This window comes from Paroedura picta, chromosome 1 (genome assembly GCF_049243985.1).
Source record: "Paroedura picta isolate Pp20150507F chromosome 1, Ppicta_v3.0, whole genome shotgun sequence".
Lineage (NCBI taxonomy): Eukaryota > Metazoa > Chordata > Lepidosauria > Squamata > Gekkonidae > Paroedura > Paroedura picta.
In genome coordinates, this window is record NC_135369.1 from 28022786 (window position 1) to 28145603 (window position 122818).

The window sequence follows — 122818 nt, forward strand, 5'->3', positions numbered from 1 at the left end:
GGACAGGTGGCCTCTATAGATAAGGTACAATATGCATTGACCTCTCTCTCTGTCTGTCTGTCTTTAGAATACTCCCCACAAATTAATTGGTACAATCCCTCATCTGCTGTTGATCCTTAGTTCTGAATTGTGTAGGACAGCCATTCTCAATGAGGGCCATATGGCTCTTCAGGGGGGGGGGGGACTGGCACATTTGAAGGTGTCCACAGACTGAAAAATGTGAGAAGGGGAACCCAGAGGGTTTCTGGGAGGGCTCTGGTAACTGAACCGATGAAATGCCCATTTCATCATGTATGGCATTGTTCTTCAAAAGTTCCCTTCATCAAGGGAAAGATAAAGAATTAATCTAATCCATTCCTTTTTTTGTGCTTGAATTAATTCATTGAAGAAAACAAATGGACACAAATATTTCTTTTGTTCTAAACTTTTATTCCATACTGTCTCTTAAAAGGTTTTTCCAGTATGTCGGAAAGTTCAAGTTTTCGTGGTGTTCAATAATAAATGATTTTCTGTCTATCTTTTTGTGTTGGGTTGGATCCAGAAGGCCCTGGAACCTGAGAAGATCCCCTAAAAGGCCCAAAAAGGGTTGGGAATGGCTGGTGTAGGGGACAAGCACTTGCATTTGGGTGGAACTTCCCTTCTTTGGCCATCTCTGCCCCTCCCTCCTTTGCTGCCCTGTGCTGAATTGTAGGTAGGAATTTGGGTGGGAGGGGGGTCATGTATGTTCATCCAGTTGTCGTTCCTTCAGGAAATTCAGCGCTGCAGATATTGTTCTCTCTTGCCTTGTGCTTTCCTAAAAACAACCCTGCAAGTCAAAGACAGCATGATCACTCCGTGAGCTTCACAGAAAACCAAGGATTTGAACCCAAGCTTGCCTAGTTTGCTGGCTTTTTAAATCCCTGAGCCACAATTACTCTTCATGCTGCCTGGAAATTGAGCGTGTCAGTTTTGAGGAGAGCTAACAATTCATGTGCCAGCAATGTGCAAATAAGTCTTTCATTTATCGTCAACTTGCTTTTTCCCTGTCCCTTGTTTAGGCCTCTCCCCCGGCCAAGGGCAGCAAGCTGTACTGTGATCAATGACTCCTGAGCATTTAAGCAAACAGGCACCAGATGTTGCTTTAATCAAATCTCCATTTTGTTGCTTTTAACTATGTTACAAATTAAGGTCTGGGTGCTGCAGATGCTGCAGAAGGCAACAACAGATGCCCTGTGCTCTGAGCCCACACCTTGCCTGCGATTTTGTGGCTTCCAGAGGTCTCTTGGCCTTTCTGTGGTGCAGTCTGGCAAAAAGTTTTCTTGAGCCAGCCTCATGGAAACGAAAAGAAGCTGCCCGGGGGAACTTCCCAGCAGACGGTGTCCTAAATTCAAAGGGAGCCTCATGCAGAATTGTTTGGTTTTCTTTGATTCATTGCAGGTGAGACAACTCAAGAAGATCTCAGACCCCTAGTTCCTGAGGATGTGTCATAGGAGCACTGTTACAATGGCACAAATGGGAAAGGTTTGTGGCCAAGGAAACATTTTTTTTAAAAACGTGAGAGGACCACAATGAAAACTTGAAACGACAAGCTAGCTTTGGACACTTGGTGCAAATTAGATTCAAATTCCTCTTCTCTGGGTTCAGTGGTGGACATTCGTCTCTTGGTTTGCTAGAAAGGAAAGGAAAGGGTGAGTCAGAGAAGATTACTGGGCACTTTTCAGGCTCCACTTCTCGGTCTGATAACAGATCTATTTAGAGCCAACAACATATTTATTTATTTATTTATTTATTTATTTGTTTGTTTGTTTGTTTATTTATTTAGATATTTGTACCCAGCTTTTCTCCCCAAAGGGAGATCCAACATGGCTTACAGTGTTTCTCCCCATCTCCATGTTATCTTTACAGAATGTGAGAAAAAGTGACCTGCCCAAGGTCATCCAGTAGGTTTCCATGGCAGAGTGGGGATTTGAACCTTTTTCTTGTGCTCTCCAAGTGTTTTTAGAAAATGTTGGGGCCTGGTGGGGCTTTTGCTTATCAAGGGTTCGGATTGGCCCCTACAGACTTGATTGGCTGTGCAGGTTTTTTTAAATATTGCTTTGGCAGCATCTAACACCACAGCCCAATAATCCCCACTGTGTGACCGAAGGTGTGGCAGCCATTTTGTGGCTGCCTGAGCCTCCTGTGGTAGCCATTTTGTGGAGTCATTTTGTGCCTGAGCTCACCACACTGTGTCACAATCCCAAAGGGGCCCCCTGCCTGACAGTCTAAATACTGTACTATATTTTAACTCTTAAATTTAAAGAAGGGTCAGAGTTCTTTGGAAACTTGACTCAAAATTTTCCTCTACCTGTTAGAGAATCTCACTTAGAGATTAGATAGAAATTGGAAAATTTGACTTTGGACTTGCGAGCTTAACTGGACTCCAGGGAATGGTAGAGGACAGAGAGACCTGGAGGATCATTGTCCATGGGGTCGCGATGGGTCGGACATGACTTCGCACCTAACAACTACAAAATAGCTTATTTTGAACAGAGTTCTTTCTGGGGTTCAATCAGGCATTTTTCAAAGAATGTATTAATAATAGTAAGCTTAATGCTGCCAGCAAGATAACAGACAATTCCAAAACTGATCATTGAACTACTAAGCTTGATTGCTAAATAGAGATGGATTCATTTATTTAAAAAGAAAATGAAAGTTAATTCCTCTGGATCAGAAGGCTGTTTGCTTTGTTTGCATGATCTAAAAAGCAAAGCAAAGCAATGGCTTTCCACAGGCAAACTCGAGAACTATAGAAGTAAATAAATAAGGACTTCAAGGAGGTCAGAAGCAGGGAGAGAGTACTGGGAAATGTGAAACCTATGCCAAGGCTTTCCAGTTACAAAATTCAAACAGATGTTGCAAAGGGAGAAAATTGTTCTTTCCCACAGTGTTTCCAGCAATCAAGGGTGACTCAGTAGCAGCTTTGGGACGGTCCCTTTCTGCCTTCTTCTTTGGGTTGCCGGTTGCAAGTCACTCTCTGCTGTGTAACTAGATCTGCCTACCCAGGGCAGCCAAATGGCTCCCGCTGCTCTGTAATGCTGCCTGTATGCCAAGGGTGCTAACGCTCTGCCTCTTCCATGCACCAGTCCCCTTGTAGGTCTTCTCCATCTTCCATGGTAATTGGAGTAGTAGTCCTCTGCCCCAGCTGTTACAACATCTTTAAAATGTTGTTGTTGTTAGGTGCTTCAGGTGTCCGACCCATTGCGACCCCATGGACAATGATCCCCCGGGCCTTCCTGTCCTCTACCATTCCCCATTTAAGTTCACACTGACTGCTTCTATGACTCCATCCAGCCATCTCTTTAAAACATAGCAGTTTTTAATTACTTATAAAATCGGGGTCCTTTTCCTCATCACTTTGACATGACATAGGGTTAGGGGATATAATCCCCGTGAAATTAATCAAACCTGGGCAGGGGAAAAGATGGACTTGTTTCATAATGATCATAAGAATTGTCAGTGGAGCTTATGACCCAACAAGAAATGATGAAATGAAAACAAAAATATTGCACATTTGTATAGCAGATCTCGAGGGAATAGTACAAAACAATCTGAACCAAAGTTTCAAGGGAACAACGCCATCATTTATCAACCCCACCACAGTGACATGTTGGAGGGAAGGGAGATTATTTATGTATGTACAGAGAAGGTAAGTAGTGATGTGGCAGTCAGGCACGCTGATCTTGGCAGGCTTCCAGTAGAAAAGGAAATATTAAAATTGCTTCTTTCCAGCAAGGGTTTCTGGAGAGAAATAAAAATATTCTTTATTCCCTGTGAGGTTTTGCTTGGGATAATGCCATTTTGCTTGGGATAATGCCATTCATTAATGTGTCTGCATTTGCTGTGAGGTAATGAACCTACATGCTAAAGAAATCCGGAAAAGAATTAATTTCTCCAAGGCATTTTCTAGATTGTCCTCATGAACACATCCTGGCAGATGGCTGAAAGAAAGGTAAAAGTGATTCCTTTGTAGGGTTAATTTGAAAGGGATGTCCATTTTCATGAATCATCAATACCAAAATGTGCCCGTGATTCAATTATTTTTGCAATAGGGACAAAAGTATTCAGGTAACAGTGCTATCTGTTCCTGATTGGCTAGGACAAGCCGTGTGACCAGGGCAAGAGGTTCATTTGCATCCTGTGGCATTGGTATGCGGCCAAATCTCATGGGCTGTCTAGGGCCGTCATAGCATCACAATCACTGTCTAGTCCCATCCCATTTCTTAATAGTGTGGGATCACTATGGAAAGGGGTGAGAAGCCCTAACCAATGAAAACCAAAAACAATGAAACTAGCAAACTGTGGACTCTGCTTAGCTTTCAAGATCTGAAGAGATCAGGCTAGCTTGGGCTATCCAGGTCAGGGCTCAGTGCAATTCTTCCCTAGCAAATACTGCAATTTATTATAAGATTTGATCAATTACTAAAGACAATTGACTAGAATTTTACCAGAAAAAATTGGAATTCAGCAATGATTACAAATAATCTTCTTAAGGAAGAAACTGTCTGTCTGTCCTATGACTATCCATGGATGCCAGCAAAAATGGGAAAAGATATTTAGTGAGGAAGATATCTAATCACCTTAGGCCCTACACACCTCTAAGACCATCTCTGTGTTTCATTATTGTTTGCTCAGTAAAGGTGTTACATCATTGTTAAAATGTCAATATGTCTTAGTTGGCTGAAGTTGGAAGTGTCCAAATAGAATAATAGAAGCTTAGAATCATAGAGTTGGAAGGGGTCATCCATCTAGTCCAACTCCCTGCTCAATGCAGGACTAGTCTAAGGCATCCAGGATAAGTATCTGTCCAGCCGCTGCTTAAAGACTGCCAGTGAGGGGGAGCTCACCACCTCCTTAGGCAGTCTTTTCCACTTCTGACCTACTCTCACAGTGACTACTCTAACCATCTCTGCTCATTTAGCTTATAGTCCCCAAGTACCCCCCAACTATCTTAATTGTTTAGGAAAATCTGTAGAATCACCTGTAGAATCACAATAGAATCACCTTGCAAATTGTACTTATATTGAAATTAAATATATATATATATATTACAATACTATTTTTGTGTTCTATGTATTCTATGAAAATTTTTGTTGCTCCATATAGACCAAATTTTAATCAAGAAACGCCCCCCCCCCCCCGGTCAATGGTGTCTTGCTTTACCAATGTTAAAATCTGGTCACCTTAATGAAAGAGCACTGCCCATGGTTCCTTTTGATTGAGACTCAGGGACAAGAATTCTGCCACAGTGATTCTTCATACATGCTCTAGTGGTTTGCAATTGTTTTTCTGTGCATGTGTGTGTTAGAGAGGAGTAGCCTCCAACATACCAAGGCAAATGCAGTTCAAAACCTTGAGAATAATTCCAGAGGAGTAGCTTGTGTAGGTCTATTGCAGCAAAATAAGTAGGAATACTGAAGAGCCTTTAAGACTAAAAAGATACTGGAAAGTAGTTTTTATTAAGAAATAATTCAAAAGTAATTTACAAACTTGCACACCAAAGCAAATGAAACACACATACAAGAATTTAAACTAAGGAAAGTAGGGTTCAACAAGAATTTTAAAAAGGGAATAGGGGGAAATTATAGCTATCATCATGACTTGGAGAAGTTGTCAATGAAATTAATAAAGATGACCAGCATCTTGGAGAAGAAAAGTAGTCGACATTAAAGAAGGCAGTGTATGGAGGGCATCAGAACACATACACATGTGTGCGCGCACACACACACATGAGAGAGAGAGAGAATTGTAACCTAGGGCTAAGATTGTTTTAGGAGCAAAGATTTGGAATACTAGCCCCTAAAACAATATGATTGAGGCGATTCTGTTGTTTAACAAAGACTCTGGAAGGTTAGTGATAGGTCTTTCTGGAGTTAGGACAAAGCCCAAGGGAGAATCTTAGAAGTTTCCCAGGAACCTAAAACAATAACTGATTCTTCTACAGGGATAGAACCAGAGATATAAATGTTTCTTGATGACCCCTGGATTTCAGGAAGGGAAATGGCATGCTTTTAGTTGTTGCTAATTGAAATTTCAGGTGTGACAGGGAAGGAAAGATTGGGAGTTGATGGAATTAGTAACACCTTATTGGTCATCTTGTTGTTCCAAGTATATGCATTCTGGCTTTGGGTGAAGAGAGAAAGCAAACAGTTAATCAGCCCCTAGTCATGTCACTAATCTAATTTAAAGAATCCAGAGAAGGCATGGAAACTTGGTATCTGGCTGGTGGTCATGGTTGCTTGGGAGTAGACCTACCTTTGTATATAGATACAGCAGCCATGTATTCCAAAGTCCATTTCTGCCAGACAACGCATTACTAAGTGATATTAAGAGGTGTAGTAGAAGGGCTCTTAAGTTTCTGACTGCCCCTCAAGAGTGAGGAAAGGTCTGGCTATTAACAACTTGGTAAGCTGGGTGCCAATATATCTCTGTACCACCTCACAGGGTGAAGCGGGGAGGGGGGTACAATTTTCTCCTCACTCGATCCACCATATCCTGGCCAATAAGGTTATCAGAGTCCAATCAATTCCTTCCAATAAGCAGATTTGTTGAAGTAAAATATCTTTACTGAAAGAACAATGATGCAAGCATCTCTAGGTCTTTGCTGACACCTCTGGGAACCGTTGACCCTGATCTACTTTTGTCCCATGTGAATCCTCCTGGGCACCGGTTTGGGTGTAAAACTTTCCAGATGCCTTCTCCCCTCCAAGTGTGCCAAAAATGAAAGCTAGTTCCATGGGAGTCGCATCTTCTCAAGGTTGGGAGAAGATAGTGTGTTCCTATATCATCAAATGGCTTAAGAGTTGGAATGTCAGAGGCACTCAACTAACTACTTTCACACCTTCTACAATGGATAACAAGAGATCAAAAGGCACTGCAGGCAGATACAGTATATATGGCAGGCAGATGCAAATGGTAATAGGCAAAAGCCAGGAATCCCATGGAAATGGCAAACACTTGTGAGAACAGGGTTTTGGCAAAGGCAAAACAAGATTCCATCATGCTCACCCTTGCCAGCACCATCTTGGATGTCAGCAGGGCTCAAAGCAATAGCCTACCAGGATTTTTCCCAGTAAAGATTTTTCCCAATCCACACCTGAATGAGAAATCATGTCTAGTCTCATTGCATCTGGAGAAGTGGACTCCATGAAAGCTTATTTTAGAATGAAAGATTATTAGGCTTTAAGGTGCTACATGACTCCGGTTTATCAGTCATGAGTCAATTTCTGCAGCAAATGACTGTGTCCAACATTGTCAGAGAAGAAGAAGAGCCGTGTAGAGCAATCAGTTTTAATGAGGAAGAAGAAAGGCCTATAGCATAAGCAGTCAATGAATAATATCCTCTGTGCATTTGAATATTTATGTGGGATTTTTTGGTTTTTCTTTGGGTAGTTTTGCTCAGCATTAGGTGGTAACATTTAGAAATGCAGAATCAAAATTTGCCAATCTCCGAGACAGACAGACGGATAGATTTTGCACTTCATCAGTCATAAAAAGCTTGCCAAGACAGAAAGGTTATCCATTATTTCTAAGCCTCTAGCAATGCAGCCCTGTTCAGAATTACTCTACTGACATCAATTGGCTTAGACTGTAGTAACTCTTAATAGGACTGTACTCTAAAAGGAGGGGATTTCAAAGCCATTTATTCATTCAAAGCCCTAAACGGCCTGTGAATGTTGTATATGTGAAACCACTCCTCCCATTATGTCCATCAAAGAGCACTATGGCTGGCAGACCAAAATCTGCTTAGGGCCCCTGGCCCCAAAGAGGTGAGACTGGCCTCGAACCAAGACTTTTTCCGCCCTGGCCCTGGTCTGGTAGAATGCCCTACTGCAGTGGTCCCCAACCTTTTTTTCACCGGGGACCACTCAACGCCAAGGACCACTCACCGGGGACCACTCAATGCCTTTTACTGAAGCCCAGTGGGGGGGGGGTAGTTTACTCCTCTACTCTCAACCACTGCTCTAGCGCTCTCTGATCGCTATGGTAATGTTTAAACATCCCTACAAAATAAAATACAGACACACCACAACAATGAAGTGTGTTGTAAAGGGCTGGGGGGGGGGGAGAAGGCGTCCTTCGGGGCCCACCTCTAATTAGTTGAAGGACCACATGTGGTCCGCGGCCCACAGGTTGGGGATCGCTACCCTACTGGACGTTAATCAGTTCCACGGGGCCTGTAAGACAGCGATTCCGCCAGCCCACGGTTGAGGCTGGAAATATAACACTCAGTGACATCAAACTGCTGACCTTCCTGGGGAAACACTTGATAGAATATGAAGAGCTTATCCATCTACCTGAAGAAAGAACCCCTCCTCAATGGCTGTATCAATTGGCATCAATTGACAGAAGGATGGGATAACTGCACGATGTCTTAACTAATTAAATTTAATGTGTACTTTCAAGTTTTCATGTTATTTATTATCTTTTACTGTTGATGTTACCTGCCGTGAGCCTCAAGAGAAGAGCGGATTTTAAGAATAAAGATAGTGATGATGGTATTTCCCTTCATCCAAGCAACTTTAGGTGATATACATGGTATATATTATACCATGTTTCCTCTTACACTGACTCTTTAGGATGCTTTAGGATGCTTAGGGCTGATCCTGCGTAGAGCAGGGGGTTGGGCTAGATGGCCTGTATGGCCCCTTCCAACTTTATGATTCTGTGATTCTATGATTCTATGACTCTATGAGAGCAAATGACTGTTCCAAGATCTCCCAGTGTACCTCACAGCTCAAACGTATAGTCAAGGCCAAGACTCCTTAAGCCAAGGCCAACACTTTGCAACTGCTGAACAGCATTAATCATTCAGTACATGCCCTTCTGAATGCCCCTTGGTTGGACTTTATAAAGGAAGGTCTATACCATGTACATTAGGTTGCCTCTAGGTCTCTGTTACCAGACTCTAGCTATCTTTCTGAAAATACTTTCATAATATAGTTATTAAATCTGTTTCAAAGACCCCATCATAAAAATGAATATAACAAATTAAACCAATAAACTCTCAATAAATTATTCCTTGTCTTTGATGCAATGCTTTTATGCCACCCCCTTCCTTCCTTCTTGGAATATTCCCCTTTGAACTCATCAGAAATCACATGGAGACAGCCTGCAGAATTACTGTGCCCAAAGCATTTCTCTGTTTACAATTAACAAGAAAGACTTGCCACCTATCCACAAATAAGTGTAAAACCTTCTGTCTCTCAGATGGCACATACGATCTTGTAGTGTTTTTACACATCATCTACCAAAGATTATAAAACAACAGTGCAATCCTTAGCAGAATTACACATCTGACAAGCAAGAATTACACCTTAAACCCATTGACTTCAATGGAGATGGAAGGACATGTCTTTCTTAAGGCTGCATTACCCAAGTTTTCAGGAGCCTTGTTTCTGTCACTAGCATATTCCTTTTTTGCTTTCTTCTTGTTTTGGACTCAGCTACTAAAATAAAAATTTGGTGATGGTGCAATCCTGAACAGAGTTATATCCTTCTGTGCCCATTGACTTCTGTGGACTTACAGGGATGTAATTCTGCTTAGAATTTTAACTCTGTTAGCTCCCATTCTACCTCATGGGAACTCAAGGAAACATACAATATAAATAATAATAAAATACAATAAAATACATAAAACTGCAAGCAGTAATTTGTTTACATGGGAAATTTATCAGGTAATAACCCCTGTAAAATTTAGTAATCACAGTTTCCAGCATTTTATATATTCATACACTTCCACCACATATGCAGAAAGTGGTCCTCTTCTATTCCTCTTCTCTCCTCTGGGTCAGATGGTGTGCACCCAAGAGTGCTTACTGAGAGAGCTTGTGGAACCTTTGTCCATCATCTTTAGGACTTCTTGGAGGGTTGGAGAGGTGCAATAAGACTGGATGAGAGCAAACATTATCCCAATCTTCAAAAAAGGGAGGAGAGATGACCCAGAAAACTACAGCCAGTGAGTCTAACTCCAATTGCAGGGAAGATAATGGAGCAGATCTTAAAGGGGGTGATCTGCAAACATCTGAAAGACAATTTGTTGATTCAGGCAAGTCAGTATGGATTTGTCTCCAACAGGTCCTGCCAAACCAATCTGATTTCCTTCTTAGACTGTATGACGGGCTTATAAGATCACGGAAACTCAGTTCGTAGTTTACCTGGATTTCAGTAAGGCTTTTGGAGGCCTCACTTCAGAAAGGATGTGGACAAAATTGATAAGATGCAGAGAAGAGCAATGAGGATGATCTGAAGCCTGGGGGGCAAGCCCTATCAGGAAAGGACTTGGGAATGCTCAGTCTGGAGAAGAGGAGGTTGAGAGGGGACTTGATTGTTCTCTTTAGTTATATGAAAGGTTGTCACTTGGAAGAGGACAGGGAGTTGTTCCTGTTGGCGGCAGAAGATAGGGCCCTCAGTTATGGCTTTAAACTACATGTAGAATGGTACCAGATATCAGGAAAAAAACTTTTCACAGAGTAGTCCAGCAGTGGAATTGGCTGCCTAAGGGGTGATGAGTTCCCCCTCACTAGCAGTCTTTAAGCAGCAGCTGGACAGATACTTGTCATGGCTGCTTTAGGCTGATCCTGCATTGAGCAAGGATTGGACTAGATGGCCTGCATGGCCCCTTCCAACTCTAGGATTCTATGAGGTGCCAGAATGTAGGAGAACCTGTGCCCTTGATGTTCTACATGGAAGAGAGGAAGTCCAGGAGGCATGATTCTAAATTTATGCCCATTTCATGGAGAACTGCTTGGCCATGGATATCTTCATGGTGGCTCTTGCAGGGTGGCCAACCCCTCAGCCCAGGTTGTGGCTTGTACTGAGGAGGCAGGCATGGAGGAAGGAGGTGAATTCCCACATAGTCAGTTTGGCTAGGAATGTGTTTGATACCTGTGTCAGGAAGACCTTAAGAAATTGGTGGACACAATTTCCCCTGACTATCTAAACTGAAAACTGCTGGGAAACTCTCCAGCAGGCATTTCTACAGATAGAGGAAGAAAATTACCCTCCATTAAGGATCTACACTTTCTTCATCACTTACCCCTCAAAGTGTCTCCCTTCTGACACATTTGAATACTGATTACTTTTCATGAAGTTCTTTCAGCTGTTGGCATTCTGCCTTCACCATTGCTGTGCCCAGAATGGTGGAGGGAAATTAGATTTACCACCACACCTACAATCTAGAGCACTACTATTTTAACTGGAAACTGATTTTCTCTAGCAACATAAATACAGGAAATGCTTTATACTGAAAATAGACCCTTGTCCATCAAAGTCAGCATTGGCAGCAGCTCTCTAAGGCAGGGGTGGTCAACCTGTGGTCCTCCAGATGTCCATGGACTACAATTCCCATGAGCCAATGGCAGTGTTTGCTGACCCCTGCTCTAAGGTCTCTAGCAGAGATCTTTCACATCATCTGCTGCCGGATCTTTTTAACTGGAGGTACCAGGGACTGAACCTTGGAACGACTGCATGCCAAGCTGATGCTCTGCCACCAATCCACAGCCACACTTATCTTCCTGAGGCCATATTTCAGTGGCATGCACATTTTAAATAAAATATCAGAGGAACAACACCCAAGGGAACCTTGTTCTGGAGAACAAATTTAGAGTCCAGCGCCACCTTTAAAACCAACAAAGTTTTATTCAAGGTATGAGCTTTTGTGTATTTGAGGGAGTGTGTGTGCACACGAAAACTCATCTCTTGACTAAAACGTTGTTGGTCTTAAAGGTACTGCTGGACTCTAAATTTGTTCTGCTGCTTCAGACCAACAGGGCTACCCACTTGAATCTTGTTCTGGAGAGGTCCTTGTGACCTGTCCTTGGTCCTGAAATTCTTATCTTCCCTTGCTCTGCCTCTGGAATGTGCTATTTCATTCCTCAGGTTGATGACATGCTCCATCAGCCTGACCCTTCACTGGGTGGCAGCTCTCCACCCTGAACAAAAGCACCAGATTTATGCCCCTGTCTTGGGCAGAATTCAAGGATGTGTCATTATATCAGACAAGAAGTTTGCGCAAGTAGACATTCAGGTGGGCAGCTGTGCTGGTCTAAAGCTGCTGGATGGAGTTTGAATCCACTGGCACCTTTAAAACCATCAATGTTTTATTCAAGGTATGAGCTTCAGGTACCTGAAAAAGGGCTTATAACTTGAATAAAACTTTGTTGGATTTAAAGGTGCCACAAGACTCAAAGTTTGTTACATAAATATACACTATTTCTCATTTGGCACCAGTGATAGAAGACCAGAAAGTCTCTCTGTCTCTGGAAATGTCCTACACAGTGGATTAATCTTAAAACATCCCACCTACATCCCAGTGCAGACTTTCCAAGAACATGAGAGGCATCAGAGTTTAATAGCCACCATGAGTTCTTCTGTCTTTGGTGGGGTGGGGGAGGAGCCACTCAGGGGATGATTAGCAGATTTTGTCTGTCACTGTGATTGGGATCAGAGGACTAGGGGTGACTATTCCTGAAGCAGTGGGGAGGAAGAAGGAGAAAATCCGAAAATCTGACTCGCATGAACACTTAGACTGAAGAAAGCAAGTCCCTGCAGCTCGAATTTGCTGGCTCCAATCTTCATTTTTCAATGTCCCTAATTTGAATTTTAATTGGAGAAACAAAAGTAAAATGAATTCACTTTCTCCAGACCATTTTTTGGTGTATTGCAATTCTGCAAAGGATTTTAATTCCCTCACGTTTTCAAGGTTATTTTCTGTGCCATTCTAAGCAGTGTTCTGTCCTTCACACTCCAGTGAAGTAGGTGGGCTCTGATGGGTGCTCAGGATGGCACGGCCAGTATCTGCTAATCCTCTGAGTAATTGGTCCATTCTAATAGTTTACTTTCTTCCCCTTTAGCCTCCTGTTGCAGAATCCTCAGGGCCAAACGAAACCATACTTTGTCTTTTTTTTAATTTGGCAAGGAACCTATATTCAATTTGCCAAAAAATATGCTGAATAATTTGGCCATCACTGTCAATGACATCACTGTCGCTGTTTGTACGGGGGCGGGATGACTCCACCAAGTTCCTGAAAGTCTTGTCCAAGTAGCACTCTCAGATTCTCTACATCAGCAACTTTGCTCCTCAAGGGAAAGGACTCATGTCTTCAAAGACAGGAATGCACTGAAATACCCTGAAGAGCCATCGTTCCCTGCTGGATTTCTACTTCCATGGCTAGTTGTGTCTTTAAAGTTTTTCAGTTAATTGGCTGGATTGATCCTCTGCCTATGAGGTTCTTATTGTTAAAACCCAGCTGCAGTAGGGCAAAGGGACTGTAGCATTCCTACTTTGTGCAGGAGCTTTGGAATGGACAGAGTTGAGCATAGCTGAACACATGATAGGACACTTGCTAGTTTGCTTCTGGTGCACATGTATGATTTGGTGCAGAAGTATGCATTATATGAAGCTGCCTTGTATCATTAGTCCACCTATTACACCCCCTCCCCAGGCTCTCAGAGCAGCAATCATGGTTCTCCCCCCATTTTAACCTCCACAACAGGTTAGGCTGAGAGAGAATGGCCGGCCCAGGGTCAACCAGTGAGTTTCTTGGCAAGGTGGCGATTGAAGTGCACATCCCCAGGACTATAGTCCATGCTCTCTCTAGTTACTCAGCTTGGAGTCCTCACCTCCTCCCCCCCCCCCCGTCAGACTTGCTAACGGAGACCCTTTTAACGGGAGCTGCCAAAGATCCCGTTCTTGGGAACTTCAGCCAAGTTTGCTGAGTCTCTTCCCCTTTGGGACTCCAGTCCCAAGTTCTTCTCCGGGAGCTGCCTCTTCGCCTTTCGGGAGCTCGGCACCGCCGCCCCGAGGGACCCGGGGACCTCCGGCAAGCTCCAGCGCGTGAGCCCCCGGGGTGGGCGGCCTGGCTCCCCTCCCTCGCCCCGCCCCTTATAAGGCCTGCGAAGGAAGCGAGCGACGCCCGGGCGGGGCTGTCCTGGGGGTGGTGCTGAAGGGACAGCTCCGCGGCGGCCGTCCCGCCCTCCCTCCCCCGCCGGCGCACCAGCGGCCGCCCGCCCGCCCGCCCGCCTTGCCCAGCACAGCACAGCACAGCTGCCGCGGGAGCCTCAGCAGCAGCCATGAGCCAGGCAACCTCCCCGTCTCCTCCAGCCGCCGCGTCAGCACCAGCCCCGGCCCCGACCCCGGCCCCAGCCCCGGCCCCAGCCCGCGCCGCCCGCGCCTCCCGCGGGGCTCCCCGGCAGCCCCGCGCCGCTCCTCGCTGCTGCTCCGGCCGCCGCTGCCGCCGCCGCCTCGTCTCCCGCGCCGCCTGCGCCCGGCCGGCGGGACCATGAAGCGGCAGAACGTGCGCACCCTGGCCCTCATCATCTGCACCTTCACCTACCTGCTGGTGGGCGCCGCCGTCTTCGACGCGCTCGAGTCCGAGGAGGAGACGGCCGAGCGGCAGAAGCTGGAGCAGAAGCAGAGCGAGCTGAAGAGCAAGTACAACCTCTCCGAGGACAACTACTACGAACTCGAGGGGGTGGTCCTCCAGCTCAAGCCCCACAAGGCCGGCGTCCAGTGGAAGTTCGCCGGCTCCTTCTACTTCGCCATCACCGTCATCACCACCATCGGTAAGAGCCGCCCGCCGCGCCTCCGTCCCCCCCACGCCCCCCCCCCCGGCCGCCCCAGACCAAGCCCGACGGACGGTCCCCGCAAAGGCCCCTGGAGGGGGTCTGCTTCAAGCGCCCCGCGCCGCCACCTGCTGCTCTCCGCACCCGGAGGGACTCGACGGCCCTTGGGCCACGCGGGACAGCACTTCCAGGCGCCTGCCTGCCTGCCTGCCTGCCTGCCTGCCTGCCTGCCTTCCTTCCTTCCTTCCTTCCTTCCTTCCTTCCTTCCTTCCTTCCTTCCTTCCTTCCTTCCTTCCTTCCTTCCCGGGGCAGGCCACCGATGTCCGCCGAGCGCTGCTCCAGCGGGATGGGAGACCCTGCGGCATGACCGGCAGGAGACCGGGGGAGGGGAGGGGTCCGTAGCGAGAAGGGGCGATCGGTGGGAATTGCCAGTTCGGCTGGGTGCAACCCAGGCACTCCCAGCTGGCGAGGAGGGGGGCACCCAAGAGTATTCCACAAGGGAGAGCGGGAGAAACACACAGCAGCTCCGCATCGGTCCGGCGCCCGCTGGAGCCAAAGCGACCCCCCCCCCAGCCAACCCGGCTCCTTTCTTTCCCTTGAAAGCGAATGTGGGGTCCCGGTCACGTTCCAAGCGGCGCCCAGACCTTCCCGCGGACCCGCAGTCTGATTCACGCGAGCCCATTTGCAGGGAAGTCTTGGATTTCCTCCTTTCCCGGCTGCTCAGTGGGCTGGGGAGGGGGAGAGCTTGGAATGAATGCTAAAGCCCAGGGAACAATAGAGACAAAGGGCCTCTCACGGAAAGCAGACCCCTCCTCTCCCCTCCGCCCTCTCCCCCGGACAATAAGCGACTTTGGTGGCTGCCTTTGAAGGAGCCGAAGGGAGACGGGACCCCATTCCAGAAGAGGCACCGGGTCATTTTTAACGAAATCGTTAGAGAAGGTGCTAAGGAATTATTAGGAAAAGTAAGGGGTGTGTGCATGCGCGTGTGAATTCCCTTTTGGGGAGGGGGTTGAAAGACCTAGCAAATCTGCAAGCGAAGGAGGGGAAATAATGCCTCTTGGAGATAAACCAAAGTGATTCATTCCCTACTCTTTAAAGACCTCTGTTTTGGATAAAATCCTATCAAGAGTTATAAAGTAGCACTACGTTTCCAACCCACCCCATCCCCATTAGTAGATGCATGGCCACTTAAAAAAATTTATGTTGGTGATCGTCAGGAAGCACAGGAAAGTGAAGGAGAGAAAAAGAGATTTAAAAAAAAAACTGGAATAAAAGCCATGATCTTGCCTAGGCAAGATTCTCGTGCAGGTGGCAGTGATGGGGGGGGGGGGATGAATGGAAGCCCCTCCACCAACTCCCCATCAAGTGATCCAGATGCCCAGGGACCACCTTCCATCTGATTCAGGATACAATGGAACCACCTCCAGAGGCAATTTGTCCCTTATTTGTGAGGAAAGCCCCAGCATCATCTCTCTCCCCCCCCCCATTTCCAAACACGTGAATAAGGGAGGGGAGGGGGTGCTTTACTATGACTGCAATGCGTAGGATTCCAGCAAGTGCCAGTAGCAACAAATGGAAAACAGGGAGGGGTGTGAGTCCCCTCTGTGAGATCACTGAAATAGGAACCCCCCTTTTTGGCTGGGTCAGTTTAAAAGGGTTCTTCTCTGTTAGTACAGAGAATATATCTTTTTATATATATATCAAGTGCATGGGGGGAACGTCTTATGTTTGTCTGTATTTAGATCTCTGTCCTCTATGCTAGTCTCTGAATAGGCAGGTAATGATGCTTCCGAATTTGATCTTCACAACAACAGCTGTTTAGATGCTTGTTGCAGTTTCTAGTTTACGGATAGGGAATGGAGGCAGAGAAGGGGCAGCTGAAAGACTGGCACACTCCGAAATTAAACCCCTGTCACTGGACAACTTCAGTTCCAGAAAGTTTATTTAGCGTTTCTGTCTTTTATGACTTAGAAGGACCAGCGTCGCTTTTACCAAGTGGTCTGAGAACCCTGGGAATTGAAAAGTTTATATTTCCTAGTAAAACTTAGAAATCCTGGGGGGAAATGGGAAAGGAATTTGTCTACAAAACACTGTCTCTGTTTCTAAAGTGAGAAAGACCTTAATTTCCAAACAGCATTGATCTAGAATCACAGAATCCTAGAGTTGGAAGGGGCCATACAGGCCATCTAGTCCAACCCCCTGCCCAACACAGGATCAGCCCTAATCAGGATTGCTTTCTTGCATCCATGCTAAAATCAACGGGGTTCAATTCTGTGGAGGAATGCTGAGTCCCAGATATGAGGCTTTGTTAGTTAGGCTGTATATGGTTCCCCAGGAGTCAGTCCTGTTGAACTCAATAGGATCTCTCCCCCCCCCCATGAGCAAAACACAGCAAGGATCACATTGCACATAGTGTAAACACTCCAAAAACATTTTACTCTTCTCCTTCAGCAAATCTAGTCTAAATGAGGACAGAGAGATTTCTTCGCCTAGAAATTATACATCTCTGTTTACAGCATACGAAGCCAGATACAAATAGAGCATTTTTTTTAAAGGGCAAACAAAATACAATTGGGTGCAGTTGGATGTGCAGAGGAAGAGATCAGTTTAAGCTCCCAACTCTTGCTTGCAATCAGATTAATTCCTGATTTATGTCTCTGTTGCTATATAACAAGAGTGGAATCCTGGCTAGAGACCCACAGAGGCCAGACAAGACCCAAACTGCCTGCAGGGCTTCCAAATCATTGCTCAAGGCTTCCGCTCTTGAAAGCTCTTCTCTGCAGCTCGTCTGGTTCAGCGTTTGCCCTCCTTGGGTGAGGAGATTACCTTTGCTTTGGGCATTTGCCTGACCCTTTATGGCCACCCTCTTTGTCCATGCTCATAACAGGTTTCAAAGTAGGCCGTTGCTGCTCCTTTCCCACAACATATTTCCTGATCCTATTTTTATACCCTGCCTTCTTAAAATCTGGCACGGTTTCTAATGCAACACCCCATTGATAGGAATACAAAGCAAACAAGTGAAAAAAACAACAACAACAACAGGAAATAAAAGAGAATCAGCTGCAAGAGCAACCCAGGCCTTGGAAGCTGGCACAATAGTGGTGGGTCTTCCAGGAAAGGCAGGCTTCATATCCTCTGAGCCTCACTGGGGATGACATTCCAGGCTTTCTTCCAAGGGCCCTCCTCCTTCCTTCTCGTGGTGTGCTCAAGCAGAGGAGAGACCAACCTGCAGAACAACCAGAGGCTCACGGTGGGAGAGATAATATATCCGAGGTACTTTATAGGCGAGCCGGCTTGGTGAAGTGGTTACGAGCGATGGTGACGCCCAATCTGGAGAGCTGGGTTTGATTCTGCACTCGTCCACATGTGGCCAGCTGGGTGACCTAGGGCTAGTCACAGTCCTGTTAGAGCTGTTCTCACAGAGCAGTTCTGTCAGAGCTCTCTCGGCCCTGCCTACCTCACAGGGTGTCTGTTGTAGGAAGGGAAGGCAGTGGTAAGCCTCTCTGAGACTCCTTTGGACAGTGAAAAGTGGGGTATAAAAACCAACTCTACTTATTTTTTATCATAAGAACTCTGCCTGATCAGACCAGTGGTATATCTAATCCCGCACCCTGTCTCCCAAATTAGCCAACCGGCTCCTCTGGTGATGGGGCACAGAGGTAAAGGTCTTCCCCAGCATTGCCCCTGGAATTCAGAGGATTAGTGCCTCTGAATGTGGAGGTTCCCTTCAAGCACCATGGCTAGTAGCCACTGACAGAGTTGTCCTGCAGAATTTATCTGGTCCCCTTTTGAAGCTGTCTATGCTTGTGTGTATTACTATACCCTATCTTTAAATCACCTGTTGAGTAATCACCTTTTGTCTGTCCTGAATTTGCTGCCAACAATGCCATTCTTTTTGGGGATGTTCGGCGAATACCGCAGGGTTTGGCCCAGTCACCGAAGCGTGATACGGAGTGCAGAAAACAAATCTCCCAAGAAATATATTACAAAATGTTACTTAGAATTATTCAAGTAGATTCAGTTCACATTCAGGCTGCCACTGAAAGGAAAGGCAGGAGCCTAATCTAAAGAGTTCTTTCGCTATCACAAGCAGCCAGCTAAATCCATCATTGTGCTTATGGAAGGCCGAGGGAAATCTTTCATGCAGGAGAGACCTGTAGTGATGGGTGACTCTGTGCAGAACCATGCTGAGACTGGAGAGAACAAAGGACAGGGAGAGAGGAGGGGTCCAAGAGGGCAGCTCCCAGGTGGAGACAAAGAGAGAGACATCCCCAGGCAAAGAGACAGCACTTATACCCACCCACGGTGATGGGGTGACCTCCAATATCCAGGCATACGGAGTCACTTTCTCCAACAATCCTCGAGTTCTGTTATTTTGAGAATTGGAGAAGTTCTCTCGATCCACTCTCTTTCTCAGTTGGGATCCTGAAGAATGGACCAGTGCTGCACCCACAGGGGAAGCTGCCCCTGCTTGTCCTATGCTGGAATGATCACATGAACGACTCTTAAAAGACAGAGAATGTGACTTGGTCCACCAGGCTGTGGCTATCTGGGGACTTGGCCCTTGGTTTCTCCGGTTCGATTCTTGCCTTTTGTCTACTGGGCTGTGTAGTTTGTTGCCTTCTGTGTGCCATTATCCCTTTGGATGGCCAAACCTCATTGGGAAGGATGGGGAAGGATGGGGAAGGGGACTGGAACTGTCCCAGTCATTTCTTTTGCAAGGTGGATGGTGGAAGGAGGGTGGCCACAGCATTGCAGTGTCTCTGTATATTCTCTGTGCTGCTCATGCAGCCCAAATGGACAAGCAGGAAACTCCCTGCTGGAATGACGATAACCATTCCACACATGTTGGCTAATGCGCTTTCAATGTGCTTTTGCAGTCGGATTTTCCTGTATGGAACAGGAGAATCTACTTTGAAAGTGCATTGAAAGTACAGGATCCAACACCTGCAGAATGGGCAGCTAAGATACACGTTTAATTTCAGAAGGATGTCTGCAAACTATGTCTTATTCAGTCTCCCATCTGAATAAGATTTAAGCTGTTTATGAGCACTTATTTGATTTTTTTCTGCTGCATTAGTTCACAGCATGCATGCAGAGCACAAGTCTCTGTGGTGGCAGCAAGGGAGAGGGGAAAGGCTGCGGCTTAGAGGTCCAGCCCATTTATGGGACATGAGGTTCACCCACTGGCTTGCTCTGGTGCAGAACTGAGCTTTCTGCAAGTGTGAGCCTTCATTTTTTAAAACTTCAGAGCATCTGCTTGGCATGCAGAAGGTCCCAGGTTCAATCCCCAGCATCTCCAGTCAAAAGGCTAGGGTGGGAGGCAAGGAGAAAGGCCCTGGAGAGCCACTGCTGGTCTGAGTAGACAATGCTGACTTTGATGGGCCAGTAGAAGGCAGCTTCACGCTGGTTGTAGCTCTGAAGGCCTTTGAGCAAGTTTGGCAGCCTATCCCTCCTTCCTGGAATCCACCTGTTTTCTCCTTATACTCTCCCCTCCCTTCCCCTTCTTACCTCTTTATCTGGCATCTGATCATTCCTTGAAGAGGAAAAAGGGAAGAGTTTCCAACCGCTTTCCTGACATTCTTGAGTTTCGGGATGACGCATGCAACCTGAGGGATCTTCTAAAAATAAGCAAGTGTGCATAAATTATATTTAATGTCTGCTGTATGGCAGATAAAGATTAGGAATGGTTTTGAGAGAGAGGAGTTCGTGTTCCAGCTCTGAAGAAGTGAGGAGTGACTCACGAAAGCTCATGCCCTGCCACAAATTTGGCTTGTCTTTAAGGTGCTCCTGGACTCTTGAGGTTTTCTACTGCTCCAGCTCTATTACGGACATTGCCCAATTCAACAGTACAATCCTAAGAAAACTTTATTCCACATTGACCTCATTTGGAATAACGTGTCTAGTTCTGGGTGTTGCAGTTCAAGAAGGATATTGACGTTGGAACATGTTCGGAGAAGGGTGACTGGCATGCTTGAGGGGCTGGGATCCATGGTTGACAAGGAGAAGTTGCGAGAGTTGGGCCATGTGTAGCTTGGAGGAGAGAAGGGAAAGGAGTGATAGAGTAGCTGTGTTTAACTCCGTAAAAGGTAGACATGTTGAAGAGGGGGCCAGCTTGCTTATTGCTGCTTTAGAGACAAGGGCTAGGAGCAATGGGTCAAAATTACTGGAAAGGAGGTTCCACTTAAATATTAGAAGACATTTTCTGATGGTGAGGGCTGTTCAATGATGGAATATGTTGCATCAGAGGGTGGTGGAGTCTTCTTTGTTAGAAGTTTTTAGGAGGTCATAGAACCATAGAATCCTAGAGTTCGAAGGGGCCATACAGGCCATCTAGTCCAACCCCCTGCTCAACGCAGGATCAGCCCAAAGCCTCCTAAAAGCCTCCTAAAGCATCCTAAAGGTCAGATGAGCATAGGATCACACTGAACCTTTATGACCCGGAAGACTGTTTTCCATGGCCTTCTCGTAATGTACCATGCCGATGCCACCTGTCAAGGATACTCCCAAGGGCAAAGTGGAGACAGCCCCCCGCCCCATCTAAGACAACAAATTTGTCCAAAGTTTGACATACTAGCTGAAGAAAGGATGACAGAGATAGGAGCCCCTTTAGGGTTGGGCCTTACGCTCTGCTGGTAAGAATCTACTGGTTGTTCCTGGCCCCAAAGAAGCATGCCTGGCCTCAACCAGGGCCAGGGCCTTTTCGGTCCTGGCCCCAAGCAGGTGGAATGAACTCCCGGAAGAAGGGCCTGTGAGACCTTTCAGCATTCCGCAGGGCCTGTAAAATGGAGCTCTTCCGCCAGGTCTACAGTTGAGGCTAGGGCCGTGGGGGAAAATCAATGGGCCCCCCTGATGTCAAGCTCCAACTCTGATTATTTTGTCTCTCCTTCCTCCTCCCTCTAGAGCAGGGGTAGTCAACCTGTGGTCCTCCAGATGTGCATGGACTACAATTCCCATGAGCCCCTGTCAGCATTTGTGCGAGTCATTTGCTGGCAGGGGCTCATGGGAATTGTAGTCCATGAACATCTGGAGGACCACAGGTTGACTACCCCTGCTCTAGAGGTAGGGGTAGGGATTGGGGGTTTTCCGCCATGTTGTGGACTGTTGGTTTTACAGCATTGGTACTTTTCTGTTTATTTTAATGGGAGTTTTTACCTGAACATTCTGTAGCCGGTCATGAGCCTGCTTGGGAGTGGTGGGTAATAAATTAAATAATAATGATAGATGTGATCCATAACATAAACTATAGCTCAGTGGGCAAACTCTTGAGTGGATCATTTCTATGCTAGTTCTGATCCAGGTATAAGAAGGACATCCTGAACATTCCTGTTTTACATATTGGACATAAGGATTGGAAATGTGGGGGCCTTCTGGATAGAATCAGGCAGGTCGTTCCAGAATGTGGGAGCTACCATGAAGCTCCTTACACTGGATCAAACCCTTGGGTTATCCCAGCCTAAAAGAAGATAAATTAGATCAGGGCAATGGCCTGTCCAGTCCAGGACGCTGGGTCACACAGTGGCCAAAGCCAAGGTGTCATCAGGAGGTCCACTAGCATGGGGGTTGTCAACCCCCGGTCCGCAGCCTGGTATCGGTCTGCGAAGGCCATGCTACCGGGCCACCGGCAGCCACTCCTGCCTCCCCCCCCCCCACAGCGAGAAGCTCGGCAGGCCCGGCTAGCTTCTCGCTGCAAGAGGGAGGGGAAGAGGCAGGCACGGCCGTCGGCACACTGGCGACGCAAACATGCATGCCAGTTGCTGCGCATGCGCATTAGCGCACCCTGGTGGCGAAAACGCACATGCGTGGCAACTGCGCATACACGTTTGTGCACAGCTGCTGTGCGTGCGTGGCTCCCGGGCCGTTGGCTCTCTCCTCACCCCCGGAAGCGGTCCCTGACCACAGAAAGGTTGGGGACCTCTGCACTAGTGTACAATCTACTCATTGCTATCTACTGGGGAGAAATGCTAAGGGGGACAGGTATAAAATGGGAAAACGTAATTCATCAGGTAAAATCCAGTCCATTCTCACTGAAACAAAAATGGAGGGAAGAAGAAATTGGTGTTTAAGATTGGTAACCTTAAAAGAGCCTAATGTTTCTAGGTTCAGGCAACCCTATTTTGCATTTTCTAATAAAACCAAGCCTGTTGGCAGAGTTTAAATTTGCAAAGAGATGTGAAGCATCAGACCGCTTAAAAGTACAAAATAGTTTTATTAAGAAGAGAAACAAACTTTGTATAGAAAGAAGAGAGAGATTCCTAACTGACTAACTATTCTGTTGTCCTGTCTGGACTGGACTGGAGGCAAGCAGGGAGGAAATATAGAAGAAGAGTTGGTACTTATATGCTGCTTTGCTGTACCAGAAGGAGTCTCAAAGCAGCTTACAATCGCCTTCCCTATCCTCTCCCCACAACAGATACACTGTAAGGTAGGTGAGGCTGAGAGAGCTCTGATATTACTTCTTGGTCAGAACAGCTTTATTAGTGCTGTGGCGGGCCCAAGGTCACCCAGCTGGCTGCGTGTGGAGGAGGAGCGCAGAATCAAACCTGGCTAGCCAGGTTATAAGTCCACGCTCCTAACCACTACACCAAGCTGGCTCTCCAAGCTGGTTCAAAGGAGCAGGAAGTCTCCAATAAGCTAATCAAGACACAGGAGGAAACTACTTGAAAAATACCAGGAAGTTCCTCATCTAACTATAGAATTCTAGAATCATAGAGTTGGAAGGGGCCATACAGGCCATCTAGTCCAATCCCCTGCTCAATGCAGGATCAGCCTAAAGCAGCCATAAGTATCTGCTTGAAGACTGACAATGAGAGGGAGCTCACCACCTACTTAGGCAGCTGTTTCCACTGCTCACCTACTCTGTGAATTTCTCCCCTGCTATCTATGGTAGATACACATCTCCTCTGATGTCTCCCCCGTAGGATATTCTTATTTATTTATTTTATTTATTATATTATTTATTTATTATATTTATTTATTATATTCTATTATATGATTCTTCATATATGTTGAATCATGCACACTGCAGATGTCACATATCCCAGCAAATGCAAGGCAGATCTTCTTCCTGTTTGTCCCTGCCTGTTCTTCCCCACCCCAATCTATCACCTCCCCTGTGTGGAATGGTGAGATGCTTGGGGATCTGTGATCAGACCCTGCCTGCACTTTGGAAAGAATACTAGAAGCCCCTACATGGTCCAATTGGGAACAGGAAGGGGAGGGAGGAAGGGAGGGAAGGAGGGCTCGTTCAGCCTCCCCGTGTGGCTTTACTGCTTGGAACTGACCTCCCCAGCTGAAATCGCCCCATGCTGCTCTCAGCCTCCAAGGACAGGCAAAGGGCTGATCACATGCCTTTCCCCCTTCAGAGGCTAAAAGCAGTGCGGGGAGGACCACTTTGAAAGACAAAACCAGGAAAGGATGGGAGAAAGCATCTTCCAGTGGATGCTGTGTGCCCATGAAAGTTTCGCTCATGAGTTGCTAGGAATTCTGTCCATGTCCATCTCACCTGTTTGGATGCATCATTTACAAGCTCCTTCCAGAGGGGAACCTGTCAAAGAGATACTTTGTCAGCTGCCATGCATTCCCAGTGGGAAGTTTCCTGGTGCAAGACTCATTGCAGTGAGTAACAGCTGTGCACACGGACACATGAAGCTGCCTTAGACAGAGTCACTGGCTGTCTTCAAGCAGAGGCTGCTTATCCTGGATGCTTCAGGCTGCGTTGAGCAGGGGGTTGGGCTAGATGGCCTGTATGGCCCCTTCCAACTCTAGGATTCTATGAGTCAAACCTTTAGTCTACCAAGCTCAGCATCGTCCACCCATAATGGCAGAGGTGGCTCTCGAGGTCTTTTGCATCTTTGAATGCCTGAGCCTTTTTAGCTGGTGATGCTGGGGTAGGGACCTTCTGCAATCGTGGAGATGCTCTGTCCCTCTGCCACAGCCCCAAGCGAAGAGTGTGCAAGAGTCAGAAGCAAGGAGGTCTTTTTATTTAAGCCTCTCCCCGCCTCCTTCATCTGTGTGCTACTGGCTCCATGGTTTTTCCTCACAGCCTTGCTTGTCCTTCCGTAGCTCACACTCACGGAGTGTGCCGGTTCGAGCCCCGCTGAAATCCTCGCACACAAAATTGGTCCAGGGAATTTAATCCAGGGAAGCGGAAGGAGGCTGGATTTGAAAGCAAAATGTGAAGAGAGATTAGGTGGGATTATGGAGGGGTGGGGGAGGGAAGAGTGGACGAAGAGCTAGCTTTGGCAGTCTAGCAGCTGGGAGAAAGGGTCGGGGAGCCAAGCTCAGAGCTTCATCCTTAAGAAAAAAAGAAAGAGCTGCTGGTGGAAGGGGAGCTACACGCCGTGGACTGATGCCTACAAAAGCAGATGCATAATTCCTAGGTCAAATCTGGGGTCAAAAACAATAACTAGATTCCCATAGCAAAATGTCATGAGCATTGAGCCACATTTGCAGCTGGGAGTGTTGCACTGGGATGTGACAAATAGGGTCCGAGTTCATTTGAAGAAATCCAGCCATTTAAATGCACCGTTGCTACTATAAGGGAAGGCCCTGCAAGAGGGTTTTTGTCATTTTAACCCAGATGGGCCGGTCAGAAAAGCAAGATCTGAGCTGTCGTCTTGGAGCCGGAAAGTTTCCCTTAAATCCTACATGTGCTGAACTAGATTATTACCGTGGAAAGAGTCACACAGGCACTTCCATCACTCATTTCTGTGAATCTGATCTACTGTTGATGATCATGGGCTGTGTAAACCAAAAGCCAAAGTGAAACATAATTATGCCTGGAGATTGCCGTGGTGTCAGGTGGGAGGGCCTGCACATGCTTTGGATTCTGAAAGTTCTAGATTCGGTCCTGCCTGGCATCTCCACCATTAAGGATCTCAGACAACAGGTGTTGGGAAAGGCCCTGTTTTGTTCCCAGAGAACAGCTGCCAGTCCAAATGACCCTGGTCAAGTGACAGAGAAGGGAAGTCCCTTGTGAGTCTTCTCTGGTGGACTCTCCTCCCATGTGTCAGGGACAGACTCAGCCAAAGACATCAACTCTGCCCACTGGTCCACTGCAATTATTCTGTGCAATTTTTGAAGGATTTCAGAATCATCTCCCAGCATCCTCTACAAATCTTGCAAGGGATCTTGAAAGGGAGCCCCGATAACTTGGTGGTAAAGCAGACGTTTGGTATAGGCCAGCATTCAACCCCTTCCATCGTCAGTTAAAAGAGACCCAGGATTGCTAGTGGCATCCTAGCAGAGTTAGAGTCTTCTGCATCCAAAAAAGGCTTAGAGGGATGCCACTCTGTACAAGACAGCATTGGAGGCATCTTTGGAAGGCTGCATGGGGCTTGGTGGGAATGAGTGGTCCAATCAAGAAAGGGAAGAGTCATGCAGTCTTGGACATCTCCTCTCCGGTTGACCAACCCTTAAAACACTGCAGCTCCAAAGACTTGGTGGGCAAAGCTGGTTGGCCATTCCAGCAATGTCTCTGAAGAGTGAACAGCCCATTGGGGCTGGCCAGCCACAAAGCCACCCCTCCCCATGCGCGACACAGAATGTTCGCTATCTCTGGTATCCGTGCGCCGGCCTTGACTGTGAAACTCTGCTCTGCCGTTTGCTCGAAATTATCCTTGGCTTTGCTCACAGGGCCACGCTTATCTCCAAAACCATTTCCTGATCTCATTCTTTGATGACACAGGAAATCTCCCCTTAGATGATGAACTTCGAGCTACGTGTCAACATCCACTGTCTGAGGCACCAGGGCAGACAAGCAGGGTCTAGCAGTCCAAGGGCCTTGGTGTCCGTCAGAGCTGCTAAAATATGTTGCCCCAGAGACCTTCCAGTTGCTCAACTTACTGTGCCCTCATTGGCTGAGAAACACCAGTGACCTAGAAACACCAGTCAAAGGTGACCTAGAGCTGGCGGGGGTCAAATTGCATCCTGTGGCTTATTTGTGATTATAGTTTCTAGGGCTGCTTTACAGGCCCAACTGTACTGCACATGTAAACTGGGTTCAAAATGGTTTGATGGACACTGTTTCCCTCCCCAGAGGCAAAGAAGTTTTTCAAAAGTGCTAAGAATTAATTCCTCGAGACTCTTAACTCATAACCCAGTTTCCTGGGGCACCTGGTTGAGAACCCTGGCTATTAAATAAGAGGAAAACTGGTATAGACTTGTAGCATAGGTATATCCAGTGCTCCACAGTCCCTATAATTCACTTTCACACCTGTTCTGCACAGCAGGCTGCCTCACAGAATAAATGGGGTCTAAGAACGTAACTTGCTCAAAACTACCTCTGAAGACATAATCTCCCTTTTTACTTCTCACCCCCCCCCCGCGTTTCCTATATGCAATTTCTGCCAGCCAATTTGTGATTTTTCCCTATTCCTTCTGAATCTGGCAGTCTTAAAGGATCCTATCCTGAATTACTGTAGTCATTCCCATTCCCTGCAGCTGCATTTCCATGATACATCTTCCCTTCTAGGGATGTGCCTTAACCCCCCTCCCTACAAACAAAAACAAATAAACATGGCTCCCTGATGTTCAATCTTGTATTATACCTAAATTGGAAGCAATCAGAAAACGTTGATCTCCTTGATTCTTTTTCATAGTCTGGCCAGGGCAGTGGGAAGGGGAGAGAGCGAATCACTAGATGATGGGAGTAACAGGGGCACTGTCCAACCAGCAGAGACATATAGATCTTGCCACCAAGGATAATGATAGAAGAAGATAGAAGGAGAAGAGTTGGTTCTTATATGCCGCTTTTTTTTTTACCAGAAGGAGTCTCAAAGTGGCTTCCAATCAGGTTCCCTTTCCTCACTCCACAACATAAACCCTGTGAGGTAGGTGAGGCAGAGAAAGCCCCGATATTACTGCTCGGTTAGAACAGTTGTATCAGTACCGCGGCGAGCCCAAGGTCACCCAGCGGGCTGTATGTGGGGGAGGGCAGAATCAAACCTGGCTTGCCAGATTAGAAGTCCGCACTCCTAACCACTACATCAAACCGACTCTTGTGCACGCTTGGTGCAGTCAGCAGATATCTGAGCATTGTGATTCCATTGATTTAGCAACCCGGGGACAGCCTTTGAGATTATCTACAAGTGGCATCAGAGCCACCATTTCTATATGCCCTTGCCAAAGACTCTCTTGTGGAGAGATTGGGAGTGTATATGTTCTCTGTAACATGTTGTTACAGTTTCTGCAGAGCAGCTGAGGTGTTTGTCAAAGTATACCTGTCCCAGAGCTGCTGAGTGCCAGTGCTGTGTTCTTGGAGTGCTACACACCTCTCAGCACCTGCCTTCCAGAGCCCACCCTGGAACACTGGCTTGCCAACTATCGTATTTGCTGGTGTATAAGACGACCCCCCAACATTTCCACTCAAAATACAGTACTATCGGCCACTATGGGCAGCTATGTCTATCCCAACTGAAGTGCACCTGGCATATAGGACGACCCCCCCACTTGGAGGCATGTTTTTCAGGGGGGAAAAGTAGTCTTATACGCCAGCAAATACTGTACATGCTCCCTCCCTCCTCTGACATTACTTTCACCTGCCTTTCTTGGAATGTGAAATGCTTATCTGCATCTGTTTTCTTGGAATGCCTCCTGGCACCCAGGGTAGAAAGAAGAATTTAAATTTGTTTAACAAGAAAGACCTTTTCATTCTGCCTCCCTAAAACTTGGCAGAGAAGGCCCTTGAAAATTTCATCCCAGTGGCCTGGGGAAAAAATTAGATGCAGAATTGTTCTTCCTGTAATTGGGAGCAAAATGAGGTCCATTTCTTCTAAGTGCCAGACGTTTGGAAGGCAAGATCTCATGGTCTACCCAGTCACTGAAATGTCCATCCTAATTGGATGGAAAACAAAAAGTTACCCCTGGAAATGTATGTCCTGTCGAATCAATGGAAATGAACTGACAGGACATGAGCCTGTGCAATTGCAGTGCTGGGTTTGATTTCACTCTCCTCCACATGCAGCCAGCTGGGTGACCAACTGGGGATTTCAACTTGTGTTCCCCCGATGCTAACATTCTTAATCACGGCACCAGCTTGGTGTCGTGGTTAAGAGTGCGGACTTCTAATCTGGCAAGCCAGGTTCAATTCTGCACTCCTCCACATGCAGCCAGCTGGGTGACTTTGGGCTCGTCACGGCACTGATAAAGCTGCTCTTATCGAGCAGTGATATCAGGGCTCTCTCAGCCTCACCCACCTCACGGGGTGTCTGTTGTTGGGAGAGGAAAGGGAAGGCGACTGTAAGCTGCTTTGAGAATCCTGCAAGTAGAGAAAAGCGACATATAAGAACCAACTCTTCTTTCTCTTCTTCTTCTACCTCACAGGGTGTCTGTTGTGGGTAGAGGAAAGGGAAGGCGAATGTAAGCTGCTTTGAGGCTCCTTCTGGTAGAGAAAATGGGCATATAAGAATCAACTCTTCCTCTTCTACATTTCCTCCTGTTTTTGCCTGGTTTAAAAAACTTTTCACAAAGGCTTCTTGATGGGATAACAATGCCTTTTCATGGTTAGTAGCAGCCTGGCATGCAGACATGAACTAGGCAGCATTGTTCTTGGTAAAGCAAAAATGCCATTTAGGGAAATGCTTCACCTGGTGAATTTCTGCTTGTTAGGCTACTGGTAAAGACACAGGACCCAAATGGACTAGGCTAGCCTGATCCTGGAAGCTAAGCAGGGTTAGCTGTTCCCAGTAGTTGGGTGGGAGACCTCTCAGGAAATCCACGGTTGCCATGCATAGGCAGACAGGAGCAACCCACCTCTGAAGGTCCCTTGCCTTGAAAACCCCATGTAGTTGCCATCAGCTGGCTGTGACTTGCTGGCATTGTCTACCACTAAAGATGCAGGAGCAGAGCCTGCAGAAAAGCTGGAAAGGTGGCAACCCTTGGTAGGATTGTTGGCCATTGGTGTATATGGGGGGGGGGGGAGGAGGAAACTCCTGGAGAATTGGGGATGGAGCCTGGGGAGGACAGGGACCTCCATGGGGTACAAGGCCATTCAGTCCACCCTCCAAAGCATCCCTTTGCTCCAGGGGAACCGATCTCTGTAGGTTGGAGATGAGCTGTCATTCCAGGAGATGCCCAAGTCCTGCTTGGAGCCTGGATCCCTGGAAAAAAGAATACAAGTCCCTTCCCTATGGTGTCAGGTGTTCTTTTAATTTCCGTAAGGACTTCCTGCAGTGTGCCGGAAATGAACCTTCCAGGCTCTTTCTTCTTCCCTCCCTTGACTCTCACAGCCACATTCTGTTGCCCCCCCCCCCAGTTCTCCACAACCTTCCACTGACAGCTCTTCCCTGTCCTGTCACTCCGCTGATGTCAAAACCAGTCTGAATCCTATGATAACTCAGGTCTCAGTAGGCTCAAGACAGCAGGCTCTCGAGTGAGTGAGATCCTTCCTGTGAGAGGGCTGCACACATGCCGAGATTCTGCCAAAAAGAGAGAATGTGGAATTCGGTGTGGCATTCAGCTCCCTGGGAATCTCTGCTTTCCATTAAAACCTCCCAAGTTTCTACCCCTTATGGCTGCCAAGGAATGAGGGAAAGAATGTAGGTGTGGCCAGAGGAATTCTCTTGTGATCCACTGTCCTTTCCCTTTGGAGAAGACTCTGGGAAATCCCAGGATCGAGGGAAGGATCCCTTAGCAGGGAAAAATCGGGGCACTTCTGTTCTGCTAGTGGAGATTCAGCAGTATTGCCTCCCCAGCTGTTAGGCCCGGGAAATGGCAGGATACAATAAGCCATGAAATGGAAATAAGGCCCAGGATGGAAACCACAGAAAGGGAGGAGCTTCTGGCTAGGGTAGCTTCTCCTGCTTCCTTCTCTATCTGGCCTAACGCCTGCCCGTGTCAAGTGAGCGCCCCATCTGCATAGCTGCCTTACACATTACAGACCAATGGCTCTCCATACCCAGACCGGTGAGGAAAGATTGTGGGCATTCTCACACTGAAGAGGTGTCTGCTTGTGGCTTGGAAGTAGAGTGGGAGAGTAGGGCTGGTTGAGAAGGGAGCCACATTTCAAAAAAAGTTTGAGAATAACTGAACTAAGTTTAATTTCTTGGCAACCCCTGGTTTTGCAGTGGAGATACCAGCCTCCAGGTGGGACCTGGGGATCCCCCAAAATTACAGTTCATGTCCGGGCAACAGGGATGAGTTCCCCTGGAGAGAACGGCTGCTTAGAAGGTGGACTGTGGGGCATTAAAGTCCTTCCCCTCCCCCACCCTCTCCAGGCTCCACCCCCAAAGTCTCCAGATTTTTTCCAGCCCAGAGCTGGCAACCCGACTGTGCAGACCCAAGCAGACCACAAAAATGGGGATAGAATAGAAGGCAGAATTCATTTGGGGAGTGCCATATCCGTGCCTTTGTCACCTCAGTGCCTGTGTCAGGGGACATATGCATAAGCATCTCAGATGTGCAGGTCCCAGGCATGGGTTCCAGAGGGATTATTTAGCTCTGGCCTACCGAGACACGGCAAGGCTCAATATTTCTCCAGAAGAGAAGGGGAGGGAAACAGATACTTAACCAGATGAGAGCTTTTAGAAGCCAGAGTGTCAGTAGCTTTCATATGAAAATCAGTTCTAAACAATATTGCAGCTCTAGACAATTCCAAGATAATCGTAGCAATTTACTTACGACAGTCCCAAAATGAACAAAGAGCTCTCCGGTGTGTGTCCAGTTCAAGCTGAATTCTCCCTAAATATGTTCCTCCTACGGAGATAGTTCAAGGACACACTACAGGGTGAGTGTTCAAAAGGCTGGTAGCCTCCAGAATGGCCGATCAGGAAGGGGACGCCCCAAATTAAAATGCTGTTCTAATGCTGGAACTCAATGAAATTTAAGGGCAATAGATGCAGGATAGTCAAAAGGAGATGCTTATTTACTCACCGAGTAATCACATTGTGGAATTCACTGACAGTGGATGTAAAGGTGCCTGCCTCCAGGTGGGAGCTGGAGAACCCCTAGAATTACAGATCATCATGAAACTACAGGGATTAATTCCCCTGGAAAAAATGGAGGCTTTGGAGGGTGAACGCTATGGCATGGTACTCACAGTGAGGTCCCTCTCCTCTCCTCCCCAAGGCTCCACCCCCAAACTTCTAGGCATTTCTTAGCCTGGATCTGGCCACCCCACCCCACAATCCCCTGCCAACCCTAAGTGGATGTAGCGATGGCCCTGTGCACAGATGGCTTTAAAATGAAATGTGACAGATTTGTGGGGTCCATCAATGGCTAGTGGTCAAGGTGACTAAAGGCCAAGGGCATGCTCAGAGGCAGTAAAGCTCTGAACACCAGTATTAGGGGCCAACCTCAGAGAAAGGCCTTGGTCTCCTGGGTTAGGCAGACGACTGACCTGATCCAGCAAGGCACTTCTCATGTTCTTATGCAGCTTCAGTTTGTTGGCTGTTTAGCTTTGCACTTCTTAAAAGAAAGCTCAGGATGGTTTTTGTGGTCTTCAAGCAGTCTCCTCACCAGGTCCCTGCCTCCTCATCTTCTGCAGTTGTGTATAGCTGTCTCCTGCCATTTCTTGTTGATTGATTGACTTTCATGCTATTGGTTTGAAAGGGTCACTTTATTGTGGAGCACCTTTAAGGTCCTTGTGTGACAGAAAAGTGATATCTAAGTTTAAGCAAGAATAAAGGTAGGTTAGCAGCTGGGGTAGTCAAATTGCGGCCCTCCAGATGTCCATGAAATACTCAGGGGCTCATGGGAATTGTAGTCCATGGACATATGGAGGGCCGCAGTTTGACTACCCCTGAGCTAGCGTGTCTGCCCAGGAGACTCCGGTTCAAATCATCCAGGTGACATGGAAGCTCACCTTGGGCCAGGTCCGTCACTCTCTGCCTAAGCTACAATACAGGATCATTGCAAGGATAAAAGGAAGGGAAGGAGAAAGAGGGGTCTGAGATCCTTAACGGCAGGCCAAGATACCAATATGATCAATCCATTTGAAAAGAGAGCGCCTTTTGTCATCAAGGATTATTGCCGCCTCCTCTTCAACCCATCAATGATGGCAGGTAGGTCTGTTGCAAAGGAACCTGGGCTTAAATATTGGGGGTAGGCATTGGTTTTCTGTTAGCTGTTGTTGCTGTTTGACATTGCAAGCTGGTTTGAGTCTTCACTGAGTGGAGGTAAGCGCGTAGCCCAAATAAAGAAGTGAATATTCTGGAATGAGTGGATGTTGCCTTTGGGATTCCATGAGTTACTGTCATGGTGACTTGAGTCCAGTAGCACCTTACAGATAAACATGATTTCCAGGATTGAAGCTTTCAAGTTAAAGCTCCCTTCTCTGGGCATCATCAGCTCCTTGAAGGCTGCTATCTTGGAAATCTTGAGGGTCTCTAAGATGTTACAAGACTTGTGTCTTGTTCTCCTATTGCCGACTGACATGGCGACCCACCTGTAATGATGACCATGTTCATATCTCTTATTAGAATAATTCCTTGTATTCTCTATAGTACAATTTGCTGGGTTAATGCCTTTTTGGAGTTCAAATATATATATTGCTGTATTCTATGCAAAGGGCCGAGCTGAGTTCATCCATCCCTTTGTAAAGCAAAAGTTAGGACAAACTGTAACACATAACACAGACATTATCAATAAATTACTGTCTGATGAATCCCCCAAAATCACAAAACCTGTTGCTAAATTTTGTTCAATAGTATGTAGAGTTCATGGAACTGGCAGGGTCCACCATGAAAAATGAAATATGAGGATCGTGTTTCAGGCTCAAAGCTATTTCTTCTCTAGTTTTAAAAATCCACGATACATTTTATTAACATCATGTTTTATCTGGGATGCATTGTAAAATTCCCTCTGTTATATGTCTGGTGCAAACCGTAATAAAATTTCTATCTATCTAAATGTTGCTGTAATTATTAGCTGGTCTACCTTTCTAGCCCGCTAATCTCATGGACTCTTTAAAATGTAATTCATAGTTAGCTAGGCACAGTCAAATCAATAGTCAATTTATCTAACTGAATTCTATGTTAGCTATGGAGACTGACTTGCTTATCGAGAAATCGAGAGATAAATGTTTGCTTTAGGATGCTTAGGGCTGATCCTGTGTTGAGCAGGGGGTTGGACTAGATGGCCTGCATGGCCCTTTCTGACTCTATGATTCTGTGATTCTGTAATGACTGCATGAATGAATGTTATTCCATCCGGAACTTTCCATCCAGACCAATGTAGGATAATGGGCAGCACACAAATACAGCCATGAGTTGGCACCAGGAATATGATCTGGCTTTCACAGCTGAAGTTAACTGGTTGCTGTGGGGTTTCCAGGCTGTGTGGCCATGGTCTGGTAGTTTTAATCTATGATGTTTCGCCAGTAACTGTAGCTGGCATCTTCAGAGGTAGGACTTGGCAAGATGGGATATTGGCATGGAGAAATTCCCATCTTGCCGAGTCCTACCTCTGAAGAGGCTAGCTGCAGTCACTGGCAAAACATCAGGAACTAAAGCAGCCAAACCGCAGACACACAGCCTGGAAAACCCACAACAACCAATATGATCTGACTTGGGAGGGGCTATGGCTCAGTGGCAGAACATCTGCTTGACATGCAGAAGGTCCCAAGTTCAATCCCTGGCATCTCCAGCTGGAAGGTGGCAGATGATGAGACCCTGGAGAGCCACCTGAGTAGACAATACTCACCTTAATGGACCAAAGTCCTCATCCAGTATAAGGCAGCTTCATGTATCCCAAAAACCAGAGCTTTTGCAGACAAAGGGCTACATGGCCCAGTCTGTCTGAGAACCTTGAGGATACAGCCACCCACAACAACACTGTTCCTCACTGCTGAGCTGGCACAGAACAGCCCTGCCTGCTAGGCAGCTGCAGCGTAGCCCCTCACCCTGCACAGAGGAGGAGGGCTGATCTTTGAAAAACATCACTCATGGCGGGGAGATTCAAAGCAGTCAAGGCCTCTATGCAGAGCTGGGAGGATGAGAAATAATGAGGCCCTGGTTTGTTTGTGAGCACACATGATGCTGGGATTCCTTTTGAGTTGAGGAAGGAAACATCCCCCAATGCATCCTCTGAGCACAGATGCCATAATTCATAGCATATCTCAATGGAGGATCTACCACCAGCAGTAGACGTAAAAAGAAAGAGCCAACGTGGGGTACTGGTTAAGAGTGGTAGCCTCTAATTTGGCAATCTGGGTTGGATTCCCCGTTTCTCCACATGCAGCCAGCTGGGTGATCTTGGGCTCCCCACAGCCCTGATAAAGCTGTTCTGATCAAGCAGTAATATCAGGGCTCTCTCAGCCTCACCCACCCCACAGGGTGTCTGTGGCGATTGGAAGGCGATTGGAAGCCCCTTTGAGAACTTTTTGGGAAGTGAAAAGCAAGGTAGAAGAACCAACTCTTCTTCTTCAGATAATGACTACCCTCCCAAAACACACACACACACACATTTTCTGCTGCCTGGGTTGGGATGGGTAGGCTTAATGCTGACAAACCATCACAAGGGCATGAAAGCTAGAATTGATACATTTCTTGTTCTTTGGGTGCCTGTTTTGGGTCATCCCTGTGTAGGAGTTTTAATGATAGGACTGCCAGCTGAAGAGCATCTCAGATCTGCAGGGTGAGGGTTGAGGGTTTGTACTGGTAATAGTGCTAGCAGATTGGCTTGAAGAATGTCAGAGGCTTTTTCTCAGTTGTACTACAGAGATCTGGAAAACAAAGCAGATCAGTACAAAATCTAACATCTGGATGTCATGGTTTCTCTTTTGCAGAACCTCCCCCTCCCTTCCTGCCTTCCTTCCTCCCAGCATTCACTTTATCCTTCCTTCCTTCCTTCCTTCCTTCCTTCCTTCCTTCCTTCCTTCCTTCCTTCCTTCCTTCCTTCCTTCCTTCCTTCCTTCCTTCCTTCCTTCCTTCCTTCCTTCCTGAGCAAAGCCAATGATCTATCTTTCTCTGTAGAGAACTCTCATATGACCTTGTTTCCCCCCCTTTGGCCATCAAGCCACAGCTGATTTATGGTGACCCTGCAGGGATTTCCAGGCAAGAGGCATTCAGAGGTGGTTTGCCATTGTCTGTCTCTGTGTCACAACCCGGATATTCCTTGATGGTCTTCCATCCAAGGCTGGCTCTGCTTAACTTCTGAGGTCTGATGGGGCCAGCCTGGGCTGTCCGGGGCTGTTATCTGCTACCTGGTGCCCAGTCCTTTGGAAAACCTTGGAGATTGCACGTGGGACCTTCAGCCTTTGACCCAAACCTGCTATTTATTTTTAAAAGTATGCCTTGCCCTAACAACCTCATGGCTAGAAAACTATAGGGAAATAGTTATTAATGGATATCAGTAGCCCCAAAACCAATGGGCTTAGAAGGCTGCAGCTCCACTTAGGATGTTAACTTCTGATGGGCTTCTCCGTGAATTCATCCGATCCCTTTTGGAAGCCCACAGCAACGCCTTCCATAAATCAGCAGTACGTTGCATGACAAGGTCTGTCAAGGCGCAGGAGCCTGGCTCTTCTGCCCTGCATCACCTTTTCCAGAAGTTCTAGAAGCCGCTACACATTTGTATGGGAAAATAAACAAGAACAATGGCTCCCCCTTCCCCAAGAAGCTTCCTGCCGTGATGCAACAGGACTCTGCCTCCCGAAAAAGCCTTCGCTTTCCTGCCCGGCAACTTTCCTTTGCCCTCCTGGTGACATCTAGGAAGCCCAGGCTATATTGCAGATGCAGCAGAGCTGACAGTCTGTCAGTCAATGCGGGCCCAAGGATACCATGAGCATTTCTGGCAAGTTAGCCTAGCCTTCGGACTTGAGCCCAACTCAAGAGGAAGGCATCGAAAAGAAATGAGCAAATATGCCCTGTTTTATTTAGATCCCTGCCCGCAGCCTCTGTTCATCCCTTTCTGTGGATGGTCTTGTAGATTTCCCCGTAGGGTGCATTTACTTTGTTTGTAGGGTGCATGTTGTTTACATGTTTCTATCCCCCTCCTCTCCCAAAAGAGAACCCCAAAACAACTTACAACGTTGTTCTCATCTCCATTTTATCCTGACAACGATCACCCTGTGAGGTAGACTGGACTGAAAGAGGTAGACTGGACTGGCCCCTGGTCCACCAGTGAGCTTCAGGGGCACATGTGGGGATTTGAACTGGGGTTTCACAGATCTTACTCCAGCTCTTGGACTACCGCACTGAACTGGCATGAGGGCACGCAGGGCTATTCAGAAAGCAATTTATATGATATTTATATTTATACTAGGGGCCAGGTCTGTTGCATTGAGGAATACAAGGGGTGCTAGATTAGGGGGGTGGGGTGGGGTGGGGTGGAAGAACACAGTGGACGGCCTCCCCCTCCCTCCAGGACCGGGAAAGGCTGCAGGCAGCTGTTAGGGAACTCATCAGCAGGGGCAGCTCTCATGCAGCAGGGATCTGCAGCCTCCAAGCCTCAGAGGGAAGTGGAAGGAGGAGGGGGTGGTCAGGGGTGGGGGATGGAAGGTGATTGGCTGGCCGCTGGACAGACAGACAAGCAAGCCAACTGGAGGAGGAGGCACTCAGAGGCAGGACAGCTGCCCTGAGTGGGTGTTAAGCGCTGAGTGGCACTTAAGCTATGAGACATGCTCCTCCAAGCCCTTACCAGAAATATAAGTGGGACAGATACACAGTATATGTAATTCTCATGCGATGATGATTTATGGGTGCACCAAAAGTGTATGGATTTTGTGGCCATAATACAGTCCAAGGAAAAAGGAAATGGCACATCAATAAGGAATCTCGAATTTACTGAGTCCAAGGAGTCCAAGGGAGTACCGAATCTTAACAAGTGTGTGGCAAGATCTTTTGGATTGTCACAGATGTCTTTTTCAGCCATTCATCTTAGCTCTGGAGATATGTCATGGTGAAGGACTGCATAATCTGTGTATTGTGGGCACAATTCTTTGCATGCATATTGACTAATCTTATGTCATCTTCATGTGGTTATTTATTTGTTTATCTATCTTATGGCATGTGTGTAATATAGGTAGGAGATCCTAGGACTGTCTGGCTGTCAGACAAGAGGTGTCGGGAGGTGGTCTGCCACTGCCTGCCCCAGGGACCTGGCCCTGGTATTCCTTGGAGGTCACCCTTTCAAGTACTGGCCAGGGCCAACCCTGGTTAGCTTCTGAGATCTGCCAGAATCGAGCTTGCCTGGGCTATCTGGTCAGGTCAACTTGTGTATGGCTGAATACACAGTATCAACCCCAGATTGTCCCTGTTATTGGTTCCTGGCTTTGTTTTTCAGGGGAATTCATAGTCGCTCTTTCCTAACCTCATGTTATAAGCCGAAACATGTTTACAGGACTCCAGTGATCCTTTGCACATGTCGACAGCCTGCATATGGAAACAAGCATTGAATTGCATTCAGTCAAAGCACGTGACATGGGGTGGGTGGGTTCAGAGTCCAGTTCCACATTTTAAAAATGGCAGGTCGAATGGAGAGCGTCCCTTAATCACAGTTCCAGGGACCCCTGCCAGAAATCCCCCTCCCCTGGCCTGATTTTAGCTCTGCCTCCAGCCCCAGCAGGGACACCAGCACTGGCAGTGGTGCTAACTCAACTGGTACAGTGTGGTAGGCAGCTGCAACTGCCCATCACTGGCCACATCCCTGGGCTTGGGCAGTGCCTAAATCCTGCCCCTCTTGCTAGGGTTACGAGGAAAGATTAGAAGCGGCCATGATCTCCAGAGCAGTGAAGGGCTTTAGAGATTTACAGCCAGAGAGAGGACCTAATGGGACATTGGACCCCTGCTCAAAATGGACAAACTGAGTAAACTGCATCTGTTGATGGTCCCCCTGGTCCCCTCCTCCTTGCCATTTTTAATCCTCCTGCATCTATATGCCACTGGATGTTCATATCACGCCTCTGTGCTACAGTGGATGAGGTTATTTTTGCTTCCTCCTTCTACTCGGTTGGGTTTATTTATTAACAACATTGTGCGTTCCAAGTCAGCATCCCTTGACACCCTCAGTGGCAGTGAGCACGGATTCTTCTAGTTTTGTTCTCTTCCTGATCCCAGTTTTATCTTTCTTATCCTTCTTTCATGTTTTCTTTCTGTGCTTCAGGGCTTCATGACTTCCCCAAAGATCTAGGCTATTCCCTTAACATTAAAAAAAAATTTTTCCCACTTTGCTCTATTGTTGTTATTGTAGTCTCTGGGATAATTTGGACATGGGGGGGGGCTTCAGCTGGAGTCTGGACTGCTGACTCTCGAAAGCCAGTCTTCAGCTGGCTTTTATGATGTTTCTTGGCTTGTTCCCTCCAGAAAACGGGTTCTTATTTCTTAAAAACATGAATTCTGATCAGTTTCTGCCGTGACTACTTTCTCCTCCTGTTTGCCCACTGCTTTTCCCCTGCTGAGTGATTATACTATTTCGTGCATCTGTAAACCTCATAAATTCAGCAGGACCTTTTCCTCGGCTTTTTATTTCTCCCCAGATATTCACTCAATTTTCATTTGCAATAATATCAGTAAAATTGCCCTTTTAACTCATCCAAAATTCTTCTCTACCCTTTGTTATTTACCACATTTTTAGGGAAATATGTTTTAATGAAATAAAGACCTTTTTGCAATAATCCCAGTATATAAGCAACCTTACAAACACAGCTTGGTGTGATGGTTAAGAGCAAGGGCTTCTAACCTGGCAAGCCGGGTTTGATTCCCTGCTCCTCCACGTGCAGCCAGCTGGGTGACTTCAGGCTAGTCACAATCCTGTCAGAGCTGTTCTTACAGAGCAGTTCTGTCCAAGTTCTCTCAGCCCCACCTACCACACTGGGTGTCTGTTATGAGGAGAGGAAGGGCAGGTGATTGTAAGCCACCTTAAGACTCCTTCAGGCAGTGAAAAGCGGAGTATAAAAACCAACTCTTCACCTTATGTGCTTCTTGACCCTTTAAAATGGAAATACCTGGGGTTGAGCCTGAGGCCTTTTGCATGCAAAACTTTTGTTTCTTCACTGAGCCACAGCACTGCCTCTTGACTTGTTTCTTCTCTGTGCCTTTTCTTGCTTAGATCACAGACCTTCCTGCACAGCCTTGCTAGTGTTTTGTCCAAATTGCCTCAGCCCTGCAGGTGCTCAAGAAAACAAATCTATGAGGATGAGGGTACATCTCCTAGCTAATCTTCCCAGAGATGGTCATGACCCAAATTCAAAGGCTAAGCGAGTCCATTCTTAAATGACCAGCAAGGCAGTTATCACATTGTAGGCTGATCTTCCCATTAAAGAACAAAAACAAGTTAATGACTTTAGAACTTTATAATCAGTCAAAGGGCAAAACGGAAGGGGGTGGGGAGAGGGGGAAATCTTCATCAACATTCTGTGATTTCAGATTTGCATTAGAAAATACCTCTCTCCACTGTCTGGATAATGGAAAACAAGCCCTCTATTTTTTTAAATCTGAATTTTAGTTTCAGCTACAAACGCATCCCCTCTCCGTTTCTGCAGAGACCTTCCAGTCCCCCTCCCTCCATTTCTCTATGCGGACTCCCCCTTCGGCTGCCCGGGGAGTACCTGCTCTGCTTTGCCCCCTTCCCTCCTGCCAGTCCAGGTGCCTACGTTCTCTCCCTGTGCCCCTTCATAAGCAGATTTCCTCTTCACGGTGGAGCTATTAAGGCCTCTGACGTCAAGAAGGACCTCAACTTGAACTGCATCCAGGAGAGACTAGCTGCGGCTCCGTACTCAGTCAGAAGCGGCTTGCTTGTGCGCCGTCCCTTCTGAAGACTCGTTGACTTCGGCTGCCCCCTCCCTAAATAGGAGAGAAGGATCTGGGTATATAGAGTGGGCAAGGAAACCCGCCTAGGCTTCAGGAAAGCACGTTGTGCTCTTTTGGAAGTCTTTCTCATTGGCACAGGGCGCCTGCTAGGGTGACTGTGGCTTGCGTTGACACTATGCAGATGGTGGAAGAATAAAGATGAGCAATAGGAGGGTCCCTAAAAAACCTTTGCATTGTAATGGACACACATTACAGGAAGATAGGGTCGGACTAACTGGCGTTCTGTGCAGAATGATAGAGCTGCATGTCCAGTGCCCTGCAGGGGATGGAGGGTAGGGTTGGGAGATCCAGGTTGGGAAACTCCTGGATAGCTGGGGATGGAGCCTGGGGTGGACAAGGGCTTCCGTGGGGTACAAGGGCACCCCCAAAGCAACCATTTTCTCCGGGGAAACAGTTCTCTGTCATCTGAAAATGAGCTGAACTGTAATTCTGGGGGATCTCCAGGTCCCACTTGGAGGCTGGCAACCCCAGCTCTGCATTTCTCTGAAATACTTCAGGTTCATGTGCTCTGGAAACTATGGCCACTGACTTATGATGATACCCAGTATATAAGTACAAGCGTTATCCTAGGGAAGCAGAGATTAAAGACACAATCCTGCACATAGTTAATCTACAGATGAACTGTGTTCCCTCTGAAATGAATGGGAGCTTCTGCAGAGTATGCAGGATCACATACTGAGCATCCAGCTGCAGAAGCAGAAATATTTGTAGTTGTGCCTGATAGAAGAAGGCTGCAGAGCCATATCAGGCTCTAATGGATTTATGGCCACTTTCACACAGGTTGAATAATACACTTTCAATGCACTTTAACGAGCATTTGCTGGTGGATTTTTCTCTCTCACCCAGAAAATTCAGTTGCAAATGCCCATTCAATTGTACTGAAAGTGCATAATCCAACATGTGTGAAAGCAGCCTCGGTCATTCAAGTTAGGACTGCCCAGGCGAGTGTAACAAGCAGGGTGTACATGGATAGGAGACCACCGAGGGAAACCACCTGAGCTGCTATGCAGAGAAAGGCAAATGACCTCTGGGCATCCCTTGCTTGGAAAACCCCATGAAGGAGCCGCCATTTCTTATTCAGCCGCTTTCAACCGCGTGGCTGTGCTCTTATTCCAGCTGGGGAAAGGAGAGGTTCTCTCTAGCATTTCGGTGTATATTTGCAAGTGGTGTTTGGTATGTGGCTCACTGCCAGGATGGCCACTTGCCCACAAAAGCTCTTGGGCCTGATCTGACCTTTCTTGGTCTTCATGGCTGCCTGACACAGGGCCTAGCTATACATTCTGTTTCCCCCAGGTCTGTCCCTGGGGTCGGGTCCTGAGAGCTCCCCAGCAGCACAATTCAAGTTGAGACCTTGATGAGCAAGGAGAAGCTGCTAAGACCCTCCTGAAACTGGCCTGTTGCCATTTTCCAAACCAAGATGGCACCAAGAGCCACTGTCCGCCATAAAGGGAGCTGCATACGGACTGCTATGTCAGTTTCCAGGGTGGAGCAGACAGCAGTTCTCCAGGGTCTTTTCAGATCAGACAGCAGTCCTTGTGGAAGATTCCAGGCCCTTTTCCCAATGTATCCCAGTCCCAGGCTGAATCTGGTGTTCACCTGGAGCTCATGGAACAACTGTGTGACCACACCCACTGGGGACATATCCAGGAGAGAGAAGGAACATGTAGGTCTTTGATAGAAGACAAGGCCCACATATTGTCCTGGCTAGCAGCTATATCTCAGCAATAGATGGGGTGCCAACTCTGGTTGGGAAATTCCTGGAGATATGGAAGTGAACTCAGGAGGGGGCTGGGGAGGGAGAAGACCTGAACTTGGTTTAATGCCAAAGATCCCACCCTCCAAAGCAGTCATTTCCTCCAGAAGTGGAGCACCAACTTTGCATGCAAGAGGCCCTAAGTTCAGATGCTGTCAATGGAGGTGTTGCAAGTGGGGGAAGAGCCTTTTCTGCCCAAGAGGCTGCTGCCCGCCAGAGGAGACAAGACAGAGCTAGGCAGAGCAACAGAAGATGAGAGCGGGCCTGGCTTAATGAGAACACAGGCTTAGCACCCAGTGAGTTCCAGGTTCAATCATGGACCTCTTTCAGGAATGAAGACCCCTCTCTGTCCGAAGCTCTCTGAGCAAGGCAGACTTGTCCTGTCCTTTCAAAAGAGGCTTAGCATGTGGAAATGGGCAGGTGAACCTTTCCATGGCACAAGAGCAGATAATATCACCTGGCAAATAACATTCCATCAAAAAGGTAAAGGTATCCCCTGTGCAAGCACCAGGTCATGTCTGACCCATGGGGTGATGCCCTCTAGCGTTTTCATGGCAGACTCAATACGGGGTGGTTTGCCAGTGCCTTCCCCAGTCATTACCGTTTACCCCCCAGCAAGCTGGGTACTCATTTTACCAACCTCGGAAGGATGGAAGGCTGAGTCAACCTTGAGCTGGCTGCTGTGATTGAACTCCCAGCCTCATGGGCAGAGCTTTCAGACTACATGTCTGCTGCTTTACCACTCTCCGCCACAAAGCCTCTATATTAAAGGGACAGGGCATCCCACCCCCTCCTGGCCAGGCCTGTAGGCAACCCTGTGTGTGTGTGTGTGTGAAAGTGCGGAACAGTTCCTAATTATACAAGAGCCAGCCTTGTGGAAGGAAGGAAAGGCACCCAACGAAAATGCCAGCCTTGAAATACACCAAAGGAAACAGCCTGCGTTGCTGTTAATTATAACTCCTGTGTTCATTAATAACATTCATCATAATTTATGAATCAGCTACAGAACGGCAAGGCAGAACAGAGTGTCTGAGCAGGCGCTGAGCAATGCAACCACCATGTGTGCTCTCTCTCTCTCTCTCTCTCTCTCTCTCTCTCTCTCTCTCTCTCTCTCTCTCTCTCTCTCTCTCTCTCTCTCTCTCTTTCTCTGCCCAAATGGAAAATGATCGGCTGGGTGACCTTTTTCCTAACTGCCAAACCAGGGCCAAGTGGAACAGCTGCATGATGGCCCTTCCCTACCCTGATACTTCCCTGTTGGTATCTTCCCAGTCTCTCTTGCAAATGTGTGTGTGTGTGGGGTGGGGGGGGTGGGGGGGTGGACATGGTACGTTCCTTTCTGGATGGGCTCTTTTGAACAGCCATGCAACTGACAGAACTTAAACTAGTAGAGCACACACCCCGCCTCCAGTCTTGGCATCTCTGCATTTCATGCCTCTAGGAAGGGGAGAGGATCTATGCCCTGTCTGATATGACCCATAGCAAGGGCTGGGTTGAGGCAACGAAGGAAATGGGTGAGGGAGACACCAGAGAAGGAAAGGGAAGGAGTAACGGGGAGCTGCACTGCAAAATCTTAACAAGTGTGTGCCAAGATCCTTTGAATGGTCACAGATGAGTCTAACTCGATCTCTATCTTAGGGGGTGTTTGCTACAACACCCAGTTTGGTGTCCTCTACAAATTGAATGAGGAGTCCCCCTACCCCCTCATCCAGATCATTGATAAAAATGTTGAAAAGTACCACACCCAGTATCAAGCCCTGGGGCGTTCAGCTATTCACCTCCCTCCACTCTGATAAAATACCATTGACTCTTTGGGTGAGGTTTTCTAGCCAGCTGCCTAGCCACCTAACCATCCAAAAATCCAGTCCATTATTCTCTAGTTTAACCATCATGGAGAACCTTGTCCAAAGCCTTACTGAAATCCAGGTTAGCAGCATCCACTGAGTTTCCACAATCTGCTAAGCCCGTCATGCAGTCAAAGAAGGAAACCAGGTTGGTCTGACAGGACCTGTTGGAGACAAATCTGTGAGGACTTCCCTGGATCAACAAATTGTTCTCCAGATGATTGCAGATCACCCCCTTTAAAATCCACTCCATTATCTTCCCTGCAGGTCAGACTTACTGGCCTGTAGTTTCCTCATGAATTTTATGATGGTTTGACATGATCTGTCCAGCTCATGGGAATTAGAACATTTACAGTTTATATGGTCAGTCATCTCCAGGTGATCTCCAGGGATTAGAACTGATCTCCAGGTACCAAGATCAGTTCCCTTGGGGAAAATGGCAGTTTCCGAGGGTGGTCTCCATAGCTGCACACCCCTGCTTACCTGTCTCTTCACCCCAAACTTCAACCTCTCCAGGAATTTCCCAAGCTGGCTGGCAACCCTAGCTCCTGGGGGAAAGGCATTTGGTATCTGTAGGCTGTAGAGTTCCAATTCTGAGTCGTCGGAACTCTGAGTCATCGGAAATAGCCTTATGGAGGCTATTTAACTATCCTCATGTCTGTGGTTCTTTTTTTTTTTTTTAGTGACTGGTTCTCGTAAATTAAACCTTAGACACATCATTCAGATTGTGTAAAGGGGCAGGAGAGAAAGGTGTTTGTATGTGGGTAATTGGGGACCAAGCCCTATGAGGAAAGGCTGAGGGACTTGGGAATGTTCAGCCTGGAGAAGAGGAGGTTGAGAGGGGACATGATCTCTTTAAGTATGTGAAAGGTTGTCACTTGGAGGAGAGCAGGGAGTAGTTCCTGTAGGCAGCAGAGGAAAGGACCTGCAGTGATGGGTTTAAACTGCATAATTATGTTGTAATTATTACCTTTGAAACGTTTAGAAAAGTGGCTAACAACTCTAATACATAGGTTAAAATAAATTAAGTAATCCAGTACAGGCTTGCTGAATCTGAATCAGATCAAGACCTTGGGTCCTGTTTGGGTTTCTGACGCTCAAATTGATTTGTAAGACAATGCTAGAACCCCCCCCCCCGCAGTTTCCAACAGTGGCCAACTTGGTTGTTCCTCTGCTGTTCATTCCCTACATCTGGGGCAGAGATAGACTGCCTCAGAATATGGAGACTCCATTCCTAGTGAGAAGTTACGAAGTGTTTTTTCTCCAAAGTCATCTCAACTAGCGGCCATCTTGCGGCAAACAAATCCTGTGTGTATCTTTCCCCACCAAAGCCACACCCCTGTCAAGTCAGCAGCGAAATGGGCCAGGGCTGGCCCAATGAGGTCACCCCTGGCTGGCTAGAGAGCTACCGTTTACCAGATCCTGAGACTGGCGCTGCTTCTAGAGACCCAGCCTCAAACGGAGAAGGCCTCGCTACAGACCCTCTCCTGAAAAGTGAGTAGGGAAGGCTGAGAATAGGTAAGCGTCACCCCCCACTGAGAGGCAGGCGTGGCATCCGTCGGGGGCTAAGTGGGCAAAACGGAGTATTTTTAGCGCACCGGGCCTCCCACGGCTGCTCGATTTATGGGTCTGATTAAATATTTATCAAAGGACTTCTGTGCTGGAGTGGCTGGAGTTGTCTGGCTCTCGTTGAGGCGCTGGCTTTGCCAATGAATCATTCATTGAATCATTCCTGGTGGGAAGCAGGCTTGTGCAAGCGGCGCATCGTGGATGGCAGCGGAGTGAGCTCGGCAGAGGATCAGCGAGGGCGCAGGTGCCGTTTGCCTGCATCCCGAAGGTCACACCGGCTGAACCGGTCCTCTGCAGATGCTGAAGACCGCGGGATCCGTTGGTTGTTTGCCCGTTTCCACCGAGTTGCAGCTGACTTTTGGCAACCCTTCAGGGTTTTCAAGGCAAGAGATGTCCAGAGGCTCAGACATGCCTTGGTGGTCTCCCATTCAAAGACTAACCAGGGCCGACCCTGCTTAGCTTCTGAGATCTGACCAGACTGGGCTGTACCCCATCATCTTTTGTCCAGATGGGCTCCGCCTGTGTTTTCATACTTCTGGGCAACCGGCAAGATTTCAGCAGATAAGGTCAACACTAGCATAGCATAAGCAGGGGTAGCCAAATGGTGGCTCTCCAGATGCCCATGGACTACAATTCCCATGAGCCCCATGGACATCTGGAGAGCCACCATTTGGCCACTCCTTCCCTAGTGGTTAGAGGATCTTTTTCAGAGGGTAGCTGTGTCGGTCTGCTTGCAATCGTTTCCCCCTTCTTCTCCCCACCACAGACACAACAGTGGGGCTGAGCGAGCTCTGACAGGGTTGCTCTGTGAGAACAGCTCTAATAGGACTGTGACTAGCCCAAGGTCACCCAGCTGGTTGCGTGGGGAGGAGGAGTGGGGAATGCAACCTGGGTCTCCAGATTAGAGGCTGCTGCTATTAACAATAACAATAACCCCAAGCTGGCTTTTGTTTGCAAGGATAGGATGTGAGACTGTGATAAGCTGCTTTGGATTTCCCCATTGGGGAGGAAAGCAGGATATAAGTCACATAATATAAATAATTAAAAATACAGCCAGAAGTAGTGAGAATGTCACCGCTGATGCTCTCCTTGCCATGCCTTTGGTCAAAACAGAGGCAGGAGCCTTGCCAAAAGGAATGGCGACACTCCCACATCTTAAGCCTGCCACTAGGTCTGCCAGCTTGCAGTGGTAGAATGGCCCTTCCCTGTAAGTCTGCAGCAGAATTGGGAGAGGAGGCGCCTTTCCTCACCCCTTCCCCTCCCCTCCCCAGTGCTTTCATGTGCCTCCCTCCCCGAACTGCTGTAAAGATCAAGCCTCCAGGTGTGTCACAGCAGATGGGAGGAAAGCTCAGTATAGAGAGAGTTATTAGCTAAATATAGCTAGAGCCATTTGGCATTTATTGGCGCAGATGCAGCTAAGCAGTACTGGAATTATCTTTTGCCTTTGTTCCTAATTCCTAGGCAGTCCTTAAAGGCAGAGTGCTTTGCTGACCCATGCTGACCCATCCCAGATCTGTGCAGAAACTTCCTTGGTGGTTGGTGCAGAGGCTGCAGCAGCACCCCTGATCTCTCCAAGCACAGCTCTGAAAAGTGAGTGGAGGCATGAGAGGGACTGTGGCTCTGCAGGAGGGCAGCTGCTAGGCAAGCAGAAAGCCCCTGGTTCAATCCCCCGAGTTTCCAGTGAAAAGGGAAAAAATGGTGAAAGAACCCTAGCTGATATCCCAAGGAGCCATTTCCAGCGAGGCTGAAGGGAATATACCCCTCGTCTGAGTTGGTAGAAGGTAGATTCTGGCACCGCCCCCAGGAATAATTCAGAATGAGTTCTTCTAAACTAAAGCCAAGAACTGGTCTCTGTTTGGGTGAGGCACCTACGTCGGCTCCCTTTTAGCTCAGAACACACCTAGTGTGGATGTAGCTTGTTTGACATTTGAACTCAGACCTCTTAAACCCTCTCCAGACATTCAGTGTGTGGAGAGGGGCACCCCAAAGAAGCTAGTGCAATACAAGGGTTAAGAGTGCTGGACTAGCATCTGGAGACCCAGCCCTGAATCCCTGCTTTGCCCTGGAAGCTTGCTGTGTAACTTTGGACCAGTCACACCTAAAGTTGCCAGCTCCTGGTTAGGAAATATCTAGAGATCTTGGGGGGTGGAGACTAAAAGGGGAGGGGCTTAGGGAGGGGAGGGACTTCAGTGGCGTAGAATACCATCAAGTCCACCTTCCAAAGCAGCCATTTTCTTCAGAGCAGGGGTAGTCAAACTGTGGCCCTCCAGATGTCTATGGACTACAATTCCCATGAGCTCCTGCCAGCATTTGCTGGCAGGGGCTCATGGGAATTGTAGTCCATGGTCATCTGGAGGGCCGCAGTTTGACTACCCCTGCTCCAGAGGAACTGATCTCTGTTATCTGGAGATGAGTTGTAATAGTGGAAGAGGTCCCTGGAGATCCCTTCTAGGGATCTCTATGAGAGCTCCAGCCACCCTCTGGAGGTTGGCAACCATAGCCATGCCTTCTCAGACAAACCTACCTTACAGAGATGTTTTATGGTAAAACGGAGGGTAAAACTATGTGAGTTGCATCGGGTCCCTACTGCCCCACCAGATAGAAGGGTGGGCTATAAATGAAGTTAATAAAGGAATGTACAAATAAGTAAACACACATTGACGGGTCAGAGCCAGAGCCAGAGTTTCAGGTGAGCAGATGTGTAGCTCTTCCGCCAGGTCTTTGGTTAAGGTTGGGTCCTTGAGATCACGGGGCCCCCTCAGGCTACGCTATGACATTGAGCCAATCCCCTCTGACGGTTGCCTGGAGAGGGCGGGGAGAGGAAAGACTTTCCTATCTTGATGCTTGATTGGGGTTGTCGGTTTGGGGAGGGGGTTTTAATGGGGTAGGCTTTTATGTAACCCATCTTGAGGTTCAAAATAAGGTGGCCTCTAAATTGAATAAATAATAATTACTATAGGTCTGAAGCACTAGGACAAAGTTTGATTTCGAGACTATCCAATTGCTACTGGAGTCCAACTTTCTTCTCATGACCTGTATATTATTAGGTATGATTCTGTCAGCTTGGTGTAGTGGTTAGGAGTGTGGACTTCTAATCTGGCGAGCCGGGTTCGATTCCACGCTCCCCCACATGCAGCCAGCTGGATGACCTTGGGCTCCCCACAGCACTGATAAAGCAGGTATGACCGAGCAGTGATATCAGGGCTCTCTCAGCCTCAACTCCCTCACTGGGGGTCTGTTTTGGGGAGAGGAAAGGGAAGGCAAATGGAAGCCGCTTTGAACCTCCTTCTGGTAGAGAAAAGTGGCATATAAGAACCAACTCTTATTATTACTATTATTGATTGATGATTCTTCTCTTGCACGGGACAACGGACTCTAGATGCTGTGCTGGGGTCTCTCTTTCAACAGCATACAGAAGCTCTAGACTGCGTGCTTGACCTGTTCATACAGAAGAGGACATCATGCCTCGTAGCAGAGAGTTGAACTAATGGGTTCCTTTGAAGTCTATAATTCCAGGATTCTCTAATCCAGCCTTTCAACAAATCAGTGCATTTAGCCATCCGTGGCCGGTTCCTTGTCTTTGATTTTGATTTGCCAAGTTATTACTGCAATATACGTTGCTATTTTTTTTTTCAAAAAGAAAAGAATCATCAGAAGAGAGAGAGAGAGAGAGGGAGAGATAGAAAGTATTTGACATTTGCTAACTCTGAGGATTTGCTCTTGTTTGTGCAGAAAATTGCACGCTGGGGCAGTTGCTAAGCTCCTCCTAAGCACCCCGTCATATTTTTATTTGATGAATTGCGTCCGCACAAGAGAGAGCGAGAGAGAAAATATTTGCCAATTGACCTCCCGGGGGAGTGCAGTGATTAATGTTTGCTAAACACGAAGACTGAAAAGGGAACCGTGCTTGGAAACGGAGGAGTTTCCTAACTCCCCCTGGCAAAGATGGTATGTCAGAAATGGCTGGACATAGGTTGCCAGGACCCGCCTGAATCCAGCTGTAGCAAGCGAACTGGGAGGACCCCTTTTTGGAAGGTTGCAGAGAAGGCTGTTGCAGCCCTTGGATCACAGACACCTGGAAGATACACAATAAAATCAGAGTCCAGTGGCAACTTTAAGACCAACAAAGATTTATTCAGGGCGTGAGCTTTCGAGTGCAAGCACGCTTCCTCAGACTATGAACTCCTTACATCAGGGGTAGTCAACCTGTGGTCCTCCAGATGTCCATGGACTACAATTCCCATGAGCCCCTGCCAGCGTTTGCTGGCAGGGGCTCATGGGAATTGTAGTCCATGGACATCTGGAGGACCACAGGTTGACTACCCCTGCCTTACATGACAGGGAAGCTGTTGGGGGGCTGCAAAAAGGTCAAAGGCACCAGGCATCTGCTTAACACCCAGAAGGTCCCAGGTGTCTCTGTTTAAAAGAAACAGGAAGCAGGTGAGGTGAAAGACCTCAGCCTGACAGCTATTGCCAGTCAGAGTTTGGGTTGCCAGCCTCCAGGCAGGACCTGGAGATCTCCTGGAATTAGAACTAATTTTCAGGCAAAAGTGACCAGTTTCCCTGAAGAAGAAGGGAAGAAAAGTTATTTTGTTAGACCCAACTTTTCCGTACCCTTTTAAAAGGTCCCTTTGGCAGCAGCTCCTACCACAGCACAAGGTTCTGTGCTGTGTTACTGAAGTTAAGCTATGGCAATTATTTTGTGGCTGGCTCCACCTCCTATGGCAGCTATTTTGTTGCTGTGCCCACCTTACGGTATCAGAAATCAAAATGTGCCTGCAAGCGCAAGAAGGGGATCCTATCTAAAGCTGTGTGATCTTCAGCATACAAGAACCCACAGCGTAGGGCTTGAACTGTATGCTACAGAGAATTTGAGAGAAAAAGACCTTGCAAACCCCACATGAGAAGAATTTCAAACATGGCGATTGCTTGCTGTTTTGCCATATGGACAGGATCAGTCCTGGCAATTAATTCTTTGATTTAAAGTGAACTCCCCCTCTGATTAGGAGAGTGGAAATTTGACAGCCTTCCTGGCACAGGGTGTGATAGCCCTTCTTTTCCCCGTAAGAATTGGCAGATCTCTGTGGGCAAAGAATCAAGGCATCACTTACTGAAGAGTTGTTATTTGACTGTGAATTGGATAAAATTGTGTTCTGCGGCAACAACTTGGGTTGCCAGTTCTGGGATGGGAAAAACCAGGAGGCTTTGGAGATGCAACCTGCAGAGGGGGGGGGGGTTGGGGAGGCTGTTGTTGCACCCTTTCCCCCTCCCATGTGGGGCTCCTCAGTGGCCACCCTCTCCCCCACACTCTTTAACATCTTCATGCGCCTTCTGGCCCAGCTAGTCTGTAATTTTGGGCTGGGTTGTCACCACTATGCAGATGACGCCCAGCTCTGTCTCCTCATGGACGGCTGCCAGTTGTTTGGAAGCCATTGCTGGACTGCTTGCCTGAAACTCACCCCCTCCAAGATGGAGGTCCTGTGGCTGGGAAGGAAGGGGGAGGCCAGGATGCGCACTTGCCTGACTTGGCTGGGATGCAACTCAACATCTCACCCTGTGCTAGGAACCTGGGATGGTTTTTATTTCCTTGCTGACGGAGCATTTTTAACTCTGTGGGATTTTTATCTTTGATTGTAATTTGCCATGAGACAATTTCTTTGATGAGGCAGAGTACCTTTATTGGTATGAATGATTCCTTTGATAGCGACAGGTAAGAAATCTAACAAATAAATAAATACCCTGCCACCATCTGGACTTGAGCATAGAGTCTGGAATAGTTTCAGACAAGGGCCACAAATGATGTGTGAAATATACATAGCCAATTCTTTACTCTCCTGATAATGGACTTTGCCATACTTGTTTCCCTCAGACTCGTATTTCTAGAGTGGAGCTGCTCCCTAGAGTTTCTGGCTTTCCCAGTTTGCAAAGAAGAAATCAGATTGTGATCAAACTGATCCGGGAGGCCAGGCTGTGCCTGGCAACCGGTGGGAGCTTGGATGGAAGGAACCTGGGGCCTGTGGCATCATGTGCTCCATGATGTCACTTCTGGGGAAACTCAGTGAAACCATAGAGTGTTGGTGATTCCTAGAATGATTCAACATCGCTTCTAGGTTTTTCTGGAAAGGATATTATGATGCATATGACCATGGTGCACACAACAGTACAGAAGGGTTGCTGCAGTGCCAGACCAGAGAACTCTAAATTGATCTTCCTTCTCCCCCAAGTGATCTCTCAATTTGTTCTTTCTTTTATTACATTTCTATTCCATTTTTATTGCCCTGCTGATGGCAGAAGATGCCTAAGAAGAGAGCCAGCTTGGTGTAGTAGTTAGGAGTGCCGAATTCTAATCTGGAAAGCCGGGTTTGATTCCCCGCTCCTCCCCCACATGCAGCCAGCTGGGTGACCTTGGGCTCGCCACCGCACTGACCAAGCAGTGATATCAGCTCTCTCTCAGCCTCACTTCTCTCACAGGGTGTCTGCTGTGGGGAGAGGAAAGGGAAGGCGACCGTAAGCCACTTTAAGACTCCTTCGGGTGGAGAAAAGTGGTATGTAAGAACCAACTCTTCTTCTTCAGCGGTGGCCCCCCTGATCCCATCTAGGCAGTGGCCCCACCCAGACCTATTTCTTCACAAGGCCACCTCACCAGATGCTTCCAAGGCATGTGCTGGTGCACGTGACAGAGGCCAATTGTGTGTTGAGTTTTATCACCTTTGTTTTTGAGCAATGTTCTTGGCAATTAAAGGAAAAATGTTCTGAGGAGATGAGATGCTACTTAGATCCAAGCAGAGCATTGCAAAGCGCATCGGTTTGTTTGCAAACCAATTAAAATGATCCCACCGTTCAGGTTCTTGTTTTAATTAGCTTCTTGTGGAGGCAAGCATTTTGCAAAGTGATCTAACAGCAAGCGGGTTCTGAAAGGGTGGAAACCAAAGCTTTGCATGAGATGTCAGATCCTTTGTAATGTAATTTAAGACACTTAAATCAATCTAAGCTACTTGATCCCCCAAAGCCAGATCTTTCAAGACCTTAGTGGCACTGTGAAAAACCTCTGAATATCTTACCTCTAAGGCCTCGCATGTAGACAAACATATTAACCGTTAATTTGTTAGGAATATGATATGAATTAATGATTTGAGCAGCTGGAATACTCCAGTTTAGCCTGAGGTTGCCGTCCGGCAACTGAGGTCTGGAGATCTCCCAGACTTAGGGTTGCCAGGTTCTGCATAGCTGCCAGCAGAGAATTTTGGGGGGGGGCATTCTGGGAGGGGGAAGGAGCACTGAAAATTGATGCAACATGATGACATCACCTGGAAATTATGTCAACACATCAGTGATGTCAGGGGGTGATGCTCTGGCTTTTGAGAAAAAACTCTATGGCAGTATTGCTCCCCATCATTGCCGACACGTTGACATAACTTCCAAGTCATGTTAAAGGTAAAGGTATCTCCTGTGCAAGCACTGAGTCATGTCTGACCCTTGGGGTGACGCCCTCCAGCGTTTTCATGGCAGACTCAATACGGGGTGGTTTGCCAGTGCCTTCCCCAGTCATTACCATTTTACCCCCCAGCAAGCTGGGTACTCATTTTACCGACCTCAGAAGGATGGAAGGCTGAGTCAACCTTCAGCTGGCTGTTGGGATTGAACTCCCAGCCTCATGGGCAGAGCTTCAGACAGCATTTCTGCTGCCTTACCACTCTGTGCCACAAGAGGCTCATGTTAATTTGCAGCATACTTCCAGTTTGGAAGGGGTTGGTGGGGAGTTCCTGGGAGGGAGGTGGGTCCTAAAACCAGGTGACCACCACCCAGAACAGGAGATCTGGCAACCTGATCAATAATTACAATTGATCTCTAGACAACAGAGGTCGGTTCCCCTGAAAAAATGATTGCCTTGGAGGGTAGACTCTATATGGCATTATAACCTTGCAGAGGTCCCACCCATTTCCAAGCCCCTGTCTTCCTCGGGCTCTGCCTCAAATATCCAGGAATATCCCAAACTGGGAGCTAAGCAGCATCAGGCGTAACAGGTATTTGGATGGGAGGGCACCGAGGAAGACTGGGGTTGCTATGAGGAGGAAGGCACTAGCTTAGCACTTCAGCTTGCCTCTTGTCTGGGATGTTCTATGGATTGTTGAATGAGTTGCAACTCTATGATATGTTCTTCTTCTTCTAATAATTGAGTGATTGTGGCCCCAGGAGGGAACTGAGAGCACACACTCAATTACCAGCTAGCATGATTCCATATGCCCCAGGGCAGGTTGCGCATTAATTAAAACCAGCCTTTTTATGCTTGTGCAATAAGTGGCCTTAATCCTGTTGGTGCATCGTCAGAACTTATGGATTTAACTACTATTCCCAGGCAGCAGTACCGAGACACATAAAATATTTAAAGCCAGCTAGCAGAAAGTGTGCGAGCTCCTTTTGTGCCTGCGTGCTCAGCGGTGTGCATCAGTCAGCAGCATTCATCGGACTGCCACAGGCTCAGGTGGCAGTGCATCAGGTGTCAATCCGCGTTATATGAATCAGGACATGCTCACCTTTGGGAGCCGTGCTGGGGAGCCAATGGGTGAGGAGGAAAGGCTAGAGAGAAAAGCACGGCAGCTGAGACAACCAACCCTAGCACATCTCTGTGAACTTTTTTCCTGTTTGGTGGACTGAGCAAATGAAGGGCAAGCGGTGTGTTAATTTTAGTTGTGATATCCTTTTTCTGCACCCTTCGGCTTCAAGTGCCCAGGGCAGCCCTTGTTACAGCTTGGAAAATTCTGAGTAATGTGAATCAAAGCTGGGGTATGTGTGTGTGGCTCTATTCATACAAAATGGCAGGTGTGTGATTTGAGAAGACTGGGCCTGTCGCATGTGCTTCTGGTATGTGAGTTTGTGTCACAGTCGCAGGGACTGAAAAAACGGGCAGGTGGGAAATGGGCCTGGTGGGAGAGCTGCCTAAGAGAGAGTAGGCTTCCCTCTCTGGCTTCCAAACGCAAGGAAAGGCTCTCTCTGGTGGCCTGTGAGGGCCTCATTATTAAAAGACAACAGGTGCCCCAGCCTGTGTGTTTATTGCTCCTCTGTCCTGCCAAGTAAGAGGGCAAGTCAACCAGATGAGGCCATAAATGTGTCGTCCCGTTCTTTGGGAATGTAAACTGAACCCAAGAGGGGGAAAAAGTGTCCTGCTGTAAGCCAAGGATCTGCATGGTGTGTTTGCTTGGCTTTATAGCACTCTCATTTCAAGGTAGCAGCACGTATTAAACACCAGCAAATAAAAGCCACTGAAATGCTCAGGAAATTTGGTCTTTTTAATTGACTGAGGACTTTTGCATCTTATTTCTCCATGGCTCAAGGCGACTGCCAGGAAATGCAATGCCAAAGGCAATTAAACATGATTTAACATGAGTCTACCAGAAAAATGCTATTGTGAGAAGGTGGTTTGTCATATCACAGGGCTAGGATGGAATCTTTTTGGAAGAGGCTCCTTTTTGTATCTTTTCCTTAAAGGTATAAGAACAGCACATCTTTGGTCCTTACTGGGGAAGCTGTTTCAAAAGACAGGGTGTGTAGCGATCAGAATGTTAGATTAGGACAGAGGTGGCCAAACTGTGGCTATAATGTCTCTTGCCTTGAAAACTTGATGGGGTTGCTGAAAGTCGACTTGAAAGTCCTGTCCACCACCAAGGAGATACTCAGTTCTTTGTCGACCGCATGATCATACGCAATTGCCTCCCCATGCATCAGACCATGAGCTCCATACCATCTTCTCTGCCTGGTAACAGTCCCCCAAAGTCTCAGGCAGACGAAAGTTTCTTTCTGGAACAGATTCTTTTACTAGAGGTACCAGAGATCCCTTCCACATAGGAAACATGTGATCTACCACTGAACCAATAAAGACATAGCCCACTTTGCCTTGTCACCTTAGGATCTTTTAGTGTCTTTGGAAGAGGTCTCCGAAGGCTGATTTACAATCACAGATAGTCTTGAGTTTTACTTTGCACAGGCAATTTCAGTCAAAGGTCAAATTTAGGACCAGGTGTGTTCAGCATAGTGATAATCACGCCCAACTTTAAAGTGTGGGATTATCTCTCTGAGCATCTTCACGGAGGTGTCAAACACTTCCTTAGTTTCATTGGTCATAAAATTAAAGATGTGGTTGAATTTCACAAGCTTGCTAAACAAAGTTCAGGTCCAGAGGACCAACAAACTTTTATTCAGGATACCAGGGGCCAAGCCCCTTGCATTCAGGAATACAACGGGTGCTAGATTGGTGGGGTGGGGTGGAAGAATTCTGCAGATGGCCTCTCCCTCCCCCCAGGACCTGGAAAGGCTGCAGGCTGGAGCCCCCCCTCCGCAGGGCAGGGGACTCACTGCAGGGATCTGCAGCCTCTGAGCCTTGGAGGGAAGTGGAAGGAGGAGGGGGTGGTCAGGGGTGGGGGGGGGATGAAAGGCGATTGGCTGGCTGCTGGACAGACAGGCAAGCCAGTTGGAGTAGGAGGCACTGAGGGGCGTGACAGCTGCCCTGAGTGGGTGTTAAGCACTGAGTGGCACTTAATCCATGAGACACTCTCTTCCTCCAAGGCCTTATAAGAAATATATTATGTGGAACAGAAAAGCTTTCATGTGCAAGAACATTTCTTCAGATAGGCATCTTCTATGTCTATCTATATATATGAAAAAGTGTGCTTGCACATGAAAGCATACAGAGCCAGTTTGGTGTAGTGGTGTAGTGTTAATCTGGCATGCCAGGTTCGATTCTGCGCTCCCCCACATGCAGCCAGCTGGGTGACCTTGGGCTCACCACGGCACTGATAAAACTGTTCTGACTGAGCAGTGATATTAGGGCTCTCTCAGCCTCACCCACCTCACAGGGTGTCTGTTGTGGGGAGAGGAAAGGGAAGGCGACTGTAAGCTGCTTTGAGCCTCCTTCGGGTAGGGTAAAGCGGCATATAAGAACCAACTCTTCTTCTTCTTCTTCTTCTTCTTCTTCTTCTTCTTCTTCTTCTTCTTCTTCTTCTTCTTCTTCTTCTTCTTCTTCTTCTTCTTCTTCTTCTTCTTCTACCTTGAAGTTTAATGGTCTTAAAGGTGCCACTGGACTCAAATTTTGTTATACTGCTTCAGATTAACATGGCTCCGGACCTGAAACTAGCTAGTTTGATTTGAGGATCCTTCTTCTGTTTGTCCTTCTTTAAGGGGAATGAACTCCAGAGTCCTTAGGGTCACATTGTTGTTTCCTGGTACTTTTTTCCCAGTGAAGGTGAAGGCATTCTGCCATTTTTGGTTGCATCTCAATAAGAAATGGAGGAGAAGAAAATTTTAAAGGGAAGGTAGTTTGGCCTCAATGCCCTTTTGGCATTCAACACAGGATAGCAGTGCATTCTAACTGAGTTTGAAGAGGGGGAAAAAAAAACCCTAGGCAAATCAGATTTTTAAAAGATAGGCAGACAACACCCAAAACGGTGATATGGTCCAGGTTCTCTATTAAAAGTGTGGATAAAAGGTAAAGGTATCCCCTGTGCAAGCACCGAGTCATGTCTGACCCTTGGGGTGACGCCCTCCAGTGTTTTCATGGCAGACTCAATAGGGGGTGGTTTGCCAGTGCCTCCCCCAGTCATTACCATTTACCCCCCAGCAAGCTGGGTACTCATTTTACCAACCTCCAAAGGATGGAAGGCTGAGTCAACCTTGAGCCAGCTGCTGGGATCAAACTCCCAGCCTCATGGGCAGAGCTTGACTGCATGTCTGCTGCCTTACCACTCAGCGCCACAAGAGGCTCATACAGTGTGGATAATTCATGGCAATTCCATTCCTAAAGTCAACTGAGCCCTTGCTGAGCTGCTCCCCAAAAACAGTCTGGGATGCTTTGGGGAAACAAAACGTTAGATGGATCCTTGGTTTTCTTACATTTCTGGCTGTATGTAGGTGTGCCATTCATTTTCTACCATGCACACTATTTGGCTGGGAGACCTCCAAGGCACACCAGGGCTATGACATGGAGACAGGCAATGACAAACCACCTCTGTATGTCTCTTGGCTTGGAAGCCTTATGGGATTACCATAAGTCAAGCTGTAACTTGTAGGTCCTTTCCAGCATCATAGTGGACATCAGTATGCTCATTTGAGGCTGCCTCCCCAAGAACCAGAAGAAGAGTCCAATTAACTCCATACTGTGTTCTCTGACCGGCATCAGTTCCCCAGTTTCTACCCTACACATGGAAATGGTTTCCCCATGGTCTTGCTTCATCCTCTGTGTTGTGTTGCTCTCTCTCTGGGGTTCCGTGCCTCTAGCCTTGCCCTTCCTTGGCACTGTTATAAGTTTCCACTTGCTTACTGGATTTCATTGTCTTGCTCTGAGGCTGTCCTGCTAAGGTCATCACGAAGGCTCTAATCCTCTCCTCTGAAGAATGTGATCCTGGCCTTCGCATCTGGGTGTTCACCATGTCATCCGCACGTCCGACAGTTGCAACCTGTGAAAACTCCACGCCAAATCCAGCACTGCAGGGAGCCAGGACAGCTCTGTGTGTGTATGTGTGTGCAGGAGATGAGTATGTGCATTGTGTGTCCTGACTGAGCAAAGTCAAGGCCAGATGTGATATTAATAACCTTCTCACTGTCAGTCTAACTTTGGCTAACATTTGTGAGGCCAGAAGGGTGCAACCAAGCAACAAAAACGTAAATCCTGGATCATCTTGTCCCATATTTTGTTCACTTATTCAAAATATTAATATATCGCATTTGTGGGAGCCAGGTTTCCAGGGAAAGACATACAGTTACATTGTACAATATAACTGCCTGGCCTGCATTGTTTTATTGCGTATTCTGATTGCGGGTGTTGTACAAGATGACCAGATTGTCCCACTTTTGGAGGGACAGCTGGAGGTACCTGGCAAATTGTACTTATGTTGAAATTTAAAAAATATATATTACAATACTATTTTTGCATTCTATGAAACTTTTTGTTGCTCCATATAAACCAGATTTTTAATCAAGAACCCCCCCCCCCCAGTCAATGATGTCCCGCTTTACCAATGTTAAAACCTGGTTAGTGTTGAACTCCAATGGATTTAGAAAGGTGGAATCTAAAAGTTTTAAATGAATACTAAAACCCCCCAGCAAAAACTGCATCAAACATCAACCAGCACGGTTAAAACATTAAAAACAGCGGCAGAAAGTTCAGCTTAGAGAAGACCTAAAACTCTCATGCACACAAGTCTTGATTTTAAAGCAGCACAGGAAGACCAGCACCAAATTAGCAAATTACAGCAGCCTGGGCAAATAAGCAGGCCTTGACTGGTACCCGGTGAAGGGCATTCCACATATGTGAGGGCCTCTTCTAAGGCTGCTAACTGCCTGCTGGAAAAAAAATTCCATGCCTATAATAGAGGCTTAATGGGATGACATTAAACAAGTGTGGCTATTCACCTCCATGCCAGGAAAAGCTTCCAAGGCCCATTTCCACACGTTAAGCCTCTGTTAAAGGGACAGGACATTTTCCTCCAGGGCTGTTAGCAACCGTAGGTCTTACGAAGTATCCAGGCTAAAGTCAGGAGCTTTGGGGACAGGGAAATGGGACAGCCTTATTCTAAGGTTGCCAGCCCCCCCCCCCCCCCCCAGTGGAGAGATTACACCCAGGCCAGGATTACAGATACTTTCTTCTCTCACCACAACCATTACAGTGGCCTGCAGTGCCCCTAAAACATTTTTCTTTCTCTTCTGGCTTCAAGACTTGTATTTTTTTTTTGAAGTATTGATCCATGGTGAGGATGGGACTTAGAATCCATTGTGTTGCTGGACAAAAGCCATCAAGAACAGAACACTTATGTGTAGAGTCATTTTGGAATAAACTGGAAGCAAGGAGAACAATGGAAACCAGTTTGAGTCCAGGTTGGGGAGTGAATGGAGTAAATAAATCTCTCTTAAGACTGCTGAGCATTACAACAGACAAAGCTATTGCAGCTTGCTCAAGATTACAAACTGCACCTAAATCAAGGCGGAGTGATGAATTTTTCAAAACCTGACCTCAGAGGTCAATTTCGAGCACTATGGAGTGGCTCTCTGCTGATTGCTCTCCCATCCCAATATAGCACATGCTGTTGATAAGCCCATGCAAAGGCTGAAAATTACTGGGTAGAATAATATTTTGCTATGATATGGAGAAGAATGGCATTGCACGCTGTTTTGTTTACACTGATAAAGGAAAACTCAGATCTCATCGATCATGTTAGTTCATTAGGAAAAGAATAAAACAGAAACAGTAGAAAAAGGCCCCACTTATTTGAACTAACAAATAGAGAGCCAGTTTGGTGTAGTGGTTAGGAGTGCGGACTTCTAATCTGGCATGCTGGATTCGATTCTACACTCCCCCACATGCAGCCAGCTGGGTGACCTTGGGCTCGCCACGGCACTGATAAAACTGTTCTTACTGGGCATTGATATCAGGGCTCTCTCAGCCTCACCCACCTCACAGGGTGTCTGTTGTGGGGAGAGAAAAGGGAAGGCGATTGTAAGCCTCTTTGATTGTAAGCCACTCCTTCGAGTAGAGAAAAGCGGCATATAATAACCAACTCTTCTTCTAAAAACGAGTATCTGCAGGTTACTAGACACAGTAGGTCAGTTTGCCATCAGAGAAGCCAAAGCTGAATTGAGTTGCCAGCTCCAGGTTGGAAAATACCTGGAGATTTTGGGGATGTAGCCTACATAGGGTGGGGATTGAGGAAGGGAGAAGAAGAAGAAGAAGAAGAAGAAGAAGAAGAAGAAGAAGATGAAGAAGAAGAAGAAGAAGAAGAAGAAGAAGAAGAAGAAGAAGAAGAAGAAGAAGAAGAAGAAGAAGAAGAAGAAGAAGAGTTGGTTCTTATATGTCGCTTTTCTCTACCTGAAGGAGTCTCAAAGCGGCTTACATTCACCTTCCCTTTCCTTGCCCCACAATGGGCTGAGAGAGCCCTGATATTACTGCTCGATCAGAACAGCTTTATCAGGGCTGCATGTGAAGGAGGAGCGGGGAATCAAACCCAGCTCACCAGATTAGAAGTCCGCGTCGCTAACTACTATACCAAGCTGGCTCTCTTGACCTCAACAGGGTACAATACCATAGGATTCTCCCTCCAAAATGATAATTTTCTTCATGGCTGCTGATATCTCTCACCTGGAAATCTGTTGTAATCTCAGGAAATTTCCAGTCACCACCTGGAGGTGGATAGCCATATTTCCAGGAAAACAGAAGTGATGTCTCACTGTTCTAGGAATGGCCAGAAATACTCTGGTAAAACTGCAGCTTCTGACAATTCCTAGAATAATATGATGTCACTGCTGAGTGTTCCCTGAACATGAAATGTCCCATCAGCTGGGGCACCAGCATTTTTGAAAAGCTAAAGGACATTAGTGGCCCTTCATAGTGGACTGAATGCTGTGCAACTGGCCAAGCCTGGGCAAGCCAAGGACTAGCTAACAAGTGGTGGCAACTGGACAATTGAGCCTGGCCCAACATGCTGTCTGCAACTAGGCCAGGTCTGGGAATGAACATAACCACCAAATAACTTGGCCTGGCCTGGCCTGGCAATGACAGTGGCCACAGGAGCCAGTGTGACCCTCCCCAGTGGCAGTGGCCACCATGCAACAAGGCCTGCCCCAATACTGGTGGCGACCACAAAATTTGGCTAGACTTTTCCTGTAGAGAGGCTGCCAGGGGGAGGGAAGAAGAGAAAGTTGAAGATGGGGGCAGATTAGTGTTGGTTTGCTGGTGGCTGAAAAGAAGGGAAGGAACCAAGATAAGGTATGGGGCCTTTCAGTAGGGGGTACAAGAGAATTTGATATGTTCCCTGCAAGTGCTGCTTGTATCCTTATCAATTCATTGAAATCAATGGGTTTAGAAGGGCGTAATTCTGCTTTCATTGCAACCACATGCCATACTGGATCCTACAAGCAAGGCATGAGGACAATAGTCCTTGCCCGCCTTTTATAAGCCACTAGCTGGCATTCAGATGTAGGCTGTCTCTGATAATGGAGATGCCATCAATAGTTTTGCCTTCCCCTGTGAATCAAAGCCATCTTCCTTTTGACGCCACAAGTTTTCAATGTGTGAAGAAGTCTTCTTTGTCCATCCTGAGTCTCCTGCCCTTCAACTTTATTGGGTGCCTCTAAAATTCTAGGACTGTAGGACCAGGACAAAAAAAATTTGCCACACCACTTTGATGTGATTGCATATTCCATTCCATCGCATCTTAATTATGTTGTATGTCCTTTTGAACTTTGGGTGAGCGCTCATCCAAAGGGGAAAGGGACGTGGCTCACTGGAAAAGCTTCTGCTTTGTATTCAGATGGCGCCAGGTTCAATCTCTAGTGAAAAGGATCAAGTGGTGGGTGATGTGAATGACTGCTATCAGAGACCCTGAAGTGCAGCTGCCAGCCAGAGTAAGAAATACCAAGAGACTCAAAGTATAACGTTTTCATGGGTGTTCATGAATATGGGGCATGTGGAACACTGCCTGGCTGGGGACTTACCAAGTCCCCTGGCTGGGGACTTACCAGGAGGGGGAGGGAGGCTCAGCCTCTGTTGCTGACAATGTTGTGATGCCATTTCTAGCATCTACCAGAAGTTACATTATCCTGTCAGTGACACTGTGCAACGTGTTGATATTTAAGCAAAATTTCTAGGGTAGAAGCCATTTCTACCATAGAGTTTCCCCCCCCCCCCCAAATACCAGAGTGTCGTTACAATGTCACAGCACATTGACGTCACTTCCGGTGCCCTTCGGAAGGGATGCAGCCACGTGGCTGGTGGCCTCATCTGGGCCTCTCTGCTGCTTCTGGCCAATCCCCCATCCCCTGCTGGTTGCCAGGAGGGAGCTGGCAGGCCTACCCAGAAAATTGCTTGTGGATTATGTGCTCTGTCTGTTCTTTAATCCCTCTTGAAGACGAGGCTTCAAAACATGCATGAGCAGCATTTTCCAGGGCCTAATTGTTTTTACAGTCAGGGATTTTTCCATCTCCCTGACATGTCTATCCTGCTTATCTGGATCCTAAATTGAATAGGTGTCAGCACTCTGGTGCCTTGCAAAAGACAACTGATAACTGAGGGTTTGGAGAAGGAACCATATCCTTCAAGAGATGATCCATTCCCTGCTTCCTGCCAGAGTTTCCCCTTTAAACTACATAGATAAATTGCTTAATGGCTGGAGACGATGGAGGGGGGAAGGATTTATATAGAAAGGGCCACAGAGCAGAGAGAGAAGAGATGGAACAGAGGTGAAAAGCTGTACCTTTCTGTAAAGTGTTCTTTCCTGCCACTTCAGCTAATTGGGGCATAGGTTTTGACTGATTAAAAAAGGACATCTATGTCATTCTTAACATTCATATGGTATGCAGTTCATCAAAATGCTGGTATTCTGTCATCAAAATTGCTCGAGGCATTTTCCAGGACTCAATAATTTACAAATATGACAAGAGATTGGATGTGGCTGATAGCTGAGTCAGGGGTGGCTGATGGGTGCTAGGTGGGAGGGTGTGATTGTAGAATGCCTGACAATTCCTAAAGGGAAAGGTATCCCCTGTGCAAGCACCGGGTCATGTCTGACCCTTGGGGTGACGCCCTCTAGTGTTTTCATGGCAGACTCAATACGGGGCGGTTTGCCAGTGCCTTCCACAGGCATTACCGTTTACCCCCCAGCAAGCTGGGTACTCATTTTCCCAACTTCGGAAGGATGGGAGGCTGAGTCAACCCTCAGCCGGCTGCTGGGATCGAACTCCCAGCCTCATGGGCAGAGCTTTCAGACTGCATGACTGCTGCCTTACCACTCTGTGCCACAAGAGGCTCTCCAATTCCTAGAGGTGCCCAGAAGTGACACGGGGAGTTGTAGGAATCAGTGGGAATGCTACAACCAGAACTTCCTGTAAGTAGATGTGGCTCTTAATATTCCTCCTCAGAACAATCATGCTCCCCCCTCCTCTCCCCCACACACAATTTGGTCCCAGTTACACATGCCTGCTGATCAGGTGGCCATTGGCTGAGAAGGGCCACAATTACCTGGAAGTCTCCTGCCATAAGTCGGCTAATGGGAACTGCATTGATGGGTTTGTGGTGTGGGTAATTGCCTGCCATGAATTGCAATGATGATTAGTACTAATTCTTGAGATACTTTTGGAGTCTTAAGCAGGGAGGTGCTTGATAAGACTGACTCTGAGTAGACCTATTGCCAAAACAGGCGGCTTTTTTTTCTTCTTTTCTGTTCCTGTGTGGGAATGCCTAAGGAATTTTACAGCTCAGGTACTTTGGAAGTATGCTAGGCTGAAGTTAAGAGGTACACACACAGGCTTATGGGGGTGGGTGGGTCCCGTATCAGGGTCCACTCAGCGAGCATCACCATGCTTGCTAGCTGTAGTAGGGCTTACATTAGAGAATTCTAGCACAGCCTTGGTGATGGACTCAATGCTCTCCAGTGTGGTAAATATGGCAGGTGAGGAGCAGACTGTTGACATCTACTACCTCTCTGCTGCAACTGGCATAGAGGGGAAGATGCATCTGATTATCCTTCATGGTGGCTTCATTGTTCAAGGAGACTCATGGCATGCCAGGGGGGTCTGGTGCCTATAAGCACTGCTCTGCAGTTTCTTCGGAGTGTGAGTCCTGTTGAGGATTTCAAGGGAGGGGAAAGATTTCAGTTGGGGGGGGGGATGAGCAGGTGTTGGCTGGATCCAAAGGCACGTTCATGGTTAGAGGGTCAGGGCCAAAGGAAGACCTGGTCCACGCTCCTTTCACACTTTTAAAATGGTGCGGTCCTGCATAAGAAAAATCTGGATTTGGCTGAAATGTTCTCTTCTACACAGCTATGCTTTGTGTGCAGGAGACCACTGAGAGCTGCATCGTTAGGCCTGGTAGGGCCCACAGTGCTCTGCCCGGTCTGGAGCACTTGGTCTCTCCACCAATGCTTTTCTTTCCAGGTAGACTTTTAAAATTTGTGACATGATGGCCTCCATTTAAACAAGAAGATGGCATTTAGAATAGGAAATCTGCTAACACTAAACAATTCCTGACAGCTAGTATTCCCCAAAGAGCCAAGAACCAAAAAGGTTTAAAAATACAAATAAACAGCTTAATAGTACAGTGGCAACATGGAGAAATTGAAAAATGCTCAAATGTATTTCCATGTATTTATTGCAAGGTGATCAAAATCAATTTCAAGCCTAAATAATAACATCACATGCAAAGTAAAATTATAAAATAATATTTTATACACAAACACGTGTGTGTATGTGTATATGTGTGTGTATATACACATACACATATATGAGCTTCTTGTGGTACAGAGTGGTAAGGCAGCAGACATGCAGTCTGAAGCTCTGCCCATGAGGCTGGGAGTTTGTTCCCAGCAGCCGGCTCAGGGTTGACTCAGCCTTCCATCCTTCCGAGGTTGGTAAACTGAGTACCCAGCTTGCTGGGGGGTAAAAGGGTAATGACTGGGGAAGGCACTGGCAAACCACCCCGTATTGAGTCTGCCAAGAAAATGCTAGAGGGTGTCACCCCAAGGGTCAGACATGACCTGGTGCTTGTACAGGGCTTACCTTTACCTTTGCCACTCTCTGGAGATTAGTGGTGGGTTACAATAAACAACCCCCCCCCATAAAATATCATAAAACCCCCATCCCATAACAATAAACAGAACATGAGCAAAAAAGATAAAACAGGATTGGGGGCATAATCCCCCCCCCTGGGTGGAGTATCCTAGATGTTGCCATGTAGCTTGAGGAGAAGTCCCATTGTTCCTAGCCCTGACCTCAAGCAAAGACCTGGAGGAAGAGGCCAGGTTTTACAGGCTCTGTGGAACTCTGGTAACTCCATCAGGGCCCTCAGCTGTCCTGGGAGCTCATTGCGTCAGGTTGGGGCCTGGACTGAAAAGACCCTGATCTGCATTGAGGCTAGGTGTGCTTCCTTAGGGCCAGGGACTACCAGTAGATTAGTACCCGGAAAGCGGAGAGCCCTGCAGGGACATTAGGAGATAAGCGGTCCCTCAGATAGGCTGGGCCCAAGCCGCAGATGGCGGATGACCCTGACCAAATACATTTTGGACAGATGGCCTTCATCAGTGGTCAAGCGTACATGATACGGTAGCCCCAGACATAAAACAAAGCACATTTAGGGATTGCCAAAGTTGCCATTAAGGTTGCCAACCTCAAGGTGGATGCTGGAGTTCTCCCAAAATTACTGAATACTGAGATCTGTTCTTCTGGAGGAAATGGCAGCTTTAGAGAATGAATCCTATGGCATCATTTCGCTGCTGAATTCCCTTGATCTCCACCCATAAGTCTAGAAATGTCCCTATATTCGGTACCACTAGTTTGCCTATTTTCCGTTGTCACCCTCCTCACAACAGCTGTCTAAGACTGTCCCCATCTTGCTGTCTAAGCAGCCAGAATCATTGGGGCTTAGGAGCAAAGCAGCAAAGTCAGTAGTGCTTGGAGTGGAGACACCGAGGAAGACTGAGGATGAGGTGTGGAGCAAGGCAGCAGTAAACCTCCTCTGCTCACCTCTTGCCTTGAAAACACCACCATGGATGGGTCAGCCATGAGGCAGTTGGGATATGATGGCAGCTTATTCATTACTGCTATGGGGCTGAGAAAGAGAGGTTGGGGGAGCTTCATGACAGAGGCTACATGTGAACCTGAGATCTCTGCTTAGCTATGAAACTCATCATGGAGGGTTGTAAATATCCAGGTGGGCCCTGGAAATATTCTGGAATTACAACTGACCTACAGAGAGCAAAGCTAGTTTCCCCTGTAGCAAATGGCTGTGCTGGGGAGTGGACTCCTCTTCTGGTATCCCAATGTGGTCCCTCTCCTCCCTAAACCCCACCTCTCACAGGCTATGCACCCAAATCTCCTGGACTTTCCCAGTCTAGAGCTGGCAACCCAATATGATGAGGCTTCGGCCCAGTCATCTTCATTCTTAGTATAACATTTCCACAGGGTTTTTGAGAGGATAGAATGAAGGAGAGAAGATCCGCTTACAATGCATGAATTCCTCAGAGGGTAAACACTGAGATAAATGGACGACCACACATCTTTTCCGGCTGTGAAATATGATGCTTTGTAGGACTCAGTTCCTGAGATACTTTCCCTAAGGACACTCCTGTTGTAGTGTGGTTATACCTTCCTGGAAAGGCTGGGAACTCATTCCCCCACCCCACCCCCCAGTCTCTCTGGAAGTATATGACTTAGATCAAGGGTAGTAAACTGCGGCCCTCCAGATGTCCATGGACTACAATTCCCATGAGCAAATGCTGGCAGGGGCTCATAGGAATTGTAGTCCATGGACATCTGGAGGGCCGCAGTTTGACTACCCCTGGCTTAGATCTTCCCCAGGATGGAATGCAAGCCAAGCCTCCCTTTGCAAATTCTGTTCAATACCAGTGGGAAGTACAAGCAAGAGAGGAAAAGAGGGTTCCTTGTATTGTCAGACTTCTATGCTTACTCCAATGGCTCTGTTTGGGCTTCCATATTCCTGACAGCTGCTCCCCCTCCATGGTCCCCTTTCTCTGAGGTGACTCTGACCCAAGGCAGGCAGTTCTTAGCATCCCAAGACCTGAACCTGGGACCTGGTAACATCACAGTGAATAACTAGTGCTTGCTTTGGTGGCACATGTACTAAAAGAAGATTAGTATGGCCCCCAATCTAGCTGTGGTATGCTATCAAGAGTTGGGCCACCAAGGAAATTCCAATTTCTGGAGGGGGAAAACGGGTGTGTCTTGGCCCCCCTCCCACTCTTTAATTTATATCTAAATGACATAATCCCAAAGTTGTCTGGATTCAAGTTTGTTTCTCTCTAAGCTCTCAGCAAATATTAGTCATTCACTAATGATATGGTTCTGGTCTCCCTTACATGCAGGGGCCTTAGAAGGCTGGGACACAAATCAGGTGATTTTTGGAAAGAAGAGGCCTTAAAGATCAATGATATTAAAAAAACAAAGTAATAGTTTTTAGGAAAAGGCCTTATTTTATTTATTTGTGCTGGCACTTATTAGCCACCACTCCTGACACTTGTCACGTACATGTGGACCAGAGGCATTCAAATATCTTGGAATAATCTTCAGACATATTTTATCCTGGAAATAACCAGAACTACAGTTTTAAGATCAAGGGGTGCTACTCTGAAATTTTATTACACAAACTATATCAAAGTAAGGCTGTCCCTTATCTTGTATACAGGGCAGAGCGGTGTGGGGTTTGGAAAGATTGCATGATCTCAAAACTGAAATCTATTCCAATTTTTTTTAAAGGAGAATTCTAGTTCTCCCCAGAAGTACCCCTGATGTGGGCACAACTTGGCTTGCCCTCGATTAGGCCCTGTGTTCACTTACCCTTGATGCGATTTTGGAGAAAGCGGGGCAATGACACCATCGATTGACTTGGCCAGCAATGCGATGGGATGCTGCTGCAAAATGATGCTACTGAGATCGCCTACTGTGATCCCAGCTTCCACCGCTGCTGCATATCGAAGGACACCATGGATAGTTTTGAGATTCTCACCTGGCTGCTGAAATGTGATGCGGCAACAGACAGGCAGTCAATTTCCCAGTCAAACTTCTCCCCGTGGTTCAAACGGATTAAAAGGACTAAGTTAAAGCCTCCTACCAGGTTAACCTCAGAACAGCAATTTCTTCCGTTCGGTTTCAAACCATGCCGACGGCTTTGCTAGCTGGATGTTACTCCCGAATACTCATGAGTTCTCGTCTTTCCATCTGTGGACTTATTTATCCTGTCCTCTCTGTATAGAACCCAGAACCAAATTTCTCTCAGTGTTTTTAATGGGTTTAAATTCTTCCTCTCTGAGAAGCAGTGCTCAGATGTTGAGTCTTTTGTCTCCGACTGGGTACCACTCTTGGCTTTAGTATCCATGAAAATATGGGCTAGAGCTGCATCTAAAGAGAGTAATGCTTTTATTTGATTAATACTTTTTGAGTAGATTGCTTTAATGTTTTGGACCAGGGGTAGTCAACCTGTGGTCTTCCAGATGTTCATGGACTACAATTCCCATGAGCCCCTGCCAGCATTTGCTGGCAGGGGCTCATGGGGATTGTAGTCCATGGACATCTGGTAGACCACAGGCTGTCTACCCCTGTTTTAGACTGTTTCTAACGCTGATTAGGGAACCCCCCCGATTAGGGACCCCCCCCCAAGTTTTAATGCAAACTGAGAATCCCCAGGTAGTTTGCCATTGCTTGCCTCATTGTAGTGACCCTGGCCTTCCTTCATGGTCTCCCGTCCAAATTCTAGCCTGGCCAAGCCTGCTTAGCTTCCGAAATCTGATGAGATCAGGCTGGCCGGGGCTATCCAGACTGTTTCCTTTTGCCTTTGTCCCTCCACAGTCCTCCCCTGCCTCTGGCTGACCAAAGCAGGCGGCCGGCTGAGGGTGGGGAGGGATGACGTGGTCTGTGTGTGTGTGTGTGTGTGTTTGGGGAGGGGGAGCAACAACATTCTCTTCCTGGCCTGGGTGGGCGGAGGGCAGAGAGAGCCGCTTGCCTTGATCCTCTGCTGTGAAGGGCTTGGCGCCACTCCAGCATGGAATGGGCCTGGCCTGAGGCCAATACAAAAATAAGAAAAAATTGCCTGATTCTGTCAGCACAAACACTCCCTTTGGCTGGGTGCAGCATTTTCCATGACACCATCGGCTCTGGCAGAGGGATAAGGCCTTCCCAGCCGCGCAGGGGAGATATTGGGGTGGGTGGGGAGGAACGGGTGACAGATGTGACCTGACAGGCCTTGGATGTTCGGGTGAAAGAGCGGCAGGGCACTTGTGGGATGTAGTCGGGAGACATGGATGGGTAAAGTGAGGTAGGCCAGCAGGAAACGGAGAGGGGAGGAGAGGCAGGAAACGGAGAGGGAGTTCCGAGGAGCACCTGAGACTTAATTTCTACAGAAAAGAGGTTCCAGGGTCCACATTGGGTTGTCCTGCCAAGCCTCCAGGTGATGGCTGGAGATCCCCTGGAATTACACCTGGTCTCCAGGTGATAGAGGTCAATTCTCCCTGGAGAAAATGGCTGCTTCGGAAGGTGGGGTCTCTGGCATAGCACCATGCTGAAATCCTTCTCCTCCCTAAGCCTCACCCGCAATCTCTAGGGATTTCCCAACCCAGAGCTGGCAACACTACATGTTGGAGGAGGTCATGCCCTCTGATGGAAGGACCTTGGCTTTTATTGGATAGCTGACTTTGGACACTGGAAGCCAGTGCTGAACTCTGATGCCAAACAGTTGTCATTGGGTTGCCAGTGGGATGCCCTGCCAAGACCATACAAGGAATCTCTGGCACAACCCGGGGATCGAACTCAGATCTCCTCCATCTGCATCCCTGACACGAAGATGATTGTCTCGTCCAAATCCTTTCTTCCTCTGGCTTACCATGACTCTTTTACTAAGGGATAAAGTCCCTTGATTGGACACTCTTTCCCAGGGGACTAAATCAACAAGAAGTTGATCTTTCCTTTGGCAGCTAAATAGCCACGTCTCACTTCAGAGAAAGCCTATCTCTCTCATCTTGGACTCTCTCGCTTGGGATTACATGCAGTTTTGCAAAGGATGTTGTTTGGATTAGAAAGACAGAAAGCTGGCAGGAGAGGAGGTGCTCATTTCCCCAAGGAACTAACGCACACGATGTTAACGTACGAGTCCAGTTCCCCATGCCCCTGCATGAGCATTAAGGGATGACGATAAGAGTCGACTTTTGCAACTGGTCCAGCTCTCTAGAAAGATCCCCAGAGCTTTTCTCATGTGCTCCTAGATCTTCCTCTCATCCTCTCTGTGCTCTGAGGGTGATTTAGGGTTTTTAACTTCAAGGGGGCACCTGGAGATCTCCAAGAACGAACACAGATCTCCAGATGATGAAGAACAGATTATAGATCTCCATACTAGAGAGGTGAATCCCACTGGAGCAAATTGTCACTTTGGAGGGTGGATTCTGATATTATACCCTGCTAAGATATAACAACTCTTCTTCCCTGAACCTCCGGGGAGGGCGGTATATAAATATAATAAATAAATGAATAAATACTGACAGCTTCCTCCACAGTGGCTATTTTTTTAATGCTTATCTTTCTGTTAAATCTGCCGGTTTGAAGGAAGCCAGGACCACGGGGAGTTCAATAAGCTCTTTTTTAGGATGTCAGCATTGTGGCACAAGAGGCAAAACTGAACGGATAAGCAGCTGAGAAACCCCAATTTATATACAATAGCAAACAATGGCTCTTCCCACCAGTGGGCACCATTGGTCAGTTTCGGTTTAAGCTGACTGGATCCTGCAGAAGGGATCTAGCAGTGCATTGGTCAGTTACATTTCCTGCTTCAATCCTGCCTCGGACCTCAAACTTGCTCCTTAGCAGAACCTTGGGCTCACCACGGCACTGATATAACTGTTCTGACCAAGCAGTGATATCAGGGTTCTCTCAGCCTCACCTACCTCACAGGTTGTCTGTTGTGGGGAGAGGAAAGGGAAGGAGACTGTAAGCTGCTTTGAGACTCCTTTGGGTAGAGAAAAGTGGCATATAAGAGCCAACTCTTCTCCTTCTCCTTCTCCTTCTCCTTCTCCTTCTCCTTCTCCTTCTCCTTCTCCTTCTCCTTCTCCTTCTCCTTCTCCTTCTCCTTCTCCTTCTCCTTCTCCTTCTCCTTCTCCTTCTCCTTCTCCTTCTCCTTCTCCTTCTCCTTCTCCTTCTCCTTCTCCTTCTCCTTCTCCTTCTTGTGTGCGGAATAGGCCCCTGACAGATCAATAGTCTGGTCAGGTGGTATTAACCCGTGGGCAATAGGGTCAACCGGCCCATGTCCCATGCTGAGGGAAGCCTGCCCATGGCAAGCTTCAGTGGAGGGCAGCTGTGGCTGCTTGCTCCTCCCCCAGCTGGGGCCTGGGCAGCAAACTTAGCCATGGGAGCAGCACTTGTGACAGACCTCGGCTTGGGCACTTTCTGATGGCAGCAGCAACTCCCACCTGCATCTCATGGGTCAAGGGCTGCCCTTTGCCTGAACCCTTTGCCAGTAGCAGGGGTCCCTGCAAAAGATGGTAGTAATTAAGGTCTGACTCAGTATAAAGGAGGATCATGGTTGCAGGACCCTGAGCCACACACAGTCACAGGAACGGAATAAATGGTAGTAATTCGTGTGCCGCCAGCCACCTGTCTGGACCGCTACCTTGTGGAATGCTGTCGGCTGTGCAAAACCCAAATACTGCTAATTCAAACCTGTGAACAAATCAGTGATGTGATAGGATGGGATGCTGGGAGTGTGGGTGGAAAATGGCCGCTGTGAGCAGGGTTAGGCTGTTCGTGTTTCCGTGATAGATTCGATTGGCTTAGGAGGTGACATCACATTTTCCCAGGGTCCCTGGTAAGATGGAATGGCTTAGGAAAGGAGAGCAATTTACACACATCAGACTAAGTGGGTTTCTGGCTAGTGAAAGCCTATGCCGGAATAAAAAATGGTGAGTCTTTAAGGGACCACCAAAGTCCCATTGATTTCTGTTTACAGCAAGAGTCCCGATGTTTAGAAGCAGCGAGTTGGCTTGAAATAGACGGGCTTCTCTATTTTCATTCTCCGAAATCCCTGGAGTAATCATCCGATATGGTCTCAGATACAGAGCGGAGGGACGGCAGCCCTTTCTAAATGGCATGCCCGGGTGTTTTGCTGGCCTTACACAATAACTTGAGCCTGTCAAAGCACTGTGCATTTTGTTCTCGACATTTTAATCCAATAGAGATAAATGCTGGGGCAGAGGCTGCGCGCGATCAGTTGATTGCGACAGTCTGCCCATTCCCGGATGAGTCCACTGACCTCACATTTCTGACATTCCTATTATTTTCTCAAATAAGCGGAGCTGCCTTTATTTTCCTCTGGTCCTTGTCCCCAACTGTCGCCCTTTGTTAATGTGCTTGGCACAGAGCTGTTTACCCTCAAAGTGGCACTGAAATCTCACAACTCAGAGGAAGAAAATAGAGCATATGCTATTAATAAGGGATCGGCAGAGGAGACGGGCCCATGTGTTTAAGTCGCAGCCAGGCGGATTCCCACTCCAGAGAAGCCTGCAGAAGCAGACAGAGCTGCCTCCAGCCACTTGGCCTTCTGCTTGGCCAGCCTTTGCTGGACATCACTGGCTTCCCCCAGAAGGCCCCAGAAATCAGCTGGGCAAAGGGGCTCGGATGCCAACTGAAAATACTGACAATTGTCTCTCCTGTTGTCATTTATTTATTTAAAACTGTTCCAAGGGGACTTAAGAAATTCTGGAACTTAATAGTGCCCCAGCACAGTGTGATCCAACTATTTAAGAGCCAGCTTGGTATAGTTGTTAGGAGTGCAGACTCCTAATCTGGAGAGCCAGGTTTGATTTCCAGCTCCTCCACATGCGACCAGCTGAGTGACCTGGGGTTCTCCATGGCACTGATAGAGCTTTTCTGACCGAGCAGAAATATCAGGGCTCTCTCAGCCTTCCCTATCTCACAGGGTGTCTGCTGTGGGGAGAGGAAAGGGAAGGCGACTGTAAGCCACTTTGAGACTCCTTCGGAGAGAGAAAAGTGGCATATAAGAAGCAACTCTTCAGCTGGCCTGATCTCATCAGATCTTGGAAGCTCTAAGAAGGGTCCGTCCTGGATGGTATTTGGATGGGAGACCTCCAAGGAATACCAGGGTTGCTGTGCAGGTGAAGGAAATAGCAAATCACCTCTGTTAGTCTCTTCTCTTGCAAACCCTATGGGGTTGCCATAAGTCATCAGTGATGTGATGAAAAGAAAAAGCTGTAGGCATTTTCTTGGGAAGGGGAAGTAGAGAGGATTTGACTGTTCTTTGTACTTTCTAATGAACTCTACCCAGACATAGGAAAAATAATTCCTAATGGACTTGCTAAACAACTCTATTCAGACCCAGGAAAAGTGCTTCCTAGTTCCAGTACATCTCCTGGGAGATTCCCAGATAACAAAGGAATGTCATGCGTTATCCCCCCCCCCCCAAAGAAGTAAATAAAATACCCAGCAACTGTTCACACACTCCACACTTTGGCACAAAGAGATTCCTATCTTGCCGTGTCCTACCTCTGAATAGGCCAGCCACAGTTCCTGGCAAAATGTTAGGGAGGGACTAAAACTGTCAGATCTTGGCCACACAGCCTAGAAAACTCACAACAAACAGTGTTCTTTGTATCTCTTAAGTTTCTGCTGTGGCTCTGACCTGGATAGTTCAGGCTAGGCCGATCTCAGCATCTAAGCAAAATTGGCCCTGGCTATTATTTGGATGGGGGACCACCAAGGAAGACCAGGGCACGATGTGGAAGCAGGCAAGAGCAGGAAACCCTGCAGGATCACTCTAAAACAAATGTGACCTGGCAGCCCTTTCCCCCACAAGCTTCCTTGAGCCAAAAGGGAAAGCATAGTGTAAATATGTTAATTAATCAAACAAAATAAAATGTTAAAAACCACTAGAGAGTATCCAACTTCAGCTAGCTTCTCTGGGAACCCTCCCAAGCATGGTAAGGTTAGAGAGAGGAAGAGCTAGAGAGGGCACTATTCCACAATTTAATCACTCTCAGGGCAAAGAGTAGCTCCTTTCCTCCATCCGCTTCATTGGATGCCCTCCTGATCTAGTGCTTTGGGCATGGGAGAGAAGGTCCTCTTTGGGCTCTTTCTCCCTATCCCCTTTGAATTCTCTTTCAACGCACATTGCAACTGGGTTTAACTGTGCAAAACGGCAAAATCCATTAGCAAATAGTTGCCGAAGTGGATCGACACTGCATTATTTCACATGTGTGGAAGGGCCCTTTGTCAGCTGTCTCCACCCATGCATAATTTTATGAACCTCTACTACGTCTCGCCTTAGTTATCTCTTTTCTAAAGTGAAAAATCCCAGATTCTTTAGCCTCCCCTCACTGGGAAGGCACTTCAGCTCCCTCGTCATCCTGGTCATCGGTACTTTCCCCAGCTGTGTGATGTCTTTGTTTGAGATCCAGCGACCCGACCTGCTATACGCCTTATTCCGAAGGAGCTGCTCCACAGATCTATTCAGGGGCATTAGACTATTGGCTGATTGATGTTCAATCCCTTCCCTAATTACTCCTAAAACGGAGTTTGCCTTTTTCGCTGCTGCCATAAAAAAGTCCCCAGTAGGGACAGGCTGTGAAATAGTAATGAATCAAAACATGAACCACATCCATTATTTAGCACAGTTACGGCAATATATTCAATTGTAATACTTTCCAGTCACTGGAAATGTTTGATCTGACAGGTTTTCTGGTGCGTGCCTGCTTTTAGTCACCCAGGGCAGGAGGAGGAGCAGGCCATGGAGGGAATGATTCAACAGATAGATACCTGACAGGGACATCATCCAACCAGAACAGTTCGGAGATATGGCTGCTAAACTGGATCTGTTGTGAGATAGGAAGCTCATGTCCCTGTTTAGCCCTCGAGGGTCCACCATTCGGAACTAGAGATGGGTCTGATTAGCATGAATAACCTACGTTCAGCAGGAGTCAAGACTATGACAGGGTCTTGCTGGCTATTGTTAGAACTGAGGGCTGCGTACCAGAGAAATAAAAGACTCAAGGACTAGCTTGCTTCCTATATAAGCCCTTGGTTATAAATAATAGGGAGATAACTTCTGAGGAAGACATTGTAAGAATAACTTCTGAGGGAAGATGAACTACAAAACAGGCTTACATCTCAATGCTCGTCGTCTGCTTGACTGAAGTTTATTAGTCTGTTTATCTACAAGTTATTGCAGAGGCTTTTCTGCAGCAACACAAGGCTAAGACTTCCATCTGCCCATCCAAGACTAGGATCTTACTACATTTTCTTTGCAGGATCACATCTTTTGGGGTATCCTTATTCTTCTTCCAATTAATATATTATTTATAAATGAATATGTAAGGACCATCTGCAACATAGTTGTGTTCGTGATCAAACACAGCTTTTTAGAAAAATAATTCATAGCAAGTGTTTGTTTCTGGTTCTTTGGCCTGTCAAGAGCCAGCTTGGTGTAGTGGTTAGGAGTGTGGACTTCTAATCTGGCATGCCCGGTTTGATTCTGCACTCCCCCACATGCAGCCAGCTGGATGACCTTGGCCTCGCCACAGCACTGATAAAGCTGTTCTGACCGAGCAGTAACATCAGGACTCTCTCAGCCTCACCCACCCCACAGGGTGTCTGTCTGTTGTGGGGAGAGGAAAGGGAAGATGACTGTAAGATGTTTTGAGCCTCCTTTGGGTACAGAAAAGTGGCCTTTAAGAACCAACTCTTCTTCTTCTGATCCCGGTTTGTTTACCTTCCCACACAGAGATAGCATCAGTACCCTGGAAGGGACCACTGAGAGCAATTATTTGATTGTGATTTCTGGCAGGGAGGCAGAGACCAACAATTTTTTTCCTTCTAGAATCAGCTTTCAAAAGTCAAAGCTCCCTTCATCATATACAAGCAGGAATGAAGACCCCTGAGTCCTTATATTCCTGTCAGAATGTGGGAAGGGTATTGCAGAGAAGGAGGAAGCAGAGGTAGAATGCACATGCTTATCAGTTTGTTTAGAGCAGAGGGGAAGTGCTCAAAGGCAGAAAATTAGCATCTACAGGGAGATAAGAATCCCATATCCCTATTCAGTCCTTGGGGGTCAGAACTGCCTCAAGAGAGCCCCCCACCCTCAACCAGGCAAGATGTGAGAAAGTGATGCTAAGGGAAAATGCGAGAAAGAACGGATGATTCTCTGTGTCTTGAGGAGGGTTATTGGGGGGAAAGACCAAAGAGGGTCAGGATTTTTGATCAACACCGGAGCTAAACTGAGTCCTTCCCTGGCCTTTCCTTTTTCCCTATCCAGCTGTCTTCCAGGAAGAACTAAGACTGGCAGCCTGAAGGTGGGGTGGTGGTGGTAATGATGATATCTTGTAAGTAATCCTGATCTCCAGACTGCATGGGCCACTTATTTCTTGCTTAACACACTTATTCCATTTCTCCACAAGAGAATTGCTGCTTTGGAAAGTGGGCGGCAAGACCCTTCTCCTCTTTAAACCCCACTCCCCCACCTTGAAATCTCCCCCACCTTGAAATCACCAAGGACCACCTAGAAATCTCCAGGTAGTTGGCAAGCCTGGGAGCCAGTTTGAAGAGAAAAGTGCAGCAGGCTCCAGAGAACAATGAGCCTAAGGAAGGTGTTAACCCTATCGGGAAAGGCACCATCTGGTGCATATAGAAGATCCTGCAGGAGGGGCCAGCAAGAAAAGCACTAGATAGGACAATGAGGTCAGCTTCTTCTCTCCTTGTAAGTGTCATTCTTTGTCTGTCTCCAGATGGCTACTCTTAGGGCAATGTCCTACTTCTTATTGGGCCTCCCTCTCTTTCTTAGTTCCTAAATGAACCTTTATTTACACTTGAATCAAGTTGTGCACCTTGGCTGTGCTCTTTGCTCTGCTGACCAGCCCCATCATCTACAAGCTCCCTTCTGGTTCAGAAACTCATTGCCCCATGCTCCCTGGGTGAGGATCTCAGGAAGACTCACTCCCAGTCAAATTCTCGCCTGACTGGGTTGAAAGGGACCTCCAGTATCACAGAGTCCAGGCCACGGCTGAATGCAGGTCTCCCCTCTGGGCTTGCTTCAGCAAAGTTACTGTTTCCTATGACCCCCCAGGCCCCCTCTCTGTGTTTGTTTTTAGGCGCCAGCTATATGTGAGCAGGGAATCGCTGCTGAGTGTGCTGAATTAGAACCGACGATAGGCTAAAACCTTATTAACTGGGGATGCTTAATAGATTCATCTGGGACGGAAAGCGGCATGGAATAGCCTGAACTTGTCAGATCCGGGAAGCCAAGAAGGGTCAGTGCGTGGAAGTCAAGAAGGACTCTGCAGAGAAAGGCAATGACAAAGCACTTTCTCACTTCCCTTGAAAGCCTCCTGCTGGGGTCACCATAAATCAGCTGAGGCTTGACGGCAGCCGACACGCACAATGGACACCTCTGAGCCACCCCTCTGTGCTTGTCATGGATGCTTCCTCCAGGTTTGGCACAGAAATGTCACCTTATAACTCTGGCCCTTTGAAGGCAGAAGCTTGCCATTTGTTTCCCCCTTGGCGTGCAAGCTGGCATTTCGTGCCCTGCACCTGAGGAAGTAGGCTCTAGCCCAGGAAACCTGCCATGCCTTTGCCAGAGTCACCAGCCTTTTTCCTCCTCCGGCTTTGTCTCAAGGGACTCACTCAGCTGCCCCAGTGGAATTTGCAAGCCATCAGCAGGAACATTAGTAGGAGCAGCCGCCGTCTCCCGAAGCCGGTAGGGTTAGACGCTGGCTTGTTAAAAGGCAGCAGCTGAGGCCTGACATCCTCCTCTGCCAGCAGGCTCCTTTCATAAATCTAGATTCCCTGGCTAGACTCTTATCTTCCGTGGCAACAGCGGGAGGGAGGAGGGAGGAGGGAGGGCATAGTTGGCTGCAGCTGCCCTTGGCAGGGACGTCTTCCTCTCCGATGGAGGCCCGGCCAGACGGATTATCATCTGTTTATTCCGTAACTCTCCATGGATGCCCGCAGAAGGTCACTTGGCCACGGCAGTGTTTAGTGTTACAAGGGGAAACATTGACCTCTTCCCAGCTCACATAGGCAGGGTGGAGTCAGACAAGGGTTCCTCCACCCCCCAGCAAGGAACAAAATTATTGTATACGGAGCCGGTAGGCGGCCACAGTTCTTCTGCAGCCCGGATGTTGTTTAAAGCCTTTGTGCAACTGCCGGAGGAGGGCAGCCCAGACGGCTGGGACGGCTATGCCATGCATCAAAACCCCAACAACGCTGTCTGAGTCCTCCCCTGAGGCCTCTGAGGTTTCTGATGGGTTTCCAGGCACAATTCCAGGGGGTGGTGCAGGCCTGCACAGCCCTTCATGCCCTGGGTCCCACAGATCTGATGGAGCAACTGTCTTGGCAGGTTCCTGTGCGACTGCTTCTTGCTTCCCAGTTGGGTCCATTGTTAGCACCTCCGGGGAGGTACCCCGAAAGCCAGCATGATACAGTGGTTAAAGAGCAGCAATCTCTAATTGGGTTTGACTCCCCGTTCCTCCACTTGCAGCCAGCTGGGTGACTTTGGGCCAGTCACCGTTCTCTCTAGGGTTGCCAGCTCTGGGTTGGGAAATACCTGGAGCCTTTGGTGGTGGTGCCAGAAGTGAGCAGGATTTGGACCTCAGGGAGTCTAATGCTATGGAGTCCACCCTCCAAAACAGCCATTTTCTTGAGGGTAGCTGACCGGGTTAGTCTATAGATGAGCTATAATTCCTGGGGATCCCCGGGTCCCATCCCCAGGTCTCTCAGAGCTCTCTCAGCACCACTGGCCTCACAAGGTGCCCGTTGTGGGGAGAGGAAGGGAAGGTGATTGTAAACCGCTTTGGGACTCCTTTGGGCAGTGAAAAGCAGGGTGTAAAAACCAGTTCATCTTTTTGTCTAAGATACATTTCACAACAGCATGAGCTCTGTCTTTTTCAGTTGTTGCCCCATGTAAAACAGCCTCCCAGACAGGGAGGTCTCTTACTAGCCTGCCCCAGGCCCTGTCACTCCTTGTTGCCGTTTGGCGAAGCAGCATGAGACAAGTTTGGAGGGGAACCAGTGTGGGGCCAGCATCACATGGCCCCTTCTGGTGCAACAGAGGAATGAATGCCACTAAGTCAAGATCCTGCTCTAAGATTTGGGTGAACTCTAGAGGCCACTTGTGTGCCATGGCATCACTTTCGTGTTTGCACCAGAAGTGGCATCCAAATCTCTGCATAATGCCAATGGTCCACACTCTGCCCTCCTGCATCTCCCAGGGGTTGCTAGTGCTGGAGCAAGGACTGGAGAAATGTTGCAGGACCCTGTGAGGGAATAACAAGGAGCCATGCAGAGATTCCCCCATGAAGTTTAGAAAGAAACATGCCCTTCCACGAGATGAAAGCCAGGTTTCTATCATGGGAACTGCTTTGTGGATCATCCTCTTAGATATTTATGTGGGTTTGCGTGTGAACTTCAGGAGAGAAGCTGGCAACTACTAGAAAGCAGCTCAAGGGCGAGCGGAGTGTAGGGTGGGAAGACATAAGCCAGGGATGAGGGTGGGGAAAGGGATGGGGGGACAGGGAGAATCCGGGCCGTGCTTTCTGAGAAAGGAAATGCAACCTTTTGATTGATGGAGCAAGGGAAGGTTAAGGACCCCGTGGCTGAAGTGATGTGCGCAAATACTTATAGATGAAGGCTCCACAATCTTGCCTGTTTTATGAAGTGGGGGGTGGGTGGAATCAAAGGTGGGGAAAGGGAGGCATTTGTTTGTCTTGGCAAGCGAGCAGCTCCCCAGATGTTCTGGGCAGTCCCCGTGGAATATATCAAAAGCTATTTAAATCTCTTTCACATATTGGCAATCTTGGCCTCACCCCCACCCCCCAGTCCAGGGCATAACAACTTCTGTGTCAGATTCCGATCAGGTTTCGGGACAGCTGGATGCAGCCGGCCAGGCCTTGCTCCCTAGACTCGTGGGGGAGGAGCGGAGCGTGATACCCTGATCCTCTCCTTCCTGAGGGAGGGGGGAGTCCAGAGGCCTGAAACAGCCACTCCATCTCCAGAGAGGCCCAGCTTGGTAAGATGCATACAAACTTTATGCCTTTAAACAGCTCGGCAAACCCCTGGCCCAACGGAAGGCAGGTGACCACGAGCCACATGGAGGTCCCTCACAGGTGTCAGTTCCTTTGTGAGGCCCACAGGCCCAGAGCCATTGCATGCATCTAGGAAGTGGGTGAATACAATGTCCAGAAGTCATAACAGCTTTGGCAGAGACAAGGGTTTCACCTCCTTCTCCACTTCGTCGTGGATTGCAACTCATCTCCAGGTGACAGAGATCAGTTCCCCAGGAGAATATGGTTGCCTTGGAGGTGGGACTCCACAGCATTATGCACTCCTGGCTCCACCCCAAAAGTCTCCAGATGTTTCTCAACCCAGAGCTGGCAATCGTACCAGTGATGGTGGTCACTGGTTTTGACAGAGGCAGAGTTGGGCATGGGTGTTTCTCCTCCCCTAGTAAGATGCCTATGGGGCCTGGTAAGAGATGGGTTCAAGTCCAGTAGCTTTCTAGGGACCAATAAGAGTTTTGGGGCAAGAACTTCCAAGATACCTTCAACAAACACCTGAATGTTGAATAATGTACTTTCAATGTGATTTTGCAGCTGGATTTTCCTGTGCGAAACAGGAAGATCTAAAATGTATTAGAAGCTTATGCCCCCCAAATCTTGTTGGCCTCTAAGATGCTGTAGGACTTGAACCCAGCTCTTCTACTGTAGCCCATAATTGTTTGGTTATGCTCTGAAAGGGCAAGAAACTGAAAGAACAATCCATGTGGGCTTTGCCCTCTTCTCCAGTCTGGTTGCATCCTGAAAGTCTATTAAACCAAGAGGGATTAAGGGAGAAGAGAAAGTTAATCCCAGTGGAGGCACACAGATCTGCTTCCAGCAGGTGTCAGATCAACATTTCTTCCACATTTATGGAGTGCCTTTCTTCTTCTTCTTCTTCTTCTTCTTCTTCTTCTACTTCTTCTTCTTCTTCTTCTTCCAAGCAGTCTTTGGAAACATCGTACAAAATAGGGCTGTTCTGGACTGTATTAACATCTGTCAAACCCTGATGGGAACTCCCCATTAAAAATGGCCAAAGCAGAGCCCCCAGGGGGATCTGGAATAAACTGACTGGACAGCCACTTAATTTTATTAATGTTTGTGACAATTTGCAAAATTTTATTTAAATTAATTTTTATGATTGATATATTTTGTATTTTACGTTTTAATTATGTTAATTATGCTCTGAGCCATCCTTTGGGAGGGTGGTATAGAATTTATTATTCTCTTTAGCAGCAATTTCTCCCTAGAAGCTTCATCTCTTATTGTTGTTATCATTAACATTACTACCAGTATTATTATTAGTAGTAATAGTAATAATAATCGTTAATATTTATTTATTATTATTATTATTAATAATAATTACAAGAGCCTCTTGTGGCGCAGAGTGGTAAGGCACCTGACATGCTGTCTGAAGCTCTGCCCATGAGGCTGGGAGTTCAATCCCAGCAGCCGGCTCAAGTTTGACTCAGCCTTCCATCCTTCCGAGGTCGGTAAAATGAGTACCCAGCTTGTTGGGGGGTAAATGGTAATGACTGGGGAAGGCACTGGCAAACCACCCCGTGTTGAGTCTTCCAAGAAAACACTAGATGGGCGTCACCCCAAGGGTCAGACATGACTCGGTGCTTGCACAGGGGATACCTTTACCACCACCACCACCACCACCATCACCCTCCTTCCCCAGTATTATCCTAAGCAACCTCCAGCAGTCCTTTCTCCTGTGGAAGAACTGCAATAGCTTTGATGCTTGGCTTTCATCAGTGATGATGCCTTCAGGCAGTGGGGCTAAGACTGAAGAACACACAAAGCTGCCTTATAGCCAGTCAGATTATTGGCTTATCAAGGTCCACTCTGACTAGCAATGGTCCTCTAAGGAGAAGTTTCCCACCTCAACTACCACCTGAGGAGCTCAGGGCATGGAAGAAGGAGCAGCAGTGGTGGTGAGGCAGCAGTGGGCAAGAAAGGGACTGGGCTTGGACAGAGGTGGATGAAGCAGGCTCCTTCTTCTCTCCTAGGCAATGCAGACAGTGTATGAATGAAGCTACGCTCTTAATTCCTGCCGGGACACTCGGCTCTACCTTCTTAGGGCTGGGCTTATGCAATGCAGCCATCTTCATTCCTGCCCCGGCATGTTGATGTCGCTGTCTTAACATCCTTGTGTCAGAAAAGGTTGCGGGGAAAGGAGCGAGGAGACAGACTACAGGCCTGATCCGTGGGGAAAGGCACCGTGTGGCACCCCTGGAAGTGCAGGGCCCATAGCACGAGCTCCTTGCACTCCATGGATATACAGGCCATGTTCTGGACCAGCTGCAGCTTCCAGCTGGTCTTCCTTGGTCATAAAACATGAGTGAGTGCCAAATGGAACAAGGAAGTATTTGCTTGTTGGCAGAGAAAGGAATTCCAAATGCTGGCACCATGACAGAAAACCCCTTATTGGGTTGCCACCCATGTAGCCTCACATCTCAGGGCCTCTAAAGATGACCAGGGTGGTCAAGCAGGTTGGTATGGCAGGAAGCAGTCTGTAAGGTGTGCTGGCCCCAAGGGCTTGGAAGGCCAATATCAACACCTTGAATTTGGCCTGGAAGGAAATTGGAGCCAGTGTGCAGGGGAAAGACTAGAGTGATACGGTCCCTACAAGCTGCTGCAGTCAATATTCTGGTAGCAGCATTCTGTAACTTCTGGATGGTCCTCTAGCACAGTGTAGATGTGTGTAGTATGAATATTTATAAGAGAAGGGTTTCCAACACTGCCTTGGCAAATGTTTGGACTTTTTTTTGGGGTGGTGGTGGTGGTGATTACCACCACAACCTTTTTGAATTGTTGGAGGTTTTCACGGCCATCCACCCATCAGAAGAGTTTACAGGGTTAAATTCGGGGGGGGGGGGAATCTTTTCGGTCCAAATTCCTCAGACTAATTTTTCTTCCTGCCTGGCTGGGAGCCTGCTTCAAATTTGACTTCGTCTCACATTTAGGGGCATCTCTAGCTCTGGGCTTGAGTCGCTGTGGCAGGGGCGGGGGCGGGGGAGGCGGTTGCGGGGCTGATGCTGAGTCAGAGACCAAGAAGGGGGATGCAGCCCATGCCTGCCAGCCCCTTTTTTCTTTTTATAGCTTTCTCTCTTTCTCGATGCGCCTGTTCTTTGCCAAGTGAAAAGCCATCTCCGCTTGCTACACTTAAGCAAACTCGATGGGACTCCCTGAAGACAGGGGGCTGAGTGAGGTCAAGCTGGCTGCCTGTGGGGCTGGAGAGGGGGGCTTCATTTGGCCTCCTCTCCCTTCTCTGGGCCCCCTTGCTGTCCAGTAATTACAGGCCACCCCCTTATTCTTAATGTGGGAATTGCAAGGGGGGGGGGTTCTGTGCTTGGTTAAAGCACATCTGGCAGAAGGCTTCCTCCCATAGGCTGTGTGAGGCTGTCCATCCTTCCCTAATAAGATGCAGGCTGGAGCCAGCCCCCCTCTTCCCCCCTCCCCCCTCCCCCCCTCCTGTCTGCATCTGCACTGCACAGTTGGGTTCACGGGAGGACAAAGAGACTGCTGCGAAAGGAGAGGCTTGAGGCTGGGCTGACCTTTCCGAATGATACCACCCAGGATTTATTGGCCAGGAAAGGAAGGGCAGCAGACACTCTCCCTCTGCCCAGAGGCCAGGCTGCCTGCGCTCTGCACATGCTCTGAATCACTTCCCAGTAAATGTCACATCATCTCCACTGCTGAAGTTGTTCTTCTAGGGCCGGTGTGTTAAGGGGGCGTCTCGGTGAGAGCATAGTTTTGGTCTGCAGTGGAACAGCTAGATCCAAGTCCAGTAGAACTAAGAGACCAAGAAGACCTTAGAGGTATAAGCTTTGGGGAGTCAAAGCTCTCTTTGACAGAATGCAATCTTCCAGGGAGTGACCCTGGATCTGTTGATGTGTGCCACATTGATTAGGAGACTGCTTCAGAGCAAGTAATCATAGAAATCCATAGAATCTAGAATCATAGAGTTGGAAGGGGTCATCCAGGCCATCTAGTCCAACCCTCTGCTCAACGCAGGATCAGCCTAAAGCATCCTAAAGCATCCAAGAAAAGTGTGTATCCAACCTTTGTTTGAAGACTGCCAGTGAGGGGGAGCTCACCACCTCCTTAGGCAGCCCATTCCACTGCTGAACTACTCTTGACTGTAAACATTTCCCACCTGATATCTAGCTATTCTGAACATAATTTAAACCCATCACTGTGGCTTCTATCCTCTGCTGCCAACAGGAACTGCTCCCTGCTCTCCTTCAAGTGACAAACTTTCAAGTATTTAAAGAGAGCAATCACGTCCCATCTCAACCTTCTCTTTGCCGGGATGAACTTTCCCAAGTCCCGAGAACAGGGGTAGTCAAACTGCGGCCCTCCAGATGTCCATGGACTACAATTCCCATGGCACTGCTGGCAGGGGCTCATGGGAATTGTAGTGCATGGACATCTGGAGGGCCGCAGTTTGACTACCCCTGCAGATACTCATAATCCACACTGAAGGCATTCATACTAAAGGTGTTAATCTATGGGATTTTTTTTAAAAAAACCTTCAATAACTAATTTGCCCTTTAAACCTGGCAGCCTGCTCAAATTCCTTGGGAAGGGAAAGGCCCAGAATTAATATATTAAAGACCATCCCGAATGGCGCTTAAATAACAATAGAATGACGAGGTGCATTTTGAAGGCTCAAAGTCAGGTGAAAGTGTCTTGGGCATCTTGAAATCTTCTGGAAGAATTTGCATCGCTCGGAGTGGGCTGGAGGGAGGGGCAGTGGGGTGGGAAGACCACAGCGGACAACGGACCTGCGAATGCTTTTGCTCAGATGAAACATCTGTAGGAAATCGGAATGGGAGGCCAGTTAAAAGGATTATATTAAGATTAGTGGAATTTCACAGAAAGGGGTGTGTATAAATAAATGAATGCACATGGTGGAGAATCAGTCGCAGATTGTTCCCAGATCAGCCCACCTCTTTGAATATAATCCTTTCACGATGAGGATAATAATGTGAAGAATGAACGAGGGAGGATGGGATCCTTTAGTCCAGGGGTAGTCAAACTGCGGCCCTCCAGATGTCCACGGACTACAATTCCCATGAGCCCCCTGCCAGCATTCGCTGGCAGGGGGCTCTTGGGAATTGTAGTCCATGGACATCTGGAGGGCCGCAGTTTGACTACCCCTGCTCTAGTCTGTCACATTTGTATCCTACCTTCCCTCCAAAGTGTTCAGAATGCCACACAGGGGGACTGGTCGAGAAGGCAATAGAAATATCTTTCCAGCCACCTTCTGAATGGGCAACAATCCCCAACACAGCACCCGTGGGCACCATGGCACTGCTCACTTATGCGTTTCCTGATGCCTAGTCTTCCCCGATACGTTTTTCCCTCAATGCAAAGGACCAAACCTGGCTTGCTTCCATCTCAGTGGAACAGGAGGTGGTTCAGAGGATCCCCGGAGGTGCCACCTTTCGGTCTGCAGGGAACGTCCATGCAGAAACAGCTTGGCCTATCATGGGAGAGTGCTTGGCTTGGGACTTCCCAATGGTTTGCACTTGTCCCTCCCTAGCAGTCCTCTGCTGGTGGTCCCCCATGCCATTATAGTAACTCAGTGAGGATGCCTTCCCTCAATATTCCAGTTGCCTTCCCTTCTTCTCCCCACCACAGACACCTTAAGAGCTAGGCTGGGTTGAGAGAGCTCTGAGAGAACTGTGACTAGAACTGTGACTAGCCCAGGGTCACCCGACTGGCTGGATGAGGAGGATCGGGGAATCAAACCCAGTATTCCAGATTAGAGGCTCCTAGTCAATATACCATGCTGGTTATCTCTTGGAATTACAGTTGATCTCCAGGCAACAGAGATTAAAGCTAGTCCGGGTTCTAACTAGTCCCCTGGAGAAAAAGGCTGCTTTGGAGGGTGGACTCCATATCGTATCTCACAGTGTTGCCAACTTCCGGTTGGGGAGATTTCTGGAGAGGGCAGAGCTTGGGGAGGAGCGGGACTTCATACAGGACACCCTCCAAAAGCAGGTTCTCCAGGGGAACGGTACTCTTCAGTGCTGATAGTGTTTAAATATGCAAAGGGCAAAGCACTGACTGCTTAAAGAATAAATAGTTTTATTGAGAATTGAAAAAAATTTGGAGAGAGAGAGAGAGAATCCCAGCTGTCTAACAGCTATTCTTCATCTAAGGGCAAATAGGGAGGAAATGTAGTCAAAGGAGCAGGAAGTCTCCAATGGAGCTGATTAGGACACAGGAGGAATCATAGCATCATAGAATCATAGAGTTGGAAGGGACCTCCTGGGTCATCTAGTCCAACCCCCTGCACTATACAGGAGATTATTTGAAAAATACCAGGAAGTTCCTGATCTAAATATGCTAACTACACATCTCCTCTGATGCCCCCTGCAGGGGGTGTGGACTTCTAATATGGCGAGCTGGGTTTGATTCTCGTTCCTCTGCATGCAGCCAGCTGGGTGAACTTAGGCTTGCCACGGCACTGATAAAGCTGTTCTGACCGAGCAGTGATATCAGGGCTCTCAGCCTCACCCACCTCACAGGGTGTCTGTGGTGGGGAGAGGAAAGGGTAGGCAATTGTAGGCTGCTTTGAACCTCCTTCGGGTAGAGAAAAGCGGCATATAAGAACCAACTCCTCCTCCTCCTCTTGAGCCATGCACACTACAGATCTTGCATATTCCAAGATACAGCCTGGAGATCAGCTGTAACTCCAGGAGATTTTCAGGCTGTGCCTGGAGGCTGGGAATCCTACTAATTGACGTCCCTCCCTCCTCAAACCCTTTCTCCCCAGGTTCCACCCTTAATCTCCAGGAATTTCTCAACCCGCAATTGGCAACCCTGTTATTAGGCCCATCATGTGCTCAGACTCTTCCACCTGGACTGCACAGGCTACCCTCCCCCCATCCCATCCCCTTTCTGCTTTTCCCTGCTTTCTCTCTGAGGTCACATTATCCTCTTAGGCATTAAAACCATCTGTAATTACGCGTTGTAGCTGCTGGGCAGGTTTAAAGCTGATCCGACCTCCTCTTTTCATTTTCATGGTTGCCGAGATCTTTTGACAAGCACATTTCTAATCGTCTGCCGCGAAAGGGGTCAGGAGCTGCCATGGCCTTTGGGGACTCATCAAGACATGCTACCGCCCCCTAGTGGAATGCGGGGCTATTTCATCGTCTCTGAGCTCAACGGGACCTTTAAGACCAACAAAGTTGTATTCAAGATGCAAGCTTCTGTGTGCACTGCACGCTTCCTCGGACAATGAATTGGAAGTTACAGGACCACATATATAAGCAGAGGTTGGTGGGCCACCTAATGAAGATGTCTTCCAGATACAAGGGCCTGACAGAAATGGCAAACTAAGTTCATAACGGCATCAGTCATTTGGGTTCAATGTTGGGGGAAATGTGTGTGTGTGTGTGTGTGTGTGTGATCTGGGAACTTCCACTTCATTGCCTGATGAAGCACTATCAGCTTGCAAGCATCTCCAGGGCCCCTTTTTGTTGGGGGAGGCTTCCCCTGGGAGACCTGGCAGATAGTTCTCTGAGGACACTGAATCTAACACAGATGGCTTCTGCATGCCCCTGGCTCCACCAAGGATGGTATTTGTCAGAGTGCCCCTCTCTGCACTGGGAAGGCAAGCAGGTGTTGATGAAGGGCCTTCTGGGTGGTTGCTTCCTTGCATAGGATTCCTTTCCCACTTCTTCCTTATGACTTTTTTTCTGTAATGGTAGTAACGGTTTCAATTGGCACTTGGTGGCACTGAGTATGGTGCTTTGTACTAGCTTTAATCTGAATTGCAGGGACTTGTGATCACGGATGGTGCTTAGAGCATGTTGTACTTCTACTGTACCTTGATGAATGAAAGCCTGTTGGGCTGGGATCTCGGCTGGACATAAGGATGCCAACTCCGGCTTGCAAGATTCCTTGGGGGGGGGGGGCTGGTGCAGGTGGGGGGGGGAGGAGCTCAGCAAGAGTTTCATGGCCACAGAGCTGCCCTGTCCTCCAAGGGGAGCTGATCCCTGGAGATGGGTTATAATTCCAGGAGGCCTCTAAAAATAAGATCATACTTTGGGGGAGTGCGGCACAAGGTTCTTTCCACCAGATCTGTACATCCAGCTCAGAAGTTACTGGGTAACACAGGACAGTCTGCAGTGGGCTGGCTTTCCAGGTGTCATCTCAACAAACAATGGTTGAGCAATCCGGGAGCATGAAAGGATGACATTTGCATAAAACACTTGTTCATTTTTTATGGGATGCCCTGCAACAGTGGCTGATAACATTTCCTGGAATATGTTGGATGCATCAACCTCGCTAAGGCCGCTGGGTGCTGCACAGATCCCACCTTCTACTCATGTGGCTTCCCCCCCCAGGGGAGGGAGTGATTTATTTATTTATTTATCTATTTATATACTGCCGCTCTCAAAAGTTTCGCAGCGGTTTACAAAGGTTCATAAGAACAATAAAATCCCATAAAAACCCATTAAAATGTAATTAAAACACAATATCACAATGGTGATAATAAATATATAACCCACTCCCCTCCCCCCGTCCAGCAAAGGTCTATTACTCTCTACCTGGGAAATACCGGTGCCTACCTTTGAGGGATGTGAGGAAATCCTAGGACTACACCAAGATTCCTCCCACCCAGAGAAGAAGAAGAAGAGTTTTTATACTCTGCTTTTCACTACCCACTGGACCCCTAAAGCAGCTTACAGTTGCCTCCCTTTCCTCTCCCCACAGCAGACACCCTGTGAGGTAGGTGAGGCTGAGAGAACTCTGAAAGAACTGCTCTGTGAGGCCAGCCCTACCAGGACTGTGATGAGCCCAAGGTCACCCAGCTGGCTGCATGTGGAGGAGCGGGGAAGCAAACCTGGCTTTCTGACTGAGCAAAAGGGAGGGTGGGGTGGTGGAAGAGACTCTGAGCTGGCTCTCTGGCCATTGGAAGGGAGATGGCTGAGGCTTCTACAGGGAACTGATTGAGAAGATGTCCATGTATCCTTTGGAGTATGAATGTGAAGCATCCCTCAAACACTGGGGATGAAAAGTGTGCCATACAAAGTCCATGGAAAACATGATCCACACATCCCTTCACTCAAGGGTGGGGACAGGATGTTGACCTCCAATTCCCAAATAACCAACACTCTGAGTCAGGGGAGGGGGAAGAGCATTAGGGTGGGCTTGGCTGTCGGGAAAGAGAGCCCCGATCATACCAGTGGCCCTCAGCATAGCTGCACCACACACAGCTGTCCAGACTTGCAGGCCTTCTTACCTGCATCCAAACCACCCCACCCTGTTTCTGCCGATAACCTCCCCCTATCTGCTCCGGTGATCCCTCCTGCCCCCTGTTCCCTCTGCAGTTGTCCTACAATTTTCTGCATTCTGGGTTCCCTGCATTCTGCACCCTGATTGGCCCTCACCCCCTTGGGCCAGACATCTTGCGATGGGTCAGGTGGAGGCAGCTCTGGCCTGCAGGCTTCATGGTGTGGCTCTGTGTGTGTCCAGGGTGTGCGGACTGGGTTTTGTGGGATAGCATCATAGGGAAGGAGCGTTTGTAGCTTCTCCTGGCTCTTGTACCAAAAGCAGGAGCACGTGGACCAGAAGAGGAGGACCTCGGCACCGATTGCCACCCCACTGAACTTGCAGGCCACAGTGGCCATCCAGCAGTGACTCCTCTCCGTGCTGTCCAAGCCGCCCTTATGAATGAGGAGGAAGCGGCACCTGCCAGCTATCAAGCCCGGAGGGGAGGCTCCTTCCTCAGTGTTCAGATAATCCCGATTCTCTCTCCAGTGGTACTGACCAGGTTGCTTGTGCTTTGTGTCTTTCTTCCCTAGGGTACGGCCATGCAGCCCCCAGCACCGATGGTGGGAAAGTCTTCTGTATGTTCTATGCCCTGCTGGGAATCCCCCTTACCCTGGTAATGTTCCAGAGCTTGGGTGAGAGGATCAACACTTTTGTGAGATACCTCCTCCACCATATCAAGAAGTGCCTTGGCATGAGGCGTCCCGAAGTGTCCATGGCCAACATGGTCACCATCGGGTTCTTCTCCTGCATTAGCACCCTTTGCATCGGAGCCGCGGCGTTCTCCTACTACGAGCGATGGACCTTCTTCCAGGCCTACTATTACTGCTTCATCACCCTCACCACCATCGGCTTTGGGGACTACGTGGCCCTTCAGAAGGAGCACGCCCTCCAGACCAAGCCCCAGTATGTGGCCTTCAGCTTTATTTACATCTTGACTGGGCTGACCGTCATTGGGGCCTTCCTCAACCTGGTGGTGCTCCGCTTCATGACCATGAACGCCGAGGACGAAAAGCGGGACGCTGAGCACCGGGCCCTGCTCAATCGCAACGGGCAGGCCAGCAGCGTCCACACCACGGACACGACGGCTTCCTCGACCGCTGCCGCGCTCGGGGGTGGCATGGGCGGGGGGAGCGGCGGTGGCCGAGGGGGGTTCCGGAATGTCTACGCCGAGGTTCTCCACTTCCAGTCCATGTGCTCCTGCCTCTGGTACAAGAGCCGGGAGAAGCTGCAGTACTCTATCCCTATGATCATCCCCAGAGACCTCTCCACCTCAGACACCTGCATGGAACAGAGCCACTCCTCGCCCGGCCACTACCCTGAGACGCCGTCCAACAGATGCTTCTGCAATGCGCAGCGCTCAGCCATAAGCTCTGTTTCCACGGGACTTCATAGCTTGTCGGCTTTCCAAGGACTCATGAAGCGCCGCAGCTCTGTGTGAAACTGAGGAACTGCTTAAAGACGATCCTTAACTACAGAGCAAGGAAGGAAATCAGTGGAGACAGACAAATTAAATGACAACCAAACCTGGACTTTATACTGATGCTATTGATGCAGGGGAAGAAAAAGCATGCGACTTGGGTGTGTACCGTGAAAGGAAGTAAATAGGCAGGTGGCAATGAGCTGGCCATCCTGGGCGACGCAGCAGAGCACGGAGCTGCCCAGGTCTCTACGGAGGGAGCCAGGGGTGGTTTCAATGGGGTTCCCATGTGGACCTAGATGGGTGGGGGGAATGGGGGTTACCCCTCTGGTGGGTACACCGAATGAGCCTGTTCTCCCCTGGCAGGGAACGTTTCCCCTCCCCACACTGTTTAGGTTGCTTAAACTTCTAAACTTTCTTTCTGCAGCAACTCCACAAAAATGTGAAAACTTGAAAATAAAATTTTGCACCCTCCTGGGAGGACTGCGTAGGGCGGGGTTGTGGGCGGGGTTCTCTCAGGAGCGGAGTGTTTGCATCTAGACGTATACCTCTGAGGACTGACGGAAGGGTGGGGCCCTTCTTCCCATCCCAGTCCATTAAAACTGCATGTGTGTGTCTTGGGGGGGGAGGGGGGAGACATTAACACAGCACCTTCCCACTCCAATCTCTAGGTCCCCAAAATGCCCTCTGAGCTGATCTTCCCTGGTATGTAGCTGGGTCTCATGTGCATCTTTCGGAGGGTGCGGAATCTGTTCCTGGGGACAGGACATGTGCAAGTGGCATCTGGTAGGAACTGCCCACCGGTCTATAGATGCAGGTTATTTAAGGTAAGAGGCTGGGTTTCTGCTTAGCAAAAGTTGCATTGCGATGACTGTGTTCTCTTCACATATGACACTGCTGTTATGGATCTTTCACTCAGGAATAGGTTTCAGGGTACTCAAGTGTACAAAGCAGCCCTGATTGTGTACGTGCTTTTGTGAGGGTGTCCATATGCTACACGTATGGATGGGCCTATCCTCGGTCCTTTTGTGCATGCGGGTCCATTACCGAAAATTTCACGCTGGAACACTCGAACACTCCCCAAACCTAGTCAGTGGGACTCAAGATTCTACCCCTCCCTCGGTCTCTCTCTCCTGCTTTGTGCCATCTGCAGAGGTTCAAATTGAGAGTGCCCTTCCTGCTCAAATCTGTCTTTCCCCAACTTAACGCAGCTTCAGTGGCTGCTTTTGAATGTTAAGGGTTCATCACATTGTCCTGATGTGGCATCTGCACACTGTCAAGCCAGAGGAGTCTGATGTGACATAAGGGCAGAACATATTTTCAACTGCACTGGGGATTTTCTGAGTGAGGAGGAGCCATAAAACCCATGCAAAGCAGGTGAGGGTTAGCCAGGGGTGCATTCTGCTTGTCTGAGAGAAATCTGAGACAAACTTTGGTAGACCTAAACCTCCAACGAGTTGACCTTGGCCAGTGACTTGTGTTAGAAAGCCACCTCGATTAAACACCTCCCCAGTGTTAACCTTTATCAATCCATGACCTCTGGATTAATTCACACAGTCACTGCTAGTATTCTTGCTGGGGGATGGAATCTTCCATTTGGTTCTCTCCCAAGAGTTGATGCACATCCTTAGAAGAACCGAAGGATGCAGCTTTTGCAGAACGGTCCCATTTCAAACAGCATCTTTGCCTGTATATTGAAAACTTAGACTGTCAGTGTTCTGGCAGGCCTTAAAACCTCCTGGGTCTCTCCTGAGGAAAGCTGGCAGTGCTCTTGCAGTGGGGCACCTCCAGTGCAAGGACACTTAGAGCCCAGTTGTTAAAAGCCACCAGAAACTGGAAGGCAGGAATGAGAGTGGAGGGTTAACCTCTTGGGGGACAGGCTGTGGCTCAGTGATAGAATGTTTGCTTGGCATTGAGAAGATCCCAGGTTCAATTCCCAGCCTCTCCAGCTTAAAGGAGGATCGAGTGATGGGTAAGGTGAAAGATTTCTGAGACTCTAGGGAACTGCTGCCAGCCGTAGGAGACAATGTTGACTGTGATAGACAAATGCTCTGATTCAGTACAAGGCAGTTGCATGTACTCATGTGAATGGTCGCTATCATATCTACCAACTGATAGCTCCATCTTCCCAATATTCCACCAGTCTCCCCAATGGGGCAATAATGGGTGGAATTTATCGTAGAGATTGGGAGAGGGACATCAAATCAATGAGTTTGTACCTCTCAGCAAAAAAATTGTGATAAACTTTCATTGTAAGCCACTTTTGGAGGGACTCTGATTACAGAGCAGGGTGTAAAATCATAAAATTTTACACCATGATGGACTGTGGGCCCATGGGACTCAGTATTGTCAACTCCGTCTGGCAGCAGCTCTCTTGCAAACAAGAGTCTTCCCAAGGCTAGTCATGGGAGATCCTTCTAATTGGAGGGCTTGAATCTGGGATTACCGGCGGGCAGACAAGGGTTCTGTCATTGTGCCTCTAAGCCAGTGACTCCTAACATGGTACCTGCAGACCAAGTTCCTGGCATTCCCTTGTTTCTCCCCCAGGTACCACCTCTCCAAAGCAAAGAGCCAGTCCTGTTGTTCTTCTGTTTCATTGGGTTGGGTGGTACCGAAGAGGGCAGGCATCATTGGTGTCATGTCTTCAGGAAGCACTCGTGAAGAAATAGCTACCTCCATCACAGAACACCCATAATTTTGCAATTGGCTCTCATGGCAGCCACTTTGTGATGACACCCATTCTCCAAAACCTCTTCAGTCCCCACAAGGTTAACAAGGGTGAGGGCCCCTTCTCTGAGCTTCGTCATATCATGAGTGGGTGGGGATCCTCCCCTCCGTAGGTATGGAAGTTGCCCCCAATCTTTTCATGTACTTATGTACTTCAACTTTGAGGCCTTTCTTACCCAGGAAAGATTCCTCCCCCACCCCCCACCCCTTGCTGGAGATGTCATTAAGTGAAGTCCTCCAAAGAGCAAGCTGTCTATCATATCACTTGGATGCCCCCCTTATTCTGAACAGGTCCCACTTCACCACGAAAAAACAGTGTCACGGTTTGGAAACACCTTCAAATGTCAGCTCCATCAACCTTTAAAGACCACCATGACTCATAATCCAGAGACAGACTGAAATAATCTGGAGATTCGTCACAAAAGGAGCATCTGCTCCAGTGGCTGCGTGAACTTGCCTTTCCTTGGTCTGTGTTGAGGGAAGCAGGACAGTGCCCCGGAGCGAAAGACATTTCCTTCCATACTGATGTTCATGGGCTATGATTTCAAGGAGGGCAACCTGCGAATCTTGCAGAGCAGGCCAGTCATGTGCTGCAGACAATGTCAGAAAGAGAAGCTGTGCTGACTCACAAGGCAGAGGAAGGTAGACCTTAGAATCACAGAATCACAGAATCATAGAGTTGGAAGGGGCCATACAGGCCATCTAGTCTAAACCCCTGCTCAACGCAGGATCAGCCCAAAGCATCCTAAAGCATCCAAGAAAAGTGTGTATCCAACCTTTGCTTGAAGACTGCCAGTGACCACCTTGCCTGACCATAGGTTGTTATGGTTCGGGCAAGGCAACATGAAAACTTCAGTTGGCCTGTGGGTTGAGCTGGGAGAGGAGCAGAGGAAATGAGGGACTAAAAATCTCACGCAGAACGCTTAACCTGGCTGGGCAATTTCCTTTCACCTTGGCTCCTTAGTCCTTGGCTCCCCTAAGCAAGTTCCACTGACTTCTCCCCCTCCCTGCCGCCCCTTGATCAACGGTTATGGTTGCTTGCTTCAAAGCTAAGAGCGTTAGCTGGCTTCAAAACACCCTTTCATTTCCCTTCTATCCTGCTAACTTTGGCACACGGAGCAACACAGAAGGTAGGGAAGCAGAAAGAAAGCACAGAGAGAGAGAGCGTGAGAGAGAGAGAGAGGGAGAGGGAGCACTCAGGATAGCCAGGCTCCCTGGCTAAAACTGGCTCATGCATCAACAAGCAAATCAGGCTAAGACCGTCTTAGGCTAAAGCTTCCCCCCCCCCCACACACACACACACATGACCCTGGCTGCCGTGGCGGAGGCAACTCGCCCGTTGTCACGTACACAAAGCAGAGAAAAAAATGCATGGCTGGCTGAGTGGCAGACGGAGACTCCAGGATGCCTCATTGGGCCATAGGGCTGGGGCAGGGATGGCCAAGCAGCAAGGAGGTGGAGGAAAGGGTGACCAAACGATGCAAGACGTGCAACTCACAGCCCAACACAATTAGAAATTACAACCGACGCAGCCTCCGATCCAGCCATGTCGACAAAGTGCCAGTATCTCTTACGGTGATATCCTAAACAGAACTGCACCCTTCTGAACCGGCTGACTTCCAGTGGATTAGAACGGTGTGACTCTTCTTAGGATTGCATTGTCACCCTCCTATATGCATTAAACAACCATATTACTGTCTGCATGGTACCGCGCATTCTGTGTTGACAAACAGTCACAGTTGGTAAGCGGTCATGGATTGCAAGGTAGAATAAGCCACTCCCTGTGAGTAAGGAAGTAAGGATTGCAAGGTAGAAAAAGCCACTCCCTGTGTTTCCTGTGAGTAAGGAAGGGCAGAGGATAATCTCTGCAATGCAGTTTAACCAGGACTTAATTTTAACAGGTGAAAGTAGGCTGCCAGGGTTCAAGCTTTCTTCCATACCTTAACATCAAACCTCAGATGTGCGAGGACTCTTTTTGCCTGCTCAAAGCTTTCTACATTCTACATTCACTTATTCCAGGGCTGATCATGGAAGCCTAAGACAGGCTAAATGCTAACTCAGACGAAATACTACAGCTAACAGATGCAAGAAACTGAAATTGATAAAAGATTTTGTATCCCTTGTCTCTATTATCAGCTGAAAGGAAGACTGCAACCAAAAGCTCAAAAGTAGAATGAGACTGGGAAGGGCAGATTCTTAAGAGTCTTAAGGGTAAGACTGTGTTGCTGGCATCAAAGATCAAGATACTTTATGCCATACTACTCCCCATTAGTTGAACAATGAAGAAAACTGACACAAAGCAAGTGGATTCCTTTGACATGTGGTGTTAGAGAAGAGTTTTATAGATTCTGTGTACTGCCAAAAATATGTGGGCTTTACAACAAATCTAAACTAAACTATTAGAAGCCAAAAAAGGCTAAACTGAGGCTCTCATACTTGGGTCACATTATTAGAAGACAAGAGTCATTGGAAAAGACAATAATGCTAGGAAAAGTGGAAGGCAGCAGGAAAAGAGGAAGAGCCAAGATGAGGTGGATTGTTTCAATCAAGAATGTCACGGATGGCCCTCCATATGCAAGCCCTGAGGCAAGGAAGTAAATGATAGGATGTTTTCAAAGTAATTGATTCATAGGGTCTCAATAAGTTGGAAATGGATTGATGAAACTTCATACTCACACTCACACTCACGCATACACAATATGTGCTTGGGGTTGGAGCTGCCATTTAGCTATCCCAAGACTGATTTTGTGGGCTTTTTGCATCTTGGATTTTGCAGACATTCACTATTTCTGTGCTGGAATTTGTATACTTAAAACTGTGAAAGGAGTCTTATGGATGAGAATCAGGAGATGGCATAGGTTTAAAACACTGCATTTTAGATAGCCTATGCCTAGAATTACAACTAAAGTCATTTGTAGAATTTCGTTTAGTCCAGGAATGGATTAGCATGTACTTAACCAGCAGAGTCTAAAACACTGGACCTGGACCAAGGCATGGAGTTGTCACAAACACCACAGAGTGAATATGACAGACAATTGCTTGGGAATCGCAATGCCTTGGATCCTTTGAATGAGTTCCATGCAAGCTAGTGTCTGTCGTGGAACATTCTTTCTCCTCTAAGCCTCCAGTTCATGGATGAGGAATGGTTTTCAGTGGGCCCTTGCAAAAATGGAAGTTTTAGCAGAAGAATGGAAGCATGCTCTGTAGTAGAGACTTCTCATGGAGAGCACTCTCCAGATCCAAGACAATAGACAGTATTGGAGAGATGGAAACAGCTAAGGCACCCTCTGAGGGCCCTGTCCACTTCTTTCCTTCAAAGGCAAGAGTTTCCCTCTGTTTTTCTTTCCCTTTACTGACTGAGACACCCTAGTAATGTATTTTCTTCTTTGCTGAAGAACTCTAGCTGTCACTCCCCTCCTCTGTACAATATTTTGGCTGTTGGCTCAGCCCAGGAACCTGAAGGAAGATTCGGGAGCAACTTAAATGACGAGACATCTTGAAATTCAAAAATAACAAAATACTTTAACATAGAGGGGAAAGATCATGTGAAATCAGGGGTTGAAATTTCTAAGGTAAAACCAGTACATGCACAGACTTTAGTTCTTATGTTTCAGGCCAATGAGAAATATGAAGAGGCTTTTCCTCCTACTGTTTTCTTCAAACACTTCAGTACACTTTCTTTGAGTATCCTCGTTTGGTTTCAGGAAGGCTGGTGCACTCTTTCCAGTACCCAAATCCCTTCCCGTGAAACACCAGTACTGGTCTTGAGTTTTTAACTGACTCACAAGAAGATTTACTCCCTTTTTTGCATGAATGGGGTCTCAATCTAACTACCTACTCTTGCCACTTCCCCAGTTCTCCTGTCTGTGTTAAATCCTCTCAGTCAGGGTTGAATTCCGAAACGGTCAATGATTGACTCGTCTCAGCTAGGGCTAAAATCAGACTGTTAATACTCAAAGCAGAAATATGACTGACTTTTCCCTCAGCATTCAGCTCTCAAGTCTATCTTTGCTCAGCTAATACTAACCAATCAGATTGCTTGGAGAAGCCTGTTACTCAAGGCTCTCAGTTTCTGTGAAGAATTAACTCTTCACAGTCCTTCGGCTGTTTATACAGAACATCTAAGATTCTTAAAAGTGCAATCCGTCACACACCAACCCACGAATACACAGGACCAGTTCTGGGTTTCTTGCTATAAACAGTATGAAATAGTCTGTGGTAAGCATTCAGATATGGTGGTTCTAAAAATATGAGGAGAACCAATCATTTGTCGGATACGGCTATGAAATATGGTGATAGCGGAGATAATCCTAACCTGCCTTGACATTTAAGAAAGACGGTAAAGTGGTCTGTGATCATTCTTGTCTTGCAACATGGACCAAACTACATGATAGTTTTGGGAGAGTCAGGTTTGGGCTCTTGAGACCTGACTTGCTGATCCGAAAGTGGGGAGATAACTCACCCCAGAGCCATTTCAGCCCAAGAAAATGGAGTAGGGAAGAAGGCAGAAGCCCCTATAAATCTATGAAAGGCCCTATGAAAGGTCAATGCCAGAAAAGTGTTTCTTGCTGTCATTATGAATTTTTGCTGATCTATGAATTTTTGCCTTCATACAGTCTTTGTCAAATGACAATTTCTTTGAAATTGAGATCTGAGCTGAACTGGGTTCTCACTAATTTTCAAAATAATGTTCCCTGCAGCAGGGGAAATGATGTTCCCTGCCATAGGGAAAGCAAGTTGGATCTGGGTACCTCGGATCTAACTTTCCAAAAATACGTATTATGTAGTTTGACCTGGAAACTATGCATTTAGGAAGCAGAAGGAACTATCCCAAAGGTCTATGGAAACAAAAAATCATCCAGTGTATTTAACTGGCCATTTGCAGAAACAGATATATCCTATATTATCAACTACTGAAAGGCTTGTTGAGAACTTTTTTCTTTGTTTCCTCACTACATCCACAGGTAATCTAAACTTTCACTTGAAAACAGCTATTGCCGAGCTATTGCTGAGTCAAAAACTGGGTGCTTTTCTCAGATGTTGTCAGTGGGGAAGAGTGTCTCCCAGTTCCCATTTTAAGGGAATGCAAAAATAGGTTAATGTGCAGAATAAGAGTACTAAATGCCCTGACTGGGATCACCCATGTGACTAGTCCAGTGCTATCTCTCTCCATGTACCCTCACCCTCAATTAGCTTTGTTTGCCATCACTGTTGTCATAGAATCATAGAGCTGGTAGGTACCTCCAGGGTCATCTAGTCCAATCCCCTGTACAATGCAGGAACTCACAACTACCTGCCCACCCACAATAACCCCAGTTTCATGCCCAAGTGATCCCTCCACCAAAAATCTCCAGAATCCAGCCTGGCCTGAAGGAAACTCATCTACCATCCCACATAGCCAAATCAGAGAGGCTGTGTAACATCATGATTCATGGTTACCTAGAAGCAGAAGAAGAGAAGAACCCTAACCAGGCCAAAACAAAGAGTGTGAAAGCAGGGGAAGAGAGGGTAGAATCCCAGCAGTGAATGGCTACAAAAGAAAGTGATCATTAACATTCAGCATAACCTGGGTCCCATATGTATTGGAAATTTAGTGATTTAACAATCCATTCTTAGAAACATAATTAACATAATGTCTCTCTTCCCCCCCCCCAAGCCATGATAAAAATTGATATTATTCTGATATTTCCCAATTCTTGTGATTTGTAGATCAACTGATAAAATGTCACACTGGATTTCTTTTTAGTTAAATTTTTTAAATTGCCCAAATAACTCAAAACACTTTGGGTATTCGTGCTTGCTTTTACACATCAACTCATTGATTGTCCCTTATGTTTCTTTTCTATGACCATGCTGCCTCACGTTGCCTAAGCTCTCTTGGAATTATCCCTGTGTTTCATGGGGGTTGCTCATAAAGACATTCACACAGGATTTCTGACTTTTTCTTCAGAGGCTACTCAGGAGTAGTTCTTAAAAAGGTCAGATCCACCACACCTTCATTCAGCAAAGGAGCATTTTTGAGGCATCATACACGCAAAATTATTCTTTTACTTGCCATACACAAAGAAACAGCAATCTAGCAGACATAGCAATAGCACAAATACATGCTGAAAAATTGTGCACTGTTGCAAACAACCTTTCTCACTTAAAGTCCTCCCCTATATTAGGTGCCACCTGGGCTTCTGCCAGCAGAAGTGTTCCATATTTCAGCAAGATTTTATTAGAATTCCTGTCCTCCTTCAAAGCAGACACATCATACTTCTTGCCAGAGCCTTCCCTTGATGGTTCCTTTCACATCTGAGTTGAAAATGATTTTGTCTGTCAAGTGTGATGTTTTGATAGCTCTGTTACTTTCATCCAGGCTGGTGTTTTAGACTGCTGTAGGTCACTCCAGGACTTGCTATCAGGAGCCATAGGGAGAAAGTAAGTTGTTACTGCAGCTCCAGGCAGAGAAGAAACTGCACTTAATAAACTGTGCTGCTATTTCAAACTATGCTGCCTCCTTATTTTGATGCCTACCATTAAGGACAGAACACAAGGCACAGGAAATGTTCCATAACCAGTATCTGCTCAACTTATTTCCCACTTTATACTGGATCTCAAGATGGTGGAACTTGCATAGTTTTGTTAGACTGAGATTTAAAAATTGCCACCTCTGGCCAGATGGAGGAACTACAGCAAGGAATTGTGAGCCATGGGCCAGAGCTGGTCAAGCAGCATCCCCTTGCCCTATGGAAGGTCAGGGCTGCTCCCTGGACCAGAAGAAGCTTTTCTGCTGTCACTTATGGTAGACTGTGTTGCCTTCATACAGTATTTGCCAAATGACAACTTCTTCGAAACTGCAGTAGCCACTATGACCATGTACCAAATCCAAAATGAGAGCTTCAAAGGCCAATTCACACAACCAGCATTTGCTTCAGTAGACAAGAAAGTGGGGAGCTGCCTACTGTTTGCCCCAGCCAGGAAATGTCCTGAAACCCAAAGATTGCTGGCCTGAAGGTCTGAAGTCATCTTCTAGGCTTACCCCTCCTACCCCTTTGTTTACACTCTGTAGTAAGATCTGACCAGTGTTCATAGGGTGCTGTGCACACCCTACTGGATTGCCTGGATAATGGAACTAGACTAAGAGTATGGTCAACTCTCAATGGCAAGAACTTTCACAGACATGTAGATATATTTGCTTTTTCCTACCCTGGTACATCTACCAGCTCTCTTTGACCAATATCTTGTGCCTTTGTTTTGGGTCAGTTTTTTTTTTTTAAGCAAACATTTACTGCTTCATTGGGAAGGAGAGAGGACTGCAGAAAGTTTGGTTGGTCTATATGCCCCCCTTTCCCAACACCACCTATATTTTCTCTGCTACATCTCAACATTATGTACCCACCAAGCAATTAGCTCCTTAAGATTCCTCCAATCAATGCCACATGATCCTACAGCAAACTGAGATCTTGTAGGGCTCATTTGAGTTTGTGGCAAGGTGTTTTCTGGTATAACCCACAAGGCACCTGATGCCTTCACCATCCTGTTTTGCAGAGTTCTGTGATTTCTCCTCTTTGATGAGTATAATGATGTGAGCTACCTAGAAGAATCTTGTTGGAACAATGCTAACAGATGATGGATTTTTTAAAATCCTTATTGAAGCCACCTACAGCCATCTTGCCCCTATGGCCATTGTGAAGGGTGGTGATTATCTTTAGCACATGGACCCATGAGCTCCTTTGCAGAGCTAAACTTAAGCTGCCAACAGTTGGAGAAAGACGGCTCCCAATGCATTCAACCCCATTAATTTTTGAGAGTGCCACACACACAATCTGATTCATGTTGTGGGATTTACGGCTGTTCAGAAGGCAGCCTAGGATAGGGTTGGAGCAAGAATGGCATTTATCTTACTATATCCAGCTAAGCAAAGTGAGAAGTCTCCTCCAGCTGAAACAGCCTTTCACCAAGCAAAATGCTTCTTCACCCTGGAGAAGACTCCTTAGGGGAGGTTGCTTTGGCTGGAAGAAGTTCTGTGTAAAGACACTTGCTGGTAATTTGTTTTGCTGGGTTTGCTTTCTCTTGCTTGTTTCTAGTGGATTCCTAACTTCACCAGCTTCTGCACATCTAGCATAATTTCCATGCTTTTTAAATGCACTACTAGCTGCAACAAAGGCAGGTCAAGGGTCCCTGGCTTTCCAGGGGCTCTTTAATTTTCTTTAAGCACAGGGTGCTTTGACCTCTGTCTGTTCAACACAACCAGAGATTAGAATCAGAGGAATGGGTGGTAATTTTAGGACAAGAAACCTCAAAAGCAAACTTAACAGTGTCAAGCGCTGCCAACTTGCAGCCAGCATGGTGAACCTGTAGCAACCCTGGCCTTCCTTGGTGATCTCCTATTCAAACACTGACCCAGGTTGATCCTCTGCAGCTCCTGAGATCTGATGAGAGCCTGGGCTACTTCAGGTTATGCGCAACCAGCCCATCAGAAAGGATTTTACTATAAACATTTGGGAGGTCACCTGGGAAAGTAATACATTCAATATTGTGTCCTCATGTTACAGCCATTCATTTTTACCCATGAACACACGGAAAAATTCTCAGGGATTGACTACTGGTGAGGACGAGGGCGCTACCATTGAGGGCAGGGGAGGTAGAGGGAAATCAACAGCTTGACCTTTCAGAATGAGCAAGTGGCATGTGGCGAACAGAGGCAATGATCTGTCGTTCCCCAGTAGCTTTTAGGTTAACAATCTCAATGCTTAGTTCCTCATTCAGTACCCAGGTCCCATTCTGCACACATAGGATAATGCACTTTCAATGTGCTTTGACAGCTGGATTTTCCTGTGCAGAACAGGAAAATCTACTTATAAAGTGCTTTGAAAGTGGATTATCTATTGTGTGCGGACTGGGCCCAGGAAAGCCATTTGCTGGCTGGTTGGGTGGAAGTGATGCCTGAAGGTGAGACCATGAAGTAAGGCAGGGGGAGAAAGAGGGCGTGGGAGCAACAGACATAGGCCAAAGGGGCGGAGGAGTGAAGTGCTCGCTGTGTGCTCAGAATCCCTGCAAGTCTACCCTGTTGGGCAGATGCTCCAGTGATCTGATGGACAAGCGGAGCATGGAAGCATCAAGGACTGGCCAAGGTTACCAACACATGGTTTGCAGAAAAATAAAACTGGACCCTGGGGTGGCGGGAGGTAGGGAACAAGAGTCTGTATTGAACCTGAATGAATGGGAAAGGTTTCATTGGAAAGAGTCAGGGCTTATTGAATGCAAGAGTGAAGTTTGCTCGTCTGAATTCTGACTCACAATCCATGGTTAAGTCCCTCTCTGGCCAAAGAGCCGGGATAGTTTCCTTTGCATGTTGTCTTGCAGATGTTTCAAAATAAAGAAAACAAGCTCTGCTTTGTGCCTGAGTGGAAAATATCACTGCTGCAGGGTAAGAATTTAGCAGGGCAGGGAGAGACTTGATCCCCTGCTGTACAAGGCGAACCTCGGCCCAATAAAGGTTTCCTCCTGATTGTGCAAGCAGCTCACTTATTGGGGTGAATCAAAGAGGCCCCCGGGTTGGTTTGGGCCATAAACCCCCCACCAGACCCACATTTTGCAATTTTTAAAACAGGCGAAGATTGAAACTCACCTGATACTTGACAATGTGTACATAACGGTTAGATGCATTTAAAAGAACTATTTATTATAAGTGAAATTACAGACGAGCACTGCCCCCCCCCCCGCCACCGTATCTCTATCAGTATAGAAAAAAAAATGTCTTGCGAATAAAGGCCTTGTAGAAAAATTGGGACTTTAAAAAAAATCAATTTGGACGCGTTTCATTCTTATGTTGTTGTTGTTTTACCCCGCTCTTAGAAGTGGCCAGCAGGGCGAGAGCGGGAAGAACTGAATGAATGACTCCTGGACAAAGACTCTCTCTCTTTCTCATGCCAAAGCATATTTATATTGCTCTTTTATGTTCATTTTAGAAACAAAATAAAGTTGGGTTTCCAAGTTCACTTATGTCTGTTTCTCATTATCCCCTCTTTGCTTTAACCAAATTCTCCTCTCTTAATTTTAATGGCAGTGGTTATATTTTTTTGACCTTTTCTTTCGACATGAAGGTTTTGTCTCGTGGGATTCGGAAAAGCCTCCCGCCTGCCACTGGCACCAAACCCAGCCTGACTTTACTTTCTCTATCCGGACGCCAGCAGAGTTTCGGAGTAAACAAATATGTACCAGATGTCTGATTTTTAATGGATACCCAGCAATCCTCTTACAGAAGCAATCAACCTTTGGCCGTAACTGGCATGATTTATTTATTGGTTTGATTTATATACTGCGCTCCCAGCCGACCGGCTCAGGGAGGTGTTCAGCATATTGTTCGTAACACATTCACGTAATAATGAAAACAGTTCATTAATTCAAATTAAAAAAACACAATTAAAATAGGTTTGAAACAACAATTAATTCCAGGTATTGTCTGTCCTTCTGAAACTAGAGTATATTCAGGGGGCTTCTTTCTGGTTCAGTCGATGTTACTATTTCACTGGCCCCAATCAAAAATCTGGTGGAAAAGGTGTATTTTGCAGACCTGATTGGCAATATTTATTTTGGCTTAACTTCATTTATGGGAGTCAATAATCTAGTTAGGAAACAATCGCTGATCTGGGGCGGGGGGAATCTACACAATAAATCTTTTGCATTCAAACAAATATTCATGTCATTTTATCAAATCAATATCCAAATTGTGGTTTTAAAAAGATTTCCAGGTCTGCTACAAAATCTGCTAAAAAGATTTCCAGGTCTGCATTATTGTCAGGCTTCTGTCGAATTCTCAATAAGCAGACCCTTGGGGACAGAAATCTCCTTATTGAAGAACATAATGCACAGAGAGCAAGGTGTTTCCTTGCTGGAACTAAAGAGCCGGCTTACAAGCATACCTTTATGCTTCCCCTGCGATTTCTCCCCCACTCCGAATTCTTGCCAGCTAAACAACATATCAAGCATATAACTCCCAAGCAGGTTTTCCCATACAAAGCATATGCTGGGCCTAAATTCTATAAAGCATTCCTGAATTACGCATCTTTGAGGTCAGATATTTCAAAACAAGCTCTGGGCAGAGAAGAGGCCCTTGAGCCCCTGGTCTGTGGGAAATTACTGAAACATGAAAGCAGGGAACAGGTAAACATATCACATATGAACATGGTACAACTTATGGCAAGACCATGGGAACAGGTGAACCTGTGACCAGAGTATTGATAATTATGTACATTACATATCTGCCCTCTCAACACGCTCCCTCATATCTTCTGATGGACCTCTCCTCCCTGAATCTGCGTAGTGTCATTTTTGTTGATGTTCTACTCTAATCATCTTTACACAGCCCGCGGCACCCACAGACTAAATAAAAGGGTAAGGGCTTGGGAGGTGGGATGTGTCCGTGATGAGGAAGGGTGCCGATTGGCCCTTTCCTCTGGACAGACTACTGGAGGGACCAATCGGCAGGCGCCAGGTGCCTGCCGATTGGTCCCTCCGAGACCCCGCTGGAGCAACTGCGAGCCGTGCGCAGCGCGGCTCGCAGTTGCTCCTTTCCCGGCAGCCTGACGCAGCAAGAGGCGTCAGGCCGCCGGCCAAGGGAGCCCCCAGCCAAGGAAGCTCCGCGCGACTGCCGGGGGCTCCCATGCCCAGCGCCTGCTGTATTTATTTTACAGCGGGCTTGCTTACTAGTTATTAATAATTCTACTCAAAATAAGCTAATGTGCTCATATCTATTATAACACCACTGCCAGTTGAAAGTGTGCAGTGCACCGGCAGATGATGCAGTGAAGGCCATGAGCACAGACAGTTTTAAGAGAGGATCAATCAGATTCAGGGAGGAGAGGTCCTGTAGCCATTCAGAGGCAGTAAACCTTTGAACAACAGTGCCTGGAGGCAACATCAGGGGAAGCCCTTGCTTGGTCTCTGTGCCCCGTGGTTGGCCCTCTGCAGTCGATGTTTGGCCATTGTGTTAGTCAGGATGCTGGATAGGATGGACCACAAGTCCAACTCAGGTGAGCATCTCTTATACTTTTATACTTTTATGCTGTGTTCTTGAGGTTCTTATTCAGGTGTTCTTTACGACGAAGACTGCAGCTTCTCTTTCATATGTTCAACCTAAGCCACCACTTTCTTTCACAAAGGCCTCTTCTCATGAAGGTACCTTCTTCTGATGGTAGACAACTGAAACACCCTTTCCAAGGACTTATCTATGATTGTTTAGAGTTGAAAGAGTGCCAGTCTATCAATGCTCAAAGACACTTTTTCCTTCACAATGTCACAGATTCTGGAGCGGAACTCTGCTTCTAACCATGCCCTGCCTTCTGGACTGGAATGTCTTTGTTCCCACATCAGAATTTAGCACATCAGTGGAAACAGTTGATATTCCCACAACTGTGATTTTCACCAATGGTCACGCTGGCTATTTTGGAACTTGCATGATGGGATTATAATAATACTCCCTTGACAGAGGAACTGGGACAGCTGCTTGGCGGGAATGGTCCTGGAACAAAGGAGTCCTGAGGGGCTGGGAGGTGAGCTGTGGTCGGGTGGGAAAGAAGAAGGACATAGAGGTCCTGAGAGCAGGGAGACATTTTAAAACCACTGAGTTATCACAAAACAAGCAACCACCAGGATCTAACCCTGGGGCCTCTCTGCTGACAGGCATCTCTGATGCATTTTGTCCATGTGTTTATTTTTCCTTTTGTCAAATGTGAAGGGCTGATAATTAGAAGAGCATGTTCCACTTCTCTCCCGATGGGATTTTTCCCATGGAAAGGATTTTAAAAAAGGCATTCCATTTCTTTTCAATAATTATGCTACATACATTCTGTTTGAGGGTGTTTGAGTCTGGCCTGGCTGAACCATGTCCAGCTTTGCAACAGGAGTGTGCATGGGACATTAAACTTTATAGCACCTTCTCCAGGCCAAAGATTTAATGTCAATTAACAGGGTGCTTTATTTCATAAATAGTTAATGCAAAGAATAGGCATAATGGATAACACACACAAACATTGAAGAAGCCCAAGTCAATGTCTACTTTGACCAGCAGCATCTCTCCAGGATTTCAGGCAGAGCTCTTTCACATCATCTACCACCTGATGCTTTAATGGGAGATCCTGGGGATTGAACCTGGGTCATTGTATATGCCAGGCAGATGCTCTGCCACTGAGCCACAGTCCTTCCCTGCAAGGAAAGAGAAAGAAACCCTGTTTAAAAATGTCTTACATTGATTTAGCCATTCAATGGACTCTTATTATAGATACGGTAACTGTGATTATACTACTAGTTTCAAGTCCTGGAACATCTTAGTGACCAATAAAATGTGTGCATGTGTGTGTGTGGGGGGGAGGGATATGAGCTTTTGAGAGTCAAAGCCCCTTTGTGAGTATGCTGGTTTTCTTAGTTAGACCCAGCATGGTGGCACCGATCTATCGTGAGCTAATTGTGCTATTACTGAGCGATAACAATCCTTTATAACTGGATCTTCCTGTGAGATAGGAGTGTCCAGCTGTGAACAACTGTTATGGTGCGGCAATAGCACAATATCCAGCAATGTGTGGATGCACAAACATAAATGATTGCCAATTTTCCAGAATCAGTGAGACTTGAATCATCTTACCCGAACAATGTTTCTCCCGTCTAAAAGATGGAACTTCTTTCGGCACCCGTGTAAGTCCACCCACACACACAGCTTGCAGAACAACTGGGATCAAATTCAGGCAAATTAACGTTTTATCCTGGAGGTGTGATTCTGATGCTACAGGGCTTGGATGCCTTTTCAGTGCCATCCTTAGAACAATTACATGCTTCTAAGCCCATTGACTTCAATGGAGTTAGAAGAGTATAGCCCTGTTTAGGCATGTACCATCACTCAGTGAATGCAGAGAAGTCTCACTGGGGGGTGGGTCCTGCTTTTGTTAGCAGCCCTTCTGCTTGACAGCTGCCAGAGGGATTTTCTTCATTTTCAATGGGTAACGTGTGTGATGTTTGAGCAGGTGTGGCAGAAGCGCTACATTGGGGCCTTGTTCATTCATATTAAGGCTTATAATGGGAGGAATCATGAGTTGTGCAAGAGGACTTTTTGATCAGACTAAAATTCTGCCTCACCTAATCATACTTGCTAGACACCCGTCCCCCACCCACCCCAGCTCCTGTGCCCAGTCACTGCTCAGAGCAGTAGTGGGAGAATAAATTTTAAAAAAGGTCCATCAAGCCAACAGCCTGTCCACTCTAGGTATCATTGAAAACTCTATACTTTTACAGAAATGTGATGTCACTTTTGGTTTTTTTCTGGAAGTGACACCCCACTGCTGCCAGTAGCCATCCCTAGTTTCCTGCTGGTTGCCACTTGACGGCTCATTCACCAGAACCCATCAGCCATACTAAATTTTTCCAAGGAACAGCAGCCAAGGTATATAAGTTATAACTGGCTGGGTAAATCTGGCTTCATTTGCCTGCCAATGTGGTTAGGTAAATTGGGTGACACACTAGGAATCTCTGAAATCTCTATGGTAACGGCTTAAAGATTTGAGGGTTCCTAGAGCGTCACCCATTATTTCCAGGTTCCAATACAATTCCTCCCCAATTCTCTCCCACCTCATTGGCAGACAAGGGAACCCTGAGCCAGCTGGCTTGGGGGTAAAGCTCCAGATGCCACCTAGCCAGATGCCAACTGGGGCAGAGGTGCTGGGTTGCCCCTGGCACCCCCTGCCCTCTGGCACCCTAATCAGCAGCCTAGAGCTGCTTGGTGGGCAGCAGCCCCTGAATCCATGTAATGATGCAGTTTCCTCAAATTCACACACACTAAAAACATTTTAACCAGTGGCATACAAAAATGTAGCATAACTGCATCAATCAACATGAAAATCAATGCAAGCTAACAAAAACGTTTAAAGAAGAAATGCAAATCTTCATTGGAGGGGCACAAGCTATTCAATGGTGTTCTTGTGCTGTTGGATTCACTTTGTTCCTGTAAGAAGATTAGACAGACCGCCACCAGCACTGGTTACAGATAAGACGACAGGACATTTTTCCTTCAAAGAGTGGGGAGGCGAGGTTGCATTCTCTGCCAATGCCCCTGACAAGTAGCAAAAGCAACAGCTTCCGAGACAAAACCGGAGGCAACAATTAAACAATGGCCAAGGCAACATGATGTATAAAATGGGAGCCCAGTGACACCTTGAAGACGAATAGCTGCTGTTGTGACATGTGCTTTTGGGAGTCAGAGCTCACCAAAACTTGTGCTGTAATAAATTTCAGTAGACTCTGAAATACTACTGGACTGCTACAGGCCCACCTGGAATTGCAAAGCAGAGGGTTTCCTCATGCTTCCCGGAAGAAGACAGGAAGGTAAGTCTGAGAAGGGTGTTCCACTTGTGGAGTGCCACTGTAGGGACACAAATAGTGGAAGATAGTGGAAGGGTCTCACCAAGTAAACTTTCTTGAAAGAAAGGGTCCAGGTCAGACCTTTTTTGTGAGTTTTGAATTGTTGGGGTCGGTAGTTGGGTTAGAACGTTGAGATCAGTGGACCAAATTCTGCTTAGGGTTGCCAGCCCAAAGGGGGTGAGACTGGACTCAACTGGGGCAAGGACCTTTTTGGTCTTGGCCCTGATCTGCTGGAATGCAACTGCAGACCAAATTGTGACATAAGGAAGCTTAGGTCTTTGGCCCACTCCAGTCTGGTTTCTGTCCTGGCTATAGGGTGGAGATTCTTTGGTCACCCTGATAGATGACCTCCTATGAATGCTGGATCAGGTCAGGATGGTGCTGCTCGTGTTGCTCAACTTCATGGCAGCATTTGACATGGTAGATCATGAGCTTCTTGATTACTGCTTGCTGACACTGAAATAAAGGGGACAGCCCTTCAGTGGCTAATCTTCTTTCTCCAGGGCCATGGACAGAGAGTTGCAGTGGAAGAGAATCAATCGTGATGATGCCAAGCTCCCTTGTGGAGTTCCGTAGGGCACGGTTCTCTCTCCTACTTTATTTAACACCTTTTTGTGCCCTCTAGCTCAGCTGTTCAGGGGTTTGGGCTTGGGTGTCACCAATGTGCTGATGGTACCCAGCTGTACCTCCTAATGGACAGATAGATGGACTCCCCCCTGAAACATTTGCCAGTTGTTTGGAAGTGGGGACAGTTTGGCTCAAGCAGAGTCCAAGATGGAGGTCCCATGGATAGGTAGGAAAGAAAGGAAGCCCGATTGCCCTGCTTAGATGGTGTGTAACTGTTGGCTGAACAATCTGCTAGGAATCTGGGTGTGATCTTTACACTGGGGTTCCAGGTCTCAAAGATAGCTCAACTTGTACTTTCCCTTCTCCACCAGACAAAGCTAGCACCCTACCTGGCCACTTGGCCACAGTGATCCAAGTGATGATCACCTCCAGATTAGACTTCTGTAACTCACTCTATGTGGGCCTACCCTTGGCCCTGATCTGGAAATTACAATTGGTGCATGAGTCCGCATGAGAACACCTTGAAGGGCCCACATCTGACCAGCCTAGAGGCAACTGCACTGGCTCCCAATTGAATTCTGGATCCATTTCAAGGTCTTGGTATTAACCTTTAAGGCCATACGTGGTCTAGGCCCAGTGTATTATGTGACTACTAGTAAAAGAGCCCATTGTAACAAAAATACAATGGGCGCTAGAATCTGGGGGATAGGGAGGGATAGGGCAGCGCGGGGCAAGGAAGCTCACCTTCGAGAGGGCGGGCGGCGGCGGCGGGGCATCCTCGGGCGGTCTGAGGGCCGTTGGCGGCCATCTTTGAATCCGTCGGGGTGTTCTGAAGGTGGCAAAGTTCGGGGTCTTCCGAAGATTTTTAAAGGGGAGTCCCTGCCAGCAGCGCCAGGCCCCCGTGCGAAGCATAAGGGACTGCTCAGTGCCAAGCCGCTGCTCGCCCTGAGGGGATCGTGTTCAAGGTCAGGCGCGCTAAGGGACGGGGACAGACCCCGGGAAGGACGCGCACGTGGGACAGGGCTGATCAGCTGGTGGATCACGGGCTGCCTGCCAGGCTCCATTCGCGTGGCTGCCGGGGTTGTGGGGTGCCAAGTGGGGGTGCGGTGGGGGGCAGACCGGACCGGCGCTTCACCACGAGCTCAGCCAGGGTGCGCACTGGTAGGCGAGGCATGCAACGCTTGTTTTGTTGGTGGCTTTCTCCTTTCAGAGCGAGGTGGGGCGGAGCCGAGGCAGAAAATGGCGGCCGGCTCGCTGTCAGCGGGAAGAGGGGAACTTCTGGGCAGAGTTTTTATGCCGCAGCCCCTAAATGGCACTTGCTGTTCAGCGTCCCGTCCCAGGGAGGCCTGTGGGATCCCCTTCTGAGGACAGCGGCCCTGGGGGCAGCCCCCGGCGGAGCATGGCCAGCGCGAAGGAGCCCCTCCTCCCCCTGCGGCCGGGGCACCTTACCCTCCGACCCCACACCTTATTCAGCCGCGGGTCACGAAGCAAGTCGTAGGCCCTCCTCAGGGTCCAATCGCGGGTCTGCGCGTCCTCCCCGCCGCGGAGGCATTTGGCAGCGGCGTCCATCGGCGGCGAAGGCAAGAGGCTGGTCGGAGGGCTGGCAAGCGGTGCCGCTGATGCTTCTTTTTTGGAGCGCCCGTGAAGCCGCCCTGCCCGTGAAGCCGCGGCCCGAGGGAGTCCCTGCCAGCGGCGCGCAGGCCGGCTTGCGGGGGCTCCCTGCCCGGTGTTCTGACGCGGCGAGAGGCGCTTCGCGCCTCTCACCGCGTCAGACCGCCGGGCAGGGAGCCCCCGCAAGCCGGCCTGCGCGCCGCTGGCAGGGACTCCCTCGGGCCGCGGCTTCACGGGCAGGGCGGCTTCACGGGCGGCGGCTTGACGGGCGGCGGCTTGACGGGCGGCGGCTTCACGGGCGGCGGCTTCACGGGCGGCATCTTGACGTGCGGGTTGACGGGCAGGGAGCCCCCGGCAGGCGCGCTCCGCGCGACTGCCGGGGGCTCCCTCGGGTGGCGGCCTGACGCAGCGAGAGGCGCTTCGCGCCTCTCGCCGCGTCAGGCCGGGAGCAACTGCGAGCCGCGCTGCGCGCGGCTCGCAGTTGCTGCGCCTGGGAATCGGAGGGACCAATCGGCAGGCGCTTCGCGCCTGCCAATTGGTCCCTCCGATTGTCTGTCATGAGGAAGGGTCCAATCCGGACCCTTCCTCATCCCGGACACAGCCCGCCTCAGGAGGGCTTACTGTTTTATTTAGTCCGTGGCGCCCGTGGCGCCACGGGCGGTGTACAGATTGTGACCATACCCCACAAAGAGCATTGTGCTCAGCCATTTCCAACAGGCCTCAATCAGGTGGAATGAGGTCCTGGAATTGAGGAGGGCCCTGTTGGAACTGACTCAGTTCTGCGGCACCTGCAAAGCGGAGCTCTTCCACCAGGCTTTCGGTTGAGGCCAATGAAATCCAGCGATAGCATCACTTAGGGTCCCACCTCCATGTGAATATTCCCCCTGCCCCGAGATCCTGAAATCTGAGAACTACCCTGACAGCACTGAGGAACAGCATCAGCTAGCAGCTGGTCTGATTGCTTGGATTGTTTTAACCAAATTAACAATTTTAGGCTTTGAAGTGAAGTCATTTCATTGCAGTGTATTTTTATGAACAAGCTGTACTATTCTATATGGAATGTTGGAAACAGCCCGAGCCAACTATGCTGGGAGGGGCAGTAAACAACTTTCATACATAAATAAAATAACAGTAAAAGGTAGTATCTATTTCTCTAACATGAATCCAAACTCTGCCACTTCTCGAAGGAAGGTTGAGAAGCAAAGCAGGGTTTTAGGGAAGCAACTTGCTTAAGGCTAAGAATTTTGGGGAGTGTGGGAGAAGTGTTTTCTGGGAAACGGGAACAATGGCCCTTCATGTTCAAACTCCCTGGGAAACAGTGATTCAAGGAGAGCTGGGAAGGTTACCCCCCCCACACACACACACACACCAACCTTTGTTTTCCAGAGACCAGTGATCATTTGGCTTATGAAGCATCCTCTTCGAGCTGATGCCCAGAGCATAGTACAGTCATCCCACCTGTTCTGGATCACTTCCTGTTCGCAATGAACTTTGCAATAGCTCCCAGGCCTGGCTGTCTTGCCATTCAAGGAGTCTTGTAGTTTGGGCTTGGAAAGCAGGCGCTGTGATGCTGCCACTGCATCACTATCATATCTGCGTAAGAGAAATTCAGACCGAATCTGGAAGAAAAGCATCAGGCCGGAAGAAGAATGTGCATCTATAGCAAGCGGGGTCAGATTATGACAGCATGGGATGAATACAATCCGAGGCAACCCAGAGTTCACTTAGTCCAGCCCTCGAGAGAGCTACCCCCTTCCCAATCCAGGACATGGCATGAGCAAAAAAAATTCTTCCTCATGCAGTGAAGAGATTGCTGACTGGGGCTGTTCCAAGGCCTCTGCAGGGTCACTTAAAATAGCCGGGTTAGGTTCCTTATGGGCTGGGGTTTGGTTCAGCTTATTGGACTCTGAATTCATCTAGCAGCCAGTAGGCTCAATGAAGGAGACGAAGAAGAAAAATTGGTTCTTATATGCCGCTTTTCTCTACCAGATGGAGTCTCAAAATGGCTTACAGTCACCTTCCCTTTCCTCTCCCCACAACAGACACCCTGTTAGGGAAGTGAGGCTGAGAGAGCCCTGATATCACTGCTCAGCCAGAACAGCTTTCTCAGGGCTGTGGCGGCCCAAGGTCACTCAGTCGGCTGCATGTGGGGGAGGAGCAGGGAATCGAACCTTGCTCACCAGATTAGAAGTCCATACTCCTAACCACAAACCAAGCTGGCTCTCAATGCTCTCCTACACACTTTCCCCACATACAAGAAATGCGAAACATATACAAAGATTACAAGAACTGCCCTTCTCTGGAACAACCGCCTTCCACTCATTCAGGACCTCCTGTGGCTGGACAGTTCCCCATTCCTCTGTTGGGCAACTGTCTTCAGCAGCAGCAGCAGGAGCAGCAGCAGAGCTGGGTTTTTATACCCCGCTTTTCACTACTTGAAGGAGTCTCAAAGCAGCTTACAATCACCTTTCCTTCCTCTGCCTCCACCAGAAATCATTCCTACTAGCTGTTCCTTTGTTGCTGCCTATTTGATAGGGATAAAAAGGTAAAGGTAAAGGTATCCCCTGTGCAAGCACCGGGTCATGTCTGACCCTTGGGGTGACGCCCTCTAGCGTTTTCATGGCAGACTCAATATGGGGTGGTTTGCTAGTGCCTTTCCCAGTCATTACCATTTACCCCCCAGCAAGCAAGCTGGGTACTCATTTTACCGACCTCGGAAGGATGGAAGGCTGAGTCAACCTCGAGCCAGCTGCTGGGATCGAACTCCCAGCCTCATGGGCAAAGCTTTCAGACGGCTGCCTTACCACTCTGCACCACAAGATAGGGATAGCTAGGTGCAAAACAACCTCATTCCCTGCCCCAAGGGCCAGACTAGATAAGCCAGAGATTGTAGATCTGCCAGTGGTCAGTTCAAAGTGGTACATGGTCTTGATCAGAGCCCTGCAGGGAGCAGGTAGGAGGTTAACCCTTTCACGCCACAAGGCTTCACTAGCCAGAATGACCACCAACGAAGCTTTTCTTAGTCTCCAAAATCCCCCAATCGTTTGCTTTTACAAGCTTAATAATTGTTCAGGGAGGCAATTTTGATGTGTAAAAAATGGGTGGGAATAGAAAAAGTTCGACCCCCCTCATCATGCCTGTGTGCCCTGATCCAAATCAGAGCAGTGTATCTTCAGACTTGAGTGTTAAAAAGAATCACGAAGATTCCCAAACACCTTCCCTGTTTTAAGCCTGAGTCTCAGGGTGGGCAAAGAATATGGTCATTGAAAGTACAGAGGAGGGGGGAGTTCCTGTGCATTAAAGCCTGCTCCCTGTAAATCACTTTAACTCCATTGCTCAAGATCATGCCCTGTCCTGGTTAGCCCACAGTAGCCTGGTTTTTTCCATCTTGGAAGCTAAGCAGCATTGTCCCTGGCCAGTATTTGGAAGTGAGGCCACCAGGAAAGACCAGGGTCAGGACAGGGAGGCAGGAAATAGCCAACCATCTCTGAGCATCCCTGGCCTTGAAACCCCTACAAGTTTGCCATAAGTCAGTTGTGACTTGATGGCAAAAATAATAACAATAAAAACCATGCAAATTCCCAAAATGCAAATCCTGAGGAATAGGGGCAGCCAGCTACAAGACCTCCATCCCACTGCTTCAGTACCTACACTGCCTCTGGTGAAGAAGGAGCTGCTGTATTACAGCCACAAATCATTGGGATTGGCCTAGCAGTCCAGTTGGAGCACAGTTGCAAGCCATGGCTTTGGTGCAATGCCCAGTGGTGCATGGCTGCAGCCCCAGGGTTCCTCCCTCCTTCCGGTTTTCCTGCTGGGTGGTTGATGCTTCCTGCAGTGCAACTAAAGAAGGTTTAAATAAGCTGTTTCAATGATGCTCAGTTTGGGATAATAGCATTACAGCGTCTGGAGAGGCATTAGGGAAATTGCAAGTAGCTTTATTAGGAAGCTTAATTCAATTACTGATGCGGGGATGGTTCTTGCTCTGCTCCAGAGAGCTGCTTATGTGCAGTTGCTCATCCCACCACTGAGTGCAATACGTCTCATTGCCCGAATGGCCTCCGACTGCCTTTCTTTGGGCTCCCCTCATTTTGCTGCCTACAGAATGACGAAGTCAAATACGTATTCCGAATGCATCTTTTCAGGAAAACAATATGACTCTAGCATTTATTCTGCCAAGCACAGACAGAATGCCGTGTTGAGCAAAGACATTAGAAGATGTATTTTGGAGGGGAAATGCTGGGGAGATTTTTTTTTCAGAAAGAAAGGCTAGGGGAACCGAACACTGATGAGCAGGTAAGTGTTGACAGAATAGAACCAAGGAAATTCACTCCCTGCCAACAACCAAGGAGAAAGCTGGGTTCCAATTCAGCCAGCCCCTCTGTTTCAGTCAACCCTTCCTCACTGGGGTGTTGTGATTTTTTTGGGCCATCAAGTCACAGCTGACTTATGGCAACCCCATGGGGTCTTCAAGGCAAGAGGCATCCAGAGGTGGTTTATAGTTGCCTGCTTCTGCATCATGACTGTGACAGTCCTTGGAGATCTCCGATCCAAATACTAGTCAGGACTGATCCTCCTTAGTGTCTGAGATTTGGTGAGATCGGCTAGCTTGTTGTGATGGGGAGAGGAAAGCCACCAGTGGGCTGTTTTGTTTCCAAAGCTATGTGAGTTAGCTCACCGACCTGCTCTGCTTCTTTAGCCCTCAAAGGGCATCCAGCAACCATTGTGTGTAGGGAGAGAGTGGTTGATAAAAACTTCCCTTCTCTTAACAAACCAGGCCACCACGGTGCTTCAAATGAAGCCAGAGCCCACCAGCCTGCATTGCAGTTGGCTTGGACCTTGCTGAACAGAACTGCAAGATGCTGGGGGAGTTTATTTTTAGATGCACTAATGTGGTTAAACTCTGAATTATCTATGAAGACCATATGTTAGCTCAGCTGGAAAGCAGCAGCCAAGAAATCCAGAGACCACACAGTGCCCCTCCTCTGGGACCTGGTTTTTAGAAAAGGCTTAATATCTTATTTTAACATACACCAAAGAGGTAAAAGCAAAAAAAGAGGGGGGGGGGGTGGAATTGGTAATGCAAGGCATAAACTGCTTGCATTGCATTTCTCTATTTGCTGGAACCAAAGCTGGTGCATATGATGTCCTTTGAAGAAAATCCACATCCCAAGAGTCACCAGACTTGTACGGAGTCCCCTAATCCACACCAGCCAGACTCCTGCATGAACATGGGGTACTTTATGCCCATAACTTCCCTCATGCAAGGACACAGACATGTATCTATCACCGTTGTTAACATGATGCTTATAAATGGACCATCTTATGTGGTACCCAAGTAGGCAGGCTTTTGTTCATGATAGAATGCTTTGTCAGGCACATAGTGAGTAATTTGCCTGGCCAACTGATAGACCCATTCTCATATGTTTCACATCCTTCTAAACCCTTCTCATTTTCTGCAGTTCCAGATGCACAGCCTCAAAACTCCCTTCCCTTGACAGTCAGGCCAAAGAAGAAGAAGAAGAAGAAGAAGAAGAAGAAGAAGAAGAAGAAGAAGAAGAAGAAGAAGAAGAAGAAGAAGAAGAAGAAGAAGAAGAAGAAGAAGAAGAGTTGGTTCTTATATGCCGTTTTTCCCTACCCGAAGGAGGCTCAAAGCGGCTTACAGTCACCTTCCCTTCCTCTCCCCACAACAGACACCCTGTGGGGTGGGTGGCTGAGAGAGCCCTGATATCACTGCTCAGTCAGAACAGTCTTTATCAGTGCCGTGGCTAGCCCAAGGTCACCCAGCTGGTTGCATGTGGGGGAGCGCAGAATCGAACCTGGCATGCCAGATTAGAAGTCCGCACTCCTGACCATTACACCAAACTGGCTCTCAGGGACACACCTGTATGGCATTTCAGACTCCCAGATCCAGCTCACCAAAGGCCTGAACCTGCGGAACTGCTCTTTGCTCGAAGGATTCACTGAAGTGGGAATGGATCTGGTAGTGGAAGACAGTGCCACCAAGTCACAGCTGGCTTAAGGCAACCCCTCGTGGGGTTCGCAAGGCAAGAGATAGGCAGAGGTGGTTTGCCACTGCCTGCCTGTTCATCATGACTTCTGAGGTCCGCTTCCGAGGTCTGCTGAGATAGGGTCAGAGCACAGAGCCTTTACTGTAAGTCAACTGGAGGTTGCCAAAGAGCTGCCAGAGCCACTGCAGCACCATGCAAGCTGTACACACGGCTACTGATTGGCCGGAAGACCCTGACGCCAAAAGTGATGTCATCACCTGCACCCTCTCCAAGGGGCTATCCACAGCAGAGTAAGACCCCAATAATGAGAAGTTTTCAAAGTGAGGCTCATAACGGTGAGATTTCTACAGGACTCTTCTGCTATCTTTGCCCACACTTAGGCCCCCAAGAGATGGCCACCTCAATGTCCAAATGCAGGGAGTGATGTCAGAGCCTACACCCTAGGCAGGCAATCTTGTCTTCACTCTAAATCCACCCTAGCTAAAATGGTGGGGAGGTACAATAGCTTGGTGGCAGAGCCCAAACTTTGCAAACGCTGCTTCCCTAGACTGCATCCCCTCTGCATTTTCTGATAGAGAAATCTCCGGTAAATAATCTCAGCCTCTGTAGGGTTGCCATCGCTGCTTGGGAAATCCCTGGAGATTTGGGGAGCACTGGGCATGATGGGTAGTGCAAAGGTTTGGGAGGAGTGAGAGGTCATGGGGGATATGATGTCTAAGGACGCCATCCCCAGGTGGGACCTGGGGAATTATAGCTCCTCTCCAGACTAAAGTGATCAGTTCCTCTGGAGAAAATGGCTGCTCTGAAGGGTGGATTCCATATCATTATATTTCATTGAGGCCCCTCCTCGCCCCAACTCCATCCCCAACATCTGCAAATATTTCCCAACCCAGAACTGGTAACCCTGGATGTCACTCAAGAGGGCTTCTGTTTCTCCTGGACTCTATAGTGGGCATAGAGCCAGCTTTCTGAAGCTGCTGTTGCCTCCGGGGGAAATGATCACTGGGTTCATTGTAATTCTGAGAGAATTCCACTTTGCGGCTGTCGAGGACGACTAGTTTGGGCAGCGCGGGGGGTCCGGAGAAGGAGCCTGCTGACAGGAGCGGAAACCTAAGAAAGGAAGATCCAGAGGAAGAGATCCCGGCAGACCCTCTTTGGATACGAAACTTACATAAAGTGATGTGGGGAATCAGTTCACCAGGGGTGGGGGAAACGGTAGCACAGGGGCAGTCAGTACAAGCGGGGAGAGCAAGGGAGAAACCCAGGGCGGGGCGGTGGCGGAGAGACGCGGAGTCCCGGAAGGGCGAGGTCCGCCTGAGAAGCCCGGAGGGTGGAGACAGGGGCTAGAGAGGCTACTTAAGGAAGCGTCAATGAGGAGATGGGGTTGGAGGCGTAGTGACGGAACTACCCTGAACCCAGGAGCGGGAGAGAGAATACCGACTCCATTCTGAGACGCTGTTTCCTACAGATAAAGCCTTCTAGTCCCGGGTCTCCCTCACCGAACAACGTGGCGGACCCGAAGCGTGGCAAAGACCCGGCGGACCCTGACAAATTGGTGGCCCGTACGGGGATTCCCGGGGGTTTGCCTCGGCTTGTTCCAGTAATTCCACGCATTCCCCCCAGGCATTCATTTGCAACTCCTGGCTCCCTATTACGACCGGCGACGTTTCAAGCCCCGGCACGGGAGGCTGCAGGAAGGGGGCACCTTACGAAGGCAGTAGAAACTCCTGGGGGAGGGGCAGAAAGTACAGACGCAGCCATGGAACAGGGCACGCAAGGTACTCGCCCTGGAATGGACTTTGAGGCTTTCGGGCGTTGGATGACCGAGCACCAGACTCAGGTAATGGAACGAATAACTAGACAAAACCAAGAAGCACAGGAGGCTTTAATGCAGAGATTCCATCAAGCTATAACTACCTTAGCTCCGCCAGCAGGCAGTATCGCCCCAGGTGCAGCTGGTATGGCCCCATTGCCCAAACCTCCAACCTTTTCTTTAACTAAAATGTCGGGAGAGGATGACATTGAAGCTTTTTTAGAAGCTTTTGAGAGGACTGCGGAGGCAGCGAAGTGGCCGAAAGAACAATGGCCCTTTGTGTTGGGTCCTTATCTGATTGGAGAGGCTCAGGCCGCAATGAAAGCGTTAAGCCGCGAAGATGCTGCCTCCTATGAAGCCTTGAAATCGGCTATATTGGATAGATATCAAATCACACCTGAGACTCAACGACAGAAGTTCAGGGCTGTGACCTATCAAGTCACTGAACGACCCAGAACGCTAGTAACAAGGCTTCGGGACCTAGCGTCTCGGTGGCTGTTGCCCACCACGGAAGAGGGTAGGAGAATTGTGGAGGCTGTAGTAATGGAACAATTACTAACCATACTTCCTTCCCGAATAAGACATTGGGTAGCTTGCTGGAAGCCTCTTACTCTAAAGGAGGCCACGGAGTATTTGGAGAATATTGTGGCGGCCGATCAAAGGAGTACCCCGCGAGAAGGGAATAGACCAGGAGGGCACTTGCGGGACGGGGTTCCCAACAGAGGAGTTGAGTTTGCCACTCGGGGTAGAGTGAAGACCGGGGCCCCGGGCCGAGGAAGTGTGGGCTCGAGTGACGGACGCTGTGCCAGTATGGAAGGGCGAGCCCGGAAGCCAGGACTGGAGAGTGGGAGGGGACGAGAAATGTCCATGTCTCCTCTTCCCTTAACCCCGGGTCCCTCTAGAGGTCCTTGTTATACATGCGGGCAGTGGGGGCATTTCCGTAAGGAATGCCCCCTCATGGAATGTGATCTAGGATGGGGTGAAACCTTGCAGGCAGCGACAACAAAGAGTCTGGTGAAACCCGCAGCCCTGATAGTGCCGGTAGCCTTGGAGGGGGTGCTGCGCCAAGCCTTACTGGATAGTGGCAGCTCAGTTTCTATGATTCGCAAGGACCTAGTACCAGAAGGGATTCCCATACATAGATGGACAAGAGTGGCCTGTTTCCATGGGCACCTGGAGAAATGCCCCATTCGGTGGATGACCTTGCACTACTTGGGAAAGGAGCAAACTATAGAATTGGCCCAGGTATCTAAATTACCCTATGACCTGCTGTTCGGGAGGGATGCTCCGGATTTCCAGCGGCTGCTGGTGAGAAGTCTCGCACATAGTCCCAAGGAGACCTGCATCGCCCAGGAGGGAGAGGATCCTGGAGAGGGACCTTCCGGGCAGGGATCAAGGAGGCTTCAACCTGCCCTCCACCCTCAGGAAGAGGACAGTGAAGAAGAAGGTGAGGGAGGCATGCACGGGTCAGATAATTCGGAGACGGACGTGCAACAAATCTGGGCCAGAGATCCGGATTTTGTGGAAGCTCAGAATCACGATCCAGCTTTAGAAGACCTCAGACAGGCGATGGCTGTACAAGACGGCCAGGTAAGAGATAGTAGACGAGCAGAAAGGTATCCAAGGGTGATAGTGGAACAAGGGGTATGGTATCGGTTACAGAAAGATCGGGGGGTGGAGAGAAGACAGTTGTTGGTTCCCTTAGCATACCGGAGAGAGGTATTGGAGAGTGCCCACGAACATAACTGGGCAGGGCATCAAGGCTCTCGGGGTACACTGCTCAGAGTTCTACAGCGATTTTTCTGGACAGCAGTGTCGAGTGATGTCCGGGATTATTGTAGATCATGTGACATCTGCCAACGAACTTCAAATCGGGGGGCCCCAAAGGCTCCTCTGCATCCGTTGCCAGTCATCCAGGTTCCGTTTGAACGGATCGCAATGGATTTCGTGGGACCTCTGCCGCGGACGCCAAGAGGTAATCGGTACCTGTTAGTGATAGTAGACTATGCCACCCGGTACCCTGAAGCGGTGCCTTTGAAGACTATGCGCAGTGCCGGGGTGGCTCGCACTTTAATGCGCTTGTTTTCTCAAGTAGGATTACCGCGTGAAATCCTGACAGATCGGGGTTCCCCGTTCACAGCCCAACTTATGCGGAGAGTGTGCCAGACCCTTGGGATACAACAGATCTTCACGTCAGTTCATCATCCTCAAACCGACGGGCTGGTGGAGCGGATGAATGGGACGATAAAAGGCATGTTACGGCGGCTCGCCTATCAAAAGGCCGGAACGTGGGATCTGTATTTAGATCCGCTTTTGTTTGCCATCCGAGAAACCCCACAAGCTTCTATGGGCTTCTCACCATTTGAGTTGCTGTACGGCCGCAACCCCCGAGGTATTTTGGAGGTGGTAGAAGATCAATGGGCTCCCACAGAGAGGTCCCCGGGCCGAGAACCCAAGGACTATGTCAGTCAGTTGAGGCAGCGACTACACGAGATACGGCAACGAGCCAAAGACAATCTGCTCAAAGCCCAGACGGCTCAAAAGCAGAGATATGACAGGGGGGCGAAGCCGCGAACTTTTACAGTGGGGGAGGAAGTGTTAGTACACAGAGACAGCTTGGGGACGTCCGCGGGAGACTATTGGAGAGGACCGTATACGATCACGAAGATATTGGGTCCTGTGACATGTGAGGTACAGTGTGGCCCACACCCCCGTAATAGAAGACCGTTACATGTTAATAGTTTGAAACACTGGTATGAGAGACAACCAGATCAAGTCCATCTCGCAGAGAATCCGGGAGAGTTATCAGATGGTGCCGGGCCCTGGACTAACTCCGCTCCAAATTCACTACCCGTAATAGATATCACGCTGGATCCCCGGCAGGTTCAGGAAGCTCAGATAGTAGTCCAGAAATGGAAAGATGTGTTTAGTAACGTGCCAGGACGAACGCACCTAGCTACACACAGAATTCGGACGCCTGAGGGGGTAACCGTACGGGCCCCCTGGAGACCTATACCCCGGAAGCAGTGGCCGATAGTACAATCTGAGGTTGAAGACATGCTCCGGATGGGGGTGATTGAGCCTTCTCAGAGCCCCTGGAGGAGCCCTATTGTGCTCGTCCCCAAACCTGATGGCAGTACAAGATTCTGCGTGGACTTCAGAGAGGTAAACCAAGTTGCACAATTTGACGCCTATCCGATGCCCAGGGCTGAGATCCTAATTGAACAACTAGGGGAGGCCAGATATTTGTCCGCTTTGGATCTGACAAAAGGATACTGGCAGGTCCCTGTGGCCCCGGAAGATAAGGAGAAAACGGCATTCGCCACTCCGCAAGGACTCTTTCAGTTCCGGATGATGCCTTTCGGGCTCCATGGAGCAGCAGCTACCTTTCAGCGGCTGGTGGATCGGGCTTTGGCCAATTGTGGAACTTTTGCGTGCGCTTATATCGATGACATTTTGATATGCAGCCCGGATTGGACCACACATTTGGAACATTTAGAGAGAGTCCTAGAGGCTTTACAGCAAGCTGGTCTTCGAGTAAATCCGAAGAAAAGTCGTATTGGGTTTCAGGAGTTGCAGTACTTAGGCTACATTGTAGGGAAGGGAATCCTGAGACCCGTACCGGACAAAATAACACAGATTCAACAACTGCCACGCCCTAGCACAAAAAAGCATCTTAAGAGATTTTTAGGCATGATAGGTTATTATGGCAAGTTTATTCCCCATTTTTCAACCCGAGCCAGTGCCTTAACCGATTGTTTACGTAAAGGTCAACCTAACCTGATTGAATGGACATCAACCAGACTACAGGCATTTGAAGACTTACGTAAACAGTTAGCTGATGCCACACCTTTGCATAACCCCGACTTCCAGAAGCCATTTATAGTGCAGACGGACGCGTCGGGTTCGGGCCTCGG

General features: G+C 48.0%; 1 protein-coding gene and 1 long non-coding RNA gene across 3 annotated transcripts; one reads left to right on the plus strand and one right to left on the minus strand.

Annotated features, from left to right (window-relative positions):
* Positions 1 to 5458: 5458 nt before the first annotated feature.
* LOC143834317 (uncharacterized) lies at positions 5459 to 14488 on the minus strand. 2 transcript variants are annotated; one of them, XR_013229763.1, is made up of 2 exons: positions 14355 to 14488; positions 5459 to 10042 (listed from the first exon to the last, which is right to left on the minus strand). It is a non-coding gene; the product is annotated as an uncharacterized LOC143834317 (long non-coding RNA). The 2 variants fall into 2 exon arrangements; XR_013229762.1 differs by having other exon boundaries at positions 5459 to 9934; positions 14355 to 14468.
* Positions 14059 to 103495, plus strand: KCNK3 (potassium two pore domain channel subfamily K member 3). Its single transcript, XM_077331030.1, has 2 exons — positions 14059 to 14583; positions 89896 to 103495. Exons 1-2 carry the CDS (start codon positions 14301 to 14303, stop codon positions 90801 to 90803), a joined length of 1191 nt encoding a protein of 396 aa, XP_077187145.1. The 5' UTR covers positions 14059 to 14300; the 3' UTR covers positions 90804 to 103495.
* The last annotated feature ends 19323 nt before the right edge of the window (positions 103496 to 122818 follow it).

Coding starts and splice junctions, on each gene's coding strand:
- KCNK3 (XM_077331030.1), top strand. CDS start 14,301: ATGAAGCGGCAGAACGTGCGCACCCTGGCCCTCATCATCTGCACCTTC. Junction 14,584..89,895: donor CACCGTCATCACCACCATCG/GTAAGAGCCGCC, acceptor TTTCTTCCCTAG/GGTACGGCCATGCAGCCCCC.